At 39.5% G+C, this 117,435-nt stretch overlaps 3 protein-coding genes across 16 annotated transcripts; 2 read left to right on the top strand and 1 right to left on the bottom strand.

Annotated features, from left to right (window-relative positions):
* Positions 1 to 10,377: 10,377 nt before the first annotated feature.
* Positions 10,378 to 30,331, top strand: DENND2D (DENN domain containing 2D). Of its 4 annotated transcripts, none has more exons than XM_067727224.1 (12): positions 10,378 to 10,564; positions 15,341 to 15,516; positions 16,330 to 16,442; positions 17,495 to 17,564; positions 18,277 to 18,354; positions 19,436 to 19,576; positions 20,810 to 20,958; positions 23,329 to 23,506; positions 26,332 to 26,373; positions 26,783 to 26,867; positions 27,195 to 27,434; positions 27,912 to 28,434. In XM_067727224.1, the coding sequence occupies exons 1-12, from the start codon at positions 10,507 to 10,509 to the stop codon at positions 27,986 to 27,988; spliced, it is 1,407 nt and encodes a 468-aa protein (XP_067583325.1). In that variant the 5' UTR covers positions 10,378 to 10,506; the 3' UTR covers positions 27,989 to 28,434. The 4 variants fall into 4 exon arrangements, with proteins under 4 accessions (XP_067583325.1, XP_067583328.1, XP_067583327.1 ...); XM_067727223.1 differs by lacking the exon at positions 10,378 to 10,564 and adding an exon at positions 11,156 to 14,780; XM_067727227.1 differs by lacking the exons at positions 10,378 to 10,564; positions 27,195 to 27,434; positions 27,912 to 28,434 and adding exons at positions 10,759 to 14,780; positions 29,919 to 30,331.
* Positions 30,332 to 30,983: 652 nt separating this feature from the next.
* CEPT1 (choline/ethanolamine phosphotransferase 1) lies at positions 30,984 to 67,766 on the bottom strand. 5 transcript variants are annotated; one of them, XM_067727231.1, is made up of 9 exons: positions 67,638 to 67,766; positions 60,432 to 60,841; positions 56,109 to 56,256; positions 54,035 to 54,176; positions 40,490 to 40,574; positions 33,606 to 33,737; positions 32,974 to 33,132; positions 32,354 to 32,479; positions 30,984 to 31,759 (listed from the first exon to the last, which is right to left on the bottom strand). In XM_067727231.1, exons 2-9 carry the CDS (start codon positions 60,768 to 60,770, stop codon positions 31,640 to 31,642), a joined length of 1,251 nt encoding a protein of 416 aa, XP_067583332.1. In that variant the 5' UTR covers positions 60,771 to 60,841; positions 67,638 to 67,766; the 3' UTR covers positions 30,984 to 31,639. The 5 variants fall into 5 exon arrangements, with proteins under 5 accessions (XP_067583332.1, XP_067583333.1, XP_067583329.1 ...); XM_067727232.1 differs by lacking the exons at positions 40,490 to 40,574; positions 67,638 to 67,766 and adding exons at positions 47,375 to 47,459; positions 67,124 to 67,249; XM_067727228.1 differs by lacking the exon at positions 67,638 to 67,766 and adding an exon at positions 67,124 to 67,248.
* On the top strand, positions 67,667 to 89,865 carry DRAM2 (DNA damage regulated autophagy modulator 2). Of its 7 annotated transcripts, XM_067727236.1 has the most exons (11): positions 67,667 to 67,802; positions 68,001 to 68,046; positions 68,424 to 68,549; positions 69,505 to 69,568; positions 74,464 to 74,608; positions 78,205 to 78,272; positions 80,140 to 80,279; positions 86,573 to 86,750; positions 87,263 to 87,345; positions 88,329 to 88,421; positions 88,930 to 89,865. In XM_067727236.1, the coding sequence occupies exons 5-11, from the start codon at positions 74,478 to 74,480 to the stop codon at positions 89,035 to 89,037; spliced, it is 801 nt and encodes a 266-aa protein (XP_067583337.1). In that variant the 5' UTR covers positions 67,667 to 67,802; positions 68,001 to 68,046; positions 68,424 to 68,549; positions 69,505 to 69,568; positions 74,464 to 74,477; the 3' UTR covers positions 89,038 to 89,865. The 7 variants fall into 7 exon arrangements, with proteins under 7 accessions (XP_067583337.1, XP_067583334.1, XP_067583335.1 ...); XM_067727233.1 differs by lacking the exon at positions 68,001 to 68,046 and having other exon boundaries at positions 67,671 to 67,802; positions 68,427 to 68,549; XM_067727234.1 differs by lacking the exon at positions 68,001 to 68,046 and having other exon boundaries at positions 67,671 to 67,802.
* Positions 89,866 to 117,435: the final 27,570 nt, after the last annotated feature.

Below are 117,435 nucleotides of genomic sequence, written 5' to 3'. Positions count from 1 at the left end.
TAACTACAATCTCCCTTGGTCCTCACAAGAAGCCAGCAATTTGCATTGGTTGTGGAAACTCCTCTGAGTGCTGAGGGGGTACCTCCTTGGAACCAGGTTCAAGTTTGTGTGGTTCAATCCACAGCACCCAGAAGTGTGCCTGGGACACAGGAGACACTCAGGAAATGACAGCTGCATGAAGAAATGTTGGAGTGAGATGTAAAGTGAGGAGAGAAGTGGAGAAATGATGAAGTAGGCTGTGGTTTATTTCAGCTCTTAGAGAAGTCTGATATAGGCATCCACCCAAGGGGAGGTGGGCCCTTATCCTTGAGTTGATGTGTCATCCCAAGAGTGCAAGCTCCCTGAGGGCACTGAGTTTGAGTGGTTGTATTCAGCAGAGTCCAGTTTGGGAACAGGTGTCAATTTGGTATGTATAGCTAAATAGACATGTGGGCAACTATGTGAGTATATGTATGTGTACATACATACACCTATATGCATCCATCTAGTTAAATATGACCGAGACATAAGACAAAATAATATTTTCTGCAGGAGTCAAAGGGAAGGAAAGGAGAGCAGTCTCTGAGACCCAAGTGGGCAGCCTTGGTTTTTAGGGGGATGACAGTCCTGCCCCCGGCCTCTCTACCCAGCCACCTTTCTCTCTTCCCTCCAGGTCCCTGCCCACTGTGACCTTCCCCCTTTCTTCACATACTTGTCTTTCAAAACCTTTCATCATTTCCTTAGCTTCCACTACAGGATGGCCATGGTCAAGGCTGTTCAGCACAGCTCCTTTCTGAACTGGGCAGGCGTAAGGGGAGAGGAAGAGACCCATGGGGGTGTGGGGCTCATATATTCTTAGGCTCTGTTGTTAGGGTGAATGTGGACAGCTGGGGGTCAGTGTCATTAATCAGTCAATGAACAAGTATTTACTGATCTCTGTGTTCTAGGGCTGTGCGGAGTGCTCACTGCTTTCTGTGGTATTTGCTCATTAAGGGAAAAAGGGGGGAAAAATGAAGACAGTTATCCATCAGATCCCTTCACTGGGCTGAAGATAAGGGCTTGGACAGAGCCTGTCCTTAGACAGCCACTAAATAGCTGTATGATGACAAGGCTACACACACACACACACACACACACACACGCACGCACGCATGCGTGCACACACATGGCCCGGGAGGCCATGGACTGGCAGACTCTAAGTTCTCAAGGCAGGGATTTTCCTATTGCTGAGACTGTGCCCGCAGAGGTAGCAGCCCTTGACAGGGCCAGCCTGGGGCATAGGAATGCCCCTGATCCGGTTCCTTCTAACTGGACATTTTACAAGTCTAGTTTCTTTCTGTCAATAAATGCCCAGAATATGGTTAATGAGACAAATGAGATGTAGAGAAACAAAGAAGGTATGGAACAAAGAGATTTCACTGCAGGCAATAAAGGCATTTCATTGAAAACTAGACAAGGAGAAAAGAAGTTCCAATTAGTCAATCAAAATTCACATGGAAGATATCTCAGTAAAAGTGTTATAAAAGGTTACTGTTCAAAATATCAAAAAGGTGTTAGAAGATGCACTATATTGTAAGAAAATGTATAGGATTGAAAAGACTTAAGAAGAGTTCAGCCTATTTATGGCTCATCTAGCATGATCTTAGAATTACTGTGTAAGCCTTGTTTAGTTATCCAGAGTCTCAGACCAAACTCTGATTCTGAAATGTCAGTTACTGTAGTCATGGGACTGAGGGTTTCTAAGTTTCCCTTGGTTGGCTGAGAAAAAAATGTAGTTCTGGGAAAATGTACAGATAAGCAAGGAGGCAATAAATAGATGACAGTGGGATCAGTACTTTTGGTAAATTGTGTTCATTCAGGTAAAGTGACTTATCTTCACGGTGAGGCTTTGGTTATCTTCTGTCTGCTTGCCACATTTAGCAGGTCGATATGTTCGATTTGCAAGACTCATTTACATGTTTAGAAGATTTGCTTGTTGGATTAATATGTCTTCCCTGCCAGAAGTTTGAAGCGTTGGAGAACTCAGTCATTTAAAATTTCTAAATGCAGAATTTCTAAACTGCATTTAGAATTTCTAAATTGCATTTCTAAAATTTCTAAATGCAGAGAACTCAGTCATTTAAAATTTCTAAATGCATTTAAAATTTCTAAATGCAGAATTTCTAAATGCAGAAATTCCTCAATGAATTACAAAGCCATACATGATCTTCAGGGCCCCTTCTTTCCCCATACAATGGTGAATGGTGGGCTTATTTTCCTAGCATTTCACTAGAACTGTCTGCCTTATCTCTAGGGGATCATTCGCATCTCAGGACTTTTAGTAGCTGTGACACCGATAATGATGAGCCTCTGTCCCAAAAAAGAAAAAGCAACAACAACAACAATGAAACCCACATAGACTTTGGGGAATTCCTCAGTGTGGAAGGTAGGGCAGTTTAGGAGCACTGAGCAGACTGACCTGACTGTAATCACACAGGATATCTGTCTGAGGACATCAGGGAAGGCTTTGAGGGCCAGACCACTTGTCAGCTCCATAGAAGACTCCACAGCAACTGCTGGTGGACTCATTGGCAGTGGCTTAAGAACCTGGAGATAACGTTCTCATCTGAGTGTGAATGAAAGGTTCATTTTACCTTGCTGTGTGACCTTGCATCTCTGAACCTGTTTCTTCATCTATAAAGCAGAGATAGTAACACCTAGCTCAAAGGATTATTAGTAATGCTGATTTGAAATAATATTTGTAAAATGCTTAGCATCGTTCCTGGAACATATAAAGAGCTCAAACCATGAGAACTGTCTGTTCCTATTAAGTGAATGGCCAAGGAGAACCGGGAAGCTCCTAAGTTAAAATCAAAGGTGTTAGGACTGTAGTTCCCCTCAACAGATATGTACTAACCATGTACTACTGTTGCAGTCATAGCACTGGGAACTTATTCATAGTTATTCAACAAATATTTATTAAGCAGATGCTTGTCGAGGACATTGGTTATGCCTATTGGTTGCTCAGAACCCTGAATAGTGATGAAAGATACTTTCAAATTCTTACTCTTCGTTCTTTTTCTTCTGAATGTATTCTGTACTCAGAGAGGTTTTTAAAATGTAAGTAGATATTGTTACGTGAAAGAAGCCAATCTGAAAATGCTACTTGCTGTACGATTCCGATTCTATGACATTTTGGAAAAAGGCAAAACTATGGAGACAGTAAAAGGACCAGTGGTTGCCAGGGATTCCAGGGAGGGAAGGAGACATGAATAGGTGGGAACACAGGGGATTTTAGGGCAGTGAAACTACTCCATATGATACTGTAATGGTGGAGACTTGTCATTATACATTTGTCAAAATCCACAGAATTTACAAGACCCAGAGTGAACCCTAATATAAACTATGGAATTTAGTTAATAATAGTGTATCGATATTGGCTCATCAACTGTAACAAATGTACTACATATTGATAATAGGGAAAACTGTGTGTGAGGGTGGAAGTGAAGGATATATGTAGGAATTGTCCATACTTTCCATTCAATTTTTCTATAAACCTAAAATTGCTCTAAAAATTAGTCTTTTTTTTTTTTTTTTTTTTGAGGTACGTGGGCCTCTCACTGTTGTGGCCTCTCCCGTTGCGGAGCACAGGCTCCGGACGCGCAGGCTCAGTGGCCATGGCTCACGGGCCCAGCCATTCCATGGCATGTGGGATCTTCCCGGACCGGGGCACGAACCCGTGTCCCCTGCATTGGCAGGCGGACTCTCAACCACTGCGCCACCAGGGAAGCCCTATTTTTTTTTAAGTAAGTAGAATTTTCACAACTCATTTTATCTCCCAGTCCTCCCTCCTGGAGATTAGATTTGATTCCACAGCTAGAATGCATGCTTCTCCTTCATGTCTCTGGACTGTTCTGTATTTCTCTTAATCTCAGCACCTCTTCGTTGTATCTTTCCCACAACAATGTAAACTCCGTGAGGACAGGGACTGTAGCTTATTCATCTTTGTGAGATCATGTCAGTCTTCTCTTCAGACCTCCCGATGCCTTCCCTTACCATGTGCTTTGGGGGCATTAACTCATTTATGCATCCTTAAAGCAACCCTATGAGGTAGGTCAGTCTTATCCCCATCAAATATGAGAAAATCGAATCACAGAGAGGTTAAGAAACTTGTCCAATGTAACAAAGCTAGTAATTGGCAGAGCTGGGATACCAACCCAGGTAGTCTGGCCCCAGAGTCTGCAGTTAAAAGCACCAGAAAACTCCAAAGTGTTTTGAACTGCAGGTTACACACATTTGGGGTGATGAAATCATTTTAGGGTGCCTTCAAAAAGCATATTTTTTAATGCAATAATAGAACGGAAGAAAAAAAAGCAGAAATACATTGCGTATAGTGGGAGTGGTATTGTTTTGTGAAGCTTGTGTTTTTTGTATATTACCTGTGTGTGTATTGTGTCGGACGCCATGTAAAATGTACTTAGAAAGCTCACCACCTTAATCCGTAGGAAGAGTTGATACCTTGGGTAACAAGAAGCGCAGAGCTGAGGCAGCTCCAGGCTCCTGCCAGCCCAGCTGTAGCTGGCTCTGGTCCCCTTACTCTGAGAGCTGGTCTGCCCTGTTCTGCTGCATGTGCTGGCTCCGTCTCGGCAGTTCCTGTCATCATATCCAAACTCAGTGATGTCAAGAGGCAGAAAAATACCATCCTTTCTAGAGAAACCTATACCAGAAGTCCCCAGCAGATCTCCCCTTGACTAGGACAGACACCTCCTTACCTTTTACTGGGCCAGAGCTGAGTCACCTGCCCACTATAAATCATTCTCAAGAAAGGAGACTGGGACCGCCATGATCAGATCCCACTGATCTGATACACCTCTGATCAAAGACTCATCCAGCAAAGAAAGAGTCAGAATGAGCGTTAAGCAATCTAAGTGTTAGTCCTGATAGAACTTGGAAGACCAAAAATGTTTCAAGTAATTTTCTGTCTCCTTAGAGGTGGACGCTAAGGGTAGACTACCCCCCTAGTCATTCACTTATTTATTCAATGGAGAAGTGTTTACTGATTATCTAATGTGTGCCCAGCACTGTGCTAGGCACTGGGGACACAGGGATGAGCAAAAGAGACATGATCCATGCCCCCTGGGGTGACTCTAGAAAGGCAGAGAATAGCTGAACAACTAATTTCAGAAATCCATGTTTAACTATAAATCGTTAAGTGTTTTTAAGAAAACAAAGGGAAGAGTGTGATCTGAGGTTGTAACAAGAGGATCTAATTTAAATAGGGAGGAGGGGTGTCAAGGTTTGGTCAAAATTATCCAAATATAGAGCAGAGACCCTTGTCCAGGAGAGAGGTTTGAGAACTTTGGCTCCAGGATCTCTTTGTGGGAATGTAAAAGGTAGTCTTTGTGGGACTTCCCTGGTGGTCCAGTGGTTAAGACTGTGCGGTCCCAAAAAAAAAAAAAGACTGTGTGGTCCCAATGCAGGGGGCCTGGTTCAATCCCTGGTCAGGGAACTAGATCCCGCATGCAGGCCGCAACTAAAGGAGGCACATACCACAACTAAGACCCAGCACAGCTAAATAAATAAATAAATATTAAAAAAAAAAAAAGGTAGTCTTTGTTCCTAGTACTCAGAGGTCCTTTGCTAATCCTGGCTATTGTTGATTATTCCTAGCAGAGGCGTGGGTCCCTGTTCAAGTTGTTGCTCACAGGAGATTAGAAACCAAGACTCCAAGGTGGCTTGAAGGACAGATAGTTGAGCTTCTGTGCACCTCAAGCTGTGAAGAAGAACTGTACAGGACTATGGACAGTGTTATTCTGTACTGAAGGACCCATTCTTTGGAGGCGTTTTGTGGAGTTTGTTGTTGTTGTTCTGATGTTTTGTGCCAAAGGACAGGATCGCGTTCAGGGGCAGGGCTCCCCCCAAATGTAATAAACCTTGACACCGTAGATCATTCTGGAATATGTGAACTCAGAGACAAGCCTAGACTCAAGGGCATTTCCGCTGAGGTCAAGTCTGCTGGTCCCTGCAACATGGGGGCAGCCCTAGGGGCAGGCAGAGAAGTGCCAGGACAGGACCCCTCTGTGGACCCCAAGAGCAGCGATACTTCGTTTTTAAGTTCTCTGTTTTGTAATATCCTTTCTTATCAAAGCCGTCAGCAAAATCCTAACAAATCGTATTTCCTGACCTCAGCTATCACCGTCCTGAGTTGGAGATAGGGCCAATGTCCAAACTGGGCAAAATGGCACAGGGGAGACAAACGCATAACTGAGGAAGGAGGAAGTAATAGCTTGGATCCCTACTACGGACTCTGATGACAAGCAACTACCAGAATTGGTTTGTGGAATGTGTAAACACTTCTTAAAGGTTGCCCGGAAATCCCCGGAAAGAGAAGCCTGGTAATAGACAGTACTTCTGCAATTAAAAGAGATGATTTGAGACTACAGTGTTTTGGGCATTAAAGAGATATGTGAAGTTTGGACATTTGCATTACAAATCTATTCTTTCTAGTTTTCACAAGCACCCTGAAAGTGATTTATTTATTTTAGGAGAGTAAGGTATAGGAAATGCCTAACCCAAGGCTGCTGGGCAAGTAAGCATCATCCTGGGGCTAAGTCCATGCACCCAAGGTCATTCTGTTGTGCCATGCTGCCTCCCTGAATAAAACTTACCTGTGGGCTTCCTTTCAAGACCTTCAAGAAAAGAAGGCTGGCTCATTTTCTCCCACTCCACAGTCAGACTCTGGGAGAACAGGCAGAGGGATAGAGAGGGAGGAAGCGCCAAATCTGACTACATGTTGGATCTGTTTCTTTTACTTTAACCTTTGCTTCCCGTTGCTTTTGTTCACTAAAAGGATACTGTCTATACATAATGGCCTGCCTTGGGGAACCCTGCCCCTCTGCCTGAATGTTAAACCAGAGTGCCTTTGTTCAGGGAAACATCCTGACCCTGTCCACCTGTGGATGGCTGCAAGAAAGAAGAAATGAACACATCCCCTTCCAGAGGTTGGCCATTCCAGGGGACATTTGCAAATCTTATGGCCTTTTTACTTACTTCCTTATCTCCTCCCCATCTCTGTGCTATAAAAGAAACTGGGATCCAAAGCCAGATAAGACAGTTACTTTGAGACATTAGTCTGCCACCTTCTTGGTCTGCCGGCTTTCCGAATAAAGTCGTATTCCCTGCCTCAACACCTCGTCTCTGATTTATTGGCCTGTCGTGTGGCGAGAAGAGCGAGCTTGGACTCAGTAACACAGCTACAAGAAGAAAAGGAGGAAAAAACTTTTCTTCTAGTAGAAACTGAGGCCTCTTATTTTATCCTTTTAACTTCCCACTTCTTCATCTACAAATTAATCAACATCTATACCCATTTCCCACAAATAAAGCTCTTTTTCCCATTTAAAGCCAGTCTTCTGCCAAAGCCTCCAACTTCTACCTTCTCCCCGCTCTCAGATCTTGTTCAACCTGCCACTCCCTTGTACTCTTCATCTCCTCCCCGCTGGTTCCTGCCCCTACGCCCATAAATATGCTCTCATCTTTCCCATCTTAACCCACCACTTTAAAACCAAATCTCCCTCTAACTATGGACCAATTTTTCCTATTGTTATCCACACTTCTCAAAAATGTAGATTTATACTTGCTTACTTACATCCCAATAATTTCTCAATTCATTCTCAACTAGCTTATGCCTCCATTTATGTCATCCTAATGTCCTAATGGATACTTTTTTTAAAAAAAAAACTATTTAGTTTCACATACATAGAAAGAAGTACATGTAAGCATACAGTGCAAAGAATGACCACACCTATGTATCTGCCACCAGGTTAAGAAATAGGACATTGATGGCCCAATATTGTTCTTATATAAAAGGGTCATGGTGAGAGAGGAGAGACAATACTGATTATAAAAGTCCTATGAATTCCTAAGAGTCCTTACTACATCGTGGAGAACTCCTTTTTGACTTCCTCTTCTCTGGGAAATGTCTGTTGGCTACCATTTTGTTCTGAGGGCTCTAGTTACCAAAAAAGATAAACTAGAGAAATCAGTAACTTGACTGAACAGGACTCTACTCCCTGCCCCCAGATTCAGAAGTTAAGCTTTATTCATGAGAGAATTTCTCATAACACTACCTTGGTTGCCACAGACAGAAAAAGTTGGGTGGAGAAAAATTATTAAGCCCTTCGGCAGTGAAACAAATCGTGACGGGAGCAAGGTTTATATTTCCAACTGGCAAATAACTTCACTATCACAGTATCACCAACTGAAATGGTCGTGGTGAGGCAGAAAACATCAAATAAATGAAGAGAAGACAGGGATAAAAAGAAGCAAGGTAAGGCATGCGAAAGCCACAGCTTGCACCAACGTTGCCCAATTTTTCATTTTCATTGTAATAGTTCATAATCAAAGGTGGACAATAAGCCATCTAAAAGATGTATTGTATATATTTTTAAACACAAAGGCTCATTTTGATTCACACCTAAACTTTAGGAAACATACATCATCATGAAATCCTTTAAAAAAAAGTGACAGATAAATGAAAGTAAATGGCTTGATGTTAATTAAAGAAAAAAAAAAAAAGAAATAGGACACTACTAGCACCCCAGAAGCCCTATGGTGTTCTCCCAATCACTACTTCCTCCCTCCTCCCTAACGTAGCATCATCCTGACTTCTCATTCCATATATTAGTTTTGCTTGTTTTTAACTTTACATAAATGGAAACTTACATTATGTCGTCTTTTGTGTCTGACTGTCTTGCTCAACATTATATTTGTATGGTGTAGCCATGCTATTGCATGCGGTCATGGTGTATTCATTCCTACTGCTGTATAGTACTCCATTGTAAGAATATGCTGCAACTCATCCATGTCATTGTTTATGGACATTTGAGGTTATTACAGTTTGAGGCTATTTCAGATAAGATTCAACATGAACAATCTTGTACATATCTTTTTGCTGTACCTATACACATATTTCTTCATCTGTTTTTACAGGAAGGAAGTAGATTGGTTAAGGCCGCCATAAAATAGGTTGGGAAAATTAAGGCACAATTATGTTCAACCAGTGGGACAAATTTATCATGAACAACTACTATACTTACACGGAGATGCAGAAGACATGAATGCAGAGCCAAGAGAAGGTACTTGAGAAAGAGATGTGTCCTCGTGTGTGGAAATTCACAGAGAATAGGGAACAGAAACAGACTGTGTAATTAAGTACAAAATTGCATAGGCCCAGAGTAGAGGCAACTTTTAGAACCTCTGGGCTAAGACTAGACAGTTTAATACCAGGGCTAGATTCCTCACTGTTGCTCACCCATAGTCTGTGACACAAGAGTCACCTGGAGGCCATGCAGGGGAGAGGAAGGGGGTGTAGGTCCGGGGGTCATTTCTATAGATCCTAGACATATTTCTGCCACAGTGTCTTCTTCCCTCTGCCACCCACATCTGAAACAGAGGCTAAAACCTCTGTGAATGGAGAAATTTCAGACAGGACTCTGCACTTCCTCTATCCTTTCCACCCTACAGGTCCTGGGAGGCAGAGGAGAGCCAGGGCGGATCCCCCAGGACCAAGAGGGGCTTATCAAATGCAAATTTTCATTTCTGACAAAGGAAGCTTGAAATGTGGAAGTGTAAGGAAGCCATTGCAGGTGAGAAGGGCAGAAGAAAAGCTGAATGGCTCTATGGGGATTTGGGATTAGAAGAAGGGGAGTGTGGCTAGCTGCAACTGTCATCATCACTATTGTCATCATTATTATCATCATCCCTTACATTTGTATCACATAAGAGTTTACAAAGAGCTTTCTAATCCTTGACTTCCATGTCTTTGCAGGGTGGCAGGGCAGGGATTACTCTCATTTTGCTGAACTGCCCAAGAGCCGGCTGGATGGAAGGCAGGATCAAGGCCCTCAACTGCATCTCCAGTCCCTCCTCAAGAGCTCACAGGGCCAGGTCCTTTCGTCGGGGGAGTGGAATAGGGAAAAGAGCAACGCAGGGGCACGGGCCCCACGGAGGAGAAGGACAAATATAGCAAGAGATCTGGAAATGGCCAGAGGCTAACGCAGTTGCAGGGGGCGAAGTGGAGAGGTTGGAAAGCTGTGCCGACTCTGAAAACTCTGTCTCCTTCTGGCATAAGTCCCCGAGCCACCTGGAAGGTGTAGGGATGCCCACCGGGAGGGCACAACCCGCGCTTGCCGCGGAGGCGGAGGGTGACTTCGTGGCGACCCCGAACATTTGCGGACCGCGGGGCTCGGAAAGTCAAACTTCCCGGGACGCCCCACAGAGGGTGGGAGCCAGGTGGCACCGCCCCTCCCGGACGCGCGTTGAGCGCCCTCTGTCACCCCACGCAGCCCTGCCCGGCGCCCAGGGAAGAGCGGGCCCGCCCAGGTGCGCCGGGGGTTGGGCCGGAGTCCGGAAGGTGTGCCGTCGCGTCCCGGCTCGTCCCCCTCTGCCTCTCCCCCGCGGAAAAGTGAAAGTGTCTGCCAGCCGAGGTCGCGCATTGGGGGGGCGGGGCCGGCGCGGACCTGGGAGCGGGCGCCGGGTGTTCCAGGGGCCATGGATGGGCTCGGCCGCCGCCTCCGAGCCAGCCTGAGACTGAAGCGCGGCCGTGGGGGTTAGTGCCGGGCCGGGGCGCGCCGGGACGAGGGCGCGGGCACAGCGGGGGGACCGCGGGCCAGGACAGGAGGTGACGGGGACAAGGGGCCAAGGCAGGGCGGTGCGGAGGGTCGCGATCGATCGAGGAGCAGTCTGAGGGGGCATTCCGGGGGTGCTGGGCAGGGGTCAGGTGAGCTGGAGAGAAAGGGCGCAGGTAGAGGTGGAAACGGGCTGGTGGGGAAGGGGTCGGAGGTCAGAGGAGAAGCCACGCCAGCAGGGGCAAAGGGGAGGTCGCCAGCCAAAGGAAACCGTTGTGGGGCCCCGGGGCCACGTGTCCTACCAGCCAGGAAGTTTGTGGGGCAACCGCAGGGTGCCTGCAGCTCCCGGGCCGCGGCGGCCGCCCGGGAGACACAGCCTCAGCCCTCGGCCGCCCGCCTCCCCGCGCTGCCCCGCCTCCCCGCCCCCGGACTCCACTCGTGGGAGCCCGCGACTTTGCCCCGCACACAGCCGCCGGCCACAGCACTGCCCTTCCCCTGCGACGTCACCCCCCTCCCTCCCCTAGGGGCGGCGAGGAGCCCTGGAGAGTGTGGCCTCGAGCAGAGCTGGGATAGAGCCTGCTCAGCTGCTTCCTTAGAGTGTGCGAACCCGGCAAGGCAAGGCTCCCTTATCCCTTGGTCCCCCATTACAGAAGGAAGAATGATTCCTGCCATACAGGGTTGTACGGATTAAATTAGCAGTCAATATTCGCTTCCTTTCTTCTCAGCAGGGGCGCTGGGCTTTGGAAGGGAGTTAGGAATTCATTCATTCTTTTTTTCATTCATTCAACACATATTTATTGCTGCTTACCACTGACCAGCCCGATGGCTAAGCAGCCACAACCCTTAGATACTTTGTCCAGAGGTCCCACCTTCTGAGAAGAAGGGAACCGATTGGAAAGTAAGCAGGGGTCATACCAAGACAGTCTACCCCTTCTAACATTGGTGGTCAAAAGATTGAATGAGACCCCCTCTTACTCCAAGCCCCAGAACTGGGGAGACCTGGGAGGGGGGAATCAGTGCTCCTTCTGCCATCACCCCTGTCCCCCACCCCTAGCCCTTGCTGTTCTCCCTGAACACAGGTTTCCAGTATCTATCTGGTCATTCCACCTGTACTGAGGCGGAGAGGTCAGAGACCATGGGTTGGGACAGATGCCTGGGAGCGTGCCGTGGCAGGAGCAGATGCAGGGTGGGGCTGGTGGCCTCTTTTCTCTGGAGAGCACCGGCTTGGTCTTTCCTGGTCTCCCTCGACCCTCAGAAGCCTGTGTGAATGGAAGGGATCTGCTCCCTGCAGCCCAGAGGAAACATTCCAGTTGTTCCCAAAACAGGGCTGATGACTGTACCTGATGACAATGAGGGACTGTAAGATGTGCAGCCAGTATTACCTGTCCTGAGGTCTGGCACCTAGCGGGCAGGAGAGTGTGCCTTCTTCATCTTCCATACTATCCTCCACCTTTCCCGGAATTTCCCCCTCCCTCTTTTGCCCTTTTGGCCCCAAGGCAACTGTGTGGTAGGAGGGTGTGTGTGTGTGTGTGTGTGTGTGTGTGTGTGTGTGTATACACACATGCATGGGTGTAAATCATCCTGATGGGAGGGTTGGCAGTGGTGGTGGTCCTGGGTCGAGAGCAGCTGAGCTAGAAGAGGAAGGGCCAGCTTTCCAGATCAAGGTTCCAGAAAGTCCCTTCACCTATATTCCAGCTGGTTCTGGGACTTTTGTCAGAGGGCTGTGGGAGGCACTTCCTGGTGGAGGAACACGTGTAACCAGACTCCTGACTTCCCTAGAAAGGGCGTCTCCCTCCTAAACTGAAAATTCAGGATAATAATTCCTTTCTAGGGCACTGAGGATTAAATGAGAAGACCCATATTAAACGTGTGTGTGATGGAGGTTTTCCTTCTGTTGATAACCCCCTTTGAAAGGGGGAAGACTTTTTTCTGGATTTCTTGGTCCTCAGCCCCAAAGTCCAGTAACTTCTTTTGTTTGCGATTGTAAGTTTTGCTGTTCTCTTGGCTCTTCTGATAAAGCAGGAAGAAATGGGCTGAAAATGCAACCCGAAGGATTTAGGGAAAGAAATCATTTCCTGAGGTTCTGGAATGCCCAGGGAAAAGATTTTGCTTCTCAAGGTCTTTTGCAAACAGGAGGCATCCACATTTGTGGGATGTTTGGTGTGTACTGCACCCAGGAGGCAGGAGCGTGAACATGAAACGCTCATCATTCCCACCCCCGACAGATTCTGTTGTATTCCCCAAATAGTCCCTGAATTACTCTGTGCCTCGGTTTCCCCATCTGTGTCTGGAGATGATGCTTGTTTCTCAGATTGGTGGCGAGGATTGTGCAGCCAGTCTGTGCAGGTTGCAGATAAGGTGTGGTGACAGATCCGAGTGTTCCAGGTCACTGTTCTCACCACTGCAGTGAATGTAACGTTCCCTTTTTTTTTTTGGCTGCACTGGGTCTTTGTTGCTGCATGCAGGCTTTCTCTAGCTCCAGGCAAGCGAGTGGGGGCTACTCTTCATTGCGGAGCACAGGCTTCTCATTGCGGTGGCTTCTCTTGTTGTGGAGCATGGGCTGTAGGCACACGGGCTTCAGTAGTTGTGGTGCACGGGCTTAGTTGCTCCGTGGCATGTGGGATCTTCCCAGACCAGGGCTTGAACCCATGTCCCCTGCATTGGCAAACGGATTCTTAACCACTGCACCACCAGGGAAGTCCCTACAGTGATTGAAACATTCTTATTTACTGTGATCCTTGATCTCCCCAGGAGTCATGGCTGGGCCACTGAGTACTGGCTTTTACTAGTCCACAGAAGCCAGGTCTGGAACTATTAAGAGCAAGCAACTGTGTCCCCTATTTCAGCACCACACATTCTTCCAGAGGTCTATTAATTCTTTGCAGGAGTGGCAGACACTGGCACCAAACCCTTTTGCCTTCTAGCTTCTCTTAGGGGCAGCCTCCTGGCAAGAGTCTTTCTCTCTTACCACGTGCATTTACACACTCAAGGGTTTATGTGAGAATCCCAGGTGATTTACTGCTATTCTGTCTCTCTTCCCCAGCCTCCAGACACAGCACCACTGGAGCCCCAGGGCCCAGCTGCTCTGCTCTTAGCTTGTGCAGAACTGTTGACCTGGACAAACCAGGAAAAAAGACTGAGCAGGCGTGGGGGTGGGGTGGAGATCACCCAGATGCTTTCCACTCCACTGAGTGCCCCTCAGGCTACTGATGAAACCAGTCCCCTACTGTAGGCCAGGGAGACTGTCCTAAGTCAGTGCTTCCTATCTGGGAGGAGGGATTCTTTGCTGGAGCCCTGGAACAGGTCCCAGTGAGACAAGTTTGCCTTAGGACATATTGCAGGGGATGAAAGATGCACCATTGTAGACTGTGCTGAGATATCAGGAACTCTCCAACCCAGAGATGGACTTTGCTCTTTATTTCACCACCAGGAGAGGATTAGGTTCATTTTGATATCCAGGAATTCCTCTTGCTAGAACAATTTCTCCACTTAAATAATGAATGAGGTCAAGTCTATTGATTTTAATCAGGGGAGGCAGGGGCAACCTTGCTGTGAGGAGTTTTTGGTCCTGTGCTCTTGCTTGCAGCCTTGAAGTCCTGGAAGTCCCAGAGTGCAGCAGGGGGCCATGCAGAGGTTATCTGCTGCCATTGACCGAGTTAGGAAGTGAAAGGTCGGGAATCAGTTATGGAGATATAAGATCCCTGTCCTGGGACTGGCAAGGCATTCTCCACTGTCAAGGGGTTGTAAATAAACCCATTGCACAACCTTCAGCCCAGAATTAAAAGCCCTTAGCCCAGAAGCAGCTGGGCTCTGGAGGTGTTTGCCTATGACCTTTTCTCTCACCACACCCTGGGGCTCTTGGGAGGAGCTGAGGTCTGAGCTGCAGTGCCAGGATGCTGCCTCTGTCAGTGCAGGCGTTCTGCTGCCTTTCTGGGTCCTGTCACACGGGCTCCTTGCTCAACTATTGGGTGCATAGGATGGAAACTGCTCTCCCCTATTTGGAAGACAGCACGTGGCTTGGCTTCATAGAGTTGTGGCTGGAGACTGAAACGGCAGCCGCCTTCTCAGGTTTTCTGTAGCCAGTCTGTTAGAGGAAAGGCAAGCACTCCATGCCTTACAGGCCCAAGAAGATGGAAAGACAAGTGGTAGGCGGGATACTCAGGCGCTTCCGCAACTGGCTGCCTCGACACGGAGCAGGTCTGGACTGGATTAGCTACTTCTTTTTTCCAGGGTGACCCTCTTCGATGGGGCTGTTTCTTCCTTGAAATACTTCTTTTTCTTCTTCTTTTATATCTCATCCTTCCCCTGGTTCCCCATGTGACCTGGCCAGGAGGTTTCCCCTGTTGGTTTTTAGAGCCGGTCATGCCCTGTGGTCACAGTCACGTGGCCGTGGCCTGTTCCGATTTCTTGAGTCCAAGTCAACTCGGGGTGTACTGTTTCACTTAGGCAGAGTTTCTGCTACCCTGGGGCCTCGGGCCTCCCAGGTGACCTCCCCAGTATATTTCCTTGGCTTCCGAATCAGTGACTTCTTTCCTCCTCTTGCCCCCCCACCCCCGGTGGTTCCAAATCTCCCAGGCAGGCACGGAAACTGCCCAGTTGGCTCTGATCCCGTGCCTGGACCTGAGGTGCTGGGCAGGCTCCAGGGACCTCGGTGTCGGTATGACGGCCTAGAAGTGCCAAAGATACTGGAGCCTCACATCCTCCACTCGGGGCCTGGATCAATGAGATACCAGTGGGCCCTGGTGTCTTGGTTTCAGGACCTCCCCAGGATAATCTGGGGGAAGTTGTAAAGGAACCAGAAAGGGCCCAGGAGCACTGTCTACCCAACTTTGCCGGAGGGCAGCACTTCTTTGAATACCTCCTCGTGGTTTCTCTCAAAAAAAAGCCTTCGGGGGATGATTATGAGCCCACAATCACCTACCAGTTCCCCAAGGTAAGGATTGAAGGAAGGGGCAATGGGGGACAGAGGGTTCGGGTGTTTGAGAGGCGATGGGTGTGGGGGGGTGCCGTCTCCCCATCCCCAGCCCCCCACCCTGCAGGGGGCTCGTCTAGAGCTGCCCTGAGCTCACTGCTCCTGTTTCCTTCAGGTCCAGCCCTGTTTTCTCTTATCACCCGCAGAATCTAGGTCTGTAACGAACTGACCTAGGCTCCCTAGCTGGGAAACTAGGCTAGTTCTTCTGCTGTTTGGGGGACCTCCTAATTCTTCCAAATTCTATGCTCAGCCACCCTTCTCTGTAGAGAATCTTACCTTCTGCCAGAGGTCCTCGCAGGAATCCCCTCCCTGGGGTGGGTGGGAGGGAAAGGGTGGGGCAGGCACGTAGCTGGTGGCCACAGCCCAAGCATCGGACTCCTTCTTGTCTGGTCCCGCAGCGGGTGAAGGGGTGGGGTTAGGGCATCTTTCTCATTAACCCCGACAGTGAGGCTACTGAGCTGGCCGCTTCTCTTCTCAGATGCGGTATCTCTCTGATGTGGTCCTCCCAGGAAGCCAGGAGGTCTCTGGGCCTTTCTGCACTCAGCATGGTCCTGGCCCCCTTCCTGACTATGTAGATCCTTAGGATACTGAAGTCCAACTCAGGTTCATGTAGACTTGGCCCGGGAGGGACTGTTTCAGCGTTGGGGTTCTTCCAGGCAGACCCAGAACGCAGTCTCTATGCAGTGATGGGCACAGAGTAGCCCGCCAGCCCCCAAGCCCTCTCCACCTGCTCCTACCTCCACATCCACCTGTCTCTTTTCCCATTCCTTGTAGCGAGAGAACTTGCTTCGGGGACAACAGGAGGAGGAGGAACGGCTGCTCGGAGCCATCCCCTTGTTTTGCTTCCCAGATGGGAATGAGTGGGCCCCACTCACTGAGTATCCCAGGTAATCGCTCGGCCCTGGGACGGGGGAATCTGGGATTGGAGGAGAAGGGCGAACCACGGGGTTCCTGCACCCCCCGTCAACTGGATTTCTCACCAGCTTCCTTCCTGATGGGGAGGGGCTGGAGTTGATTCATTTCTAAACATCTTGCCTGGGACACCTCGAGGCAAGAGAGCTCGGGTAACCAGGTTAAGCAGTCCCTTCTAACAGAAGGGCGAGGCTCTTTCACTTGTCCTAGGAGCTAGTCACTGTGTTTTGATGGCCTCTGGCAGAAGATGGACTTAGAAGAAGTCCTTTGGCCTCTAAGGAGTCCCTTATATGCCAGAGCCTTTTACGTCGTGAGTCCTGGAATTTGACTGCCTGAGCTCAAGTTTTGGCTTTAGCACTTATGAGTTGAATGACCTTGGATGAGAAACACTCCCCCAGAGTCTCAGTTCCTTTATTTGTAAAGTGGGCATAGTGATTGAACCTACTTCAAAGGGTTGTTTTGAGAACTAAATGTGATGATACATTTAGAGCTTGACACCAATAAGCACTTTAAATAAATTACTGATGTTACGGTTACTCTCAGGATTAATCAGCAGCTCCCCTTTACCCTCCTCACCCCCCTCAGCCCTGCTCTGATGCTGACTGCCTTCCTGCTTTAGAATGTAGTGAGCAGGGACTTCCCTGGTGGTCCAGTGGTAAAGAATCCGCCTCACAATGAAGGGGACACGGGTTCGATCCCAGGGAACTAAGATCCCACATGTCGCAGGACAGCTAAGCCCAAGACACAACTACTGAGCTCGCATGCCTGAACTAGAGCCCACGTGCTCTGGAACCTTCGCACCACAACTACGGAGAGCACTCACCCTGGAGCTTGCGTGCCACAGCTAGAGAGAGAAAACCCACATGCCACAACTAGAGAGAAGCCCTCTCGCCACAACGAAGAGGCTGCACGCAGCAACAAAGACCCGAGGCAGCCAAAAATAAATAAATAAATCATAAATAAATCTTAAGGAATAAAAAGAACCCAGTGAGCAAATGTAAACCAGGTCTTGTCTGCTCTTCCTCAGGGAGACCTTCTCGTTTGTCCTGACCAACGTGGATGGCAGCAGGAAGATTGGATACTGCAGGCGCCTCTTGGTTTGTAGAGCTCAGAACGGGCCCCTCCTCTCTGCAGCCTGTTCTGCTCCACAGCTGGGTTTGCTCAAGCCTCAGCTGCAAAAGCCAAGGCTCCCTGGCAGAGGTGGTTGTAGAGAGAGCACAGCCCAGTACCTGCTGCCATGTTAGTGCCCTGTGCCACCTCACAAGAATGGGGACACACACCCCTCCTCACCCACCCAGGGCACCTTTGCTGCCATGCTTTGGTCTCTACTCTCCCCAGCTCGGGGGGAAGCTTCATTCTAACCCGCTACCCGCCCTCTCTATCCAGGCCTCATTGACTTGGCCCCTGCCTCCCACAGCCTGGCCTGGGATTTGGACAACGAAGCTCAGTCCTTGGGCTCTCAAGTCACTTTCATAGCGCTCTCCTGCCTAGCTGTTTCCTCGTCTCTACAACACACTTGCTCCCTCTTGGCTCACCCCTGATAGTGTTGGTGCCGATGCAGGCAGTGTTCGCCCTTGAGCCAACCAGCCCCCTCAAGGCCACTTTCTTTGGATTTCGGTGACCGTTCTGGCCTCCCTGCTGCCTCTCCCATGAGTGGGACCTCTGCACAGCCAGGTCTTTCTCCCTCCAGCCCACCATTCACCATGGATCCCCCAGCCCCAGCCACCAGCCCTGTGCCCCATCAGCCCCAGTTGCATAGAGGCCCTGGGGAGGCTGCAGCACTGAAGGAGCCTGTCCGTCCCTCCCTAGCCCGCCGGCCGTGGTCCTCGCCTCCCCAGGGTGTACTGCATCATCAGCTGCATTGGCTGCTTCGGCTTGTTCTCCAAGGTAGGGGTGGAACGGGATTCCTCGGGGCCTGCTGGGCCTGTTGAGCCTCCAGGTCCACCTGGCTGCCTGCCCTGCCTGAGCCCCCTGTGCTCCTCCCCCACAGCCGGGGTCAGGCGAGGCACCCTGGGGAGATTCAGGCAGACAGGCGATTGGGCTGGACTTGGCTTTAGGGAAAAGTAGGAACTGAAGCTAGAGGACTGTCTCCCCTGCAGAAAGCCCACTGCTCCCCATCTAGTCAGGTAAGAATGCAGCTGGAGTGGGACATGGGTAGAGCTCCAGGTCAGGAGTGGGGAGTTCCAGTTCCTCATCTGTCAAGTGCATGGAATGATCCCTCACCTTCCTATCTCATGGGTTGCTGTGAGGCTCAGATGACATGATACATGAAGAAGACAGAATACTAAACAGATATAAAGACAATTATACAGCGGGGCTTGGGGGACTCCCTCTGACTCTTTCCAGGGTAGAGGGGGAAGTTGAGGTCTCCAGGACTTCTGCTGGAGCAATTTGAGTGCTAGTACACCTGAGTTGGGATCAGAGAGGAATCCTTCCGAATGGATGTGGCATGTCTTAGTGGCCAGAAAAGGGCATCAGTGTGCTCTGCCCCAGGCAGGCCCCTTGAAGGATGAAGGTAATATACTCCATCAGCCTTGGCTTGGGTGGATGGTTCATCTGTGCAGGGTTCTGTGGATGAAGGCCATCCCTCGACCTGGGGAGCCTCTGGTGGAAGTTGGAGGGCAGAGTGGCACCTAAGAGGCCCAGCTTCTAGTCTCCCACTCCATCTAGCACAAATGAACATGGTACCATCAGGGATGACGAGTTTACTCTCGAATGACTTCCTGGGGAAGGTAGCTCGTGCTGATGTTAGGAGAAGGAAGGAATACGGATCGGTAGAGAGAAGACGAAAAGAAGAAGGCTAGGAGCAAAAGCAGGTCTTGCGCAGGAGGTAAACAGCAGACTGGTTTCTGCCAGGGAAGAATGAACCAGTTAAGGATTGGCGGGACCAGCCTCACACGTGAGATCTCAGCTACCAGCCTGGGAGCGTCCCTTTGAGTCATGTTTCCCGTGGTCCTCTTCCGTACAGATCCTGGATGAAGTGGAAAAGAGGCATCAGATCTCCATGGCAGTCATCTACCCATTCATGCAGGGCCTCCGAGAGGCAGCCTTCCCCGCTCCTGGGAAGACCGTCACCCTCAAGAGCTTCATCCCCGACTCAGGCACTGAGGTGGGTGAGCAAAATGGACAAGACCCTCCCTGACTGCAGGGGGCGTGTTCCTGGGGCACCTCTCGTCACAGTGCTCCCATTCACCAGAAACTGAGCCAGGCAGGCACTGGGGCTTGGCTCGAATTATTGGCGGCAGAGCTGAAAGTCAAACCCCAATGTTCTGATCCTCCCAACCTGATGCTCACAAGGACCTACTTACTGTTTAAGCCACCAAGACTTTTATTTATAATAAATAAATCAGGTAAGCTGAGGCTCCTGGTCCTAGAATGGCCTTTGCCCCCAGCCGCCAAACTGCCACTTTTCCCCATTACCTCACTTATCTTCCGGTGTCTGTCCTATATCTCTACCTTATGGCCTCCACCTGTCTTTTTCTTATCACACATCCCCACCCCTGAGTCCCCACCCATGCCACAGTGGGGATGCTATTGTTTTAAGACACTAAGCAGACAAAGCAGCAAGTAGAACGCTGTTTTAAGAATTCCAGTCCTGACCCCTGGTACTCTGGATAATCTGCTGTGTCTTCTGCTTCCCCAGATCGGAATAAGGGGAGGGGCTAGGCTTGTTCACTTATTCAAAACATAAGTGTGGCAGGCTAGCTATGCACCAAGTTAGACTATTTCCTGGCTACGAAGCGGTAAATAAAATGAATGTGGTCCCTGACTTCATGGAGCTAAAAGTCTAAAGACTTAAATAAGTAAACACACAAATAAATAATTAAAAATTGTATGATTGTGATGAAAAGAAAACAGGATACTACATGGGAAAATGATGAGAAACACAGGTTGACACCTTGCATTAGGTGGCCAATGAAGGCCTCTGAGACATAAAGGAGGATAAGAATGAAGAGAGAAAATATTGTAAACCAACTATACTTCAATGAAAAACTAATAAGTTAGTTTTTTTGAAAAAGAGTGAAAGGCAACCCAGGGGAGGGAGGGAAGAACCTCCGGCAAGAAAGAGTGTGACATGCTCAAGGAACGGAAAGGAGTTGATGCGGGGAAGCGAGGTGAGGCAGGTGGTGAGAGAGGCGGGCCTTGTGGGCCACATAGGGGATTACATCAGTGTCATCCTCAGAGCGTAGGGGAACCATGGGTGGGTTTTTAGCAGTGGGGAGGCACGGTCAGATGTACTCCTTTGGGGAAGATAGGGTGGAGGCTGGTAGAGACCCAGCTTTCGGGGGTTTGTGTGATTTTTTGAGTGTGGTGACTCCCCCTCTCTCTGGTTTCCCCACAGTTCATTTCGCTGACGCGGCCCCTTGACTCCCACCTAGAGCACGTGGATTTTAGTTCTCTGTTGCGCTGTCTCAGTTTTGAGCAGATTCTTCAGATCTTTGCCTCTGCAGTGCTGGAGAGAAGAATCATCTTCCTGGCAGAAGGTCTCAGGTTGGTCCAGCCACCGAGCGGGGTCACCTGAACTGACTGGCATCCCTGGGTTCCAAGGAATAGACCGGAGGGTTCTCGAAGGAAATCAGGCTGTAGGACCTGTGTGCTCCCCACCCTCCTGCCACCCTGCCTTGATCTGCACTAAGCCTAGAAAATAGCTGTTATAATTCCCTGTTTCTGCCTCCAAACTTGATCACTGCCTAAGCCTGAAGGAGGTTTGTGATTTAGCACTGAGAAGTACAAGAAGTATTCCCGTGACAGCCCTGGAGGAGACCAGTTAGGGTGGATGCAGACATGATTCTGCTCTCGAGAAGCTGAGGGAGGACAGGGCAGGAAGTCATAGAGTGGTAGGGAGGTCAAGCGCACTATCCTTAGTGGCAAACACATGTCATTTGTCCATTTATTCACTCATTCAACAAACACTTATTGTGTGTCAACTGTTTACCAGATGCCAAGCATCAGGAAAATACAGACAAATAAGACATGGTCCTAGACCTTAAGGGAATGTCGAATTATCCCCATTTGAAAAGAAAGCACAGGTATTGAAATCAGCAGAACAAAGTTCAAGTTCTTTTCCTCTACCTTTAGCTACATGGTGTTCCTTAGGTTAGGTTCTTAACTTCTTGAAGTCATGATCTCCTTATCTGTAAAATGGAGATCTGTAGCTACTTCATAAGAGTGTGGTAAGGATTAAATGAAGTAATGCACATTAGGTAACTAGCACTCTGCCAGGCACACACTGGTAAGTGCTAGTTGTTTTTCTTAATAATAAGTTCATGGTTGACTATATCCCTGTGTATAGTTGAAGCAGAATAATATCATGTCTTGGTCTCTACCTCTTAGGGGCTTCAAGTCTGAGAAAGACATGGGGAGATGTGTGACAGAATAGAGAAGGGAGAAAAATCGTAAGACAGTAGAAGGTTGACCTATTTATGTCTTGGGATGGAGAAAGCTGCTTATATTGGGCTGACAACCCTGGTTTTATCTTTTAGGGAAGAAGAAGAAAAGGATATTAGGGACCCAAATATTAGACCAGAGGGCCAGGTGAATGTCATGGGTTTTAGAGGAAAGGAAGCTTGGGCAGGCAGTGGGGGTCTGTGGGTTGAAAATTCTGTAAAAATCAGTGATAACCGAAAAGGCACCAGTCGTAGGCCAATCCTTGTGGAAAGTGGTGTAATCTTTTGCTTTGGAAGTAGCTCTTCTACTCTCTGCCCTGTAGGGGACTGAGAAGTTTCTGTCACAGCTGGAGCTGGGATTCTGGCCTTTTCCTCCTAAGATCGGTGTTTAGGAAGTGAAGGGGACTCTGGCCTGGACATGGGCAAAGGCCGGCAAGACTCATCTCTCAGGCGTTAACTTTCTTCAGGGAGACTCCACCACTCCCCACTTCCTTCCTACACTGAGTGTTTCAGATCTCTGCAACTCAGGCAGGAAGGGGACTTCCAGTCAGCCTAAGCCTTGGCGAGACTCTCAGAGACTCCATCTTTCTAACTCAGGAAGTGCTAGCTCCATACCAAGAGCTGAAACAAGGTTTCTGCATCTGTGTTTTGATTGGCTTTGGCTTTGGGGTAATTTGGAGAAATGAAGAGCCGTGAAAGCCAGTGGAGAATAGAGAAGACAGAAAGGGGGGTTGTGTGTGTGTGTTGGAGGGGCAAAGGGGGGAGGGATTGGGGGGAGCTGGGCCCGAGTTGTGACTTAGGCAATAATTACACAGGGAATGCTTCGTTGGGAAGGGTGGAGGAGCCACTTCTGTGGGACTTTCCAGGTAGGAATTGCTGGTCAGAGGTTCCTGGAATCCAGGAATTTCCCAAGCAAACTCAGGCACCAACCCGGTAACTTGAAATAACCACGAGTGGCCAGAGGGAGCTGTGAGAGTTAAAGACTCAGGATGAGACATAAGGAGGAAACAGGCTTGACCTCTCTGCTGCACCCCAATGTTTACACGTTTGTCTCCTTAACTACACTGAGTTCCTTAAAAGCAGAGCCAGTCTTATGCTTCCTGGTATCCACATCCTTAGCACAGTGGTAAGCACAGAGAAGGGACTCGAACAATGAAGACATTTCTTCTTCCCTCCCCTCTTTAGAGTTACTCCCCCGCCCCCCCCACCCCCGGAAGTGAGTTGAGAAGACTTAACTGGGAAAAGGATCAAATAGAGGCCCCATCCTTGATGAGAGGAGCCTCAGCCTCCCAGTTTCTGTACCTTTCCTCCCAGCTACAAGTAGTCACAAGCTCTGTGACTGGCATGGCTCCCAGACTTGCTTTTACAGGCAGCATGAGCAGCTGCTGTCAGTGGTGGGCTGTAGGGGTGGGTCCCTGGGGGTGGAGGCACAGGGAGGCCCCTCTGACTCTCACTCTCTGTGCCCTGTCCCCAGCACACTGTCTCAGTGCATCCATGCTGCTGCGGCGCTGCTCTACCCCTTCAGCTGGGCCCACACCTACATCCCTGTTGTCCCCGAGAGCCTTCTGGCCACTGTCTGCTGCCCCACTCCCTTCATGGTTGGAGTCCAAATGCGCTTTCGGCAGGAGGTTATGGAGAGCCCCATGGAAGAGGTATGATGCCGCAAGAAGAGGGCATGACTTGGAGCCAGGCAGACCTGGATCCCGATCCCAGCTCTGCTACTAACAGCTGGGTGATTTTGCCGCAGGTTGTTTAACTTCTTTAAGCCTGAGCTCCCTCATCTGTAATATCGGAATGACAATGTTCAGTTCCTAGGGATCCTAGGGGGAAAAATTCTGCATAAAGCACCTAGCCTGGTGCCTGACATATAGCTGATACTCAATAAGGGTCTGCTCCCTCCTCCTGAATGATTTCCCTGGGCTTAAGGGGCAGCACGTGGCTTATTCAGGGCTCACCCGACTGTCCTAGGCCAGCTAGTCCTAATGAGCAGGCCCCAGGTGTCCCGTTTTTCTTCTGAACGGACGAGCACAGCTGGTCTGTACAACAGCTGGTCTATACAACACACACCCCACTGGGGGCTGTTCACGGTGCGGTGCTTAGAAGTGAACTGACATAGCCTTCCTGCAAACAACAAGCCTTGAAAATGCAGATTTTTTTTTTTTGTAGCAAGGGTCATTTTTCTGATTAGCTCAGAGCTCAGTTGGCTAATGAGGATAGAGGTCCAAATTCCCTTTGATCTCTGTCAGCTTCTTATTTCTTGGCAGTGCCTCCAGATACACCAGAAAGATCAGTGGTGAAAATAGGCATTAATAACATAAATCTATCTCCAGTGTTGGAAGAACAACTCAAAACATGTGCTTTGCTTGAGTTGTCAATAGGAACTTTCAAGAGATAGCACATGATGATAATTTCAAGCCAGAAGAGCTACTTCGGTTTGTCTGCACGGGCTAACCACTGACTCCCTCTGTGTAGACAAAGGGCCTACCAAGGGGAGAGGCAGGGCCTAGAAGTAAGCTATTGAAGGCTTGCAACCCACCCTAGTGGGAGGACTTCCTCCATTTACATAAGAAGTATCTGCGGTCCAGATAACTCATTTATCTGAAGCCACATAGGCAAGGATGGAATCTAGTAGATAGAACCAAAGCCTTTCTTCCACAGAGTGCTGCTGGGAGGTAAAGAAGCAGGCTCTGTTTCCCTTCCTTGCTTTGCTGGCCCGCTCAACCCTCCTCAGGACTGCTGAGTACACATGCCCTTTGAGCCAGTATTTGCCTTGTGACTAACTGGGACAGAGTATCAGCCCCATGTTTAGCAATGACTTAAAATGCCCCATACCCAGAAGTTATGAAACTTCCTGATGCTACAGCTCTATCTCCTCAGCTGTGGCTCTTCCTCCACTGGCCTGGCGGGAAGACACCGGAAGGCTACACAGACTCCAGCTCCTGCTCGCTAAGAGCCTTGGCCTATTTTATTCCTCTGCAGCTGCTCCGTGAAATGGGCAGGGGGTGAGGAAGGGAGAGGGCTAGGGGCCAGGGAAGGGGAGGGGGATTCCCTGACTCCCCACGTCCACTCTCTGGAAGGGAACGCTTGACAGACAGTCTTTCCAAGTACTGGAAAGACTTCTGGGAACAACTTCACAAAAAATTTCTTCACACACTCTTACCTCCCAGCCCCCGAAGTAAACAGCCTGCCCTGAGTGAAGGCATCTGAGCCTATGTATACAAGTGGTTTCAGGCCTGAACTAGTTCAACTTTTCTCCCTTGACGATGGATAATTACAGTGCTTGCTCTGTCTCTTGGCACACTTCCTAGTTCCTCTCTTTCTTTTTATTTGGGAGAAGGGTGCATGCAGGGATCACTCACCCACCTGTCGAGACCAAGGGTCACAAACTGAAAAGAGGGAGCCAGCAGGCATTTAAATGGCCAACACAGGCTTCGGGGGATTATGACAAACTGCTGAGCACAGGCCTTGACTAAAGGGGGCAGCTGTAACTCAGTTCCATCTGTATGTGGATCAGTGTTAGAGCTCCTGACTTTTCAGGAGAAGCCCCAAATCCAAATTTTATGTGAAATTTTCCAATTTAAATATTGGAAACTAAATTCAATTATTTAAAAATTCTCTGAGGCAAAAAGAAACAGATCTGTAGGTTGGAATCCAACCAGCAGGATGCCTATTTGTCATCTCTAGTCTGGACTGAAGGCCTCTCAGGCAATGATGGAGCTGATACTAGAGCTCAGGTCTCCCAAGTTCCAGCCCTGTGCTTGTCCTACCTGCAGCCTATAGACACAGGTTACTGCCTTTCCTTCCCTCTTCCTGCTGACCCTGGGCTCATTTCCTCCTCTCGCTGTTTCCTGCTGGAAGGCTCAGAGCTCTGTGGGAGTTTTATAAATGGAACTCCAGGCAATTGTACATAAAGTTGTTGTGAGCATTAAAAAAATCAAAAGATGTCCATCCCTGTCCTAAAGCTGACCAGAAGGAAGGGAGTTGAAGGAGAGTTGTCGGGAGAAAGACGTAGTCCCAGGGACAGCACAACCTCGGCTTGGAAACTGTCCTATTTGTTAGCAGTATCACCTCAGGCAGCTTAGCTTCTTTGGGTCTGTTTCCTCATCTGCAAAACAGGCACAGTACCTGCCTCTACAGGAGCATTGGGAAGATTAAATGAGATAAAATGTGCAAAGCACCATGTGTGCCACGTACTAAATGTTGCATATGTAGAAGCCATTACCATGATCAATGTTTTATTAAGGGAGTGACTGGCTACCCATATTGTCTGTCCCATCTTCCTTAGCTCTCTCCTGTTTCCTGCTTCCTACACCCTCACACCGTTTTCCCAGGAAAGAGGGGGTGGTGAGAAAAGAGACTATCAGACAGGAAATGAGAACTTAAGGTGCTGATTTTATTGCTACTTGGGCTGAAAGTTACAACCACAGGCAGAAATGGAGAAAGGGGAAGAGATCAAGCTGTTTTGTGTTTTTTTCAGGTCCTGTTGGTGAATCTTTGTGAAGGAACCTTCTTAATGTCAGTAAGTGTCTGGGTTCAGATCCCCAGCAGACCCACCACCACTTCAATTGCTCTAGTCTCACTGATGTTCCACTTACTTTAACAAACTTTAAGAACTTTTGTTGAGTGAGAATCCATGCTAACAAGATCTCTCCTCTCTCAAGGAGCCCATGACAAAGACAGATGACTTCACAAGGCATCTGTTAGTGCCTTTAGGGCAAGGATATAAACCAAGTACCAGAGGGATGGAGAAACTTACTAGTGTTTAGAGTCAAAGCTTCTGTTGCTTCTCTTCTATGTGGCCAATTATCTGGGGGTGGGGGGAAGAGTGGGGTGTAGAATTCATCCCCATCTCACACTCTCTGCCAACACTTCACTTCACACCTCCCCCCTGACTGCTTAACCTCTGAGCTACCTCTGTCGTCTCCTAGGTTGGTGATGAAAAAGACATCCTACCACCCAAGCTTCAGGAGGACATCTTAGAATCTCTTGGTCAGGGGATCAAGGGGTCACAGAGTAAGTCCTAGGCTCCTCTTATTTTGGCTTTCTCCTAAGAGCTTGAGGGCATGATTCCCAATAATTCCCTTCCAGAACTAAAACAAATTCACTCAGCAGTCCTGGGCTAGTCCCAGAGGCCTTGATTCTAGGGCGAGTATGAGATTTTATTCTTCCTAAGCAATGGTGAACCCATATCTAGTCTCCCATTTTAATCAGTCAATCAGTAGTTATGAAGCCTACCTCACCCCTTCTCCAAGAGCTTTCAGCTTGCGAAGAAAGCCACTGGAGGTAAGAGTGGGTAGTTTCATCCTTCCACTATCCTGAGATGGTCTCTGTTCCTTGCAGCTTCTGAACAAATCAATGAGCATGTTTCAGGCCCTTTTGTGCAGTTCTTTGTCAAGACTGTGGGCCACTACGCTTCCTACATCAAGCGGGAAGCAAATGGGCAAGGCCACTTCCAAGAACGGGGCTTCTATAAGGCTCTGACCTCCAAGGCCAACCGCCGATTTGTGAAGAAGTTTGTGAAGACACAGCTCTTTTCCCTTTTCATCCAGGAAGCTGAGAAGAGCAAGAACCCTCCTGCAGGTATAGTGACAGGCCCCTAACAATCCAAGCCCAGAGGGTCACTGCCTCCAAGTCAGGTGTGGCCCTACGATGAAGAGGAGGGGAGGAAAGAGCATTTCTCTCTAGAGGCCCACAAAAATAGCTGTAATCTTACCAAGCGGGGCTGGAAGGAAAGAACCTGAAGCCTAAGAAAATGCCTCCTGAGCTGATACTTTGCAGAAGTTGCTCTGTTCATCAGCCAGCAGGAGGCCGTATACTCTTTGTTTTAGTCTGGAGCTAATTCCTACTAATTATTATTTGTTTTAGGCCCCCTCTGGGGCCAAATCAAATACCTGTATCTCCAAAGACCTGTGAGGGCTTGGGCATCCTGGCAGGAATGTGGGTGTAGTCTGGGAGCGTGGGCAGCAGAGAGGATATTCCTGACCCTCACTCCTGAGCTTATCTTAAGTCTGCCTGGCCAGATTAGATGTCTCTTAACACATGTATCTGAACCCACAGGCTATTTCCAACAGAAAATACTTGAATACGAGGAACAGAAGAAACAGAAGAAACCAAAGGAAAAGACTTTGAAATAAGAGCTGTGGTGAACAGCAGTGACTAGACCTATAGGCCAGTTGTGGACTTTGGCCCCTGCCAGCATGGTAGGATGTGAAGCTCTCAGCCCCCAGAATCCACAGCCTTCTTCCGAGTCCTGGTAACCAGGTCTTGCTTCAAGTTGGTGTCCTGAGTTTGGGATCCCTGGAATCAGCTTTCTCAAGACTTTGGAAGGCTCTGACCTCTGTGCTCACAGAGCTGGGCACAAAGCTGCCTTTCCTGCAGAGGTGACACCAGGCAGGAGACAGTAGTAGAGGTGTTGTAGAGTCTTACAAGTTGCTGTAACTGCCCTCTTCCAGGAACCTCTTACAAAATCCTCAACAGGGAAAGCAGTTGTGGCCCAAAGGCTCAGTTTCTCCACATAGAAGAAGAGGTCTGTGGACATGTGAGGATAAGAATAAAGATGAAAATCTTCTTGTTCTTTAAATGTGTATCTCTGGCTTCCACTATGGAGAGAAAACCAGGAAAACAAGGCAATAGATGTGAGAATAAACTGCGCTAGAAGTAGAGGACCTGGCAATAGTGCCCAGAACTCTGGGACTGTGTTTGGAGCGGTGGGATTACAGGGGTCGGCAGAGCCTTCTAATAGGAAGGGTGAGGGATACTGGTAAAAGCAGCAACCGCACTGGGGACACGGCAGCAGTTCTTGGTTCTAGTTCGGTGTGTTTTCCAGAATCTTGGGAGGAAAGGCTGCTAGCCAGAGTGAAGGATTTGCAGTCGAGTAACTTGAGGGTAGGAATTTCAGTTGACAGAAGCCAGTGAAGAACACTACATTGTTTCCATCAATAGGTCTGTCTGCCCATCACTTCCAGTTTGGAACTTTCCATTTTAGACATCCTACTTCCAACTTCAATATGTTGAGAAGCCCAGTTCAACTCTTTAGCTAAAGGTAGAGGGATCCCCCGCATTGACGTTTTTTCTCTTTGAGAAAAGAGAATCAAAATCTTAGAAGTTCAAACGAGTTTAGTAGTCACCTGGTCCATCTTCCCTCTGTATCTCTATGGACGGTTTCTGTTTAAACACTGTAAGGGATGGGAAACTTTTAGAAGCATCTTGTTTTTCAAAAATTCCATCTTTTTAATGTGAGTATGTGAGTGTGGCCCTCAGAGGCCCCTGCATTCTGTACAAAGAACACAAATGTTGTTGGAGGGTGGGATGGGGACTAGGGTTACCAAATTGAAGTTAAAGCCAATATAATTTTATTTTAGGGTCACAGAGACCTACTGCAGGTGGCACATGTTCTTCCGTCCACATGCCACCCCTAACTATGCTGCTACTCTTCACAGCTTCCAAGAGTCATTGCACCTTTTTAGGTAGTTTATGACAGTGGTTCCTAAGCCTAGTTGTAACTCAAAAGGTTTAACAAGGACTGGAATCCTGGGGAGCTTATGAAAATATGAGGCCCCATCTCAAACCTACCAAATATCTCTAGCAATAGGACCTGGGAACCTGTAGTTTTTAAAATTCTTCAGATGATTTTGATACCTAACCAGGTATCAAAATCATATATAATATGATCACAAGAAGAATTAGGACCAGCTGAGGTTTACTATAAACATACCATTGATATGATGCGGATGGTTATCTAGAGCTGAAGGAAGAGCACACCAAATACCTGAACGTCTTCCAGATTTCCTTTACACTGAAAAAGATTCTAGAATCTCAGTTTGTAGCTTCAGCCCACTAAAACCTAGTGTGGTGTAGGAGAGAACAATGGATTAGGATTCAGAAGATCTGGATTCTAGTCCCCATTTGGAAAAGGAGTAACTGTTGTGACACTGGTATGCCATTGAGCTTCTCCAGACCTCAATTTCCACTGTAGGTAATTAACATTTGCTCTGTCTATCTAATATAATAAGACAATGAGGTAACTTTAGTTAATTATCCCTCCTTCTTTTTCCTTTGTCCTAGCTTGCAACATTTGATCCGCCCTAGCATTTTTCTGTATGTACTTCTCTACCCCAGATGCTGGAGAAGTTGCTAGCAAGCAAAGGCAGTGAGAAACTTCCCCTTCCTGCTACATTCTAGCAAAGAAATGAAAGGTTTCACAGTCATTGCTAATCAAGATTACATGGAATTGATGAAATCATTAAAAGTGCAAGGAAGAGTTCTGGTTGCCAGGCAAGGCAGCACAGCTATTGTGTATCCATGATTATGGAAACAGGGTATAAATAAAAATCAATAGGAAGATACCTCATTTTAGTCAACAGCTTAAACCTTTTCCGCTTGTCTCCCTCTTCATTCAAGCAACTGAACTATATACAATGGAAACAGATCTGGTTTATAGTTACTGAGGACACCTGGTTTTCAATTCAAACTGTTGTACAGATACTGAGTAGCCAGAAAAGGAGAGTGCAAATTTTCAATAATTGCCTAGAGAGGCCCAAGCCTCTCTCATTAAAAATCTGGGGGAAGGGTTTGAGATTCCTAGACCAGGTGACTATTAAACCCCTCTGGACTTTTAAGATTATGATTCTGTTTTCTCAAAGGGAAAAAAAGATTTATAATCTCAAGGGTGACACAACCACAACCAAAAAAATCTACCAAGAGGGAAAATGAACATAGCACTCCTGTGTTTTGTTTTGTTTTGTTTTCCTTTGCGGTACGCGGGCCTCTCACTGTTGTGGCCTCTCCCGTTGCAGAGCACAGGCTCCGCATGCGCAGGCCCAGCGGCCATGGCTCACGGGCCCAGCCGTTCCACGGCATGTGGGATCCTCCCGGACCGGGGCACGAACCCGTGTCCCCTGCATCGGCAGGCGGACTCTCAACCACTGCACCACCAGGGAGGCCCAGCACTCCTGTGTTTTAAGTTAAACAGTTTTATACAAAATAGAAAGGTCACAGGACACATAATGATGATGTAGCTGACTGAATTTCCTCATTTATTAAAGAACAGGAATAAATTTTGCTTAAAAATTTTAAAAACGACATTAAAACTTAGTTTATCTTTCCACTGAATAAAACTGAGAAGAAGACTGGCTTTCAGATCATATATTTATTTAAAAAAATAAAATGGATCGACAAAGTTACCACATTATTATGCATGCTAACAGGATTTCCCAAGCCCATGAGATACCATTTCTTGAGCAATAAAAAAAATGACTTCCTCAATAATGTAAAGATAGGAAACCTTTCAATCCAAATTCAAGATCTTTATCACTAGGTTCCACCTCACAAGATATATCTGTGCCACAAGCTGAGCTCCTCAGTAAAGAAAGCTTGAGAAGATACTAAACAAGGACGTCACTAAAAGATGATGATTTGTTAAAATTATAAAGCAACCATCTTTTGGCCTGCAAATATTCTACATTAGAAATCTCCACCACTGGGGATCTGCTCCCCATGACAATTTTACTATGAATCCAGGATAATTACAAACACATGGCATTTTTTTCTTGCATGCTTTCTTGGGCCAACCCTGTTTGACAACATGTACAATTTACGGGATGGAACTTGAAACTCCCATTCTCACACAGGGATAGTTAAGGAGTGTTACCAATAACAAAGAATAAAAGTTATATATAACATTGGTTACTATAAATTATATTTGTTCTTAACCACCCCATTCTCCTTAATATGTTCAGATCCTTTCGGGCAGAAAACATGAGTTTCCTATAACATCAATTACATCATTAATGATGATTAGAATGAGCTGTAGAGACCTTGATTCTGAAGACATGTATGTGCAGGTGAGACGCAATCTGATTGCAAACACTGACACAGTAGCGAATCAAATCAAAGAAAGAGAAGACCTAAAAAAAAAAAAAAGATACTATTAGATTCTCAGGAATCTGCTTAGGCCATCCCTAAGATTCCTGAAAGCCAAGAGGAGAGGCTTCTTTCTTCTCTTATTTTGAAATTTACCTTCAATTCCATAAAATTTAATAACTCAATTTCCTCAAAGATTCTTCCTTTACACCAAGGAGCAACAAACTTAGTGAATATTTTAGGCTTTGTGGACCATACTCTCTTTGTCACAACTGCTCAACTCTGCCACTGTAGCATGAAAGCAGCCACAGACAATACATAAATGAATGGCCATGACTGTGTTCCAATAAAACTATTTACAAAAACTGGCCATTGGCCCACAAGCTGTAGTCTGCCAACTCCTGCTTTACAGTTAGAAATATGGAATTTATGAGCCAGGATGTAGGCAGGACTAATAAGAATAATACAAAAAATGACTCAAAGATGAAGCCATGAAGAACTCCCACGAAGTCCCATAAATGTGGTTTTCTAGTATTCTAAATCATTACAATTATACGATCTGTCTCTCAGGACTGGCCCACTGAAACAGAAAACAAGTACCCTTCAAATCATGAAATAGAACACAGTACAAAACTTACCAGGGCTATCCAAAGTACAATATATTCATCAATAAAGCTGTTAAAATATTGGTCCAGAAACAAAAGTGCTGGACCTATGAATGCTGTGTCATGCAAATGCATTTCACTTTTAGTCATGTGTGCCACCTATGAATAAAGAGAATCGGTGATGTAGGCAGGCATTTCCATATTAAAGCAATTGTGAGCTACACAGTAAATCAGTATTGTGATCAAATATCAAGTTTCAAGAATTCTTTAGCAATATCTGTTGAACTTTCAAAACTAAAACAACAACAAAAAGTGGGTGTGAGAGCTATACACCGAAGGTATATACCATGCCAACTAAGTCCCCCTAAATATGCTTTTCACAAGGAGCCTTGAGTGTACAGAATGAGAATGAAGAATGAGAATGAAGAATGTGGATAGAAAGAAGAGTTGTAGAGGTTTAAGGAGCTTCTGGTAATCTCAAATTGTAGCTTCATGTAAGAGTAAAAATGGCTCCCATATTGACATCAAGAGATTTTGATTAGAGGACAGCAAACTCTAGAACTGCTTAGGAAATTATGAAATGAAAACTATGGCCATAAAACCAAAATAAGATGAAAGTTAAAAAGATAACAGACAAAAACTCTGGTGCTTACCACAAGCTTATTGGTGATTTTGGCAGATACAAAACCAAATGTCAATATATAAAGACAGGGATGCTTTTCAAAAAGCTGAACTGCTGATTTCTTGTAGATCATTGCAGCTAATGTAATTACTGATCCAATATGGAGAAAAGGAGAAAGGACACTTGTTCCCTGTACAGAGTAAAGAGAAGTGAGGAGTTAGTGGTATTCTATACCGATTTGCTTGATGGAAGACAGATCAACTTGAACTTCTAAGAACCTCACGGTGTCTGAGAGCCAGCAGCTTTTATAACTGAATACCAGAACAGCTAAGGAAAAGCAGCAGCATGGATTAGTTAGGCACAAACTGAGGATTTTACCTAAGAGGGCAGACATTTTACAAAGCAGATCGCACTTAAAAAAAATATATATATATATGTGTATAAAAGTGTGTGTCTGCATGCACAAAAAATATGCAAATAAAAGCATATAAATGTATACATGTGTAAATAAAACTGAGAAGTTTCAGGGGTTTTTTTAAGACTAAGTGGAAACTCTCAATTAACAATGATTTTAATTAATTCAAATAACAATTCAAATGAAAAACAAAGTGACTACAAAACTAAGTCCTAGCACAATCACTGGAAATCTTAAGAAATACTTACTGCTATCGTTGATCCATTTTTTCCAACACCACCTGTGAAGATTACACGGAAGTAATTTGTACAGGAAAATATGGTCCCTGCTACAGTACAAAGCGCAGGAAAAATTTTCATTTGAATATTCAGCACTGGAATCTTTAATGGGTAGAGAGAGAAAACAATTAATATATATATATAAATCAAAATAAGAAAACAAAGCAAACATTTGATTCATATTCTGATATATTCTCCATTCCTTCTAGTTTAGTAAATACTTAAATTGATGGAAGTTTCCCTAACCTTTCCATTATAAACAATATAAAGTCTCAAGAAATGAGAGACTACATAAAAATTAATCTGACTTCCGATACCAACTTAAAAAAAAATAACTGATCCAACTTTATTAGCTCGTGTCATAGCTAAATAAGGTTCACCTAATGCATCCCAGAAATCTCGCAATAATGAACCAGGCTATCTTCTGGCCTTTTAATAAAAGAAGTGTACTTTTCCTTTATCTTTGTGCATTTTTTGAACTCTACTGCTAAATCTGTAATTCGTTACTAATTGTTATGAGAGAAAGCATGGAGCATAAAGGACTAGAAATATCTGCAACTAGATTTAAAAAATCTGCAAACTAGAGAATTCCCAATTCCAAACTGTTAGAATACAGCCAGCTAGTAAAAGTAGAAAGCAACTAAGAAGGCATTCATATTCAAGGAGCTTCTGTAATCTCAAATTGTAGCTTCACATAAGAGTAAAAACAGCTCCCATGTTGATGTCAAGAGATTCTGATTGGAGCAGAGCAAACTCAGGGACAGGACGAAAAATATGTGAAGCACACCCAAGCAGGTACAGCTCTATAATTGTGAATCCGAAACTTTAACATATGTTTACTTTTCAGAAGAAGTAAATAATAAATTTTTACAGTATATGAAAATATGAATTGATTTACCTAAAGTAAGGGGGGCTGAATGCTTTGAGATCATGTATCTAACCTTGTGAACACAATATACCTCATTTAAAATTAAATACACTTGTATAATACTAAATCCTAAAAATCATTTAAGATTTTCTTTCTTTCTGCACATCTCTTTTTAGCTTTTCTGAAGTCTCCAATTTTGTCCAATATGGACTGAAAAGAAAGGAATAGTAAAATGATAGATTCTATTAAGTGAAACAAATGACCCTAGGAATAAGATTCCAAAAGCCCACAGTAGTTTAATAGGCAATGAGTTCTTACAATGAAGACATTTTAATCAGGGCTGTCTACACTTTTTAGGGATGCCATCTGCTTACACTTTTAAAATCAAATAAGAATGTGACACTTCTTATTTTTTGTATGTATAAAACCCTGGTAAAATTGATAGATATAAAATTTAATGTTTAGCTACTCTATTTCTTTAAAACTCTCAAGAACTCAGTTTACTTACACAACTCTACAACCTCTTGCAAAACTGCAGTCTAAAAAAACAGGGAAATCAACAATTCAAATTTCAAGTTGTACTGTGGCAGTGTTTAATTTTCTAAAATGAAATAGGTCAACTTAAAAATTAAGCCCAGAACTTCACGGAGCATCTTAAATTGTCTCCTTCCTTCTCTAACTGATCTCCAAACCCTACAGTCCAAACTCAGAGCTTGTTTTCAATAAAGGAGAAAATCAACACCATGGTTGCTTTGAACTCCAAGAGACTTTTTTGCTCCAGTTCAGAAAACTAAGGATATTACAATCTAAGTCTGATGCACCTGGCTGAAATTCAATATTCTGTCTAGTTTCCTTTTCCCTCCAAAGACAAAGGACCTGTCTGGCAAAGGAGGAAATACTACACTCACTTAGATTTCAAAAGAAGTGAAGCATTAATCCATTACAGGGGCATGCCTGTATTAAGGCCAGGGCACTAAACAAGTGCCAACTCTAGTGTAGCAGTAATCTGTGCCACAATTGAACTGCATTGCATCACAAATGTGTTTAAAATTTGGTGAAAATGCTTTAGGATCATGGAAATTTTTGCTCTCTGAAAGAACAAAGGATAAACAGCAACATTACGAAAGCCAGGCAAATTAGTAAATGGCTTGGACCACAAACCAAGTAAGCAAGCTATAGACGTAGGGGCAAAGAATCATAAACATTCTTAGGGCCCTCTTCACTTCTGTCATATATGATAGCTACATACACCAAAACATAAGCTCCTGAATGTAGGTTTATGTTTGAATTGATTTTTAGAAGCCTGGATATTGTAGGTGCTCAGTATAAACTTATCAAATAGATTAAGATGTTCTCCCTTTCTCTCTCTACGTAGAATGTCTTTTTTTGAAATACTACCGTATTTCAAAATACGTGACACACCTTGCCGTCACGTTAAGAAGAAAAAAGGAAGTTAGCTACAACAAAATGAGGCAACATGAAGGGAAAGCGGAAATCAGAGGAACCCCAAGTCTCACCAGGTGATCACTTAAAAATCAGCACTGATCAATCACTTTTAAAAAGTATTAAAATTACTGCCATTTTCACCTCACACTCAAGATCAAGGAGGGTGGACACATTGTCCTTCCCAATCTTTCTTTCTGTCCTCAGCCTCCTGGAACATATGCAGGGTGATCAAAGTGCATCCACTCTATAGAAACAGCCAGAAAGCTGTACTAAAAACACTTTTATCTCAGGCCTACCCAGAATGTCAATGGTCTTTGAGACTGGGAAGAATAAGAACTCCCTTGGGTCATGGTGTCTGCTCTACAGCTAGGGTAAAATCCTCTGGATTCATGCCATAAAATTATGTAGCCAAATAATATCAGTTTAATGTAGTTCATTTTTCAGAGATTAAAAAAAATCTTAAATTCTCAGGTGTACCAGATTAAATGGACACAGATTTTGGTTTAATCGTTTGGATTAATGCAGAGTATCAGTTACTAAGCTGTTAGACAAGTTTTCTTATGAGCATAATAAAATATTCTTACAGGCTTTGTAAATTTCAGCAGAAACAGAAAGTATCATTTTGAGATTAGATACTTCCTTCCAAAGAATGTGGGAATGCCTGTTTATAATGTCTGATTTAGTTAAGTATAAAGCCACTACTTAAGTCTTTTAGTTTAAGAATGAGATACAAATAAATTACACTATATAGCACGTCTTCAGTTCTACCTAATGAATTCTGAAACTTCACCTGTAGTAACACCCACCATTTGCCTTAACTGGATTCCAGAAGGTGTCTCCTGGTTTATTACACGTTTAATCTACTACTACTTTTTTTTTTTTTAATTTTTATCTTTGGCTGCATTGGGTCTTTGTTGCTGCACATGGTCTTTCCCTAGTTGTGGCGAGCGGGGGCTACTTTGTTGTGGTGCGTGGGCTTCTCATTGCGGTGGCTTCTCTTGTTGTGGAGCATAAGCTCTAGGCACGCTGGCTTCAGTAGTTGCAGCACATGGGCCCTAGAACACGTGGGCTTCAGTAGTTGCAGCACACGGGCTCAGTAGTTGTGGCTTGTGGGCTCTAGAGCACAAGCTCAGTAGTTACGGCGCACGGGCTTAGTTGCTCTGTGGCATGTGGGATCTTCCCGGACCAGGGATCAAACCTGTGTCCCCTGCATTGGCAGGTGGATTCTTAACCACTGCGCCATCAGGGAAGTCCTCAGCTACTACTTTTTTTTTTTTTTTTTTGCGGTACGCGGGCCTCTCACCGCTGTGGCCTCTCCCGCCGCAGAGCACAGGCTCCGGACGCGCAGGCTCAGCAGCCATGGCCCACGGGCCCAGCCGCTCCGCGGCATGTGGGATCCTCCCGGACCAGGGCACGAACCCGAGTCCCCTGCATCGGCAGGCGGACTCTCAACCACTGCGCCACCAGGGAAGCCCCTCAGCTACTACTTTTAAAAGAATCAAACGTCAGTGAAAGTAACTGTGAGGGGATTTTATGGGTCCCTTCCAAAGTGATGACATTCTTTTTTTAAAGAGTTATATATATGATAGAAGATAGTTCCAAGACATCCCAAAAGGATATATTCTTTTAGGGAAGTAATACACAAAAAAAGTCTTGTTTTTTGCAATGTGTAAACCATATACTAACTTTTGTGCATGAAAATAATTTCTTTCCGTAAAAAAGGGCGGGGGAACCAAAACACAAACCATGCACACACAAAAAAACCCAACCAACCAAAACCAACAAAAACTAACTACAACCTTTGGTAAAAAAAACATCTCTTTGGGCTTCCCTGGTGGCGCAGTGGTTGAGAGTCCGCCTGCCGATGCAGGGGACACGGGTTCGTGCCCCGGTCCGGGAAGATCCCGCATGCCGCGGAGCGGCTGGGCCCGTGAGCCATGGCTGCTGAGCCTGCGCATCTGGAGCCTGTGCTCCGCAACGGGAGAGGCCACAACAGTGAGAGGCCCGCGTACCGCAAAAAAAACAAAAAACAAAAAAACCCCCACAAAACTCTTTGAATTAAAAAAAAAGGCAAGAAATGGGTGATCAGTAAGCAGTAGATAGAAATCACTTACCTTTGCAAAACAGCTGATTTTCTAAAATCAGCTTTAAGAAGACATTTGCACTGTTTTTGTTTGTTTTTACTATAAAGTTGCTTTCTTAAATATGAGTAAAAGTCTTTTAATGAGGATTTGGAAGGCAATTTCCATTTCATGGCCTCAACCTCAAAAGAGATAAAAATTTCACAGCTAGGCCCTAAATATCTTCTCTCCATTTTGGCACACAAATATATCAGAGCACTGCATGTAGTAGTCTTTCCTGAACTAACACAATGCAATTCAAAACAGCATATTCAGCAATGAGCCCATAGGGCCAAGGATAAAGAAAAAAAGAAATACAGTGGTTTGGAGTCAATTATGGGAATCTGTACTGAAATCTGCTCAAAGAACCCAGAGTATTTCTCTAAGCCTCCGAATATCACCAGAGAAGTCCAGTCCTTTCCTTTTATTTTAATGATGGTAACAGTAGAACCAATGATGCTAATAATGAGACAGTGGCCCGTGAATCTCTTTCCCTACTGCAACCTCCATTTCAGTCTTGGATCTGAGAGTTCCTCAGATTACTCTTTTAAAACATATAATAAAAAAGAATGATTATATTATCTTAATTGTCAATAAAGATAGGATAAAATATTTGATCCTTTTAAAAGAAAAAAAATTACATGTTATGTACATGTATAGATTGTGTATATAAATTCTAATAAAGAAAGGTGACAAGTTTACCTGAAGCAAATTTACTACCAGGCACCACCTAAAAATTATGGATATGTGTATAGCCTGCGTGAATACATAACTGCACTGAAAACAATGCTTTCTGTACCTCCATGCTGATACAGATAATTAGGGATATATACCTGATGCTGACTTGATTTTGGATGATTAAGCCAGAAATCCCATTTTTTTTGTTACTGATATGCTGAAACATTAAAGGTAATTTATATGTGTGTAAGATATGCAAAATAATTTTGGAGGGGGAGAGATCTTGGTATAAAACACAAAGCCTATGAAAATAATAATATAGTGAAGAAATTTAAAAAAAATTAAGTGGGAGGTAGGCTTTAGGCTTTATTACCTAGTTTCAGGAAAAGAAAATCTTTTCTTTCCTTCTTCTACAGCCAGATTGTTTAAAACTATTAACTATTTAATAGTTTTATAGCTATTTATAACTGCTATTTAACCTACACAAGAGCAAAAGTAATAACATTCTAGTGAAATCCAAGATCTATAGATATAGATCTATATGTATACAGTGTGTATGTATCTATAGACCTCAGATGTCACTAGAGACAGTATTGACTTTTGAGACTAATGTGTAAAAAAAGATGTGATTTTGAATGATATTATGTACATGAATGAACAGTTTCAGAATTTTCCTGGCTGACTATGGATTTTCTTTATTCCTTCATCTTCACCCTCCTCACAACACTATCCTCCCAACAAAAGGCATTAAACAATTTCTGGTAATAGATACTTAGGGAAGCATGTTAATTACACTTCCTTAAGTATCTAATTTACCATCATAAAGTGAGTTAGGTAAGGGAAAAAATCTTGCTCAGTAAATTTCCGTTATACTTTAAAATTAATCTGATTTTTATGAACTGTGTTTGTTTAGGAGTAGCAAACATGCCAACTGTAAGAGCAGCAACAACTTCTATTGAGGGCTCATTATTTGATAGGCACTGGTCTGAGTGCTTTACACATACTCATTTAATACACAAAATAACCTTATAAGACAGGTACTATTATTGTCTTCATTTTACAGAGAAGAAAACTAAGCCACAAGAGTTGAATAACAGATCAAGTTCATACAGTAGGCAGTGGAGCCAGGATCAAACTCAGGCAGTCTGGTTCCTGAGACTGTGTTCTTGGCCCCCGTATTATATATATTATATTCGCTCTTTCAGAAGTTTGTGGAAAAGAACTTGTGTTTGTAGGGGTGACTGTATTTCAAGTCAAGTTGAAAATCAAGGTCCTGGCTTGTGAAAACAATCCTAAGGCACTGATTTCAATAAGCACTTACTCTGTTCTTGGGCCAGAGTTAATTTACTACCAAGATTTGTTACTCAGCTTTAAGCATATAACGGAGAAATTAGTAGACTCATGTAGCTCAGAAAGAGAATAAAATATTTAGTTTAATCTTGTCATTGGTTAACTTGATACACTACCTGCTGTTTCCTCAGCTGTAAAATAGGATGACAAATAATAATTCTGATAGCCTTCAAAAATAACCCTGAAATGGACCTACTGTACAACATAACCCCAGGTAGTAAAATTCACTATGCCCTAAAGAGAAGTTTGTGTCCTATCATTGCTGTGACTTTTTGTTTTCAGAAAGAATAAAATAATTTTACATATCATCCTTTAACTGGATTATACTATATTAGAAAAACACAAGCAAAAGACAACATGCATTATATGGGATACACAATGTGCAGAGTTACCATAGATTGCCAAAAAGGTGGTCCTCCAATCACTGCCAGCAAATGCATGATTATTATGAAGATTTGCACTTCAGTCACATCAATTCTGATTAGGTACAAAAAATCCAAAAAAGCAGAATTACTCAAAACAATTTCAGGTTAATTACTTGCAAGCTTAGCAGCATTCCTCTATCATGCACAATAGAAAAAAATCTCAAATATTGAGGAAAGGGGAGAAGGAGGTGTCAAAAATTTGTTATGAGCAAAATCAAATAAAATCCAGAGCGTTTTAATTTCATTTGATGAATTTCACAGAGCAATAAAAACCCCTCCTTTCTAAAGAAAATTTCTGACTCATTGAAGTTGGGCTGAAACTACAGCTTAACCTTTCTCACCAAAAAAAAAAAAAAAAAAGAAAAGAAAAGAAAAGAAAAAAGTGTGTGTGTATTAAATTTTGAATGTCAAGCAGAGGATTGCATTGTACTGCTATATAATATGAGATCTTCAAATAAGTGCTTTGTAGTATCAAATGGAAGAAATGGCGAGCTTTTACTAAAGTAACATAAATCTCTGATACCTTGGCAATACTTACTGCCCTTTAGATATATTCATTTAATGCCTTCCATGATGTGGGTGTGAAAAAAAAAATTCACCCAATTCTCAATCAAATTCTTATGCTTATTAGGTCAACTACTCTAAGACGTCTAGAAAGAAGATACTGAAAGCAGCCAAGAATTAGCTTTGAGGTTGCTGAAAATGATCTTATAGTCAAGAAGAGACAAACCTGGTACAAAAACAGGGCAGTAGAAATTAGAAGCCTGAAAGTCTGAAAAAAGAATATGGGCATATTCTGAAGACTGAGGAGCAAAGCAAAAACTGGTGTTCCTTTCCCTCTGTAAACTAGCACTTTTTATAATCTTGAGATTGTCATTCTCAGATTACTGGATCCAAATGCCTTTTAATTTTTTTACTGATTTACGCTACAGATATGCTTGCACAAAATGTCTGTACAAGGTTATTTATTACAGCATTATTAATAGTTGCAAAACTTTAAAAATATCTCTCAATGAGGGAGTAGTTATAGAAATTATGGTACTTCCATACAGTGAACTATTGGGTAGCTTTTAAAAAAAGAGTGGGGTAGCTCTCTAGTGGTGACCTGGAAAAATATCAAAGTTATATTGGGTGAAGAAAAATGCTGCAGAATGTGTATATGAACTTTTTGCATAAAAAAAGAAGAAAAATAATATTACATTTTAATTTTTGCTGATAATTACATAACAAATTTCTGGAAAGATACATTACAAACTAAGAACAGTGGGTACCTATTGGAGAGGACAGTGTGGGAACTGGACAGCTGGAGATGAGGATGAGAAGGAGACTATTCACTGCACACCTTTTTTATAATGTTAGTTTTTAAACAAAGTGAATAATTTATCTATTAAGAAGGTAAACTTAAAAAAAAATTCAGTCTAAGAAAACTGATAGCAACAACAGCAAGGGGGTTCAAATCCCAGAGCAGAATAGAGCCCCCATTTCTAAAATTGATACTTCAAGCAGACAATCTATCATGTGAGCTTAAGACATGTAAGTTTTATGCTCATAATAAATAACCAGATTGAGACCAATCTCTCACAACTAAAAAAAATTATCTTTGATTGCTCAAGAATGTTTTTTAAATAGAAGCATATTAAGCTGCAAACATATAGTGATGTAGTTATCTTGATATACACATTTATTGAAAAAAAAATGGACTGAATTAGGCTCAAAAGAATCTGTAGAGCTGACCTGGTGAGTGATGTTGCCAATAAGGGGAATTACACTCAGTAGCAGACTCAGGAGACTAAGCAGGTGTCAAAGATGATCGACTCTGTCTTGGGTGGAGGAGGGTAGACATCTTACAACATTTTGCTGGATATGTGAAGTAGCCTTTTGGGAGGGGAAGGGCCAGAAGTATAGAATTACAAAATAAAAATGGAGGGAACCTCATGCAATTAATCTTTGTACCTTGGATGAATGTAAGTAAAAGAGATTAGGAAACATGAAAGATCTTTACAAAGCCCAAACTGGGATTCCTGGGAAATTTTTATGGATTAGCCTGTTTGGAAATTTTGGAAGACAGAATTCTGTAAACCGTTCAGATATTATCACTGAATTTAGATCAACAATGCCTTAATGTTAGGAGGGAGAGTCAGGGAAAACTTACTTACCAGCTGGTAGTTAGTTAAGAACATTTTTTCCTGTGTGATTATCTGATTTAGCGGAATACTCTGTACTCCAGGATAAAGCCCTCCTGCTCTGAATCATGAGAATTGCCTATCACCACTTCTAGATGTGTGGCTCTAATCTTGACTGTCAATGAAAAAACGCGCAGTGCGAGGCCATCCCGAAAGAGAGAAACTAAGCAAGCTAAGTGGGACAGGTGGCAGAAATGATTAACAGTGAACAAGAGTTAATGATTCTGTTTAGAAGAGAAGTGGTTACCTGACAGTCCATTTTTCCACCCTTCCACTAAGAAGTCTCTCAATATGGGTTGAATTTACTGTAACACATATTAGGAGGGGGCTCATTTTATGCTTTTTGGCTATGCAGGAAAGACATAATTATCTAGAGAATATTATATAAGGCAGGAATTTGGCATTTCTGTAGTCACTTGTTATTTCCAAAATAATAACATGGGTGATAATATTTCCAAGTGTTGGAACTATTTCTCTAAAACAAAAACAAACAAAAAAAACAACCTCCACAACTACACCAAAAATAAGCCCTTCAAGGGACAAGGGCTATGTGGTAGAAAACCACCTAAAACACCAGAGTGACTTTTTAAAAAAGACATGGGAAAACAAATCTTTTAACTATAGCATTAGATTTTCACAGCCTAAAAGTTTCAGAGGGGGGAAATTAGACGATAATAAACATAATTTTCTATAACCATGAAAGTATTTAAATATCTTGACTTTTATTGCTTAAATAATTTCTTATTTCTACTTTATTTTAGTATAGGTTTTGTCAAAGGACAAAAAGAACTTTCCCAACTGCTGTGGATAATCCATGAGTACTCTGGTCAGAACACACTTAAATTACTACAACAAGCCAGCAACAAACAACCCATTCTAATGGTTGTCACAGAAGAAAGGTGGAGAAAAGCAAACCAGTTGTGGAGATTGAGCTCTCCCATCTTTCTGACAGGGGAGCTGTAAGTGTGGCAGTCCACAGTGAAAATAACCTTCAACACTCATAACAAATCCCTTGGGCCCATCACTCCTTACAACATCCTAATGGTCAACTAAATAAGAGGTAAAGATATCAAGGCATCCTAAATAAATATGAGCAATTTTAACTTCAACTTGTTTAACTAAAAAGAAACAGAAGCTTTCTAGTTGGAGTGTGGATCCTAGGGAGGCTTCATCACCAGAGAAAGACAGCTTAAAAAGTTCCCTGATCAGGACAGCTATTTCATGAGAAGTACAGCTTTTAAAAGTGATTAAGGGGTGCAACAACTCCAAACCATCTAAGTTAGCTAACTATAAAGAAAATTTCTATTTTGAATGTCTCATTTTTATTTCTTAGTGTTCAGAGAGATTCCTAACAAATGCATTTGGTTTGAATTCCAACAAGACTCAGCATTAACTGAGGAATGTGAAGGGATTTAACTGACATTCTGTGAGCGTTGATAAGCATGTTAATCGTCATTTCCTAGCATTTTCAATATCAGAAATAAGACAATTTAATCTAGTTTTCATCTACATATGGCATATGCATTTCAAAGATATACTTGCAGTTAATTTGGAAACATAATTTTTTAAATTAAACTATACTTGCAGTTAATTTGGAAACATAATTTTTTAAATTAAACTATACATAATAAATATAATTTCGTTGTAACTGGGTTGGCTACCAGCTTGGTTTTAATAGAGAATACGCACTAGGGCTAGATTCGCAATGTCATAGAAATTCTGATTTGTACAATTTGACTTGTTAGCTACTATTTTAAAAGAAGCATTTTGCTTAGAAAGTCATTGAAGGGGGCTGGAGTCCTAGTCAAGGATTAGATTGCTGTTAACTACAGATTTGCAATTATTTGTAAATGGATCTGATGTTCTAGGGAACTTATACATAAGCAGAATATGGTACTCATTATATATTTTACCAGGGTGGGTGAAGTACTAGTAGACCGGAATGAAGATTGACCTAGAAATTCAACATACTGCCTTCCAATATTTTACTTTCTACCCTTCATAAGGGGCAAACTGCGCATGACAAGCTTAATGTTACTAACATTAACTATACAGCTGAGTGACAACTACGAGTATTTTAAAGTCAAGTGTTATATATAGAGAAAGTCTAAGCATCTATTTTTGAGATAAGCTGAATTATTTAAAACAGTATTATCTACCACATGAGTGACTATACAGATCTTTAGACTATCTGAGAAGACTAAAATAAAACAACAACCCACCCAGTGACTTTGAATAAGAGAAAAACAGGCAAAAGCTAGAATAGAACAAGTCCTCTAAGAGGAACTAAAGTTTAGGTCTCAAATTTAAGGGGGCAGCCTATCCTTATCACCTTTGGCAACAGAAAAATTAGAAGACAGTCCTCTCACCTCATTTAGTAGTAATCTCAGAGTTAAATAAAGGGATCATGGACATATTCTTCCTCTCAAAATAGCACAATCAATTTTGAAAGAAATCTGGAAATTATTGGGAATTACTAACACAGGTCTTAAAATGTAACAATAATGATAATAAACACTATGACAAGCACTGTAGTCAGCACATAACATGTTTTACTCTTTTAATCTTTACAACTATCCTAGGAGGTAGGAAATATTACCACCATTTTATAGATGAGGAAATCTGGTCAGATAGGGTAAGTGACTTTTCAAAGGTTACAGAAATGATAAGTGGCAGAGCCTTGAAAGGAATTAGTGTTGTTCCTACACTGTGCTAAAACTCTTCTAATTTTTAGTCTGCTAATCAGCTGGGACAAACATTTGTCAAACGTTTTTAACTTGTTATCACTAAGATGTCTGTATGTTTCAGGATGAAGGTTCTTGCATTCTAACACAGTTTTCCCTAAAATGGCAGAATACCACAGGCAATAGCTAACACAGGAAGTTTAGATGCTAATAAATTAAAATAATTTGGAGACAAATTACAAAGAACAACTCTTTCTGAAGCTTATATTTTCCTCTGACTTTGTAAAGAAAAAAGAAAGTACATCTGACAATTTCATTTCAATGACCAAATCAGTTAAAGCAACACACATTAAAAGCAAAGGAAAATCTCTGCAAGTTAGCAACTGATAAAAGTGAAGACAATATATCTGAAGAAAAAATGTATTTCCAAAACATTTTTCAAGATGTTAAAATGCTTTAGTTCTAGAAACATTTTAATAGGAAGGGTTCTATAAACAGAGGGTACTTTGTTATCATAGACAGACAAGGTGAAGGTAAATAATAGTATCCTGACTATTAATTTCTTTAAGAACATTGGTGGAAAAAAACCTTTTGTAAGTTTAATTAATATTAATAAATGAGCTATCAAAAATTATAAATCTAGACAACTGCAGTGAGCATAAAGCTTCAGGTCTTTGCAGAAAGTACCAGAAACAGGTTAAGTGTAAAGGAGTGCTAAAGAATGACACATCCTGAGCTATGCATATTATTCTGCTCTAGGTGGGAATCCCACAAATAATTATGCCAATACATTGTAAATTCAATTGAAAATGGCTTTAGTTTTGCTCCTAAAACATGCCTATAGTACTTTTTAGTATACTCCATATTCCAAGTTTATTTGAAAACATGATGTAGGATATCCCTCACTATTGATTTGTCCCCAAAGCCATCATTACTACCACTGAATAACTGGATTTATAATGCAACAAGATACCTTTCAGAAAGAACTGCTATCAGAGACTCACTATTTCTATCATATTATTGAAGCATGTTTGGGTATGGGGACTCAATGCACAAAACCTAATGCTGCCTTGTATTGATAGAATGATCTGTAATATGAACAGTTCCCCAATATTCCCTAAACTGCAAAATTTTTAAAAAAATCTATTTTTCTTGTAAATAAACCTTATCATACTAAAGTGTGAAGGATTCTGGAAAATTCCACTGGGAAACCATTTCTTAATAAATCTTTTTAAACTTTCAAAAGTCATAAGGCCAAAATTACAATTCTAATATGAAAGAAAAAAGATATTATTACTTCCTCTCTTAGCATTAATTAAGGAAATAGGTATTTACCAAAACAAAACAGAAAAAGGAGGGTATTCAAAGAATAACTACAGTAACATGAAAAGCTAAGAATACTTAGTTTTTAAAGCACAACTAAGAGAGGAAAACAGTAAACAAAACAAATAGAAGTGAGAATAGCTTCTAACATTAAATTTTTTATTTTTTTAAAACCAAGATCATTTAATAGAAGCAGAAAAACTAGTACCAGGTTTCTTAAAGAATATTAAGAGAATAAACAGAATTTTTCCTACATTACTATAAAGAGTCCTCTCAACTAACCTATCTAAGGAAAACTCTGCTTGCTTTATTTTGTTAAAAATGTAAATACCAAAAAGTTCTGTTTAATGGTGGAAAGGTATTTGTTTCAAAAATATTTCAGAGCAAAAATGTTACCAGGTACAGTAGGTAAATGGGAGAGAGAATTGTTTTTAGCATCAAATCACCAGAAATATTATATTTCAAAAAATTTTGTTTAATAAGGTGGATTTTTATTGCCCTATATCTTAAAATTATTTGTTTTCTAATAACCTGTTTGTCTGTGAAATACCACAAGAAAACTTGAATTTTTGTTTTTAAATTACTCTGTGCATGACAAAGGTGCTGTCTTTATTGAGTTCACGCCATTGTTCACTGGACAGCATGAATATTCTAGCAGTTACCGTGAAGTTCCAGAACCAAGGACCCAGGGTTCCTGTGAGAAGCTGGCATATTATAATTATGATCTGGGACTCTGTAACATCGAATCTATGCATAAGGAAACAAACATTTCAAAATAACTTTACTCAGAGCTTTTGCTAAAGAGCCCTACTAAAACAAGGTAGCAAAAATAGATTTAAAATGTAGCATTCTCCTTATAAAGACATCTAAAGATTCAATGAAACAATTTATACAGTACAATTACTATCCTTATGCATACAGGTATACTTCTTACCCAAATCAAAACAGTATAAAAGTTTAAAATTTAAAACTGTAATACACCGAATAAATGACTCATAAATAGGCAGCTGGAAACACTGGAACTAAAAATGCAGTCAATTCTTAATTACCTAGGAATGGTGAATACTACTCGCTAAATAATCACACTGTCTGTGACATAGGTCCCCTCAGTGCCAGAACCTATCCAGACTTCCCTGTGGATAGAAATGCTTCCCAGAAGCCCCAGTGGACAGTCATCTATCTATGTGCTTGAAAAACTGCTAATCATCTTATACCCTTCACTTCTCCACACCTCATCCTGCTCCTACCTCTGCTATTTCAGTAAAATTACCACATGGATGTGGAAGGGGCAAGAGGGCAAGTGAAAGTATGACTTCTTTTGATATGGCCACAGCAAAAATCAAATTGGCCATTTCCTTATCCTGTTTCCTGTTTCTAGTCTAAGAATCTTATCATTTTTCCTTTCTCTTCCCTTAATTCCCCATCAGCATTATAACTCTCTACTATATTGGATTAGTTTATTAGTCGTAAAAATAGCTAAAACATCCAATTCAATGGTGACAGAAATAGAGTAGCAGTATAGAACAGGCTTCAAATAAAAACTACATAATCAAAATTAAGAACTGAGGAATGCTAATGAGATAGAAAGAGGTCCATGATTTTACCTGATGATCTGAGAGTTCAAACTACAATCTAGGTTTTACATTAATACAAATGCTGTAGTTGTTTTAGGATATTATCTATAATAATTTGATAAAATTTAAATGGGCAGAGTCCAAATGAATGAATCATTGCTGAGGAAAAAAAAACAAAACAGGTAAACTAGAAACTAAAAGGAAAATCTCTGGTATTTAATAATTCATGCGATAAATCTTAAACATTTAAAGATAGGCAGATCCTATACAGCAATTTAGTAGGAAGCTTCCTAATTCTTTTATTTTTTATTGAAGTATAGTTGATTTACAATGTTGTGTTAGTTTCTGGTGTGTAGCAAAGTGATTCAGTTAATAAAATATAATATGTATATATAAAATAACATAATATGTATATACAGTATGTATATGTTATATAACATACTTTATAAATAGATAAGTTATATAACATATATTCTTTTTCATATTATTTTCCATTATGGTTTATTATAGGATATTGAATATAGTTTCTTGTGCTATACAGTAGGACCTTATTGTTTATCTATTTTATATATAGGAAATTTCCTAATTCTTAATCCACAGAAAGTGGATTACGTATTGGGTTGGCCAAAATGTTCATTCGGGGTCTTCTATAACATCTTACGGAAAAACTCGAACAAACTTTTTGGCCAACCCAATATAACAGACAACAGTTTTTAATTACTTGGAAGTAGGAGGTCTTTGAATACTTATTCTTTAGAGGTTATTTGGATATGAAGATGAACTGGATTTGTCACACTACTAGTAAATACACAGCCTATTAACTTTTTTCAATTAACTACAGAAAAGAAAAAGCCAGAAGTTATTTACTTACATAGGAATAAATGTTGGTGGCAGGCTTTTTAGCTAATGTAAATGTGAAACCCTAGATGCATGAATTGAAAAATGTCATAAAGTGAAGATACTCTGCCTGCTATAACTATAAATAATAAGCACAGTAGAAATAATATCTATAAAAGTAATAGACTCTCAGAAGGAACCTTAGATATCATGTAATCCAAAACTCTTACATTACAAATTGGGAAATGAGGCCCACAAAAGTCATGGGCCTTGCCCAAACTGATATACAGATAATTTGGAGATAACACTTGAGGCAAGACACACCGGCCTGAGTTCAATCTATTATAATTCCTTTCTTTTATTCTCTCCCAAAAAGATAACAAGAGTATTTTTTTTCTGAAACGATAACTTAAGAGTTTTACCTTTCACAGTGTGTAAGATTTTTTAAGACCTATGTTTTACAGAAATATAGTCTTATTGTAGATTGTTTAGGGTTTCTAAGCATTTAATTTATAAAAATGATTCTATACATACATCTACAAGTTATATATTTAAAAGTATCTGGATATAGAGGGTTTAGGTCTTAAGAAATGTGAACTCTTCCATTTAATATAATCCATAAACATTAAAAGAATATTTTACAAACGTTTACAAATGAGCTTCAACTCGTAATTCTTCTCTCCTTCCACTAACCCAATCCTTCTATGCAGTTCTAGCCTCTAAGCCCATATCCCTCCCTCAGTTTTTCACATCCAGGCTAGTAAGAATCCTAAAGGTCTAAGCTGTGTCTGGAAGGTCCCCATGAGCAGTACCCATCTCCATCAGCTCTCTACTTACTCAGTCCAGAAGCACTGTCAGGACAGAGGTCTGTCTAGCTGTGACAGGTACTGATATTCTCTGTGCAAGGCAGCTTTTAGCAAATCAGATTTTAGTAATCAGAACAAAGATATAGCTCATACTTTCAGGGAAGAAGTATCCAAATCACATTGGTTTTTTCACAATACTTGACTGTGAATGAAAATTATTTAGTTATGGATAAATTATTATGCCAATTTTTGTGCAAGCACACTTAAAAACTAAAAATAGGGACACTAGGAGACTAAGAAAAACAAACAAAATTTCTTCTTTGGTAAATATACTATTTTATAAGGTTATTAAACATATAACAACCTGGATTTATTGTATATATATTAAGAAACCTCATGATTTTTTTGTCACTCGTGTATAAATATCAAAATAAAACAATTAAAATAAAAATGTTTTAAAATAAAATTCCCAAGATGCCTAAGGCTGCTTTCCCCTAAGGAGGAACAAAACGCAAGTGATTTTTAAAAATTTCTTTTCTCAAATTATATTTGAGAATTGACCTATCCTAATTAAATAAATAAAATTTGGACTTTCTCTTCCACACGTATAAACTTTACTTCGATATTTAAGCTACTATACATCTGCCTATTATATCTGCTCTTAAAAAAAAATATGTGAAATCTGGGGCTTCCTGGTGGCACAGTGGTTGAGAGTCCGCCTGCCGATGCAGGGGACACGGGTTCATGCCCCGGCCCGGGAAGATCCCACATGCCGCAGAGCGGCTGGGCCTGAGCCATGGCCGCTGAGCCTGCGCGTCCGGAGCCTGTGCTCCGCAACGGGAGAGGCCACAACAGTGAGAGGCTCGCGTACCGCAAAAAAAAAAAAAAAAAAAGTGAAATCTAAAATGGCATTTTTAAAACTACTTTAGAAATATCTATATTATTCCATATGCTTCCATTACATTGGTATTCTGATAAATATTTCCTTAAATGTAAAGCACTTGCAGTATATTTCTATGAAGGTTGTAGCTTGCTTTTAATTTTAAAAATAACTAAATTCGGTGTTGCTTTAATGTGGATGCAAGATTTCAGAAAACTGTATACAGTTTTCCCAAATCAAAACCAATCCCTTAGGGAATTCCTTGGAGGTCCAGTGGTTAAGACTCCATGCTTTCACTGCCAAGGGCGCATGTTCGATCCCTTGTCGGGGGAACTAAGATTCCACAAGCTGCGGCCAATTTAAATAAATAAATAAAGTCGATTAAAAAAAATCCTTTACAATACAAATATTTAATTTAAACTGAGAAATTAAGTCCAGCTGGTCTCGATATTTCTAGATATTTTTCCACACCATTATAAGGAAGCACTACAGTTTCAGAGGGAGAGTGTGCTCCTAATCTAGTCCCAACTGCCTGATACTCTACTCCTTTGGGTCCTGCATTTTTAGCAGTCTAAGCTCGATAAATCACCCCCCTTTCTTCAGGTGTCTTCAATCTCTTTTCTAAGTCAGTTTCTTCTGTATGTTCAAAATTTTCCCATTAAAAATACAAACCCCTTCTTCCTTTGAGCCCATGTTTGCTCCTCTGATACCTTGCTCCTTCCCATCCCAGCTACACATTTTATAAGTAACCTGTATTAACTGTGTGCTTATTTATTTTGTTCACTTCTGTTCCCTACAGTCTGGCCTCATTTTGAGTCTTGGCAGCACTTAGCATTGTTCTCTTTTGAAATTCATCCCTCTACTGGCTTTTCATTCTGGTATGCCTCCTCCTACTCTGGCTGTTCAATAATTTTCATGGGCTTCTTTCTAGGCTTGCTCTCTCTGTTTTCTGCTATTCTCATTCTATTTGGGTGTCTAAAATCCCTCACATACGTGTTCTAGATAAAACTATTCCTTTGAATAGGTTCCTCTCCCTGCAGGGCCTTTCTCCACCTTCCATCCAACCACCCAAGGAGGGGAACTGGGAGTCATTCCAGTCTCTGCTCTCTCATTCATTCTCCATAACCAAATACAGACTATGTCCTACAGTTTCTACCTCTTAAGTCTCTCTCCAACCTATCCCTTTCTCTTCGATAGCACTGTCATTGTGCTAGTTCAGATTTCATTTGTTCCTCACATTTAATTATGCTGATGGCTCCTAAGGGATCTTCTTACTTCTGTCACAGCTCACTCTAATTCACCCTCCAAATTGTTGCTAGACTGGTATTTCCAAAAGGTACTTTTGTCATTTCCCTGCTTTAGGTCCTGCAAAGGTTCTCAATAGATTCAGGATAAAAAGCCCTCAGCAGGACATAGAAGGCCCTCAATTTTCTGGATCTTCTCCAGCCTTATCTCCTGCCACACTCCTATAAGCATCTTATGATTTAACAATATAGAACTGCTTTCAGTTCTTCAAGTATATATTTCATCAAAGGAATACACTGCAAGGGAAATTTTAAGACCGGCAAAAAGAAAGTTGTGATAGCAAATCACTGCTAAAAACACTGTCTATTTAACTCTTCCCTTGCTTCCACAGTTCATTTTCTTTCCTTCCTTCAGTTCCTACACCATGTAGCTGGTGCTGCTTTACTTGAAAGGGAAAGAAAATAAGTTAGGGCTAGATAAGCTTCCAAAATAAGGGTTTGAAAGTTAACTGTGAGATAATAACCAATGAAACATAAACTATGTGAAAAACAGATACTACAAATTCTGCTATTTTTGAAAACAGTAACATCACAAACAATTAAAACTGAATTAGGACAAACCAAGTGATCCTAGAAGTCTATCATAATTTGTGGTTTTTACCTAAAGCAGAAAAAAACTATGAAAACATTACTGAGATAATGTAAAGGCTATGAAAATATTGAGGAAAAACATCTGCATATAATATTTTCGATTACTGCTCTTTTCTAATATCAGATATCTTCAATATTTTCTGAGCATAGATCATTTTATAAACTGCTGATGAATGCACAGGCATACAGTTTTCAACTGGACACTCATGTCCACTATTGTCACTTGAGATGTGCCTTAAACATGTTCTCTAAATCCTTTTATCTTTAAACTCTTCCAAGACATGTCTTTTAGTTAACATCCAAAATATTAATAATTATTCATTTACTGTCATAAGAACATCTTAAATTCTATTTAAATAAGGTTAGCAAAAATCACCTGAAGTGAACTTGTAGGGAACAGCTAAAAATTTCTATGCATTCTGGCTTTTTCAAGGCCTAGAAAACTAAGTTTATCAGTGATCTAAAATTTTAAAATTCATTAATTATTTGCCTTAATGAGAAATTAGGTTAAGATATTCTCCTATCATTTGACATCAAGATTTTTATTTTGATATTCCATGAAGTTTTCAGAGTCTTTTCTCAAGTTATCTTTTAATCCTACACCGTGAAAAAAATAAAAGACTAACTTAAGCAGTGTAAATAGGATCTGTGATACTTAACTAAACACCAGTTGGTGAATTCCATCCTTAACATTGTTCCAAGACTGGTTTACTCATTAATATTTACGGAAAAGTACTAATCACCACGTAGGAACTATTCACTTCGGAGTTTGAAGAATGTTTCTATTTCATTTTTTAAATTGTTAGCCATTTTGTTGGCAGTAGTAATCTATATGGTGTGCTCATATCCACTAAATTATTAAGAGCTTAGATATTTATAGATTCATAAATAAAACGATGTGAAAAGAATAAAATCTAATTAAGCTATGATATTTGGAGATAAGAGTTGCTCTTTGCTTTCATAAACTATCTTTTCTTTCCTGAAAATACATTTTCATGTGTCAAAGTAAAACATAGTGTTAAGGTGAATAACAGTGGGGAGAAAGAAAAATGAATTTGTCTGAGGGAAATACAGTGGATATGAGTGAAGGGCCTACTGTTTTTCATGTTACTTTAAAAATATTGGTTGGGAGGTTCTAATATTTCCTTTTAAAAAGTGTGACAGAAGGACACATGATTGAGACCGTTACATAGTAGCTAAATAACGAGAGTTTTAAACGTCTTTTATTTACTGAACTAGTGATTTAATCAAGTCCTAATACTCAAATACCTATAAGCAACATTCTACATATTTGAAAGAGAAAACAAAATCACCATTAAGTGTTACTTACATTCCAAATCGCAATGTTCCAGAAACATATGTTTGCCAATGTGCACAATAGAACATGAATGTCCCAGCAAAACAACAAAAAAACATCCAGTCAGGGTTTGTCCCCAGTTGCACTGCAATACAAGTTCCAAGAACCACGAAAACTGAAAAAGAAAGATCATAATGAAAACTGAAAAATCTGAATAACAAACATTAACTGAGCTGGAAATGATTTTACATGAGGCAAAAAGAAAACATGCTGTGAACGTACAATCTTCTCTCAGTTATCTATGCAAACAGGAAAGTAGGATATCATCTTTTACATTATCATTTACCCTGTAATTTCAATCTCTTCTTTCACTACACCACTTAGTGGAACCAAACTTCTTGAAAGCAACTAAAATACTTTAGCATTTTTTGGAGTACAGGCATATCTCATTTTATTACACTTTGCAGATACTATGCTTCCAGATACTGTCCTTTTTTTTTTTTTTTTTTAACCAGGTAAAGGTTTATGGCAACCCTGCATTGAGCAAGTCTATCAGTGCCTTTTTTTTTCCAACAGCATTTGTTCACTTAGTTATCTCTGTGTCACATTTCGGTAATTCTTAAAATATTTCAAACTTTTTTCATTATTATTATATTTGTCATGATGATTTCTGATCAGTGATCTTTGATGTTACTACTGCAAAAAGATTACAACTTGCTGAAGGCTCAGATGATAGCATTCTTTTAGCAATAAAGTATTTTTTAATTAAGGTATGTACATTGTTTTTTCAGACATAATGCTACTGGCACAGTTAATAGACTAAAGTGTAGTGTAAAAATATCATTTATATACATTGGAAACCAAAAAAATTTGTGTGTCTCGCTTTATTGCAATATTTATTGCAGTGGTCTGGAACCGAACTCACAATATCTCTGAGGTATGTCTGTATTCCCCCAACTCTATAATACCAGTTAGCAGTGAAAAATTACAAGGCAGAAGGTCAAAAAGAAAGAAAAACAAAAGGCCTAGATAATTCACAAAGGGACCTACTAGCTTTAGATAGATAGTTGTCTTTTCTTATTTAGCAGATTTCATTATGGGTAATATACATGAAAAAAAAAGGACTTCCTATAAAAGTCTGGAACTCAAACTACTAATGCAAAAATGACTATCACTTAAAAAACAGGACACCTATCATTCTGCTGCCAACTAATTAAATTATAATAGCCTTTCAAGATGCCCAACTAGCCTTTATAAGAGCTTAGCTGTTCCTTCCCCTCTACTAAGCAAGCTGCTGTCAGGATACACTGAAACAATGATTTTAACATACACCTACGTATGTGAATCTGAGTTCACAAGGTAAAACCATCAAGGGTTTTTGTTTGCTTCTTTTAAAATATTTTAAATGCTATGACAAATGACAAGAAACCAACTGAGCTGCTAAATAAAAAATAAGTGTGTGTGTGTCGGGGGTGGGTGGGAAGTCAGGGTGAGGGGATTTCTTCAAAGGAAGACTAGTTAGAAACTGTCACTTAATTTCTAAATTTCTTTTTGCCCTCTAAAAAACTACCGAAATATTATTTTTTAAATGGTACAAATAAAGACATAACACATATAATCTAATTATAGTAACTTATCTATTGCTAGCACCTTAGTGTATTTTTTTCTAGTCTTTTCATCCAAGCCCATTATCACGGTTATACTCCAAGTCTACAACGTAATTTTACATGTCTACATAACGTCCATTTAAATATAAAGACTACAAATTCCTAGTCTCGCATTATTGAACTCTCATCTATAATTTATGAGATTTTTCCATGATAACAATTATGCCCTTAGAATTTCAAAACAACAGGTGTCAAAACAATGATATATAGGGTTAAAAATAACTTAAGTAGAAATTAATTTCTAAATTTCCCAATACCACCAAATAATGAACAAATATTAACCAGATTTATATTTTTGAAAATATTAAAACTTGTAATACAAAAAACCACTTACTCTGATAACTATTATAACACCAGGAACCTCTTATTTATCTTATTATCACTGTTTATCATATTCCTTTTAACTCTGTTAATCATTAATATTAAAAAATCAACAATACCTGTTGATAGTGAATCACACCCATGATCAAAAAGTTCTCCCAAAGGAGAACTGCTATTGGTTCTTCTTGCCTGTTTCCCATCTATAGCATCCAAAGACTGGTAAATGAAAAGGCCACATGCACAAGCAATATATGCCCACAGAGGTGCCTGTGAAATAAAATAAGAAAAGCAAGAGTAATAAGACATATTAATTACTGTATCTGGCTAATATATTTTTACTTGCAGATATTTTATCTTCATTTTTCAGAGACGTTGGAGGCTATGGGAGAGAAGATCCAGGTGCTACCTAATGAAAAACTTCTGTAAACAATCAGAATTATAAGAGAATTAAAATTCCTTGCTTTGTAGGAGTACTCAAACAGATGCTGGATAACTACTTCACAGGGATAATACAGAAATCCCATGAGAGATTAGGCTAGGTAACTTCTATAAGATCTCTCCTAACATTTAGATTCTACGAATCAATTAATGAATAACCCAGTACAGTTTTTCCCAAATTGTATCTTTCAAGACGCTTATAGGTATTACACGAAAATAAAATTTCCATGCTAAACTCACTTGGGAAACATTGGATTAAACAATGTTAAACAGATTTCTTAATTGCTGGACTTCTTCCAGCCCTTCAGATTGCTAATGCATATTGTGATTATTCACTAATGCCTATTGTGCATATTCAAGGGGGATACAACATGCTGCCATTTCCCAAACTTATTTGAGCATGTAACTTATTTATTATTTTTTATAAATTTATTTATTTTATTTATTTTTTTAATTTTTGGCTGTGTTGGGTCTTTGTTGCTGTGGGCGGGCTTTCCCTAGTTGCGGCGAGCGGGGACTACTCTTTGTTGTGGTGTGCAGGCTTCTCATTGCGGTGGCTTTCCTTGTTGCGGAGCATGGGCTCTAGGCATCTCTTCAATGTTCCATGAAACAACACTAGGAAAATAATGATCTACTTACTAGACAGAGTGCTTATATTATTTTTCAAATATTTATGGTCACATTTTCAAGGAATGGTTTCTCTTTTCCCAGACAGAAACTGAACCACTAATATTCAATTTAAATGTAGTGAACTAAAAGAAGAGAGCTTTGGGACTTCCCTGGTGGTGCAGTGGTAAAGAATCTGCCTGCCAATGCAGGGGACACGGATTCGAGCCCTGGTCTGGGAAGATCCAACATGCCGCGGAGCAACAACTAAGCCCATGCACCACAACTACTGAGTCTGTGCTCTAGAGCCCACAAGCCACAACTACTGAGCCCGCCTGCCACAACTACTGAAGCCCGTGCACCTAGAACCTGTACTGAACAACAAGAGAAGCCACCACAACGAGAAGCCCGCGCACCACAATGAAGAGTAGCCCCCGATCGCTGCAACTAGAGAAAGCCTGTGTGCAGCAAGAGACCCAATGCAGCCAAAAACAAATAAAATAAATAAATAAATAAATAAATAAGGAGAGCTTCTATTTGGTCTGTTCTCCGTAAGAATGTGTCAGAGTGTTTTGCATCACTTTTTACTATTTTCCCATGTCCAGGCCACGAAAAAAATTTTATAACCACATGATATTTCTCAGATATTGGTTATCAAGTTAACCATATTAAATGCTCAGGGCTGCAAATTAAAACTACTCAGAGCTGCAAAAAATATTCAGTATATTCTGCACTGCAAAGAGGTATCTCTCTGACAGAGGTCTATTTAGATCTCAGTTATTAAAGGTAAAGATCTTCTCTTAAATGTTTTCTTGGAATCTCATACTTTAAAACACTGAGGTTGCTAAAAGGATCATCGTACATACCTCCCCCAGGCTCGAGTTACCAACCTGGAAAACAATAACTGTGGTTATGTAACCATAGTTTACATGCCAGCACACTGGACTAAGTGATTTATCTTATGAGACTAAGAACTCTACCTTTCTAGACTTTGGGTCTACTGCTTCTTACTCTTAGAGGAATCCAGTAACTCTCTAGAGCTGTCCTATAATGTCCTATAATGGCCATTAGCCAGCCATCTGTGATTATTTTAGTTTAAATTCATTAAAATTAAATAAAACCAAAAATTCAGTTCCTCAGTTGCTAGGTACATTTCAAGTGTTCAACAGCCAGAAGTATCTATGGCCTCCGTATCAGACAACACAGACACAGAACACTACCATCATCACAGAAATTTCTATTGAACAGTACTGCTTTAGGGGACAAGGAACTTCTTGGCGGTTTTAGGATTTTAATGGGGAAAAGTGTTACTCTGGAACAGAGACAACTTCAAGTATTAGTATATACATAATCCTAGAAAACAGCAAGATGGTTATTACATATATAAGAGAGAGCAAAGCCTTCTTATCTTTGGACTTTTCTTTCTTCCGGTGAATCTGTAGAACACTAAACTAATATTTATATATTTCTTCCTTGTTTCCATTATTTCACAACTCTCATAGGTGTTTTAAGAAGAAAGCCTTCTCATTCAGGAGCCAGTCTGGTCTCAGCTGGGTTAAGAGCCTGATACACTGAATATATCAATCAGGGAATTATTACTGTACAGTCATATTCCACCTTGAGTCCTCCCAGCAGCATTCTGAAAAGTTCTCTGTGATTAGTGTAGTTCCTATTCTGGAAGTTTCCCCAAAGATTTAACTAATTCTAAGTTTACTCTAATAATTCCAAATCACTTAAGAACAGAGGATGAGGAAAAGTATTATAGGGAACACGGTGCCTGGTATACTCTGGGTGTTGAATAAATGACTATTCGTGGCCAAGCTACCCTCCACCCTGCTCTCACTCCCTGATCCCCATCCTGGAACTAGTTTAGGACTTAGAAGGCTTCAACTGGAACCAACCCAGTTCCCTGTTCTTCTATACCTCTAAAGATGTGCGAGATCTGGACCAGATTCCTCTGGAAGTATATGTCAGGTCCTCAAGTAAGCCAAGAGTAAAACAGCTCGAAGAATGTGATAAAGAATCCCAGCACATATTTAAACAATTGTACTGGTGTTTATTTTTAAGTTTATTGATTGATGTAAAGCAAGACAGTTAAGAAAATGAGGGGAAACCAGAAATTTATCCATACAATCTGTATAAACTGTACCTGTATAGTAAAAGAGGAATTAAGATAAAGGTATTCAATTGTGAGGGGAAAATAAACATCTGGCAAAAGACAAAAAATAAAGTATGTTTTATAGGTAACTGTGACCCTCAACAGCTACTTTAAGAGCAATATGTGGTAACAAATGAATTAATGAAAACAGAAAGGTATAAAGGATTGAATGGTGATAATTTTATCTCAAAAAATCATCTGAAAAGACTACATTAAAAAAATTACTTCAAGCTTAAAACAAGACAAGGAATGTGGTGGCCATTATGATTTACATGGTTCAGTCACTTTTAACAGCTTTAGTTGAGGATCACCTTCTATCCTCTTGGTTTACCTGTGGCTGATCATTCTGATTAATACAGGAACAATAAATGTTTTTGATTCTCCTTCATATACCTAACTACCTTAGTTCGCTTTTTGACAAGAATATTTTAAAATCAATTAAACATCAATTTACCCAGTTCACTTTTTGACAAGAACATTTTAAAATCAATTAAACATCAATTTACCCATTCAGATGAAGGGCTCTAGTTTCAGTTTTGGTTTTAGGAAGTGAGTAGAGAAAGTAAAAGAGGGAATAGCAGTGGAGAGACTTATATCTGAGAAGGCCCAGGGAGAGTCTTTGTAAGCAGTACCATGCTTCCCTTTTTTTAATGGCAGCCATAGCAGGATACCACAGCAGGAAATACATTATACTGTTTCTTTCTTATACTTCTTTTGCCTTCTTAGAATAAGAGAGATACTCCTGAGGTTATCAGCCACATATGTTTACAGGAAGGTAAAAGGGATATTCAATAACTCTTACTGGAATCAAGAGAATACTTTTGATAAGACTGATTTATAGCTGTGCCATCTTACTACCACAGACTTTCCTCTCTGATCATTTTAAACTTTGCTAAGACTTTACTAGCCATTTTAAAAAAAATGGGATAAAACTCTTTTTTAAAGAATTGAGACTTAATGATTTTAAAGGAATATTTTACATGTTAGTCTCAACTAACATTAATTTATCTACTGGGATCAGAGTCCACATTTTGCTTCTGGTTTCTCATAAGCATAGTGTATATAAAGTAGGTTGTAGCTATGAGCTTTATTAATGATATATATGATAGGATACTTTAAAACAGTTGACAAATAGCTGTCAGATTATCTTACCTTTAGTTAAACGACCTAAAAATCCCAATTATAGGGTTTCTGGCATGCAATAAATGTTTATATCTGTTATTAAAGAAATTCCTCTTACCTGCTCTGTAGCTGTAGGACAGTAGAAGACTAATAAAACAGTTGTACAGATGTTTATTGACAATCCAATGATCGTGATGAGATTTGGGGCAATCCAGGAGGGAACTCTTCCAACTAGCCATTCCCAATACCCTTGCATTAAGGGCTCAAGCAGGGACCGTCCAGCACTCTGATACCTGTGTTCTTCTAGCCGCTTAAGTTGGTGTCTTGACAATGGTGGTGTAGGTAACTGAAACAATTTATTTAATACACACCCTGGAGTACTCATATGCCCGAAGCCCAAAGGGGACTCCGGGTGAGAATCTCCACATCGTCTCCTTGTTGACCGATGCCCACTCATGGATCTTGCCTTTTTTTAATTTAGGGAGTGTAATTTATCTTGTTTTATAGCTTTCTGTGGATAGTCTTTACCTGGAGGAAAAAAAAGATATATTCATCAGCCACTATTTATATCAATGTCAGTAAACTAAACAAAAAATCAAACTGGTAACAGAATATTACATATTAAACAGGGATCAGAACACCAGGGATCTGTTTTTAGCTCTAATTCTTATTGATGATGTAAGCCAAAAGAAGTCATATAACCTCACCTTTAAGTGAAAAATATTAAGAATTTTAATAGTAATATGCTTCCTGTTACCTTATAGTTTACCTGACTTCGAAGCTCATGATCTTCTTGTTTCTATCTCACACTTTCAGTAGTATAAATCGAAAAAAAATCCTAGAAATGACCTAATCATTTCACATATATGGAAACTGAGGTCCAAGGCATACCCAAAGACAGCTAGCAAATTAGTCTTAATAGTGGAGGAATGACTTGAATCAAATGGGTCTTAAACTAGATATTTATTTAATGTGAATAGCTAATATTTATTGAGCACTTACTATATACTAAACACTTTAAGCAAGTTTTATGTATTAACTCATCTAATCCTCTCAACAACCAAAGAAGGTAAAGACTATTAATTATCCCTATTTTTACAGAAAGTGACACTAAGGCACGGAGAGGCTAATTAACTTGTCCAAACTCACACAGCTGGTAAGTAAGGTTCAAACAAACACAAGGTTTCTGTTTAAATTAAAAGATAAAACTTATTAGTGGAAAGGGATATAAATGATATTCCAGGAGGGGATAAACAACAATGAAAAAAATTAACTTTAAGAGGACACTATTTATGTGTTAGCAGTGACCTGATAAATTGAAGTAGTAAGAAAAAACTGTAACTGCATTAAGTGATGACTGTTCATAAAAAACCTTAAATCCCTGAAGTACTTGCACTTGACTTCGAAAAGATCAGAAATAACATAATTATCATAAGTTATTAACTAATGTAAGAAAACAATGACAAGTTTAACACTTAAAAATCAGTATGGTGATATCAAAGGTATGAAGTGGTGAGGGCCTAGAGTAGGGTGGTAAAAATGGAAATATGAAAGACAGTCAAATCTATAAGTAATTTCTACTTAGAAGGAAGAATCAAGAGGAGGTACTTAGGAATTAGATATGAGGGGTAAATAAGTAGAAGAAAAAAGAAATCAACAGTCAAAGACTAGTGGTACTACTGTCAAAAAGGAGAGTTTGGAAGGAAAATCAGTTTGTTATTTTGGCTTTTGGCGGGTGTGGGTGAGAGGGGATCTCGAGATGAGAGTAGGAAAGACATACATGCAACTTTTAAGTAGAGATGTTTTAGACAAAATCAAATGACTGGAGTTTGGGTAAGAGATAGAAATTTCAAGTTTTCAACTTGGAAGCTGAAGTCTAGTTAAAGACTAGAAAGTAGAAAATTTCTTGAAGGCATTAAGTATGAAGAGAAAAGGAAAAGAATAAAGAACCTTGTGGGAAACTCATGGTTAGTGAGCAGGAAGAGAAGCCATAAAAGGATTAAAAAAGGAAAAAAAAAAAGAAAATCTTAATGGAACTAAAAGGGTAGTGGCATTGAACCAACACAGGTGTACTCTGATCTCCTGGCAGAAAGCTATCCAGAATGCAATATGAAATTCCCGGAAATGCTGCACTGTGGGAACACAGAATGTGATACAGGGTCTAGGACATCTCAACAATGGACCTGGTAGCAAAACATGCCCACGACTTCTCTCTATTCCCAAAAACAAGAAATTCCAAAATTTCAATGTCACGAATGACCTAAAGTGGCATCCCAAACCTCAGTCAATCATGTATCTCAATAATTGGTTTAGAGAATAGTTATTGTAGTCATTAACTGACTTAAATAAATTTTCAAAAATCTATAAAGAATCATCAGTACCCCAATTTAACTGAAGTGCTCTGAAATAAAAATATTGTAATAATTTTCAAGCCAAGTCAAATGAAAGCTAATTTCCTACTATTTCAAAGAATTCTTCCACACACCCAACTGTACCAAAAGCAACTGATTAAAACTGTTTTAAAGTAATATTTATACAATGTCAAACAACTGGTTACAAAATCATCTTAGATGAAATGACAGAGTGATAACCACCAAAATACTGTACTATAAAGCAGCCAAATTTTCAAAAGTCAAATTGAATGATGTATTTTCATATTTGGTGAGCTATAATCAATCAGCTCTTATGGATTTCCACTTAAAATGGTAATAAAAAGTTTAGCCAACTCAATTTATATTTTATGATTGCAGTGTTCCATTCTCCTATAGTTAAAAAGTGACATATTGAGGATGCTGGCCTGCTTTTGGCACTAAACAGCTACAAGCAACTGATCCTAATGGTTTTAAGTTTGAGCATTTGGCAGGACTATTTGATAAACTGATACCTTCCTTCTAAGTGTTTTCCCCTTCTGACCTAGATTTTTTTTCCCTTCTATTTCTCTTTTAGAAAAATCTACATTTTGACAAACCTTTCTAGATCTAGTCATTATATAATTCATACATTAAAAAAAAGAATATTTCAATTTGGAACACTGTCTCCATGAAGCTTATTAGTAACAAGATTTCAAATAAAAATTCAGATACATGTTGCCACTGACATATATAGTTAGCTACTTTGCTTTCAACAGGTAGCCACAGAGGTTGCTGTCACTACCACAGATCCATCTCCACTGTTCCTTCCTCCCATCACCTGAGACCAGGAGGCTATTGCCACGAAAACCGTATCAGGAGAAAAGAGGCATTTCCGAATTTCAGCAAGTGAAAAGCAAGCATATCAAGGGAGCAGGACAGTGTAGGCTGCTACAATAGAAGAGCAGACTCTATGGAGAGAAAGAGGAAAAGGATGTGAGATGGGAATATGGAAAGGAGGTACAAACATTACAAAAATTACTTTAGCCACTTGAGATTTTTATCTAACGTCAAGCTTATGCCCAAAAGGTTGAGGAGAAAATGTCATTTTACTACCCACACTATAAGGAACGAAAAAATTAATGCAAGAAATTAAAATTATTGCTGGTTAGCCTAGAAACCTAGCCACCAGTCCTAAGTTTTTATGAGAAAATGGATTCCAAGTTTCAAACGCATTCAACCAATATCTGAGTGCAGTAAACAAGACAGACATGGTCCCAGCTCCCATGTCCAATGGGAAAATAACTAAAAGAAGGTAAACAAGCAAATAACATTACACACTGTGATGGGCGCTATGGAGAAAACAAGGTATGGAGCCAGGAAATAGTTGAGGTGCACATTTTATTAGATAAGGTGGTTGAAGACGATGAAGACGAAGCATTTATACCAAATTCAGAGGAAGAGAAGGAGCTAGCCATTCCAAGAGCAAGGGGAAGAACAGTCCAAGAAAGGGAGAACAGGCCCTGACCCAAGAGTGAGCTTATCTTTCTTATTCATACCTCTGGGATCACTATGGCGGGGCAGTAGTAAACCATATGAAAGAGTGGGATAAAATAAAGTTTGAAAAGCCAGACAATGCAGAGGTTTATAGACTTTGGCAAGGAATTAAGATTTTATTCTGATGTTATAGAAAGCCATCAATTAGCTTGAAAAGATTCCTATAATTTTGTAGCACAGCCTATTTGTTAACTGAGGAAATGTTCTGATAAATTGTAACAGTAAAAGTGAGTATTTTAAACGTTTAAAAATTCTCATCACCTGGAATTCAGTTTATGTTAATACTGATCCTATACCTATTGTACTGTCCTATACCTATTGTAACCTTTCCACTTGTAGTCAGCAAATTCCCCTCCTCTGCTATAACCTGGCTCAAATGTGATACTCCTTTCATAGCACTTACCACATTTTGAACTTTTTTGCTAGATGTTGTTGTTTTTTGGTCTTTTCCCCATACTGGTATGTAAGACAAAGGAGTGCAGGGGCCTTGCATGTCTTAATATTCTTTCCCCAGAATCCCAGACCATACCTAACATCAGGTAGGTAATCAGTACTTATTTGTGGAACAATGAACAAATATGGTTCATCTAGTATTTAATGAACACCTAGTTGCTCTAGACCCCTGAGGAAACAGAAGGATTGAAATATGCCATCCATGCTCTCAAGCTCAAAGTAGTGGTGGGGAGTCTTGTAAACAGCTAAGTTATACTGTGAACAAACTGTTGTGGGAGTCCAGAGGAGGGGGCACCTATGGTCTACCCAAATTCTTCTTTGTGCAGGCACGAATATTTATATGAAAAGTCCAACAAAGGTACAAAAAATAAAATCAGAGATATTTAATGAATACCTTTACTAAAATTATACAAAATTCGTGGACCTTAAATCTATGATGTAGAACATCTGTGCTTATAGCAGCTGAGGATAATAGCATGCTGCCTACATTATTCCTGTGTTCAGCACTGGGGAACACCTGACAAGTATCACACTAAAAAAGGAATCTCCAACTGCTCAGCAGAGCATAAGGTAAGCTTACACAATATCCAACCTGTAGTGTGAAATTCCAAATTCCCATCCTCCCATGTCTAAGGGTTCCAAGTTTTGAGCTGTGCTGATTCAGCAGTATGTTTATAGTCCTCTCACAGGAACTGGTGACTACACAGCTCTTTCCACTTTTATGGCACGACTAGAGGAAAATACTAATGGTGAACAATATTTGGGAGGCAGAGCAAATTATAAAAAGCAAGTTAAAAAAAAACTAATAGGATCACAGGATTACATTCAGCATTATCTAACAAGTGATACACAGAACAAGTTAGCAAAAACAAAAGCCTTTTCAGCAGACTTGGAAGCTAAAACAGTACTGTGTAACACAATTTAGATCTACTGTTTTGCTGAAGTGAAATCTTGCATTCCTTAAAAAAAAAGGAAGCAACTTCCTCCAGAAACAAACAAACAAAGCCAAAGCCTAACATTTTGTGGATTATTTTCCTATTCCCTTGAAAGAGACAGCACAGCGTGACCCTCAAAAAGAACATCACCGGCACTTTAGCCAGCTTAAAGAAGTCTACTGCTGCCTAGAAAACACATTGACTATGCAATAAAATATAACTGCGGTTATAAAACAAGTTTACAGTTAAATAACAAATATATAATAGTGTTTATAACGTAAATTTTAAGAGACTGGGTGTGGGAGAGGAAGAAGAATGAAGTTATGAAACCACAATTGTAAATATTCAATAATAATCTATTAACTGGACAACAAATAAAGACACCTCTGTCAGAACAGGTTAATACAAGAGGCATATTTATCTAGCTTATTTCTTAAATGGCAGGGTTGTAAAGACAAGTTGTACAAGGGGCTTCTGACTAGCTTTTGCTCAGCACAAAACAAATATGTAGCAAACTGCTTTTAGAACTTCGTTTTCTGGAATTTTACGTGAACGCCAATGGTTCTAAAGTCCTAACGCCCTAAATGCCTTCACCAGTCTTACTTGGGTTGTTACTCAATTCAACACCTCCACTGAACACATGCCTACTAGTATGAGAGTAGAAACCGAATCTTTATTCTTTGTTCACATACAAGACACTAACATTTGTTTAAAGATAATTATGAATTTGCCTACTACCGTAACAAGGATTCATCAATGAACTGAGACTTCAAGCAAAATTATATATTAATACCAATGATGCAAAACGTCAAAAATGACACAAAAACGCCAAGCACCGAATTGGAGAAAAAACAAGTTAAACGTAAAGATCCCATTCATCCAGTATTCTTGGAATACCGGCAAAGACTAGCAAACCCTCCTGTCCTTTCTCCTTCCAAGAATACTGCTGAAATAAGCCCTAGCTGGCAACCTCAGAGCTTGTCAATATATCCTGAAATTTCTAGAAAAGTTGCTGACCAAGAAGTGCGGCCCTAGCCACGAATCACCAGCACCGTATTCCAAAGGGAAGGCAAATCCGGCACAGGAAGTAATACGTTTGTGGACCTGGCAGCACCTGAGCAGGAGGGTGTGGACCTGAGAGCCAAGGTCGGTTCCGCGCGGGCAGCGCCCTCGGCCCGCCCAGTCCGGGCCGCCGAGGTTTTCCCCACCCCGACTCCCAGCACAGCAGCCCCCGGACTCTACCGCTGGCAATGCCCCATATCAATCTCTCCATCCGGGGCCATAGGAGCAGTCGCCCCTCGCCCTCCCCACAAGCGAGCGCGAGGCAGGACTGCGTTTGCCTCGCGCGAGTCCATACACAGCTATATTCCAATGCCCCACCCCAGAGCTTGCAGCCATCTCTCCAGCCCTCCTGAGAGTCGTGTCCCCGGACATACGCTTCACACCCTGGCCGTTTTCCAAAGACCGAGCCCCGCAGCCTTACCCCGGCCCCCAAAGGCACACCCCTGGAAACAGACCTCCGCCTCCAGCCGACTGAGTGACTCTGATCCGCGGCAGCACATTCACGACACTTTCGCGATTGCCGTAAAGGGATATAGGGTCGGAACAGGAGGCGGCGCGAGCGCGCACCCCCTAGTGGTGAGCGCGCCCCAGGGCCGGCTTAGCTGCTCGGGTGCGCGCTTCTGGGCCTCTGTCCTGCTGGCAGCCTCCGGAGCCGGCAGTCCGTACAGGCAGGGACATCCAAGCAAGGTAGGCCAAAAAGGGGATGAGGACCGGCCCTAGTTCCCACTAAGGGGTGTGTATCAGAGAATGGAATCGGGCGAGTAGGGAAGCGGACGCTGCCGGGAGCTCTCCACCCCCGCGGTGGACGCGCGAGTCGCGTGCCAGCTCGCCCTGCCTCCAAAGACTACGCTGTGCGACGCGCGGGAGAGGGACCAGGTGCTGGCCAGAGCCGCAGGCGGGCTGCGAGGGGGCCTTGGGGAGGGGGGGGCGGGAGTGGGTGCAGGCTGGGCTCAGGTCTCCGCTACTCACCTTTACGTCCGGGTTCTTGCTCTCTCCCCCCAGCTCCCCTCCTCTCCGCGCCCCGTTTGCCCCAAGCCCGACCGAGCTCTGCCTCTCGCATCTTTTCCCGGCACCAAACAACGCGTTAATCCAGCTCTTCGTCCGAGTGCTTCGCGCTTCCGGAAGAAGGCAGCGGTGAGTGTAAATAATTCTTTGGTTTTATTTGTTTTAAGCGGTTACCGAGAACCTTAGCCCCAGTCCCACGAAACACAGTGGTTGAGTATGCATTCCCTTTGTCACTCCTGGGCTCAGATTCCTTTTTGCGGGGTTGGGGGGAGAAGGGGGAGGAAGGTTTGAAATTGAGGTACGTGGTGACCTTGTGTTTACTCGAAGCTCAAGTCTACGCGGAGTTTTGTCGCGGGAAGCCCAATACAGAAAGGTAAATGGCTGGTCCTTTGTATCCTCACAACCGTGCTTACATTAGGATACATTTACAAAACACCACATTTTCCTAGTTCTCCCAATTTAAATTTGTAAATCAGTACCCAAATGCAGCTCTAATTTGCCGTGCATCATCAGATTCTCCCCGACTTCTCTCCCTGTAACATTTGATCCAACTTGTAAAACAGTTACTTAATTTTCTAGACTATTTAATTTTTAACCGTTACGAGAATATTACATTTGTTAGAAGGCCAAATTAGAGTTTCGAAAAATAACCATTTACTATTATGCTTTGCATTGGGCATGATTCTGTGTACCTAGGGCTTTATTTCTTCACTTGGAATATCCAGAATTTACTTTTTTATTGTTCCTAAGCAGTCACCACTTAGAGGAGACAGCGTAAGGAATTCATCTTTTCACTGGTGGCATTTAAATATTGGTGAAATTCAAAAATTGTGACTGCAGTTCTGATTCACGGATCTTCAAGGAAAGCAGAGATAGGTGAGCGATGCAAGAACATTTTGTTAAACACTTTCACTACTATATGAAGGTTATTCCTGCATATTTTCAAATATCTTGAAAAGTTTCTTAAATTGTTAACCATTAAAATTCTAATTTTGCTTGGCTGGCAGTTAGCCAGCCAAGCTTCCAGCTTTCCAGTGTGATGATACATAGGCAATAGTAGTCTTCCTCACCTAGTCGGTGCACTTAAATTTCTCAGTAGTCCTTAGCAAACTGGTAAACTATTTCAAGCCCTGCTTTTCCTCTAAATTGTCAGTTTAGATAACTAGAACCCTCAAAGCCTAAGGAGATAGGAATCCAAGATGATTCACATATACAAAGAATGAAGTGTTGTCATTCCCCATCCCTGTGGCTAATTGTGGTTGTACAAATCACCTTTCATTATTATATTGTATGCTTACTCTGTACTACTCTAAGGAACAGAGCTACCTTACAAATCAGAATACTGAAACTCAGAGAAGCTAAGTAACTTGCCAGAAATCATACAGCTGGGATGTGATAAAGCTAGGATTTGCACTTAGATAAATCTGATCTTACAGCTGTGTTCTTTCCATTGCATCACAGGGACTAGTCAGTGCTTTATTTGGCTTAATAATAAGCTATCATTCTTTCCTCATTATTGTCTTTCCTTCTGTGGGAAGGAACTCAGTGTTTTTCATTTTATTTTATCCTTTTTGAGATCAGCGAAAGATGTCTAATGTGAGAAAGGATGAGAAAATTGATATCCCAGATTTAAAATATTATTTAATTCCAGATGGTACATCATTATAAAATACACAAGTGTCAACTCTTTAAAGAAAAAGAGAAAACGTTAATAATACTATAGCATAGTGTTCTATCCATGAACAATATTGGTGCATTGACTTGAAATTTTACATGTTTTAAAAGCCTGTGGGTCGAAACAACCTCTATTTTCTTTGTGTGTGGATTTCAGGATTTACAAAAGGTGCAGTTTTGGGCAGATTTGAAGACTGGGATTTTGAGAACTTGTAAAACAGGTAATTTGTCTTTTACATTCTAAAAGAGGAACAAACATTTATTGACCATCTATGAGAGCATCTTTACATATATTATCTTATTTAGTTCTTGAATAAACCTCTCTGAAGCGGGTATTGTTTTAGACCATTTACTGAAAGTTACCGGTATCAGCAATGTGTTTAGGTTCTTTACTTGTGCTATGTCAGTGTAATTCCTGCAATAATTATCCAGCTTAGTCCAATAGAACTTTTCCACGATGATGGAAATGTACCATATTTTCACCATCCTATATGGTAGCCACTAGACACCTGTGGCTTTTGAGCACTTGAAATGTGTCTAGTACAACTGAGGAACTGAAATTTTAAATTTTATTTTATTTTAATCAATTGAAATTTTAATTTAAATAGCTACATGTGGCTAGTGGTGACTATATTAGACAGTGCAGCTTTTACCAATAATATTATTGCCATTTTTCAAAGGAGAAACTGGTTCAGAGAAATTAATGAAGTTTGCCCAAGTTTGCACAATTTTATTTAAAAAAACGTTTTTGAGCAGAAAAATGTTTTAGGACTGTTAATTTGGCAGTGCACATAGAATGGATGGATGGGAAGAAAAAAATAGGCCAAGAGAATTGAGAATCTGATTTGAGTGTTTACACTGGCAACTAGGAAGAAGAATGGTTGCCAATGACTGAAGGTAGAAATGCCGTCATTTAGCGACAACATGTGAGGGCTTTGGATGAGAAAACCTAAGGTTACTCTGAGGGCTTAGAATCTGGATAGCCTGAAAAAACGGTAGTACGAACAGATCTTCCTCCACTTACAATGGGATTATGTCTCAATAAACCCATTGTACGCTGAAAACATCATAAGTTGAAAATGCATTTAATACATATAACCTACAGGAACATGGTAGCTTAGCCTAGCCCACCTTAAACTTGCTCAAAACACATTAGTCTACAATTGGGCAAAATCGTCTAATACAAAGCCCATTTTATAATAAGGTGCTGAATATCTCATGTAATTTATTGAATTCTGTACTGAAAGTGAAAAACAGAATGGTTGTCTGGGTACAGAATGGTGGTAAGTGTATCGGTTGTTTACCCTTGTGATTTTTGTGTCTGCCTGGGAGCTGCATCTCGCTGTCACAAGAATATTGTACTGCATATCATTAGCCTGGGAAAAGGTCAAAATTCAAAGTAAGGTTTCGATTGAATGTTTATTGCTTTTGCATCATCATAAAGCGGAAAAATTCTAAGTTGAACTGTCGTTAAGTCAGGGATCTCCTGTACTGTTAACTGAAATGGAAAAATAATGAACCTTTTTGGGGTTTATGAGAATTTGGTTTGGGTTATTGAGTAATTTTTATGAGCAAGGCCCTCTTCTCTGCTTGGGCAGAGAAGTGAAATCCCTCACCAAGGATTTTATCCACTTCAGACACCCTCCCAAACTTTTATACTCTAGAAGATAATGAGCTGTAAGAGATGTGCAAATCAAATGTTCTCAGAGGAAGGGGTGTTTATTTCCAGATGCAAAGGGATTAGGGAAGGTTGTGTGTGGAAGATGGTATTTCAGCTTGATTTTGAAGAATAGGAAGGATTTGGACATGAAAAAACAATTAAAGGAAGAGGTCATGTGGGAATTCCCTGGTTGCCTCATGGTTAGAATACCCGGCTTTCACTGCAGTGGCCAGGTTCAATCCCTGGTCGGGAAACTGAGATCCCCGTGAGCTGTGTGGGGTGGCCAAAAAAAGTAAAATAAAATAAAATAGGCTCTCCCATTCTCCCTAGAGGAAGACAGTGCTTTCCCTCAACTTTGAAATGAACCATCGCCTACTTGTCCCTCCAGTGAAATCCTCTGACATCTATCTCTACCACTCCTACTCTCTTCTCTGACATTATCTACTACTCTGGAACCTGGCTGGGACCATTCCTTCCAACATACCTGAGACTAATGCGACCCACAGAATTCTGGGAGTTGTAGTGTTTGTTTGTTTGTTTTAAAAAAAAAGAGGTCATACTTCTAGCAATGGGGTGGACAAAATGTTTTGAAAATCCCTTTTGCCAAAACACCGAAATGCTGAATATATTAGCCTTGTAAATGCATAGCAGTTCACGTAGGAAAGAAACATTCTCAGGACTAAAAAGTCGAAGAGAGCTGACACCAGAGTAGTAAACCAGTAGTGTGTCTCTTTTGGGGCCTTTGAAATAAAGTACAATCAAAGGTAAATGATAAGCTCCCCCTGCTCACCACCCAAGGTAGAGAGATAGAATTCATACCCCTTTGACCTCCCAGGTGTACAACTTCCAGAGACACTATTCACATGATACAGTTTGTGTAGATGATGCCTGTGTGTCAGGGGATGACTTTTTCATAAAAAGTAAAATGTAAATATTTCTACTTGAAATTGTACAACTCATGGCCTTGGAGAACCACCTCCCCCCAAATCAGCCAGGACGCTCAAAAATCTATACACTCAGTGAAAGGTGGGCTAGGAAAAATACCTCCTTCCTGGCAAAGGGGGATCACTAAGAAATTTGTTCATTTTCACCACAGCTCCAGGTGGGGGAATAAAGATACCACATAAGAACTTGAAACTACAGGGCCTGTCATCACTCAGATTCATGGTTCAAATTTACTTATCTACATGGTCTAAAAAACCTGGAAGCCAAGAAATTAAAAGTCGGCCCAGGTTCGTAATGTGCCAGAGTGCTTGGCAAAAGTAAATACAGACCCTCCCTGGAATGATTCACCCTTAATCTAAGCCTCTTAGAATACTCCCAGTTAAGATCATCCAAACAGGAGCTCATAGTCAAAAACAGAAAAACACATGTACAAGGGCTGGCAGAACCAACAAATACGGAACTAGACTCCTAAAGATTTTAGAATCGAATTTATCAGAAACAGGGCTTCCCTGGTGGCGCAGTGGTTGAGAGTCCACCTGCCGATGCAGGGGACACGGGTTCGTGCCCCAGTCCGGGAAGATCCACATGCTGCGGAACGGCTGGGCCCGCGAGCCATGGCCGCTGAGCCTGCGCATCTGGAGCCTGTGCTCCGCAACGGGAGAGGCCCCAACAGTGAGAGGCCCGCATACCGCAAAAACAAAAACAAAAACAACAACGACAAAAAACAAAATAACATTTAAAGAAATGAAGGGAGAAACATGAAAGATTTTAGAAGTTAATCAAAATTTATTGAAATTGAGAATTATTGTCCCATAAACTTATGTTGGGGAAAGTCCTATAGGAACTTGGCAAGGAACTGTCATGATTAGCTAAACAGAAGAGTAAAATTGATGGAATGTTAAGGGCTGACAGGAAAAAAAAAAAACAGAAAAGAGATTATGACAATTCAGACAGGAAATTACTCAAATCAAGTTTATAATGGTGACTTTAGGGATAAAGGAAAAGAAACTTATTTGGCAAGATTTAAATGTACATATTTTAGCAGCAAGTCAGATGATCAGAGTAAATGACAAGTACAAGTCAAAAATGGCTGAGGTTTTATTATCTGGAAGGTCAGTCTGAGATGAGGAAGCTGAGCATATTGGAGGATTGTGGAGATTAGAATTGTAAGTTTTTACAGAGTCCTTGGGAAATACTAAATTTCAGTCCATCACACTATGAAAAAATACGCCTCCAAATACGAAATTATTTTCACATGCGTAGGAGTAATTTCTTATAATTTGAAAATATTTCTGTATTTATTCTTTTTAATTAAGTGCATGCAAATACATTAATATTTTCTAATTCATATTATTGACCTCTTATTACTTACTAACATCGTCAGTCTGGAATTTAAGGGAGAAAATGGTGATAAGTGGTATGTGTATGTGTAGGCCCTTTCAAGTTTATTGAGGAAGAGAGAACCAAACAAGCGAGTAACAGTTAAGTGTGATGAATGACCTGGTTGGGAAAGTGAGCCTGCTGTTGGGAACAAAGCAGGTACACTCAGCTGAAGCTAGAAGAGCTGAGGCTTGAAAATGTATAGCAGTTAACTGGTGGTAGTGGGGCAGGAGGGGTGACACCATAGTAGTCTAGTCATCCAGGCAAAACAACGTGCACCAAGTTTCAAAGGTGTGCAAGAGGGCATGACACACTTGACGATCTGAAAGAAGTTTGCTGCGGCAGTATAGCATGGTGATTGGTGTTAGACTGGAACTGCCTGAGTTTGAGTCCGGTCTCTACTGCAGCCCTATGACCTTGGGCAGTTCTCTTAACCTCTGTAATTCTGTTGTGAGGAGTAAACGAGATCATGTATTTAAGGTGTTTAGTAGCCTTGCTGACACAGTAAACACTGTGTTTGCTTTTGTAATGATGATGAAGATGATGATAGCTAGGGCAAGGAACTAGGAGCAGACAGAACTGGTGGGAGAGGAATACAGAAAGGTTAAGTAGAGATTGGACAACAAAAAGACCTTATAGACATGTTAAGGAGGAAGGACAATTTATAAGGGCATAGGGGAGGCACTAAGAGGTTCTTTGGAGGAGAATAAAGTGGTCAGGTTGGTATTTTAGAATTAGAAGGCTCATTCTGATTTTTAAAGTCAAGTCTAGGTGGTTATAATAATTATCTGGTCAAGAAATGATGGTGGTTTAAGTAGGGTAGTGGCAGTGAAGATGGGGAGAACGAGTAGATTTGAGGAAATTTAGGAGGTGGAATAAACAGTCCTTGGTACTTGGTTGTGTGTGGAAAGATGGGGGAGAAAGATAGTGTCTAGATATGGCAAGTGGGTGAATCTTGGTTCCATTAACTGAGAAGCTGAAGGAGAGCAGGTGTCAGTAGATGGTGTGGGAGCCGATGAGAAGTGAAACAGCTGAGGATGATAAGTACAAGGTTGTGGGATGGGATGGCTAAAGCAGAATAGATGAAATACGTGTGAATAATCTTTTCTAATTTGTTTTTCTCTGCTTCAGGAGACGTGTTTGAGATGTGGTGGTTTCAGCAAGGCCTCAGTTTCCTTCCTTCAGCCCTTGTAATTTGGACGGCTGCTGCTTTCATATTTTCATATATCACTGCTATAACACTTCACCATGTTGACCCTGTTTTGCCTTATATCAGGTCAGTGAAATGTATTCTTTTATGGAGAATGGTATGTCTCATTCGTATTTTAACATTGAACCCAACATTCAATTTTAACATTTTAAAATTCAACTTTTATGTTTGATATTACAACAGTGAAAGGGACATAAAAAGGAAGTTGTATTTGGCTCTTTCTATGTGATAGAGAAATGTGGAGACAGAGGGCTAAGGTTCATTTAGTGAATTGTGACACCTCAGTGCCTTGTCTTCCAAATAACTATTTGAGGTCTCAGAAGACAGAATTGGAATTATTCTCCCCTTACCATTAAAAAATGCTAGAGCAACGATAATAATATTAAAAAATAATGATAATGACAAACATTAATTGATCCACTTACTGTGTACAAGGTAATGTTCTAAGCATTCTTCAGGTCTTAAATAATTGAATCCTTACAGCCACCCTTTGAGGCAGGGACTATTACCCCCAGTTGGTAGAGGAGGAAATAAGGTCCAGGGAGATTAAGTTGTTTGTCCAAGGGCACATGACTCAGTAATTAATGGAACCAAGATTCAGTTTGACTGGACCATTTGATTCTAGAGACTGTGCTCTTACTCTTTTTTTTTTTTTTAACATCTTTAATGGCGTATAATTGCTTTACAATGGTGTGTTAGTTTCTGCTTTATAACAAAGTGAATCAGTTATACATATACATATGTTCCCATATCTCTTCCCTTTTGCATCTCCCTCCCTCCCACCCTCCCTATCCCACCCCTCCAGGCGGTCACAAAGCACCGAGCTGATCTATGACATGTTGCCTAGATCTTTCTGACACATTAAGTATCTAAATTTATTGATACTAGTTTTGAAATTTCAAAACTACTCATGATATAAGTATGGGTACTCAGTTGCATGTGCTATGTCCATAACCCTCTTTCCCCCCCCAATTATAAAGGCAATATGTGCTTATTATAACAAATTTTAAACACTATTAGAGTGATTATAAAAATAAAAAGTGAAAGACTCTTCCAGCCTCCCTCTAGTTCCTGCCCTTCCAGAGGTGATTAATGGTTTGGTTGATTTCCTTCCAGAGTTTGTTTTGTTTTGTTGTTTGTTGTAGTTGTTTCATTTATTTATTTGTTTACCTTCTGAAAAATAACCTTTCCAACACAGAAAATAGTGAACTTTTAAAGGATGATAAACCAAAAGGCTAAATTTATCTTCTTTAAATGTCAAGAAGAGGTCAGGGCATTGCCATTACATTTGTTGTTACCGCTGTGGTATGGCGTAGCACAAAGGACACCAACAAATTGAGTCCACTTTGGGAAGATTTACAAAATCCAAAGGTATTTTAGAATTTAAGTTTCCAGTTCTAGGAATAATTTTGATAAGTAGTCACCTCTGTTTACCACTCTGCTAGAGGGACATGCAGCTTAAGGAGCCAGTTCATTCTTTAGTAACTCCAGGAGAGCATACATATTCCTGAGCGTCCTTCAGCATTTTTATTTCCCCTTAGAGAACTTGTCTGTTTGAGTTCTTTTTCACTTTCAGTTCTCTAATGGTACTGCATGTGATTCTCTGATCAATATGACCCCAGGCACTTCCTTTTCTGTCTCTGTCCTTCTACCTTTTAACTTTTTTGCAAATGAACTTAGTATTGTTGCACGGGGAACTTTCTCCAACATTCTAATATATTTAAATTCAGTGGTTGAGTTAGACTAGGTACTCTGCAGAATTCCTTTCAGTTCATAGACCCTACCTAAAAGGCTTAATTATTAAAGTCCCCAAAAGACATAACCAAATATAAATTTCACTTCAAAGACAATTCACAATTCAAAGACAATTCCACTGCAAGTGTGCTTCAGGTGTTCTCTTAGTTCAAGTAGTGAATGCTCAAGTAGGGTGCATGAGACTAGCCACTGGGGTATAAGAAGAATTTTTTAGAACTTCTATGTATTTTTGATTTCAAAATATTTAAACTTACATTTGGGAATTCCCTGACAGTCTAGTGGTTAGGACTCCACACTCTCACTGCTGAGGGCCTGAGTTCAATTCCTGGTCAGGGAACTAAAATCCCACAAGCCACTCGGTGCGGCCAAAAAAAAAAAAAAACTATTTAAACTTATATTTAGTATATGTATAATAATATGATAAATAACATATAATGATGATCAGACAATTTTTTTTTTGACGGTGTGTGATCAAAATAGTTTGATGACTACTGGGTTGAAGTGCGATGCTGATGGGTGTTTTCACTTCTAGGCCAGTTTGTCATTCCGATCCAGAGCACACTTAGCCAGCCATCTTGGAAGTGCGTGCTGTTATTTACTTATGGGGTAATCCAAAACAGGAGCATCATTTGGAATATGACTGTTAAAATTATGGATTTTTTTCTGATTATAAGAATAATACATATGCATTATTCTTGAAAACTTGAAAGGTAGAAGGAACGACAACAACGAAACGTAATCCGCACTCCCTGAAAGTGATCAAGAGTAACAAAATCTTTTGTGTCTGAAGAAACATTTTAGAGTGGGAAGGAGCAATCCTTAGAATTCATATTTGATGCTTTACTTTTCCTAAACCTAATCCAAATGTTCGCCAAATCTTATTGATTCCTTAGCGGATATGACTTTCCATTTCTTTTTTATTCCCATTACATTGTCTGAATTGAGATCCTTCTTACCTCTTTCCTATAGTACTTCAATTTGAGGCTAAAGAGTTTGTCTTTTTAATCTTTTCAGTAGTTTGAGAGAAGGGGAAGGAACTAACATTTACTGGGTGTCTCTTGTGTGTCTGCTGCTGTGCTAGACACTTCACATGCACGACCACAGTTTTGTTTCCTCATGTTGATCTGATGAGGCTGGGAGGGAATTGATAGCCCCATTTCACAGATAGGGAACCATCTGAGGTATATAAAAGAATGTTCTCAAGGTTCCCCAGTTAGTAGTAAATGGTGGACTATTAATCAGGATCTATGCATTTCACCCTGCGCTGAAAGACAGGCATGTAACAGACATATTGCAGCAGAGCGTCATCTGTGATTTTAATAGAAGTCTGGACTGAGAGCTGTGTGAGTCAGCAAGGCTGTCTTGAGTGGAATCTCTAGAAGGGTAAGGGCTTGGTCTCTTGTACTTACCACTGTGTTCCTGTCCCTAAAATGCTGTCTGACAATGCTGGTAGGTGCTTGATAAATATTTTTTAAAATTAATCAGGAAACGATTAGGTGTTAATTGAATTATAGGCGAGAATAACAGATGCCAAAAGAATCATGAAAGGTCCTTTGGTGTTTAGAGAATATTCAGATGAGACAGGTAAACGTGCCGCCTGACTGATGTAAGTTAATAATGCAGCCTTAACATAAATAAGGATAGCTTTTTTATCAATTCATAGTGATTTCTATTATGTGAAAAAGAAATAACCTTAAGTGATATAAGAAAAAGGTGAACAAGGCAATTATTGCGAGCTCAAATTATCATGTTCTTATTATAACATTATGTAAGAGTTGAGCTCATAGATTTATAAAAAGATAAAGGATTTGAAATAACCCCTTTTGTTTCTTATCCCTTAGAAGAAATACATGTGTATACTAAATCTAATATGAGAAATCCTCATACCTTTTTTTTTTTTCTTTCAGTGACACTGGTACGGTAGCTCCAGAAAAATGCTTGTTTGGGGCAATGTTAAATATTGCTGCAGTTTTATGTAAGTAGTGAGAGTGGTTTTAACAATCAAAATTAATAGCTGAATTGCCCTTTTCTTCTTTCAACACTGTTGGGTTATTTATTTTACTTTCTGGTTACAATTGAAGGAATGTTATCACTAAATCATTGATCACAGATATGTTTCTTTTAAAGTAAAAATAATTTCTAGAAATGCTAAATTATGGAAATCTTTTAAAAATACCTATAAGGCTATTTGACTACTATAGAAATAGAACTTGTAAAGTATAACCAAATATACTTGCTTATAGAAGTTGTAAAGTATAACCAAATATTCCTTGAGGCCCTAAGTGGATTTCTTAAGCAACCAATAAAGGACAAAGAGCTGTAAACACACTGACCACAGCTGACCCCAACAAAATTCCTTTATGATAAACACTTCAGAAGTTTGAGAATAGCTGTGGAACCGTGTTTTGATTTTTGAGTGATATTCTAATGCCAAAGAAATTGAGTTCTACTACAGTATTTTACATTCCTGTTCATTATTTTTTTGAAATTAATTAATTAATTTATGTATTTTTGGCTGTGTTAGATCTTCGTTGCTGCACGTGGGCTTTCTCTAGTTGCGGCTAGTGGGGGCTACTCTTTGTTGCGGTGCACGGGCTTCTCACTGCTGTGGCTGCTCTTGTTGTGGAGCCTGGGCTTGAGGCACATGGGCTTCAGTAGCTGTGGCACTCAGGCTCCATATTTGTGGCACACAGGCTTAGTTGCTCCATGGAATGTGAGATCTTCCCGGACCAGGGATGGAACCCGTGTCCCCTGCATTGGCAGGTGCATTCTTAACCACTGCGCCACCAGGGAAGTCCCTGAACCAATTTTTTTATTAATGGTTTACTAAAATAATACTTCTTCCATCAGTCGTGATTGTTTAAAATATTTGCATGTTTCCATATGATGTTTATTATTTGGTCAGGTAAAACATTGAAGTTAAAAAAATGATTCTTAAACAATAAGGACAGTCAAGTGGGTTTTATTTTTCTGTGTAACTGACAGCTATATCTGATTGAGCCAAGTTGTAGTAATTTGAAATAAAATGAAATGGGAGCAAGGCAAATAATCCTTCGGTGTTTTTTGCCTTTCATTTTATATGTGTTCTAGAACTAATTACTTTATATTTTAATGCTAATCATATAGAATATTTTGTGTTTTATGTAAAATTTATTTCTAGAGACTTTCAGAAAACATCAAACTTAATTTCTTAAATTTTTGCTAAATTTTTTAAAAATAAATAAATAAATTTATTTATTTATTTTTGGCTGCATTGGGTCTTCGTTGCTGTGCGTGGGCTTTCCCTAGTTGCGGCGAGCGGAGGCTACTCTTCGTTTTAGTACGCGGGCTTCTCATTGCGGTGGCTTCTCTTGCTGAGGAGCATGGGCTCTAGGTGCACGGGCTTCAGTAGTTGTGGCATGCTGGCTCAGTAGTTGTGGCTCGTGGGTTCTAGAGCACAGGCTTGGTAGTTGTGGCGCACAGGCTTAGTTGCTCCGTGGCATGTGGGATCTTCCCAGACCAGGGCTCCAACCTGTGTCCCCTGCATTGGCAGGCAGATTCTTAACCACTGTGCCGCCAGGGAAGCCCTTTCCTAAATATTTTTAATATGAGGGCTATGGGAGGCAAACGACTTGCTCAGTCACACAGAGGTAGCGGTAGTTTCACAATGCAACTTTAAAAGTTCTTTAAAATCTACAGCCGTTTTTTTGTTTGTTTGTTTTTTTATTGTTTTTTCTTCTATCAGATTAGCTTTAAAAGGAAACTATGTTTCTGGATAGCAGTGACCTTTGTGAGCTCTTTATTGGCAACTTTATTCCTTAGTTATTTATTACTTTGTTGTTTTTCCGATTATCTCTTCCCAGGCATTGCGACCATTTATGTTCGTTATAAGCAAGTTCATGCTCTGAATCCTGAAGAGAGTCGTATCATCAAATTAAACAAGGCTGGCCTTGTACTTGGATTACTGAGTTGTTTAGGACTTTCTATTGTGGCAAACTTCCAGGTTTGTGTTTTAGCTCAGCACAGGTATTTTCCTGAAGTACATAAAAATACATGCTAAGAAAGAAAACCTGAAAGATTCAGTTACATGTAGTTATTGTTTTTTGCCTTAACAAAATGGAATCCACTGCCTTTAAATTACTTGACCCTCTTAGAAATTAGAAAAATTCATTCTCAGTAATCTTCTGAACAAATACAAATTATTATAACTTTTTAAAGATCCTCAGGACTCTTTACTTACTAGATTCTTTATTACTACTTAGTTGGAAATTACTCCAAGACCAGAGAGAATTGACATAAATTATAAGTGACACAATTACAGACTTAAACTCTTTTTTTATTATGCCTAACAAGTCACACTCATTTACCTCTTTTATATTCTTGTTTAGATGTTCCTGTTTATTGCCTGCATCCCTAGGTGCCCAGCCACTTAAATGAGGAAGTCAAGGGAGGAGCTATAGCTTTTCCAGTTTTTTTCTCAGGGAATTCTTTATGTTAAGGTAGCAGTCAGCCTTCAGCAAATATTTGTAAAGTCTCCACGTTCCTTTCTACTGACATTCTTTCAGAGGAGTCTTTGGTAATACCAGCTGCATCCTAAGCATATGGTGCTTTTTTTATTAATCCCTGCAGTCTTTAGAGTTTCAGTCTATACATTTGGTAACCTGTTTCGACATCTAGTAGCTATTCAGACATACAAACACACCCTCATCATACAAATACATGTATAAAGGCATATTCCATCTCTCTTTTTTATTCAAAGTTCTCCATTCCTATAATGCTTCTGATTGAATGCTCCTATTTTTCAGTTTTTTAGTAATGGTTAATACTAGTAAACTCTTTAAGTATAATCCAAGTGGATATTAGGGTAATGCTTGCTGCTATGACGAAGTCCAAAATTTCAGTGGCTTAACACAATTGAAGTTTGTTTAATTTTTATTGGAGTATGGTTGCTTTATAATGTTGTGTTAGCCGCCACTGCACAACAAAATGAATCAGCCCTACACATACAGCACAATTGAAGTTTATTTCTTACATACATGCATCCAGTGCAGGTATTTTTGGTTGATAGATGGCCTTCCTCCCACAGTGATTTAAGGCCCAGACACTGTCCATCTTTGGGCCCTGCAATTCCCTAAAACTCTGTGGTCTTCTGCATCTAGCTGCCTGAAACAGTCAAAGAGAACATGCACAATTCACCCCTACTTCTTAGAAACTTGGACCTGGCAGTGACTCGCATCATTCCACTGGCATTCCTTTTTGCTAGATGTAAGAGGGGCTGGGAAATGTAATCTTGCTGGGCATCAGTTCCCAGGGCAACTCTATGCTATGGAAGGGACACAAAAACTTTTGTGGACAACTAGCTAGCTGTCTACCACAAATAGGGTCCTGCTTTCCCTAATCAGTTTGTATAGCTCAGTGTTTAAAAAAGTCATTTGGAGGTTTTTAGTATATGGATAGTGATTCTTTGCTCCAGTTATCCCTTGATCAGTTTAACAATATCTCATGACTGTATGGTAAAAATGGATTCCAAAGTGACCTCCACATATAGCATACTACTCCTGTTAGTAACTAATACTTTTTTACACAGTCCAGTAAATTCCAATGGCAGTTCCTAATAGCACCCATTGCAAATTATTGCTGGACCCTATTTATAAGCAGACCCTGTAGCATTACCTACATATCAAACAGTTCTCCTTCCTTCCTTTCTAATGTAAACTTTCACTGCTTATTTAAAGTGGTGAATGCATTGTCTCTTTCTCCTGTCCCCACTTCTCTCTTGCAGAGACAAACTCTAGTTGATTCATATATGGAAAAATTGTACACAAACCAGGTCTATAAATGGTTTACAGTTAGAGAGCTTAACTTGGAAGAGAGGCAAGAACTTTGTTTTAAAGTAGGGACTTGTTGGTTTTATCTCTTAAATATTTCTTGAAAACATCTGCTTCTCTCCATTTTCATTTCTATTGTCTCTGCCATCTCCTTCTCAACCAGTTTAGATTTCATCACCTCTCCTCTGGATTACTGCCCTAGCCTCCCTAATAGTTCCTCTGCATTCACTGTTACATCCCTTTAATTTGATGCCTCAGCCAAAGTAATCTTTTGGAAATATATGTACACCTCATTCTGTTTCCTTGTACCACTGTTTAAAGCTCACAGGTCCAAGGTCACATGAAAAGAGATAGAATCAAGAGAGCAAAAAATAATTTGTTAAACTGCCAAACTGCTTAATTAACTCAAAGGTCTTCTGTGATCTGGCTACTTTCTACCTGTCTGGCCTCATTCTACATCATTCCCCTCCTAATATTGTACATAACACGGGGTCTTTCTGTGTTCCTTAAATAAGACTGGTTTACTCTGTTTCATACATTGTTTCTTCTGTTGCACATTCCACAGCCCCAAGCCTAAATAGATGTAGGCAGACTATATTTCCTCAGGGAAGTCTTTTTTTGTCAATAGATTTCCTCCTATATATTTCAGGTTTTCTTTCTTTATGTTCTCCAGGCCTCTGGAAACTAATTCTGTGCAGCACTTTTTATAGTCTAATTTTTTATCTATGTTTTTTAGATTTATTTAAAAAAATTTTAGTTGATATATTTCCACTAATTATAGCTCAGTGGTTTTGTTCACCATTGTATATCCAGCACCTAACAGAGTACTTAGCACAAAAACTCTGACTTAAAAAAATACATATTTAATTTCTTTGAAAACAAGTGTGTATAAAAACACGCAGCAAGGGACTTCCCTGGTGACCCAGTGGTTAGGACTCTGCACTTTCACTGCTGAGGGCCCGGGTTCAGTCCCTGGTCGGGGAAGTAAGATCCTGCAAGCCTCACAGCCACAAGAAAAAAAAACATGCAGCAAAACAAATATGTGTCCTCAGTGCCTAGGAATATTTCCCTTCCTAATGTCTACTGAAATAAAAACGTACAACGTGAGGGATGTGAGTTGCAGTTTTATTGGGGACTTACTGAGGACGATAGCCCGGAGGCAGCCTCTGAGATAGCTCTGAGAGACTGCTCCAAAGAGGTTAAGGGGGGAGGTCAGCATATATGTGTTATTGGAGAAAGGGTACGTGCTGTCAAACACACATCTCAGTAGAAGGTCTCTGCTAGTCACAAGGCACAGATATCTTAGTTAATGATCTTAGTGCTTTTCTAAGTATGGGAAGAAGCAAGAAATTGGGTTCATAAAATTGTCTCCTGAAAACATCTAACTGTCTGAAGGCCTGTTCTGCCAGTTTCCACAGAGCAGAGTGCCTCATTCCTGATCTCTGCCCTGAGCTCCTTTCAGAGTATGTTGAAGGTCAGTGACTACCGTGGCTAATGACTCAATCCTTGTAGGGCCAGATGGCGAGCGACATTCTTTAGTTGGCACTAGGATATTCATCCTCAAGGAAACTTGAAAGGGATAACTAGGCAGAAATCGATGTTAATTTTCTAGGGCTGTCATAACAAAATACTACAATTTGGGTGGCTTAAAAATAACAGAAATCTATTCTCTCAGAGTTCAGGAGGCCAGAATTCTGATATCAAGGTGTTGGTAGGGTTGGTTCCTTTTTGGGGGCTCAGAGGGAGAATCTATTCCATGTCTCTCTCCCAGCTTCTAATAATTCTTGGCATTTCTTGGCTTGTGGCAACATAACTCTATAATTTATGCCTCTGTTGTCACATGACATTCTCCCTTCCTAGAAAATTTATCCTCATGGAGACTTTGGAAGGAATAAAGATTAGTTCTTAAATTTTGTTAACTGCTTTTAGGTGAAGATTACAGGCCACTCAATACATAGTTTTTAAGTTCTATAGCAAACATTTGCCCCTGACCACACATATCTCTGTAATTTCTCTGTCTTTGTCAAAGAATACCTTTTTGTCTTTGTTAAATGATATATTTTTAAAGAAGATAAAATCGTGACTTTTGTACATGTCAAAGATTGTATTTAATTTACTAATGAGAGGAATAGTAGGTAATACAAACCACTTCAAAAGAGAAATCAAAGTACCACACATTTATAGTCAGATAAGGAATGCTCAAATGAATTTACAGATAGATGCAAAGCTAGCGAAACTGATCATTATTCACAGAGTGATAGTCAATTTCATTCAATAGGACACAATATGCATTTCTATTCATATGGATTATTTGTGTTATTATGCATTTTCAATAAGTTAACTTTTGTCTATACACATAATATCCATCATTGCACAAGTTCTCTCTGCAAAATAGCCTAATCAAAGACAAATAAAATTCACTTTTCTGTAGAACCATTCCCAGAGGCTCTAGTATTCCATTGAAAGAATAATCTCTTGCCCGTTTCAAGATCTTTTGCTGTTTTCCTAGTCTCTAAAATGACAAAATTGAGTGGATTAAGCAGAAGTGCTGGCCAGTTAAAACCAGTTTTATATACCTCTCTTTTGATTATAAAAATACAGTAGTAAATGCTCTCCATTCTTTATTTTTCTTTTTAACTACAGGATTTTGTTGATGGAACTGTGTACTGATCACATGTGGGCATTGGTCAGGCTATATCTGTATTTAGCTTCATCAATATATGAATGAAAAACATTGCCTGCCATTTCCGTAAACAAAGGGTATTGCAGCCATCAAGCCACTACAGCCACCCGGGCAGTGAGCCCTGAGGAAACTCAGGATGGAGACAGATGGGTGGCCTGCAGCCACCCACCAACGGTACACCCTGAGGGGACTCAGGATGGGGCTGGATACTGGCCCTAGACAGCTAAGGTGCTTATCAATGGAATGATTTCAGTGAGCCCCGACTCTTGCATCTTCCCAAACAGAAAAGCACAAAATTAATTTGAGATACCTGGTTTTCTTTAATTAACGGTAATCTTCTTTGTTGTAAAACTCCTATATGTCCTGGCTCCTCCCTTTTGTCTTGAAGCAGTCCCTTAGAGCCATGTGAGAGGCTGCCTCTTGGGCTTGAAGTCTTCAGAAAGTCTGCCAAATAAAATATAATTCTCAACTTTTAGGTTGTGTTTTTTTTTCTCTTCAGTCAACAAATATATGCGAGAATATTTTTAAGGAGAAAAATTCACCCATATTCTTGCTCTTAGCCCTAAAATAGTCAGTTTCGTTTTTGCAGCCTTTATCCATATATCTACATATATAGGTAAATTCACATGAACCAAGAAGATATTACCATTTTGTATTATGTTTTATGGGTGCTGAATGTTTTTTTTTTCTTTGTTACCCAGAGTGGTAGTAACAATGACTTTTTTCCCCTTCCCAATGCTCATAACTTATTGCCAGTTAAAACACCCCAAACCTTATCGAAGTAGCACTTTCTCTCTCCAAAAGGAAACCAATGCCATTGGCAAATAAATTGTTACCTTTTCTTTCTTTTTTTTTTTTTAACATCTTTATTGGGGTATAATTGCTTTACAATGGTGTGTGAGTTTCTGCTTTATAACCTTTTATTTCTTTATACTAGAAACTTCTTGTACCTTCAACTAAAAAAGTGAACTCTATGTGAATTAGCGCAGTTGATTGTAGAAGGAGGGAACCAACCCCTAACCTAACCTCTCTTCTCCTGTTACCTTCGTCATACCCTCTTTACCAAGTGCTGCATAGTACCTTCTCAAGCAAATGACATACAGACAGCATCAGTTTAGAAAAATACAGTTCAACCAAAGGCCTTTGATAGTAGAATTTTTGGTGAACTACTGTCATCACTTTTAAACAGGGACATATAGAGTAAAATGTAAATGGATACTGATAAGAGTAAGGCAAAGGAAAAAAATTAATTAAAAAGTGAAAACAAAGAGTAAGGTAAAGGAGAAGATAACTACAATTTATGGTAATCCCTCATTGTATAATTTATCAAAACCAATCAAACTAGAGACAAGGGGGGATGTTTTAATTTGTTGAGCCTTTAAATTGCATTTAGATTTTAATTAGGTTTAAGTTGAGACTCCCTACCCCCTGCATTCCCAAGCATCCTAGTCTTCTTTAACTTGTTCTACTCTTTCTATAACCCATATCACCATTTAGTATACTATGGAATTTACTTATTTCTAAAGTTTATTATTTAATGTGTAAATGAATAATTACTATCATGTTTTCAGTAGTAGCATATGAAGTAATATGGATTACTGTAATTCTCAGGTTTATGCTGAGTACTGAGGGAAAATTACTTCAGGAAATAATTTGTAGAATCTGCAGAGCTTTTCCACTCAGTGAATGTCCTATTGAAATCGCTGGGCTTGTGCTTTTAAATATTGTGTTGTCGATGCGTTTGGGGTTTCTTTTATTTACTTATTTCTTCCTTTTACTTCTCAGAAAACCACCTTTTTTGCTGTACATGTATGTGGAGCTGTGCTCACCTTTGGCATGGGCTCATTATACATGTTTGTTCAGACTATCCTTTCCTACCAAATGCAGCCCAAAATTCACGGCAAACAAGTCTTCTGGATCAGACTACTGTTGGTTATCTGGTGTGGAGTAAGTGCATTTAGCAGTATCCTTTGCTGTAGAATGTGGCTACACTTGGAATTGAATAACAAAACTTAAGTGAACATTGTTGGCATATTGTAAGTAGGCCTTTTGTGGGTGATATTCTTGGGTTTAGTAAACCCTAAATCAAAGAATTTGAAACGTGAAATTCAAATATTTACATGGGACCTAGTGACTGAGCTAGAAACAAAGATAATGTCTAGCCTAGTCATACTTACTTCAAAGACAGGAAGGATTAGTTAGTGCCCTCCTTGAGAACAGTTATGTAGCAAAAGCTTATGATAGAACTAATGAATTATTGAGCAAAGAGGGATTGACTATGCATCATAGTAATCTTCTGGGCACATTTTAAATTTTACTACTGCCATGTAACATGATGTCTTCAAGAAATGGGTTTGGACCTTGGAAACAAATGTATGTGTAATCCTTTTATATCTTTAAAGAGATTTTTGTTTTGTTTTAAATTAAACTTACAGGTCTTCCCTGAGATTCTTCCTTGACTTACTTTTTTTACAGTGCTGACTTGTTCATCACTTTTGTACAGTGGCAGTTTTGGTGCTGATATAGTACAGAAACTCCATTGGAATCCTGAGGACAAAGTAAGAACTGAGAGTCTATAAAACTTAGTTTTATAGTAAAGATGACTGTTTTGGTTGATTTTGATGTATTTTTCATTTCACTACTAACAATAAAAGTTTTTCAGTAGAAGAATCAGTTATGTCTTAGGATTATTTTCTATAAATGATAGAGTTTATGTAGAACCATCCACATTCTCCTGTCACTTTGTGGTCTGTGAACATTTTCAAACTCTGAAGAGAATTGTGATGGCAAAGAGTTTTCTCAGAAATTGACTTCTCTAAAGGTGGATATAGTATGCAGTATACCTGACTGAAATCTTTTATTAGTAGAATACTTGTTTTCTGAATTGAAAAAAATTTCTTTTCCTACTTTTTGTTATCTGGAAGTTTATTATTATGGACTCTGCATTTGGGTTCCAATATAGTGGATATCTGAATGGACATAGCATCTCTGATACTGAGAAAAAGCGAGGTGGGACATATACTTGAATAGGTAATAAAATGAGTCCATCTGTTTTCACAAACCACTCAGGTGGCATTTTATTTTAAATTATTTTTAAAGAATCAGCCCTAGATAGGACATGTTTGTGAGAATGACTAAATGAAATAATTTACTAGGTTCTCCTAATTAGAATCCATATATTATTTAATGCTCAAAAAATAGCACTAAGTTTATCATGAGCATCGTTTACTTAAACTTTTTTTAGTGGCATTTAATGACTCGTGGCTTTGGGAAAGGTAGTAACTTCTTGGTTGTAGGGTAGAGGTTCTCCTGTCTTAGTTATTCAAATGAAAATTTTACTTGCTGTGGATGAAACTATGATAGATCATTTAGGACTATTTCTAATGTCTGCCTTTAATTCTAGAGATATGTTAAATAAATCAGGGGTTGATATTCAGAACACAGATTGGTTTATAAATATTACAGGTTTTTTATTTGAGAAAAATTATAGATCATTTGAATGAAATTTCATAGAATTACTCTTTTTTTGTTGTCACTTAAGGGTTATGTGCTTCACATGATCACTACTGCAGCAGAATGGTCTATGTCACTTTCCTTCTTCGGTTTTTTCCTGACTTACATTCGTGATTTTCAGGTAAGGAAATGTAGAATTAGATTTATGCAGTCAAACCTCCTTCAGGTGGAATAAGAAAGCTTTCTATAGCAACTCTTGCCTTTTCGAAAATTAACTTCTTAAGCAGTGATGCTGGAAGAGGAACTTCTCAGGTGAATTGTTTCTGTGTTTCGAGAAATAGTGTTTTGTTAGCAAGGTCCAGTCTTGAAAATAGGGTTGTAAAACAACTGAATTTGCAGAAATTCAGAGAACTTTTATCAACTCTGCCTACATTTACATAGGCCATCCTCAACATTTAGTTTTACCGATTCCTCATAGAAACCAAAGAACACCAAGGAACTTCTGAGGAAAGAAGCTTATTTTTCCCATTTCTGTTGGTACTACAGCAGTACAACAGCTGTCTCTCTCTTGTTACTCATTAGAATTGATTTACATTCCTAATCCCAAAAGGTATTCCTCAGAAAATATTGAACATGTGATCTGTCTTTAAGGAGCAAACTTCTGTATGTAATGTTCTTTTCTGTTCCAGAAAATTTCTTTACGGGTAGAAGCCACTTTACATGGATTAACCCTCTATGACACTGCTCCTTGCCCTATTAACAATGAACGAACACGGCTACTTTCCAGAGATGTATGATGAAAGGACAAAATATACCTATGGTGATTATGATTCTCAGGGATTGGGGAAATATTCATGAAAGTTACTTATTCTGCTCTGAAATTTTCAACCAGTTAATCAAGGCTGACAGTGATATCAAAGAATCCTGATAATCAAGAGACATGAATTAAGCCATTTGGTGTTGTTTTAAAGGATATCTTCAAGAGGACCGTGAAAAAACATTTATGCCTATACTTTTTTATCCCAGAAAATAAAACCAAAGGACTACAAAATTGTAGATTTTTTTCTACTTTTTTAAGAGAAACAACCAGAAATGCACCAAGCAGTCTGCAAAATCCAGCTTTTCACATTTTAAAAAACATTACAAATCATATTTTGTTTGGAGCACTTATGTGAGATATGTTTCAGGACCCCAAATAATCAGCAGTGCTCAACAGCTCCTTTAAAATTGAGTTTTGAAGTAATAGTTTTACCATATTAATACATTTCTTATAGTCTTTATAAAATTTATTTCGTCTGGAATCCAACTTTAAAGGGAAGCAGACCTGAATTCATGTGAGCACTTTTATTGCTTAAGCTTTGCACAAGAGATTCTGTAGATATTGATTTGATTCCTGCCACAAGGCCAGATAGTATGCTAACTGGTGTATACACATGCTTGTGATAGTTTCATGAAGCTTAGTCTCTGATACGAGATTTTAATTACTAATGAATGAGAAAAGTAGCTATAGGTAAATTTACTCCAGTTGTGTTTTGCATAAGACAATGGTTAGTGTTCCTACACAAGTCTGAGAAGTTTGTGAATAACAGTAAGTATAATTAAAATAAAAGTCACCTCAAACTGCACTCAAGAGTGAAGATTTTCATTTATAGCAAATTATAATTACTTGAAAAAGCAGCCTTGAACAGGCAAATGGTGAGCCTTTTTTAATGGGATGTGATCTTTATATTATACAACCCAAATTCTAAAGGACAATATCAGCAATCCAGAAAAACTAGGTACAGAATAATTGTGATACATGCATCTACCAAAATAATTTTCTTTCTCTCTGGTCATGCAAGTGATTGGATAGCTTCTACTTGGATCCTTATCTGTGCAGATAGAGAATGGTTTACAGATGCCAGATAAAATTCAAAAGAAGAAAATGCTCATCTGGAAGTGCCCAGTGACAAACTGGTTTGCAAAAGAATCTCTGACGAAGATTAACAAGTTTTATCTTTTTAGAAGAATTGGGTCCATAGCCAGAATAAAAGATAGTAAGAAAAAGTTTAAAGTGTAAGAGGGAGCAATTTTAGGAAAAATGGTTATATGGTGGAAACGTAGATCTCAATTATGAAAAGGTTGCTAGTTATAGGACTCTAAATAGTATTTCTGAAGACTTCTGGACTCATAAGAGAGAAAATGGAATAAAATACTATTTAGCTATTTCAAGCAACAGTGAACATGGGAGACATTTCAATAAACATTGATTGAAATCTGGCATCACTAGAAAAAAATTGTCAATACAAACCATAAAACATTTTTATCATGCCTCTGAAAATCATGGTGCAACCACATCTGGGAAACAGCATCTAGTCCTGATTGCTGTCCCTCAAGGAAATGTAATTCCAAGTTGTGAAGGACCATGGTATGGTAAGAGGGAAATTGATAGAATCAAAGTTTATAAGATTATAAATTATGTGTGGGGGAGATGGCACAGGGAAGCACATGGACTTGTACATCCATACTAGAATATTAGACTTAGAGGTATACTAACAACATTAAATTATTTTAAAACAAAAAGTATTACTTGGATAGTATTTTAATTCCATTATTTAACTTTTACCTTTAGAAATAACATGGGCTGAAAATATGAATAAGTTCAAAAAGGGATTATAAATAAAGAGATTTTTGAATGTGCCTTCATCCCTCATCTTAAGGCTGAATTAGTGGAAGACAACCATATCCTACCTCAAAATATGCCTTGCCACCACTGTCAGATATAGTAGCTTGGATGAACGGTTAAGGTAGTTCAATTCAATCAATTTTGTTTTGAATGTTTGGCCTTTAGAATAGGAGGTTTTAAGCTGACAAAATTAGCAGATATTTCCTATGTCCTTGGAGACACAGCAAGACTGCATTTCCCTTTTAATTAAGTATAGGCATAAAACCAAATTTTAGCCAGTGAAATGTAAATGAAATGGATGTGTTTGCTATTTTCGTATTAAGGTTTTGAAAAACAGGAATGCTCTTTCCCAGTTTTTTCTCTTTACACCGTTTGTATATTGATGACAACAAGATTTTTAGGAAAGGACAGAATCACATGTAGGAGCTTGAACTAGTCCACTTTTTTTTTTTTTTTTTTTTGCGGTACGCGGACCTCTCACTGTTATGGCCTCTCCTGTTGCGGAGCACAGGCTCCAGACGCGCAGGTGCAGCGACCATGGCTCACAGGCTTAGCTGCTCCGCAGCATGTGGGATCTTCCCGGACTGGGGCATGAACCCGTGTCCCCTGCATCGGCAGGCGGACTCTCAACCACTGCGCCACCAGGGAAGCCCGAACTAGTCCACTTTTGATCAGATTTTAGAATACCAAACTAAAGATCTAACAATTTAAGAACTCTGTTTCTGTTTATCCTAATTCCTAAGATTATATTGTATATTTCTAGAATAGTGTCATATTGTAAATGCGCGATGGATTTATGAATGAGAAAGACAACTTCTCTTGTCTCTTGTGCAGTGTTCTGTACAGATTCACTGTGAAATGAAGTTGAGTAAATGTTGGATTACTGTCCTTAATCTTGCCTTTTTTCAACCAGCCAGAGTGCTGGTTTTAGAAACAGTGTGCTCATTTATTAAGAAGACAAGAATGTAGAATAGACCTAAAACAAAGGAAAACTCTTTCTGAGGCATTATGGGTCTTAATGTAAACAGTTGTATCCTCCAAAAGGCATGGTAATCTGAAATAGAGTTCACCTCAGAGTTCACCTACTCAGAAGGCCTGATCGGAGTATAAAGAGAATGCCTCAGAAATTCTAAAATATGCAGTTGGAATGTAGTGCAGAGGGAAATTCCCCATGTTTGGATAGCTGGCAGCTCAACTGAAAAGCACAAAGGTTCCAGTAGAATCTCACAATGACCAGATCCCAATCCCTGCTGAAAGGAAATCCTGTTCACTTCAAATCTTTGAAGCAAGTAATAAAGTGAATCAAACTAGAACAACAACAAAGCTCATCTCTCCACCTCAACTGCAAATCATATTAACTCAGCCTCCCATTCTATAAACGTGACAAAAAAACAGGCATGACCCTTTTGAGAGGCAACTATTATTTTTACACCTACTGTTCTTTTATAGAAAATATGCAGCATACAGTAAGAAATTATAAAGACATGCAAAGGAGCAGAAAAGTTTGATCCAGACAGGAAATAGTCAATAGAAGCAAACTCAGATTGCCCAGGTGTTGCAGTTATCAGAGGTGGATAACTATGATAAAAATGCTGAAGGAGCTAATAAAAAGAGTGGAAAACATGCATGAAAAGGAGAATTTCAGCAGACATGTAGATTTTGAAAAACAAAAAAGAAAATTCTAGAATTGAATATAATATGACTACACAGAGGAAAGGATTGATAAACTTGAAGACAGGGCAATTGAAAGTATGAAAACTGGAAATCAGAAAAAAATAAAAAGAATTGACTATCTGAGTTTTGAAGACAAAATTAAATGGTCTTAATCTTATAATTGTGTTTCAGAAGAAGAGGATAGAATGGTATTGAAGAAATGTTTGAAAGATATTGACTGAGATCTTGTGCAGAATTGATGGAAATTAACAGAAAATCAACAAAAGTGAGGTGTTGGAAATTATAAAATTGATAAACACCTAGCAAGACTAATACATTGTGTTGAATAGTATTCCCCCAAAAGTCATGTCCATCCAGAAATTCAGAATGTGACCTTATTTGGAAATAGGACATTTGCAGATGTAATTAGTTGTGATGAGATCATACTAGATTAGAATGAGCCCCTAAATCCAGTGACTTGTGTTTTTATAAGAAGACTGCATAGAAACAAAGAAACAGAAAAGAAGGCCAAATGAAGACAGAGGCAGAGATTAGAGTTATGCAGCCTCAAACCAAAGAATACCGAAGATTGCCAGTAACCAGAAACTAGGAAGAGGCAAGGAAGGATCCTTCACTACAGCCTCTAGAGGGAGCCTTGATTTTGGATCTCTATCCTCCAGAAATATGAGAGAATAAATTTCTTTTGTTTCAAGCCACCCTCTTTATGGTGACTTGTCATGACATCCTAGGAGGCTTTAAAAAAAATAAAAAACAGAAAACACATGACTAATATTGGGAATGAAAAGGACATCACTACATAGCCTATTGACACTAAAGATAGGAAGAGCATGTTATGGACAAGTTTATGCCAATAAATTCAACAACTTATGAAATGGACAAAAGCCTCTTGAACCGTAACTTGTCAAAAGTGATGCAAGTAGAAAAAGAAAATCTAAAAAAAGCTCCATATTTATTAAAATTTTGAATTTATAATTACATATCTTTCCCAAAAGAAACTCCAGGCCTTGATTATTTCACTGTTGAATTCTGTCAAATATTTAAGTTAAAAATAATATTCAGTTCACAGATTCTTTCAAGAAATAGAGAGTTTTTCAACTTGTTTTATGAAGCCAGCATAACCCTGGTAAAAAAACTTGACAAATATGAGAAAAGAAAAAGATTACTATCTCTCATGAATATAGATGTTAAGAATACTTAATGAAATAGTAGGAAATAGAACTTAGCAATGAAAAAAAAGATAGCATGACTAAGTGGGGTTTATTCCAGCAATATAATTTGCCACATTAACATAAAGGAGAAAAACAGACACAAAAAATTGACAAAATTGAACATTCTTATTAAAAATTTCCAGCAAACTAGAAATAGAATTCCACCACTTGATAAAGTACATCTATGAAATCTAACAGCTGATAACATAATTAATGGTTTAATATTAAATCCTTTTCACTTAGGATTGGAAAGAAGGCAATCTTCTTTTTTTTTTTTTTTCTTTTGCGGTACGCGGGCCTCTCACTGTTGTGGCCTCTCCCGTTGCGGAGCACAGGCTCCGGACTCGCAGGCTCAGCAGCCATGGCTCACAGACCCAGCTTCTCCACGGCATGTGGGATCTTCCCGGACCAGGGCGCAAACCCGTGTCCCCTGCATCGGCAGGTGGACTCTCAACCACTGCACCACCAGGGAAGCCCAAGAAGGCAATCTTACTTGGCATTGCAATAGAAGCCCTAGTTAATACAAAAAGGCAAGAAAATGATTAAGAGACAAGGAAAAATGGTTGTATATTTACAAAATCCTATGTAATTTTCAAAACTAATTTTGGACTAATAGGTGAATTTAGAAAGGTCACAGGTTAGAAGTTCAATAATAATGATAAACTGCAGTTCTATATTAACAGTGAACACTTGAAAATTAAAAGAATGCTATCTACAATAGCATAAAAGTCACATACCTCAGAATAAATCTAATGATCAACGTATAAGACCTTTACACTGAATACTACAAAAGTTGCTGTGAAAAATTTTAAAATCCCGAAACATTTTTGCCATGTTCATATATCAGAAGACTCAATATAGTTAAGATGCCCACTCTCTATTTGTTGATCTGTGGGTTTAATGTAACCCCTAACAAACTTCCAGCAGGATATTTTGAAGAAATTGACAAGCTGATTGTAAAATTTAGAAATTCACAGCATCTAGAATAGTCAAAGCAGTCTTGAAAAGATTGCACACTATCTGATTTGAAGATGTATCATAATATTAAACAAGACAATGTAGTTATTGACATAAAGATAGATAAATACACCAGTGGAATGGAATTGAGTCCTAAAATAGGCCGCACATACATAGTCAATTTATTTTCAGCCAGGGTCCAAGAAAATTCAATGAGAAAAAGTCTTCAACAGCTGATGCTCTTACACCAGAATATCCAAACGATGAGCTGCAACATTTATCTCAGTCCTGTACAGACATGCTGAGGTTCATCACAACCCTACAAGAAAGATCCCAAACCATATAGCTTCTAGATGAAAACCTGGGAGGATATCTTTGTGACACCAGGGGAGACAAAACTTTCTTAGAAACACCAAAGAAAATGATATTAAGGACTTTTTCAAAATTTCAGATTTCTGTTTATCAAAAGATATCCCTAAGAATCTGAATAGGCAAACCACAGACTGGGTGAACATATTCACAGCATGTATATTTTATAAAGAAGTTGTATGCAGAATATATAAAGAACATCAACAAATCAAAAATAAAAAGTCCATGTTCAATTAAGTGTGCAAAGGACAGATATTTCACAAAATAAAATACATGAATAGACTTGAAATGGATGTACAACATCAGAGTAATGAAAATAAATGCCACAACCACTACATATCCACTAGTATGGTTATAATAAAAGACTGACAACACCAAATGTTGATAAGACTATGAGAAACTGGACCTTTTGTCTTGCTGATAAACCAGTTTGGAGGATGGTTTGGTAGTTTCTTCTAAAGTTAAACTTACATTTACCCAGTGACCCTGAAAAATCCATTCATAGGAATTTACTTAAGAGAAATAAAAACATGTTCACAAAAAGACTAATAAGAAGGCTTCCCTGGTGGTGCAGTGCTTGAAAGTCCGCCTGCCGATGCAGGGGACGCGGGTTCGTGCCCTGGTCCAGGAAGATCCCACGTGCCACGGAGCGGCTAGGCCCATGAGCCATGGCCGCTGAGGCTGCGCATCCGGAGCCTGTGCTCTGCGACGGGAGAGGCCACAACAGTGAGAGGCCCGCGTACCGCAAAAAAAAAAAAAAAAAAAAGACAAGAATCTTTCCAGCAATCTTAATAATAGTTTGAGTGTGGCAGTAACCTTAGTGACTATCAATATGAAAATGGATAAACAAGTTGAGGTGTATTTATGCAATGGCTTACTGCTTGGCAGTAAAAAGGAATAAGCTACAGATATGCACAACAACGTGGATGAATCAGAAAAGCATTGTATTGAGAAAAAGAAGTCACACACACACAAATATATAAAGTATAATTCTATTTATTTGAAGCATGAGAGCAGGCAAAAACTATGGTGATAGAAGTCAGAAAGTGATCTTTATGGGAAAGATTTACTGGAAAGGGGCATAAGAGATTTTCATGGGCAGAGTTACATCCCTCCAAAATTTATATGTTGGAAGTTCTAAGTCCTAGCACCCCAGAATATGAATATGTGGAGGATGTCTTTAAGTAGGTGATTAAGTTAAAATAAGGTCATTAGGGAGTGCCTAATCCAATATGACTGGTGTTCTATAAGAAGAAATTAGAACATAGACATATACAGAGGGAAGGCCATAGGATGGCAAAGGAGGAAGACGGCCATCCACAAGCCAAGGAGAGGTCTTAGGAGAAACCAACCCTACCAACACCTTGATCTCATACTTCTCACGTCCAAGACTATGAAAAAATAAATTTGTTTAAGCCACCTAGTCTGTGGTACTTTGTTATGGCAGCCCTAGCAAACTAATATGATAATTTTACTGGGGATGATGCAGACATTCTCCATCTTGAAGTAGATGTGTGTGATAGGTGTATACAGTTTTCAGTTCATTATACTGAACACTTAAGATCTACATGCCTTTATTTTATTTTAATTAAGAAAAGATAAAAGAAGAAAATAGAAAAACAAATAAGACAATTAGCTGATGCTTTGGGGAGAAGTCAGTAAAATAGATAAAATTTTAGCTAACCTTTAAAATAAAGCACAAATGTACAAAATGAGAACTATTAAGGAGAAATAGTTGAAAAAGCAAAATTTAAAGTAATGAGAATACATAATATAGAAATAAATTTTATATTTTCAACAGTTCTCAAAAATATATAATTTATCAAAATTGATCTATTTTGAAATAGAAAATTTAAACCAACCAATTTCCATAGAATAGAGAACCTCAACATTATGTGTAATTTTTTTGGTAGAAAAATAAAATAACCAAAATTTTGTGTGAGGTATAACATAGAGACATACACTCCTGTATTAGTTTGCTAGGGCTTCCATAACAAAATACCACAGATTAGGTGGCTTGAACAGCAAATTATTTTCCTAACGATTCTGGAGGCTAGAAGTCCATGATCAAAGTGTCAGCAGGTTTGGTTTCTTCTGAGTTCTGTCCTTGGCTTCCAGTTAGTTGCCTTCTTGCTGTGTCTTCACACATGTTCTCTATGCATTCACATCAGTGGTGTCTCTTAGTGTGTCCAAATTTCCTTATAAGGAAACCAGTCAGATAGATTAGGGCCCAAACTAACAGCCTCATTTTAATTAAATCACCTCTTGGAAGGACCTATATCCCCAAACAGTCATGTTCCGAGGAGCCGGGGGTTAGGATTTCATATGAATTTTGAGGATACAGAATTCAGCTCATAACACACGATTCTTTGGACCCCTGAAAATCATGTTCTCATAGGCAAAATACATTCATCTCCATCACAACTGCCCAAAGTCTTAACGATTCCATCATCAACTCTAAGTCCCAAGTCTTATCTAAATATCATCTAAATCAGGTGGGCAAGAGTCAAAGTATGATTCATCCTGAGGCAAAATTCTTATCCAGCTGTGAACCTGTGAAATCAGATAAGATCTGCTTCCAAAATGCAGTGCTGAAACAGACATAGGATAGACATTTCTATTCCAAAAGGGAGAAATAAGAAGACAGGAGTGATTGGTTCCAAGGGAGTTGAAAACCTAGCAGGGAACATTCCATTAGATTTTTAAGACTAGAGAATAATTTTTTTGTCTCAATGCTCTGTCTTCCAGGCCCACTGGGGAGGTAGTCCAGCCTGAGGCCTTAGGTGTCAGCCCTGCCCTTACAACCCTGGGCAGCAGTCTGACCTACTGAAACCCTGGAGATGGCTCTGCCATTTGTAATCAAAGAGGAAGCAGCCTTGGCACCTGGACCTGTACCCTATGATCCTGTGGTGGCAGTGGCAGCCCTGTACTGATCTCTGAGTTACCTTCAGAGCCATTCTTCCCTTTACTTGAAGGATAAAACATGTTCCAATTCTGTAGTATCCCAGAAGTCTGATAGCCTGCCTTCATTTTGTCCCATCTCTGTCCCCCTTAGTCCAAGCTAGCCGTGTTTCTGGGTGTAACCCCATCTCTATTCCTGACTTCTGCTGAGACAGCTAATTGGATCCATGAATAACACTGGTGCTGTTAGTCCATTTAGGCTGCTACAGAAATACCATAGGGTGGTTTATAAATAACACACATTATTTCTCACAGTTCTGGAGGCTGGGACATACAAAATCAAAGTGCCAGCAGTTTGGGTGTCTGGTGAGGACCATTTTCCTGATTAATAATTGACTGTCTTTTTGCTGTGTCCTCATGTGGCAGAAGGGGGAAGGGAGCTCTCTGGGTTGTCTTTTTTACGACACCAATCCCATTATGAAGGTTCCACCCTCATCACCTAATCACCTCCCAAAGGCCCTAACTCCAAATACCATCATGTTGGGGATTCAGCATATAAATTTTGGGTGACACAAACACTCTATAGCACACCTGTAATCTCTTTCTCAAATGACTGTTCAGCCATACCCTTAATGTTCTCTCAAAACGTGCTTGGTTTTTTGTTTTGTTTTTTGTTTTTGCAATATGGATGAGCTGAGGATATTCAAAATGATCAAGTTCTGGTTACTTTTTGCTTATCATCTTCAATTTATCTCTCTCCTCTCACATTTTACCATAAGCCATAAGGGAGAACCAGCCCATTTCAATACTCTGAGTGGAAATCTCCTCAGTTAAATATCCAAGTTCATCCCTTACAAATTCTGCTGCCCACAAACACTAGAAAACAGTTTAGCCAAGATGTTTGTCACTTTATAACAAGAATCATCTTTCCTCTTCAGTATAATAACATTCCTTATTTCCATTAGAGGTCTCCTCAGAAATACCTTTATATATATATATATATATACACACACACACACACACACACACACATTTATTTTTGGCTGCATTGGGTCTTCGTTGCTGCGTGCGGGCTTTTTCTAGCTGCAGCGAGCGGGGGCTACTCTTCATTGCAGTGCACTGTCTTCTCATTGCAGTGGCTTCTCTTGTTATGGAGCACAGGCTCTAGGCTCACGGGCTTCAGTAGTTGTGGCATGCGGGCTCAGTAGTTGTGGTGCGTGGGCTTACTTGCTCCGTGGCATGTGGGGTCTTCGCAGCCAGGGCTCGAACCCATGTCCCCCACATTGGCAGGCGAATTCTTAACCACTGCACCACCAGGGAAGTCCTTAGAAATACCTTTAATATCCATATTTCTATCAGTAGTCCTTTCAAAGCAATCTAGGCATTTTCTAACAAGAATCTCAAACCTCATCAAGCTCCCACTCATTAATTAGTTCCGAAGCCACTTTTTGTTTAGATATTTGTTGTAGAAATACTCCACTTCTTGGTACTAAAATCTGTATTAGTTTGTTAGGGCTGACATAACAAAATACCACAGACTGAGATCATCCAAAGTATCTTTGACCACAATGGGGTGATATTAGAAATTAATAGCAGATGGAAAATGAAAATTTGCAAATTGGTGGAAATTAAGCAGCATAATTCTAAAAAAAATGGGTCTACAAAGAAGTCAACAGGGGAAATTAGAAAACACATAGAGATAATTTTTTTAAAAATTATGGGGCCCAGAAAAAGAAGTGCTAACAGAAATTTATACCTGTGTTTATATTATAAAATGTAATAAAGTACTCTATTAAAACAAGTCAACAATCTAACTTTACAATGTAAAGACTAGAAAAAAACTAAATCCAAAAGTAGCAAAATAAAGGAAATAAGATTTAAGCAGAGCTTAACAAAATAGAGAATAGAAAACCAATAGAGAAAATCAATAAAACAGTTCTTTGGAAAGATCAAAACAAAATTGACAGATCTTTATCCTGATGGACTGAGAAAAAAATGGAAAAGATTAAAATTTCTAAAAGCAGAAATGAAATGGGGATATTACTATTGATTCAGAAACAAAAAGGATTATAAGAGAGTACTATGGGCAATTGTATGCCAACAAACTGGATAACCTAAATGAAATGGACAAATGAACTTATTCATAAAACAGAAATAGAGTCACAGATGTAGAAAACAAACTTATGGTTACCAGAAAGTAAGGAGGTGTAGGGATAAATTGGAAGATTGGGATTGAGATATACACACCACTATATATAAAATAGATAACTAATAAGGACCTATTTTATAGCACAGGGAACTCTACTCAATACTCTGTAACGGCCTATATGGGAAAAGAATCTAAAAAAGAGTGGATATATGTATATGTATAACTGATTCAGTTTTCTGTACACCTGAAGTTAACACAGAATTGTAAATCAACTATGTTCCAATAATTTTTTTTTTAAAAAAAGAAATGGACAAATTCATAGAAACAAAAAACCTACCAAGATTAAATTATGAAGAAACAGAAAATCTGGATAGACCTAAAAGTAATAAGTAGATTGAATCAGTAATCAAAAATCTCCCAACAAGGGGCTTCCCTGGTGGCGCAGTGGTTGAGAGTCCGCCTGCCGATGCAGGGGACGCGGGTTCGTGCCCCGGTCCGGGAGGATCCCACATGCCGCGGAACAGCTAGACCTGTGAGCCATGGCTGCTGAGCCTGCGAGTCCGGAGCCTGTGCTCCGCAACGGGAGAGGCCACAGCGGTGAGAGGCCCGCGTACCGCAAAAAAAAAAAAAAAAAAAAAAAAACAATCTCCCAACAAAGGAAAAGCCCTGGACCTGATGGCTTCACTGGTGAATTCATCAAACACTTACAGAACTAACAGCAATTCTTCTCAGTCTTATTAAAAAAATTAAATGGAAGACTATACTTCCTAACTTATTCTATGAGGCCAGCATTCCCCTTATATCAAAGAAAGACAGACACTACAAGAAAACTATGGGCCAATATCCCTTATGAACATTGATACAGAAATCCTCAACAAAATACCAGGAAACAGAATTTGGCAGCATATTTAAAGGATTAGACACCATGACCAAATGGAATTTATTACTGGAAAGCAAGGATGTTCAACGTATGAAAACTGATCAATGTAATATACAATATCAACAGGCTGAAAGGGAAAAAGCCCACATGAATATCTCATTTGATTCAGGAAAATCATTTGACAAAATTCAACCCCCCCCCTTTTTTTTTTAAAGATTTTTTTTGATGTGGACCATTTTTAAAGTCTTTATTGAATTTGTTACAATATTGCTTCTGTTTTATATGTTGGGTTTTTTGTTTTGTTTCTTTGGCCTCAAGGCACGTGGGATCTTAGATCCCCAACCAGGGATCAAACCCACACCCACTGCATTGGAAAGAGAAATATTAACCACTGGACTGCCAGGGAAGTCCCTCAACACCCTTTCGTGATAAAACCACTCAGCAAACTAGGAGTAGACGGAATCTACCTTAATATAATAAAAGCCATTTATGAAAAACTCACAGTGAACATTATACTCATTGGTGAAAGACTACAAGCATTTCCTCTAAGGTCAGGAACAGGCAAGGATGCCCTCTTAACACATCTATTCAAAATAGTACTGGAAGTTCTAGCAGAGTAATTAGGCTAGATAAAAAATAAAAGGTATCCAAATTGGAAAGGAGAAAGTAAAATTATTGCTTTGAATATTACGTGATCTAATGTATAGAAAACCCTAAACATTCCACAAAAACTCAGAACTAATAATTTAGCAAAGGAACACGGTGCAAACCAACACCTAAGAACCAGTTGCATTTCTAAACACTAACAATGAACAATCTGTAAAGGATACTACAAAAGCAATTCCATTTGAAATTGCATTAAAGAAATACTTAGTAAATAACGTAGTCAAAAAGATGAAAGAGTTGTACACTGAAAACTACAAAACATTGCTGAAAGAAATAAAGGAGACATCAATAAATGGAAACACATCCTATATCCATGGATTGGAAGACTTACTATGCTAAATTGTTGATACCACCCAAAGTGATCTACAGATTCAGTGTAATCCCTATCAAAATGCCAATGACTTTTTTCTTTTTCTTTTTTTTTTTTAGAAATAGAAAACCCGATCCTAAAACTTATATGAAATCTCAAGGGACCCTGAAGAGCCAAAACAATCCTTAAAAATAAGAACAAAGTCAAAGTCAGAGATTTCAAAGCTTACAAAGTGACAGTAATCCAAAACAGTGCTGTGTTGGCATAAGGACAGACTTACAGACCAATAGAACAGAAGAGAGAGCCCAGAAATAAATCCTTATATATATGGTCAAATGATTTTTGACAGGGTGCTAAGACCATTCAATGGGGAAATGTCAGTCTTTTCAATGAATGGTGCTGGGAATACTGGATATCCCTATATTAAAGAAAAACGTTGGACCCTTAACTAACACCATATCAAAAAATTACAATATATCAAGAACCTAAATGTAAGACCTAAAACATAAAATTCTTAGAAGAAAACAGGACAAAACCTTCACAGCATTGGATTTGACAATGATTTCTGGGATGTGACAGCAAAGGCACAGGTATCAAAAGAAAAAACAGACCAGTTGGGTTTCTTAAATTTTTTTTTCAAAAAAATGATGCATTAGAAGACACTACCAACAGAGTAAAAAGACAGCACACATAATATTAGAAAATACTTGCAGGTCATATATCTGATAAGGAGTTAATATCCAGAATATGTAGAGAACTCCTAAAACTCAACAACAAAAACCAATAACTCAATTCAAAAATGGGTAAAGGACGTGAATAAACATTTCTCAAAAGAAGAAATATGGGCTTCCCCTGGTGGCGCAGTGGTGGAGAGTCCGCCTGCCGATGCAGGGGACACGGGTTTGTGCCCCAGTCCGGGAGGATCCCGCGTGCCGCGGAGCGGCTGGGCCCGTGAGCCGTGGCCACTGAGCCTATGCGCAAAAAAAAAAAAAAAAAAAGAAATATAATATTTTCAATAAACAATGAAAAAATGCTCAACACCACTAATCATTAGGGAAATTTAAGTGAGATACCACCTCAGACCTATTACAATGGCTACTAACAAAAAACAGAAAACGTGCTGGGACTTCCCTGGCAGTCCAGTGGTTAAGACTCCACACTGCACGACCAAAAAAAAAAAAAAAGAAAAGAAAAAAAGTGCTGATAAGGCTGTGGAGAATTTGGGACCCGTGTCATAGCATGACCCATTACTTCATCTCTTTCCTTTATTTTTTGGCCAAATAATATTGCATTGTATAGATATAACACATTTGTTTATCCATTTATCACTTGATGGAAATCTATGTTTCCATGTTGGAGCTATTATAAATAATGCTGCTATGAACATTTGAATACAACTTTTTTGTGGATGTATGTTTTCTTTGTTCGGGTGTACAACTAAGGTATGCTGGTTTATGTGGTAAGCATGTTTAATATATTTAAGGCCTTCCAAAAATTTTTTTCAAAGTAGCTACATTATTTTACAATCCTACTAACAATAAACTAGGATCTTAATTTTTCCACATCCTCCTCAACACTTCTATTATCTGCCTTTTTAAAAAAGTCGTTCTAGTGAATGTGAAGTGGTATCCTATTTGCATTTCCCTAATAAGTAGTGATGTATTATATCTTATCATTAGGTTATTGTCCATCTGTATATCCTTTTGTAGAAATGTCTATTTCAATTCTTTGGCCATTTATAGACTGAGTTGTCCTTATTATTGTTGAGCAGTAGAAATCCTTCATACAAGTCCTTTATTAGTTATGTGATTTTTAAATATCTTCACCATTCAGTGTATTATTTTCATTTTCTTAATGGTATTCTTCAATGCACAAAGTCTTTTTAATTTTTATGAAGTCCATTTTATCTATTTTTTTTCTTTTGTCACTTATGCTTTTGGTATCATTTGTAAGGAATCAATGCCTTACCCAGTTACAGAGATTGATTTCTAAATTTTCTTCCAAGAATTTTAGAATTTTAGCTCTTAAATTTTATCATGCAAAATTAATAATTGTTTTGTATATGATGTGAAGTACAGGTTCAAATTCATTCCTTTGCATGTGAATATCCAGTTGTCTAAGCACCATTTGTTTAAAAGACTACTCTTTCCTAATCGGGTGGTCATGGCTTCCCCATTGAAAATAAGTTTATGATACATGTATGGGTTTATTTCTCTACTTTTAATTCTATTCCCAGTGAGATAGATAGATAGATAGATAGATAGATAGATAGATAGATAGATAATCCCCATATGGTACAAGAAAGTACCATACTTTCTTGAATACTGTAGCTTTGTAGTAAGCTTTAAAATTGAGAAGTGTGAGTCTTCCAACTATGTTCTTTATTTTAAAGATTGTTTTGACTATTCTGAGTCCCTTGCATTTACTTATGAATTTTAGAATCAGATTGTGAATTTATGCTAACAAATAATTGGGATTTTGATAAGGACTCTGTTGAATCTGTGTATCAATTTCAGGAGCACTGCCACATTAACAATCCATGAGCATAAGATATATTTCTATTTATTTAGGTTTTGTTTCATTCCTTTGAGCAATGTTTTGTAGTTTTCTGTGCACAAGTCTTGCACTTGTTTTGTTAAATTTATTCTTAAGTATTTTTGATGCAGTTATAAATGGAACTGGTTTTTTAAATTTCACGTTATGCTATTTATTGCTACAGTATAAAAATACAATTGTTTTTATAAATTTATCCTGTAAAGTTGCTGAACTTATTTATTACTTCTGACAGTTTGTGTGCATTCCTTAAGATTTTTTAAAATTGAAGTATAGTTGATTTACAGTACTGTGTGAGTTTCAGTTGTACAGCAAGGTGATTCAATTATATATATAGTTTACAGATTATTTTTCATTGTAGGTTATTACAAGATACTGAATATAATTCCCTGTGTTATACAGTAAATCCTTGTTGTTTATCTATTTTATATATAGTTGTTGGTATCTGTTAATCCCATACTCCAAATTAATCCCTCCCACACTTTTCTTTCCCCTTTTGTAACATTTCTATGTTTATTTTCTATGTCTGTGAGCCTGCTTCTGTTTTGTATATAGATTCATTTGTATTATATTTTAGATTCCACATGTAAGTGATATAATATTTGTCTTTCTCTGTCTGGCTTACTTCACTTGTTATGACACTTTCTAAGTCCATCAGTGTTGCTGCAAATGGCAATGTTTCATTCTTTGTTATGCCTGAGTAATATTCCATTGTAAATAGATAGATACCACATTTTTTTCTTTCTTTTTTTTTTTTTTTTTTACCGGTATACAGAACCCTCACTATTGTGGCCTCTCCTGCTGCGGAGCACAGGCTCCGGTAGCACAAGCTCCGCAGCCATGGCTCACGGGCCCAGCCGATCTGCGGCACGTGGGATCTTCCCGGACTGGGGCACGAACCCATGTCCCCTGCATCGGCAGGTGGACTCTGAACCACTGCGCCACCAGGGAAGCCCACCACATTTTCTTAAGGCACTCATCTGTTGATGGGCACATGGGTTGTTTCCATGTCTTGGCTACTGTAAATAGTGCTGCTATGAACATTGGGGTGCATGTATCTTTTTGAGTTAGAGTTTTTGACTTTTCTGAATACATACCCAAGAGTGGGATTGTTGGGTCATATGGTAGCTCTATTTTTAGTTTTTAATGGAACCTCCATATTGTTTTCCATGGTGGCTGCACCAATTTACTTCCCCACCAACAGTGTAGGAGGGTTACCTTTTCTCCACACCCTCTCCAGCATTTATTATTTGTAGGCATTTTGATTATAGCCATTCTGACCGTTGTGAGGTGATACCTCATTGTGGTTTTTATTTGCATTTCTCTAATAATTAGTGATGTTGAGCATCTTTTCATGTGCCTGTCGGCCATCTGTATATCTTCTTTGGGAAATGTCTATCTGGGTCTTCTGCCTATTTTTAGATTGGGTTGTTTTGTTTTTTCAGTATTGAGTTACCTGACCTGTTTGTATATTTTCGATATTAATCCCTTATTGGTCACATCATTTGCAGATATTTTCTCCCATTCTGTAGGTTGTCTTTTCATTTTGTTGATGATTTTCTTTTCTGTGCAAAAGTTTTTAAGTTTAATTAGGTCCCATTTGTTTATTTTTGTTCTTATTTCTTTTGCCTTGGGAAACTGATCTAGGAAAATGTTGCCACAATTTATGTCAGAGAATGTTTTGCCTATGTTCTCTTCTAGGAGTTTTATGCAGTCACGTCCTGTATTTAGGTTTTTAAACAATTTTGTTTATTTTTGTATATGGTGTGAGGGAGTGTTCTAATTACAACTGATTTAAATGTAGCTGTCCAGCTTTCCCAACACCACTTGTTGAAGAGACTGTTTTTTCTCTACTGTAGATAATTGCATCCTTTGTCATAGATTAATTGACTGTAAGTGTGTGGGTTTATATCTGGGATTTCTAATCTGTTCCATTGATCACATGTCTGCTTTTGTGCCAATACAAAGCTGTTTTGATTACTGTAGCTTTGTCATATAGACTGAAGTCCAGAAGGGTTATGCCTCTAGCTTTGTTCTTTTCCCTCAGGATTGCTTTGGCAATGCTGGGTCTTTTGTGGTTCCATATAAATTACGATTATTTGTTCTATGGTCCAGCCAGTGTGGAAAATAGTAGGGAGGTTTCTCCAGAAACTAAAAATAGAACTACCATATGACCCAGCAATTCTACTCCTGGGTATGTAACCAAAAAATCCAAAAACAGTAATTCAAAAAAATACATGTACCCCAGTGTTCATAGAAGCATTATTTACAATTGCTAAGTCATGGAAACAACCTAAGTGTTCATCAACAGATGTATGGATGAAGAAGATGTAGCATATATATTCAATGGAATACTACTCAGCCATAGAAAAGAACAAAATTTTGCCCTTTGCAGCAACATGGATGAACTTGGAGGGCCTCATGCTAAATGAAATGTCAGACACAGAAACATAAATACTCTATGATATTGCTTATATGTGGAATCTAAAAAATACAACAAACTAGTAAATATAACATAAAAGAAGCAGACTCAGAGATACAGAGAACAAATAGTGGTTACCAGTCATGGGGTAGGGGCAATATAGGGTTAGGGGAATGGGAGATACAAATTATTGGGTGTAAGATAGGCTCAAGGATGTATTGTACAACACAGGGACTATAGCCAGTATTTTGTAGTAACTGTAAATGAAAGTAACCTTTAAAAATTGTGTTTAAAAAGATTATTTATTCTAGTTCTGTGAAAAATGTCATGGGTATTTTGATAGCGGCTGCATTAAATCTGTAGATTGCTTTGAGTAGTATGGCCATTTTTACCTATAGGATGTTGACAGCCACAGAGCAAAGAGAAGGTTCTATCCCTCATCCAGCACATGCTCAGAATACCACAACACAAATTCTGCCCTCTATCAAGGGGATAATGGCCAGAACACTCTGAGGAAATATGCAGCTGGCATCCATACCAAAACCAGCCTTCACACCAAAAATATTGGACTCACACACTCCACACAGGCACACTCCCACATAAAAACACTCTGTCAAGACCACACTAGATAACCATTTTTCCTAATTCATAGAGAAAGAGAAACTTCTGTAAAATGAAAATGCAGAGGAACTACTCTCAATTAAAAGGACAAGACAAATTCCCTGAAAGAAGAAATGATTAAAGAGACCTCACCAGTCTACTAGACCCCAAGTTCAAAAAGGAGGTAATAAAAATACTAAAGAAATTAAGAAAAATCGTCGATAGAAATACAGATCACTGTAACAAGGAACTAGAAACTATAAAGATGAACGAATCAAAATTACTCAATTCAATTGCTGAGAAAAAAACAATCTAGAAGCAATGAATAGCAGACTAAATGGTGAAAAGAATGAAAAAGTTATCTGGAAGATAAAATAATGGAAATCACCCAATCAGAATAGCAGCCAGAAAGACAAATTATAAAATAAAGAGAGCAACATACAATATCTATGGGATAATGTAATGTGTGCCAACCTATGAATAATAGCGGTTCCAGAAAGTGAAGAGAGAGAAAACGAGATCAAAAATGTATTTAAAGAAATTATGGCTGAAAACTTCCCAACCTAAAGGATAAAACAGATATCCACAGATACACATGTACAGGAAACACAGAGGGTCCCAACAAGATGAACCCAAGACATATCGTAATCAAAATGGCAAAACTTAAAGGTGAAGAAGGACAGATTGTTCAGGATGGCAGAGTAGAAGGATATGCTCTTACTCCCTCTTGCGAGAGCACCGGAGTCATAGCTAACTGCTGAACACTCATCGACAGGAGGACACTGGAACTCACCAAGAAGATACTCCACATCCAAAGACAAAGGAGAAGTCACAATGAGATGGTAGGAGGGGCGCAATCACAATAAAATCAAATCCCATAACTGCTGGGTGGGTAAGTCACAAACTGGAGAATACTTATACAACAGAAGTCCACCCACTGGAATGAAGGTTCTGAGCCCCACGTCAGGCTTCCCAACCTGGGGGTGCGGCAACGGGAGGAGGAACTCCTAGGGAATCAGACTTTGAAGGCTAGCAGAATTTGATTACAGGACTTTGACAGGACTGGGGGAAACAGAGACACCACTATTGGAGGGAACACACAAAGTAGTGTGTGCATCGGGACCCAGGGGAAGGAGCAGTGACCCCATAGGAGACTGAACCAGACCTACCTGCTAGTGTTGCAGGATCTCCTGTGGAGGCGGGGGGTGGCTGTGTCTCACCGTGAGGATGACACAGGCAGGAGAAGTTCTGGGAAGTACTCCTTGGTGTGAGCCCTCCAAGAGTCCACCTTAGCCACACCAAAGAGCCCTGGTAGGCTCCAGTGTTGGGTCACCTTGGGCCAAACAACCAACAGGGAGGGAACTCAGCCACACCCAGCAACAGACAAGCAGATTAAAGTTTTACTGAGCTCCGCCTGCCAGAGCAACAACGAGCTCTACCCACCTCCAGTCCCTCCCATAAGGAAACTTGCACAAGCCTCTTAGATAGCCTCATTCACCAGAGGGCAGAGAACAGAAGCAAGAAGAACTACAATCCTGCAGCCTATGGAAAAAAAACACATTCACAAAAAGATAGACAAGATGAAAAGGCAGAGGGCTATGTACCAGATGAAGGAATAAGATAAACCCCCAGAGAAACAACTAAATGAAGTGGAGATAGGCAACCTTCCAGAAAAAGAATTCAGAATAATGATAGTGAAGATGATCCAGGACCTTGGAAAAAGAATGGAGGCAAAGATCAAGAAGATGCAAGAAATGTTTAACAAAGAACTAGAAGAATTGACAAACAATTGAAGAACAAACAAACAGAGATGAACAATACAATAACTGAAATAAAAAATACACTAGAAGGAATCAATAGCAAAATAACTGAGGCAGAAGAACCGATAAGTGACCTGGAAGATGGAATGGTGGAATTCACTGCTGTAGAACAGAAAAAAGAATGAAAAGAGATGAAGACAGCCTAAGAGAAATTTAGGACAACATTAAGTGCAACAATATTCGCAACATAGGGATCCCAGAAGAAGAAGAGAGAGAGAAAGGACCCAAGAAAATATTTGAAGAGATTATAGTCAAAAATTTCCCTAATATGGAAAAGGAAATAGCCACCAAAGTCCAGGAAATGCACAGAGTCCCATACAGGAGAAACACAAGGAGAAACACACCAAGACACATAGTAATCAAATTGGCAAAAATTAAAGACAAAGAAAAATTATTGAAAGCAACAAGGGAAAAATGACAAATAACATACAAGGGAACTCCCATAAGGTGAACAGTTGATTTCTCAGCAGAAACACTACAAGCCACAAGGGAATGGCATGATATATTTGAACTGATGAAAGAGAAGAACCTGCAACCAAGATTACTTTACCTCACAAGGATCTCATTCAGATTCGACGGAGAAATCAAAAGCTTTACAGAAAGCAAAAGCTAAGAGAATTCAGCACCACCAAACCAGCTCTACAAAAAATGCTAAAGGGAATTCTGTAAGTGGGAAACACAAGAGAAGAAAAGGACCTACAAAAACAAATTCATAACAATTAAGAGAATGGTAATAGAAACATACATATTGATAATTACCTTAAATATGAATGGATTAAACCAACCAAAAGACACAGGCTTGCTGAATGGATATAAAAACAAGACCCATATATATCCTGTCTATAAGAGACCCACTTCAGACGTAGGGACACATACAGTCTGAAAGTGAGGGGATGGAAAAAGATATTCCATGCAAATGTGAATCAAAAGAAAGCTGGAGTAGCAATAATCATATCAGATAAAATAGACTTTAAAATAAAGACTATTACAAGAGACAAAGAAGGACACTACATAATGATGAGGGGATCAATCCAAGAAGAAGAAAAAACAATTGTAAATATTTATGCACCCAACATAGGAGCACCTCAATACATATGGCAACTGCTAACAGCTATAAAAGAGGAAATCAACAGTAACACAATAATACTGGGGGACTTTAACAACTCACTTACACCATTGGGCAGATCATCCAAACAGAACATTAATAAGGAAACACAAGGTTTAAATGGCACAGTAAGATAGATTTAATTGATATTTATGGGACATTCCATCCAAAAACAGCAGATTACACTTTCTTCTCAAGTGCGCATGGAACATTCTCCAGGATATATCACATCTTGGGTCACAAATGAAGCCTCAGTAAATTTAAGAAAATTTAAATTATATCAGGCATCTTATTTGACCACAACTCTATCAGATTAGAAATAATTACAGGGGAAAACACGTAAAAAACACAAACACATGGAGGCTAAACAATACATTACTAAATAACCAAGAGATCACTGAAGAAATCAAAGAGGTAATCAAAAAATACCTAGAGGCAAATGACAATGAAAACACGACAATCCAAAACCTAGGGGATGCAGCCAAAGCAGTTCTAAGAAGGAAATTTGTAGCAATAGAAGCCTACCTTAAGAAACAAGAAAAATCTCAAATAAACGACCTAAACTTACACCTAAAGGAACTAGAGAAAGAAGAACAAACAAAACCCAAATTTCACAGAAGGAAAGAAGTCATAAAGATCAGAGCAGAAATAAATGAATTAGAAACAAAAGAATAGCAAAGATCAATAAAACTAAAAGCTGGTTCTCTGAGAAGATAAACAAAGTTCATAAACCATCAGCCAGACTCATGAAGAAAAAGAGGGAGAAGACTCAAATCAATACAATTAGAAATGAAAAAGAAGTTACAAGAGACACCACAGAAATACAGAGCATCCTAAGAGACTACTACAAGGAACACTATACCAATAAAATGGACAACCTGGAAAAATGGACAAATTCTTAGAAAGGTATAACCTTCCAAGACTGAGCCAGGAGGAAATAGAAAATATGAACAGACCAATCACAAGTAATGAAATTGAAACTGTGATTAAAAATCTTCCAACAAACAAAAGTCCAGGACCAGATGGCTTCACAGGTGAATTCTGTCAAACATTTAGAGAAGAGCTAACACCCATCCTTCTCAAACTCTTCCAAAAAATTGCAGAAGAAAGAACACTCCCAAACTCATTCTACAAGGCCACAATCACCCTGATACCAAAACCAGACAAAGATACTGCAAAAAAAGAAAATTACAGACCAATATCACTCGTGAATATAGATGCAAAAATCCTCAACAAAATACTAGCAAACAGAATCCAACAACACATTAAAAGGATCATACACCATAATCAAGTGGAATTTATCCCAGGAATGCAAGGATTCTTCAAAATATGCAAATCAACCAATGTGATATACCATATTAACAAACCGAAGAATACAAATCATATGATCATCTCAATAGATGCAGAAAAATCTTTTGACAGAATTCAACACCATTTATGATAAAAAAAAAAAAAAACTCTCCAGAAACTGGGCATAGAGGTAACCTACCTCAACATAGTAAAGGCCATATATGACAAACCCACAGCAAACATTCTCAATGGTGAAAACCTGAAAGCATTTCCTCTAAGATCAGGAACAAGACAAGGTTGCCCACTCTCACCACTATTATTCAACATAGTTTTGGAAGCCCTAGCCATGGCAATCAGAGAAGAAAAAGAAATAAAATACAGATTAGAAAAGAAGAGGTAAAACTATCGCTGTTTGCAGAGATCATGATACTATACATAGAGAATCGTAAATATGCCACCAGAAAGCTAATCAATGAATCTGGTAAAGTTGCAGGATACAAAATTAATGCCCAGAAATCTCTTGCATTCCTATACACGAATGATGAAACGTCTGAAAGAGATATTAAGGAAGCACTCCCATTTACCATTGCAACGTAAGAATAAAATACCTCGGAATAAACCTACCTAGGGTGACAACAGACCTGTATGCAGAAAAATATCAGACACTGATGAAAGAAATTAAAGATGTTACAAACAGAGGGAGAGCTATACCATGTTCTTGGATTGGAAGAATCAATATTGTGAAAATGACTATACTACCCAAATCAATCTACAAATTCAGTGCAATTCCTATCAAATTACCAATGGCATTTTTTTACAGAACTAGAATAAAAAATCTTAAAATTTGTGTGGAGATAAAATAGACCCTGAATATCAAAAGCAGTCTTGAGGGAAAAAATCGCAGCTGGAGGAATCAGACTCCCTGACTTCAGACTATACTACAAAGCAATAGTAATCAAGACAATATGGTACTGGCACAAAAACAGAAATATAGATCAATGGAACAGGATAGAAAGCCCAGAGATAAACCCATGCACCTATGGTCAACTAATCTATGACAAAGGAGGCAAGGATATACAATGGAGAAAAGACAGTCTCTTCAATATGTGGTGCTGGGAAAACTAGACAGCTACATATAAAAGAATGAAATTAGAACACTCCCTAATACCATACACAAAAATAAACTCAAAATGGATTAGAGATTTAAATGTAAGACCAGACACTATAAAACTCTTAGAGGAAAACAGGAAGAACACTGTTTGACATAAATCACAGAAAGATCTTTTTTGATCCACCTCCTACAGTAATGGAAATAAAAACAAAAATAAACAAGTGGGACCTTGCAAAGCAAATGAAACTACAACCAAAACAAAAAGACAACCCTTAGAATGGGAGAAAATATTTGTAAACGAATCAATAGACAATGGATTAATCTCCAAAATATATAAACGGCTTATGCAGCTCAATATTAAAAAAACAAACAACCCAATCCAAAGATGGACAGAAGACCTAAATTAGACATTTCTGCAAAGAAGTCATAAAAATGGCCAAGAAGCACATGAAAACCTGCTCAACACCACTAATTATTAGAGAAATGCAAATCAAAACTACAATGAGGTATCACCTCACACCAGTTAGAATGGAGATCATCAGAAAATCTACAAACAACAAATGCTGGAGAGGTTGTGGAGAAACGGGAACCCTCCTGCACCATTGGTGGGAATGTAAATTGATACAGCCACTATGGAGAACAATATGGAAATTCCTTAAAAACTAAAAATTGAATTACAGTATGACCCAGCAATCCCACTACTGGGTATATACCCAGAGAAAACCATAATTCAAAAAGACACATGCACCCCAGTGTTCATTGCAGCACTATTTACAATAGCCAGGTCATGGAGGCAACCTAAATGCCCATCAACAGATGAATAGATAAAGAAGATGTTGTATCTATATACAATGGAATATTACTCAGCCATAAAAAGGAACGAAATTGGTTCATTTGTAGAGACGTGGATGAATCTAGAGACTGTCATACAGAGTGAAGTAAGTCAGAAAGAGAAAAATATTGTATATTAACACGTCCCCTGCATTGGCAGGAAGACTCTCGACCACTGCACCACCAGGGAAGCCCCTGAATTCTTGTTTTTAATGTCACTGATTTCTGCACTGATTTTTATTTTTTCTTGTCTTCTGTTTACAATCAATTTAAATTCTTATTCTTTTTCTAGTTTCCTACAGAAGAACCTCACTTTATTGCTTTTAGATATTTCTTAATATATGCACTCAAAGCTCTCAATTTCCTTCTAAGAGTACTACTATAAACTTAACGCTTGCTCTCTCCCTCATCTCCAACAACTCATAGATTAAAAGTTATTCCCAATGTGAGGGTAACTAAGTGTGGAGCATTTGGGAGTTGATTAAGTTACAAGGGCAGGGCCCTCATAAATGAGCTTAGTGCCTTTGTTAAAGAGACCCCACAGAGCTCCCTTTCCCCTTCTGCCATGTGAGCCCACAGCAAAAAGACAGCCATCTGTGAGCTTAGGATTGGGCCCTCACAAGACAGTTAATCTGATGGTAACTTTATCTTGGACTTCCTAGTCTCCAGAACTGTGAGAAATAAATGTTTTTTGTTTATAAGACACTTAATCTGTGATATTTTGTTATAGCAGCCCAAATGGACTAAGACAACAACTGATTTTTTTGTTTTTTTTAAACATCTTTATTGCACTATAATTGCTTTACAATGTTGTGTTAGTTCCTGCTGTATAACAAAGTGAATCAGCTGTATGTATACATATATCCCCATATCCCTTCCCTCTTGTGTCTCCCTCCCACCCTCTCTATCCCACCCCTCTAGGTGGTCACAAAACACCGAGTTGATCTCCCTGTGCTATGCAGGTGCTTCCCACTAGCTTTCTATTTTACAGTTGGTAGTGTATATATGTCAATGCCACTCTCTCACTTCATCCCAGCTTACCTTCCGCCTCCCCGTGTCCTCAAGTCCATTCTCAAAGTCTGCGTCTTTATTGCTGTCCTGCCCCTAGGTTCTTCAGAACCACTTTTTTTTTTTTAGATTCCATATATATGTGTTAGCATATGGTATTTATTTTTCTCTTTCTGACTTACTTCACTCTGTATGACAGACTCTAGGTCCATCCACCTCACTACAAATAACACTCTTTGACATAAATCACAGCAAGATCCCTTTTGACCCACCTCCTAGAAAACTGGAAATAAAAACAAAAATAAATGGGACCTAATGAAACTTAAAAGCTTTTGCACAGCAAAGGAAACCATAAACAAGATGAAAAGACAACCCTCAGAATGGGAGAAAATATTTGCAAATGAAGCAACTGACAAAGGATTAATCTCCAAAATATACAAGCAGCTCATGCAGCTCAATATCAGAAAAACAAACAACCCAATGCAAAAATGGGCAGAAGACCTAAATAGACATTTCTCCAAAGAAGATATACAGATTGCCAACAAACACATGAAAAGATGCTCAACATCACTAATCATTAGAGAAATGCAAATCAAAATTACAATGAGGTATCACCTCACACCGGTCAGAATGGCCATCATCAAAAAATCTACAAACAGTAAATGCTGGAGAGGGTGTGGAGAAAAGAGAACCCTCTTGCACTGTTGGTGGGAATGTAAATTGTTACAGCCACTATGGAGAACAGTATGGAGGTTCCTTAAAAAACTACAAATAGAACTACCATATGACCCAGCAATCCCACTACTGGGCATATACCCTGAGAAAACCATAATTCAAAAAGAGTCATGTACCACAATGTTCACTGCAGCGCTATTTACAATAGCCAGGACATGGAAGCAATCTAAGTGTCCATTGACAGATGAATGGATAAAGATGTGTCACATATATACAATGGAATATTACTCAGCCATATAAAGAAATGAAATTAAGACAACTGCTGTTGCTGAATTCCACAAATTTTGATAAATTGTATTTTCACTTAGTTTAAAAAATTTTTAGACTTTTTTTTGAAATTTCTTCTTTGATCCATGTGTTATTTAGAAGTATGTTATCTAATCTCCATATATTTGGGGATTTTATAACTATCTTCCTGCCAATTGATTTATAGTTTAATTTTATTGTGGTCTGAGAGCATACATTGTATAATTTCTATTCTTGTAAATTTCTCAAGGTTTATTTTATATCTAAGAATGTGGACTATCTTGGTGAATGTTCCATGTGAGCTTGAAAAGAATGAGTACTCTGCTTCTGTTGGATTACTAGTCTATTGATGTCAATTATATCCAGTTGGTTGATGGTGCTGTTGAGTTCAATTATGTCCATAGTGATTTTCTGCCTGTTGGATCTGTCCATTTCTGATATTCAAGTGTTGATTGAATATATTAGTGGATTCATCCATTTCTCCTTGCTGTTCTGTTACTTTTTGCCTCACGTATTTTGTTGTCTTGTTGCTAGGTGTGTATATGTTTAGGATTGTTGTATCTTCTTGGAAAATTGACTCCTCTATCATTATGTAATGCTGCAGTTTATAGCTGATGATTTTCCTTGTTTAGAAACCTGCTCTGTCTGAGGTTGATATAACTGTTACAGCTTTTTTTGATTAGTGTTATCATGATTTATCTTTCTCCTTCTCTTACTTTTCATCTACATGTGTCCTTATGTTTAAACTGGGTTTCTCATAGATAACATGTAGGTCTTGATTTTTGTATTTACTCTGATGCCAAAAATCCAGAAGCAGCAAAAGCAAAACTACTAAATCACTAAATTAGAAATTAGTAACAGTTTATTGTGCATATAGAAACATTTAATGAACTGAGAACTATCAAATTGACAGTGGAGTGAGGCTTCGAGGAATATTGTTAGAAGAAAGCTTATATTTTGAAAATGCAGAAGATGTTTATTCTTAACAATAATTGGTTATAGCATTAAAGGTTTCCTCCTGATAAGGGATTGGTTATAAAGAGTTACTTCTTGCCAATTTTGGAGAACAGCTTAAACCTCATTTATTATTTTCTGAACTATTTACAAGAAGAGGCTCAAGTTAAGTTTCACTTGTTTCACAGAATAAAATAAATTAAGTGTTGCTTATATAGATTAATTGGGTTTGTCTACTCAGGAAACTTTCAAGCCTGGTCTTTATTTTATATTTGATTTTAACACCAACAATCTCTATCTTGTAACTGGTATACATAGACCATGGACATTTAAAGCGAATATTGATACAGTTGATTAATATCTACCATATTTGTTACTGTTTTCTATTCATTGCCCTTGACCTTTGTCCACATTTTTATCTTCCACTCTTTTTCTACCCTTTGCAATTTTAATTGAACATTTTATATTATTCCATTTGTCTCCTCTCTTATAATATCAATTATAGTCCTCTTTTTAATTTAATTTTATTTTATTATACATCAGGTTCTTATAAGTCATCCAGTTTATACAGATCAGTGTATACATGTCAATCCCAATCACCCAATTCATCACAACACCACTCCCACCCCCTGCCGCTTTCCCCCCTTAGTGTCCATAAGATTGTTCTCTACATCTGTGTCTCAATTTCTGTCCTGCAAACTGGTTCATTGGTACCATGTTTCTAGGTTCCACATACATGCA

The sequence above is a fragment of the Pseudorca crassidens genome, chromosome 2 (genome assembly GCF_039906515.1).
Source record: "Pseudorca crassidens isolate mPseCra1 chromosome 2, mPseCra1.hap1, whole genome shotgun sequence".
Lineage (NCBI taxonomy): Eukaryota > Metazoa > Chordata > Mammalia > Artiodactyla > Delphinidae > Pseudorca > Pseudorca crassidens.
This window is presented reverse-complemented; position numbering and strand designations above follow the sequence as displayed.

Coding starts and splice junctions, on each gene's coding strand:
- DENND2D (XM_067727223.1), top strand. CDS start 14,693: ATGCCTTACAGGCCCAAGAAGATGGAAAGACAAGTGGTAGGCGGGATA. Junction 26,868..27,194: donor GGGGATCAAGGGGTCACAGA/GTAAGTCCTAGG, acceptor TGTTCCTTGCAG/CTTCTGAACAAATCAATGAG. Junction 27,435..27,911: donor GAGCAAGAACCCTCCTGCAG/GTATAGTGACAG, acceptor CTGAACCCACAG/GCTATTTCCAACAGAAAATA.
- CEPT1 (XM_067727231.1), bottom strand. CDS start 60,770: ATGAGTGGGCATCGGTCAACAAGGAGACGATGTGGAGATTCTCACCCG. Junction 32,480..32,973: donor AAATCACCAATAAGCTTGTG/GTAAGCACCAGA, acceptor CTTTATTCATAG/GTGGCACACATGACTAAAAG. Junction 31,760..32,353: donor TTGTACTTTGGATAGCCCTG/GTAAGTTTTGTA, acceptor TTTTTTTTTTAG/GTCTTCTCTTTCTTTGATTT.
- DRAM2 (XM_067727236.1), top strand. CDS start 74,478: ATGTGGTGGTTTCAGCAAGGCCTCAGTTTCCTTCCTTCAGCCCTTGTA. Junction 80,280..86,572: donor CTATTGTGGCAAACTTCCAG/GTTTGTGTTTTA, acceptor TTTACTTCTCAG/AAAACCACCTTTTTTGCTGT. Junction 87,346..88,328: donor ATTGGAATCCTGAGGACAAA/GTAAGAACTGAG, acceptor TTGTCACTTAAG/GGTTATGTGCTTCACATGAT.